Source organism: Oncorhynchus nerka, linkage group LG2 (genome assembly GCF_034236695.1).
Source record: "Oncorhynchus nerka isolate Pitt River linkage group LG2, Oner_Uvic_2.0, whole genome shotgun sequence".
NCBI classification, from domain to species: Eukaryota; Metazoa; Chordata; class Actinopteri; order Salmoniformes; family Salmonidae; genus Oncorhynchus; species Oncorhynchus nerka.
This window is the reverse complement of record NC_088397.1, coordinates 32,159,361-32,298,323: the sequence shown is the minus strand read 5'-3', so window position 1 is coordinate 32,298,323 and position 138,963 is coordinate 32,159,361. Positions and strand designations below refer to the sequence as shown.

Genomic DNA, 138,963 nt, shown 5'->3' with positions numbered 1-138,963 from the left:
GGTCGCACCTTGGAGTTCATCCAGCGTAAGTTCTGGTGGCCTACCATAAGAGAAGATGTTGCCTCTTTCGTCAATGCCTGCCCCGTGTGCTGCCAGGGCAAATCTTCTCACCTCCGCCCTCAAGGACTTCTTCACCCTTTACCTATTCCCCACAGACCCTGGTCCCATATCTCGTTGGACTTTATTACTGGCCTTCCTCCATCCCATGGCAATACTACTATCCTAGTCATTATCGACAGGTTTTCAAAGGCGGCCAGGTTCGTCCCTCTGACTAAGTTACCTTCTGCCAAGGAGACTGCTGAGTTGGTAATTAATCATGTGTTCCGAGTCTTCGGCATTCCTCAAGATATGGTTTCTGACAGAGGTCCCCAGTTCGCCTCAAGGTTTTGGAAGGCCTTCTGCCAACTCATGGGTGCTTCTGCCAGTCTATCTTCAGGGTACCATCCGGAGTCCAACGGCCAAACAGAGAGGATGAATCAAGAGCTGGAAGCCACCCTCCGATGTATGACTCGTAACAACCCGTCCACATGGTCGTCCTTCATTGTTTGGGCCGAATAACACCTTGCGCTCCTCCTCCACTGGTATGTCCCCGCACGAGTGTCAGTTTGGCTATGCCCCTCCATTGTTCCCGGACCAGGAGGCAGAAGTCAGAGTGCCTTCAGCCTTGAAGTTCGTCAGACGCTGTCGGCTTATGTGGAGGAAGACCCGTCTTAATCTTATGCGTTCCTCACAGAGGTACCAACAACAAGCCAACAGACGTCGCCGTCCCGGGCCTACCCTGCGCCCCGGCCAGAGAGTCTGGCTCTCCACAAGAGACTTACCACTACGGGTGGAGTCTCGCAAGCTGTCCCAAAAATACATCGGTCCCTTTAAGGTTGCCAGGAGAGTTAACCCAGTTTCTTATCGCCTACACTTACCCAGATCCCTTAAGATTAATCCCACATTTCACATTTCCTTATTAAAACCTGTTGTTTTTTCTCCCCTTGTCCCGGCAGACAGACCTCCCCCTCCGCCTCGTGTCATTGGAGGCCAGCCGGCTTATACCGTCCATCGGATACTGGATTCCCGCCGGGTGCAGCGGTCCTGGCAGTATCTGGTGGACTGGGAAGGCTACGGTCCCGAGGAGCGCTCCTGGGTTCCTGCCAAAGACATACTGGACCCTGACCTCATTCGTCAGTTCAGGGCTCTCCACCCTGAGAGAGCTGGTAGGAACGTCAGGAGCCGTTCCTAGGGGGGGGGGATTCTGTCATGATTTGGCCAGGGTTGTTCCGGTTTTTGGTCACTAGATGCCCCCATTGTGCCTTTTGACCTTTTGTTTTCCCTTGATCCCCATTATTATTTGCACCTGTGCCTCGTTTCCCCTGATTGTATTTAAACCCTTTGTTTTCCTCAGTCCTTTGCTCTGTGTTTGTATGTTAGCACCCAGCCCTAGTATTCTGTTAACTCTTGTTGATCCCGGTGGACGCTCTTGTGGAATTCTGTTTTTTGTTCTTGTTTATTTATTTTTGAGTATCTTTTGAGGCTTTTTGTGCTATACCTACCACCTTGTGGATTTACCTTTTTTGTCTTGGAGGATTTCCTTTGTTCTTGTGGAATTCCTTTTGAGGTTGTGGAGTTACATGTGTTCCTGAAGGACTTCACTTTTTACTACATTAAATACACCGTCTCAAGTACTGCTGTGTCTGCCTCATCTTCTGGGTTCTGCCGACTATTCGTGGCTCAGTTGGTTAAGTGACTGTTTCTCACTCCGGAGACCCGGGTTCGTAACCGGGTCCTGACAGTACATAGTTACGTTTGTATGACTTTGTCGTCTCGCTCTGTTGAAATCACTCGATGAGTGTGGAGAGTAATTCATCAGAATCAATAATTTCCTCTTTTTTTTAGTTTAGCCATCTTAGATATAAAACGTAATTTGTTCATTGAAAATTCTGAAAAACTCACCACAGGTTAATGAGAAGGGTGTGCTTGAAAGTATGCACATAACTCTGCAATGTAGGGTTGTATTGGAGAGAGTCTCAGTCTTAAATCATTTTCCACACAGTCTGTGCCTGTATTTAGTTTACATGTTCGTGAGGGCCGAGAATCCACTCTCACATACGTGGTACGTGGTTGCAAAGGGCATCAGCGCGATTTGCCAAGGCAAGAAACTCTGAGTGCAGCCCTATCCAGAAATCTGGCAATGGCTTCTGATTAAATTACATTTTCACAGAACCGTTTGTTGCAATTTCGATGAGGCTCTCTTGCTCAGATATCTGTAAGTGGACTGGAGGCATTGCATGACAGGGATAATGAATCCAGTTGTTTGTGTCATCCGTTTTGGGAAAGCACCTGCGTAATTGCACACCCAACTCACTCAGGTGCTTTACTATATCACATTTGACATTGTCCGTAAGCCTGAGTTCATTTTCACAGAAAAAAATAATACAATGATGGAAAGACCTGTGTGCTGTCCTTGTTAGTGCAGACAGAGTAGAGCTCCAACTTCTTAATCATAGCCTCAATTTTGTCCCGCACATTGAATATAGTTGAGGGGAGTCCCTGTGATCCTAGATGCAGATCATTCAGGTGAGAAAAAACATCACCCAGATAGGCCAGTCGTGTGAGAAATTCATCTTGCAAGCAGTCAGACAAGTGAAAATTATGATCAGTAAAGAAAACTTTAAGCTCGTCTCTCAATTCAAAACAATGTGTCAATACTTTGCCCCTTGAAACCCAGCACACTTCTGTATGTTGTAAAATGGTTGTTACATGGTCGCTGCCTTTCACGGTCATCATAAAGAGGAGAACAAGGCGCAGCGTGGTAAGCGAACATAACTCTTTAATTAAAGAGAGAACACTGAACAGAACTAAACAAAACAACAAAACGAACCGTGAAGCAATATGGCTAGTGCAGAACAGGCAACTAAACATAGAATAACAACCCACAAACTATCCAAGGAATATGGCTACCTAAATATGGTCCCCAATCAGAGACAACGATAAACAGCTGCCTCTGATTGAGAACCAATCTAGGCAACCATAGACATATAAACACCTAGACTAGAAAACCCCCATAAACATACCAAAAACCACTAGACAATACAAAAACTACACAAACCACCCTTGTCACACTCTGACCTAACCAAATAATAAAGAAAACAAAGATAACTAAGGTCAGGTTGGGACACTGCCCATATCAATGCATAGTGCAGAAAATACGAGAGTTCAGGGACCTTGCTTTAACAAAGTTAACCATTTTCACTGTAGTGTCCAAAACGTCTTTCAAGCTGTCAGGCATTCCTTTTAATTAAGTCCTCCACAATAGTATGGGGCCTGCCTGTCCTAGCCACTCGGTAGCTCACAATATAAGACTCTTCTAGCCCCTTCTTATTTAATGGTATCTGTTGCTTTTATACATGTCTTACTACTTGAAAGTCACCTTAATTCTCGCAAAAAAACCTTGTGTGGCTTATTTTTCAAATTGGCATGTTTTATTTCTAAATGTTTGCACGTGTTAAGTTTTCATCGAGTTGTGAGACAGTACTTTTGCACATATAACACACTGTGGCTGAGGAAAGGCACTACTCCCAATATAAGTGAACCCCAAATCAATGTAGTTCTCATCATATTTGCACCTCTTTGATGGTCCCTGTCTGGTGTCCGGTGATTTCCTGGGTAAGGGGGCAGTAGCTCTTCAGCTGCATCAGATTCACAACTGTCAGTGTAGAATTGCTGATGCTGGCATTGGATGTGCTCGTGGAAGCAGAACGACTTGTGTCATCAACAGGTGCTGGTAGTAGCAATACTACCAGTAGAGCTGGTCAGTGTCTCTAAGGACGCGGGCCGTACTTTTTAAAAAGCATTTATCCATTGTCGAGTTAATGTGATTGGATGTTCATTATTTGACTAGGCTACCTGTATTTGACATTGTGTTGTTATTTCGCTGAACACTAGATGGTTTAATTTTATTTTTGGCAGTGAAACGAGGCTACTCAGGTGAGACAAATACCTCACCCAAACGTTGGAAAATATAAATGGACTGTTTGAAAATGTGAACAGGTATTCCCAGTTTGGGAATACCTGTTTTAGGGGAAGTGTTTGTTAGAGTGGTTCTTTCAAAATACCAGGTGGTTCTCTGTCGAGTTTACTAGACTAAAGTACTTAAACAGCTGCAGACTGAATGTTTCAGAGTTTCTAACCATTTTGTCCCTTTCAGCTCACGCTGTTGGTTACGCTGGTCTAATGTAGAGTCTAACCATTTTACATGTCCGGCTTACTGTCCGTATACTGGTGTCTAACCATTCGTGACGTCCGGCTTACCCTCCACCTATTGGTCTGATGTGAATTTCGTCATATGTCATTTTATACACTCTTGAAAAAGGCCGGTTCCATTACGTTGGGCATAATGTCTGTGCTCACGTAGTCGTGGTTACTGACTGGATCAACTTTATTTGAAAAACATTTTCTAATTTATAAGGCTAAGATCACATTTAGTATTCTCACAAATAGTTTCATATTTAATCATATAAGTTCCACAACATTTAGATGTAAATCTGATAACTGGGAAATATACACACTCAGAGATACAGTTATGTTGTTCTACTGTCCTTAGTTACATCACAGATTAGTAACGAATTCGACATGATTGTTCTTTAAGCCCCCCCACCATTTCCAACATTATTTATATTAGAAATATTGTTTCATTCTCCACTTTTGGATGATGGAGTTTTGGTGGGAAGAAAGTTTAGTTGCAAAAGGGTTCTTTCCCCTCAATCCTGCAGAGCCCAAAGGCAGAGTTTCTGCAAGGTATTTACGACCGTTATAAAACTGTTCAACTCCATCCCTCTCCCTCTCTGCGGGAGAGAGAGGGTGCTGTAGAGCGGACCCACTGTAACCCGATCCTTCGGATCCTCACAGGAGAGTCATGGCATTTGGAAGCGGTGGGTGGTGTGCCCGCCTCCTTGACTCGGACTAGAAGTACACTCCGAGTACCTCTTCTATGCCGGCAATGTTTTGGGTCAGCCTCTGGAATCAGTTCAATTGCCCTTGGGGGTACGAACAAAGGATCCGATTCGGGAAAGTCGTATTCCTGGTCGTAATGCTGGTAATGCTGGTGAGTTACCGCCACTCTGATATCCAAAAGTTCATCCAGGTTGTATGAAATAACACAAACATTTTTCTGGCCTAGTAATGTAAGAAATAACACCTAAAAAAACAGCAGGGATATGTTGCTTCTACATCCAATCTACCTCCAGTCTTCCCCATTGATCCTTAACTAGCCTATGTGCAGGTGGGATGGATCTCAATATTCAAGCATCGTATGTACTGTATGAGCGTGGATTGGAGCAAAGAATAAAATCAAACAATGTAGAAGATAAAATAAAACATTTATTGCAGTGAATAAAAAATACCCAAGCTTATGCCTGTAACAAAAGTGGACTGCCATTTGCAATGAATTCAAAGCAAATTACATCCATTTCTAATTTCAATATCTCAATTCGGGATGAACTAAACAGCCACAATACATAAGACTTATAGCTAAATATGTTTTTTTTAATCAGGCTTCAGCAGGAGAGACCAGAATCACCTGTACCCAGCTGTGTTCATGACGAGTGACTGGTCTATGGATCCACCTCTCCAGTTCAGACAAGAAGACTTTCAAGTTAGATACATGTGCAGCAATAAACGTACCCCCCCAATCATTTTCAATCCATTGAATGTGCCGGTTAGTTCATAGAATCACGGTTATGTGAGTAACCTCTGATATCTGCTATTAGCGGTTGTGACAAACAGAGCTGTTTCTGTTTTCAACCTACACATTTGGCTATCTTTTGAGACATCCTACCCAATTATTTTCTGATATACTGCCTCAAAAACAGCCAGATCGATCTGATCCTGGATTAAGTTGCATGGACTCACTCTGTGTGCAATAATAGTTTTAACATGATTTTTTAATGACTACCTCATCTCTGTACCCCACACATACAGTTGAAATCGGAAGTTTACATACACTTAGGTTGGAGTCATGAAAACTAGTTTTTCAACCACTCCACAAATTTATTGTTAACAAACAAACTATATTTTTTGGCAAGTCGGTTAGGACATCTACTTTGTGCATGACACAAGTAATTTTTCCAACAATTGTTTACAGACAGATTATTTCAGATCTCAAGACATCAGTCAGGACGTTTAAGCTTGGTTGCAAATGGGCAATGACTCCAAGCATACTTCCAAAGTTGTGGCAAAATGGCTTAAGGACAACAAAGTCAAGGCATTGGAGTGGCCATCACAAAGCCCTGACCTCAATCCCAAAGAAAAGTTGTGGGCAGAACTGAAAAAGTGTGTGTGAGCAAGGAGGCCTACAAACCTGATTCCGTTACACCAGCTCTGTCAGGAGGAATGGGCCAAAATTCACTTAACTTATTGTGGGAAGCATGTGGAAGGCAACCCAAAACATTTGACACAAGTTAAACAATTTAAAGGCAATGCTACAAAATACTAATTGAGTGTATGTAAACTTCTGACCCACTGGGAATGTGATGAAAGAAATAAAAGCTGAAATAAATTCTTCTCTACTATTATTCTGACAATTCATATTCTTAAAATAAAGTGGTGATCCTAACTGACCTTCAACAAGGAATTTTTACTCTGATTAAATGTCAGGAATTATGAAAGACTCAGTTTAAATGTATTTGGCTAAGGTGTATGTAAACTTCTGATTTCAACTGTACTGTTCAATCTGTAAGGTCTCAGTCGAGCAGTGAATTTCCAAAACAGATTCAAGCACAAAGACCAGGGAAGTTTTCCAATGTTTCACAAAGGGCACCTAAAAAAAGACATTGAATATATTTAAGCATGGTGAAGTCATTAATTACACTTTGGATGGTGTATCAATACACCCAGTCACGACAAAGATACAGACGTCCTTCCTAACTCAGTTGCCGGAGAGGAAGGAAACCACTAAGGGATTTCACCATACTAACCTAATTGACAGAGTGAAAAGGGGCTCCCGAGTGACGCAGTGGTCTAAGGCACTGCATCTCAGTGCTAGAGGTGTCACTTGTGAGAACAGAAATTACAAGATTATGTTATAATACTGTGATTGCATCGAAATAGGGGGGTTTTAGAACACTCATCTGAGTGTGGACTGAAAGTGTGCCTGGGAGATTTAACACTGACAGTAGATTTACGATGGATTGGTGATAAAACAGTATTCCATTCCATGATTAATGACTGTCTGTTGGTAACAGGGAGAACCAATCTCCAGTTTCTTGAAAGAAAGGATTTAGTATTCTAGAATGCATTAGTATTTTTGTACAAGCAAGCAGTAAATGAACTCGAGACAGATATTTGGCACCATGTAAATCTTGATGTCTGTTGCATGAGAGCAAAATGTACCTTTTGTATAAATTCTCTCATCTGTGATTTGTCATGAACATCCAGGAGGATGGACTGTGCTATAAAATGCTGTGGCTTTTAATCCTGCTGGTTGGGCTCTCAACGAATCACCTACGGGAGGGTGGTTGACAAACTCCATTATTTCCGTAATTACATAATAACGTTAACTTGTTTATAAGAAATGTAATTCAATTTTGATTCAAATAATTTCATGACAATTTTGGCGACGATGAATGAACTTCATTTATCTGATTTTTCCCCAGTGACATTCAGGTTAACCGTGCACGGGGAGTTGCATTAGATGCAGCTGGGAAAAGCCATACTCCACTATTCGGAGCAGATCGGATCCCCACCTGCCTGGGAGCGTCAGCTGAATGGATACATCATTTAGAACAGAATTGGATTAAGGGTGAGACTGGTTTCTTACAATGTTTGAACTTGAAAGTGCACAGAATTGATAGTACTAATTTAACATTAATTGAACATTGATGTCGGAGTGGACAATCTGTCAATAAGCGATGACAAGATAAGAAAAAATAAAGATAAGAAAAAGATAAAAGCTCCCGTTGAGGGTATGCTCAGAGCAAGGTCTTCCTTAAGAGGGCCACAGCTGGGGCAACTGAGTTGAGTTGATAATAGTGTTCTTAAGTGAGGTATCCTTGGACATGATTGTTAATCAGCCAGTTGCGGGCAACCAAAAGTCCAGATCCGTGGTTCTGGGTTTGATCACAGTTGGACTGGTGAGGTAACTTATTGAACGAGGAACTAGAGTGCAGGAAACGCCTTGCGAGGGCATCTGGCTTGGTGAAGTTAAAATTATAACTATAATTATAATGAAATGTTTATATTTGGGTAATATTTTGATAATGTTATGGGTTTCCCTGTTCATATAGACAGGGTTTGAAATCCTGTGTGGGTAATCTTTGTAAAAGCATTCTGTGTGGGCGTGGTAGGTTGACTCTGTGAGGGTGATCTTTCAATGATGTTCTGTGTGGACATCTGACCAAGTCTGTGTGAGTGGTCTGACCATTCCTGTGTGGATGGTTATTTAGTCATGTTTTGTGTGAGCATTTGATCAATCCTGTGCGGGTGATCATGACCAATACGTGCGGGTTCTGTGCGAGCCTGAGAGAAATAACAAAATAGTAGATAAGTTAATGATATGCAATGGTTTCAAATAGTTAGGCACATATGTGAAAGCTATAAACCAAATCCACCTATTGAAGTAAGAAAATATTCCTGTAGGTGATAAAAATGGATTAAGTGAAATAATATATAGACATTTGCATAATAAGATGATTGACATTTGCATAATAAGTATTGATATAATGTTTATCGTGGGGTTCCGTCCATCACTGGGCATCATAGAATATCCTGGGGGGGTATTGAGAGCGGGATGTTAGCAGCAAGTCTATAGTTTCTGGGAGGCTGGACTTTTCCGTGGTTTCTGGGAGGACAGAGAGCCATTTAGGATCCCATGGCAGGGCAGTCTGGGAAAGTTCCGTTTTTTTCCCCCGGCTGGGAGAATGTTTGTGAACATGGATTGGTGGATGTGAGTACCTAAGAATTTCTAACGTTCTATATGGATTCTAGTTCCTCCCCTTCGCGTCCTGGGATAATCCACCCTCGCCGCCGACCATGGCCTAATAGTCCTCACCCAGATCCCCACTGGACTGAGGGGCAGCTCGGGACTGAGGGGCAGCCCGGGACTGAGGGGAAGCCCGGGACTGAGGGGAAGCCCAGTACTGAGAGGAAGCCCAGTACTGAGAGGAAGCCCAGTACTGAGATGAAGCTCAGGCAGGTAGTAGGCTCCGGTAGATCCTGGCTGGCTGGCGGATCTGGAAGATTCTGGTTGACTAGCAGATCTGGAAGATTCTGGTTGACTGGCAGATCTGGAAGATTCTGGTTGACTGGCAGATCTGGAAGAGACTGGTTGACTGGCAGATCTGGAAGAGACTGGTTGACTGGCAGATCTGGAAGAATCTGGTTGACTGGCAGATCTAGAAGATCATGGCTGACTGGCGGATCTAGCTGCTCTATGCAGACTGACAGCTCTGGCTGCCCCATGCAGGCTGACAGCTCCCTGCAGACTGACAGCTCCTTGCAGACTGACAGCTCCTTGCAGACTGGCAGCTCTTTGCAGACTGACAGCTCTGGCTGCTTCATGCAGACTGACAGCTCTGGCTGCTTCATGCAGACTGACAGCTCCTTGCAGACTGACAGCTCCTTGCAGACTGACAGCTCTGGCTGCTTCATGCAGACTGACAGCTCTGACTGCTCCATGCAGACTGACAGCACCCTGCAGACTGGCAGCTCCTTGCAGACTGACAGCTCCTTGCAGACTAACAGCTCCCTGCAGACTGGCAGTTCTTTGCAGACTGACAGCTCTTTGCAGACTGACAGCTCTGGCTGCTTCATGCAGACTGACAGATCCCTGCAGACTGGCAGCTCAGGCTGCTCCGAACAGGCAGGAGGCTCCGGCAGCGCTGTAGAGGAGGAAGGCTCTAGAAGCGCTGACCAGGCGGGAGACTCCGACAGCGCAGGAGGAGGAAAGCGCTGGCTGCGCTGAACAGGCGGGAGGCTCCGGCAGCGCAGGAGAGGAGACAGGCTCTGGCTGTGTTGAACAGGCGAGGCGCACTGAAGGCCTGGTGCGTGGTGCTGGAACTGGTGCTACAGGATCGAGGACACGCACAGGAAGCCTGGTGCGGGGAGCTGCTACCGGAGGACTGGTGTGTGGAGGTGGCTCTGGATAGACCGGACCGTGCAGGCGCACTGGAGCTCTTGAGCACCGAGCCTGCCCAAGCTTACCTTGCTCGATGCCCACTCTAGCCCGGCCAATAGGAAGGGCTGGTATGAACCGCACCGGGCTATGCACCCGCACAGGAAACACCGTGCGCTCCATAGCATAACACGGTGTCTGCCCGGTCTCTCTAGCCCACCGGAAAGCACAGGGAGTTTGAGCAGGTCTCCTACCTGGCATAGCCATACTCCCATTAAGCCCCCCCAATAATTTTTTGGGGCTGCTTTTCGGGCTTCCATCCGCGTCGCCGTGCTGCCTCCTCATACCAGCGCCTCTCCGCTTTAGCCGCCTCTAGTTCCTCCTTGGGGCGGCGATATTCACCAGGCTGAGCCCAGGGTCCTTTTCCGTCCAGTTCTTCCTCCCATGTCCAATTCTCCAAGTGGTGCAGCCTCTCCCACTGCAGCTGCTCCTCACGATTAACAGGGAGAGTTGGCTCAGGTCTGACTCCTGACTCAGCCACTCTCCCTCTGAGCCCTCCTACAATAAATAATTGGGGGTGACTTTCGGTTTTCGCTCTGCGCCACCGTGTCTTTCTTTTCGACTCCATTCGTCTATAGCCCTCTTCGCACTGTTCCAGCGAATCCCAGGCGGGCTCAGGCACTCTCTCTGGGTCGGCCGCCCACCTGTCTATTTCTTCCCACGTCGTATACTCCAAGCCTCTGCTATCCATAACGTCCTCCCTTCGCTGCTCCTGCTGCCTGTTATCACGCCACTCGGTCTGTGTGTGGTGGGTGATTCTGTAACAGCGTTCTTCGTTTGTAGAATGAGAGTTGAACCGAAATGCAGCGTAGTGGTTACTCATGACTTTAATGAACAAAGTGACACATGAAATAACTTATAAATACAAAACAACAAACGGAACGAAACCTAATTACAGCCTATTTGGTGAAACTACACAGAGACAGGAACAATCACCCACGAAATACAAAGTGAAACCCAGGCTACCTAAATACGGTTCCCAATCCGAGACAACGAGAATCACCTGACTCTGATTGAGAACCGCCTCAGGCAGCCAAGCCTAACTAGACACACCCCTAATCATTCGCAATCCCAAATCCTATAAAACCCCAATACGAAACACAACACATAAACCCATGTCACACCCTGGCCTGACCAAATAATAAACGAAAACACAAAACACTATGACCAAGGCGTGACAATCAAAGTAATACTGGGAATATAACTAGATGCAATTTAAACAACCCATACATACAGTAGACATACTTTAGGTTCAGAGTTGGTCCCTTTGATAAAGATGGTTTACGCATTATTAAACTCTCTACAAAGTCTGGGCAATTGTTTCAGAAGCGGATTGGAGTGTGTCCAGGCACTGCGCAAGGATTCTCTCTCTCCCGGGGCTAAGGGAGGGTTTGACCAATACGTGCAGGTGCTAAGAAGATAGTCGATTTTCATGACTTCAGAGTTATAAGGAAGTTCTCGCTTTTTCAATAAAAGCAGATATGGCACACAGCACATTAGATGTACATGTGGTTTTTAATTTAATTTGACCAAAGAATATTAAACAAAATAGCTATAAGCCTAATTCCGGTTGACCACAAGGCAATGACAAAAACGTCAGAAATGAATAATATCCAAAGTGCAGCCACAACGAGAAGTGCAATGCATTTAACCCATGCCTGTTAACTGTGCACACACTTGTAAAACGAACTGGCTATCATCACAATCTTAGTGATTATATTTCTATTGCAAAAATCGAGGGTAAATGCCACCTTCTCTCCACCATGGTTTCCTGGACATTGAAAGTGGCGGCATGCAATGATCAGTTTTTCCATTGATCATCCTTGAGATGTTTCTACAACTTGATTGGAGTCCACCTGTGGTAAACTCAATTGATTGGGCATGATTAGGAAAGGAAAACACCTGTCTGTATAAGGTCCCACTGTTGACAGTGCATGCCAGAGCAAAAACCAAGCTATAAGGTTGAAGGAATTGTCTGTAGAGCTCCAAGACAGGATTGTGTCGAGGCACAGATCTGGGGAAGGGTACCAAAAGATGTCTGCAGCATTGAAGGTCCCTAAGAACACAGTGGCCATCATTCTTAAATGAAAATAAGTTTGGAACCACCAAGACTCTTCCTAGTGAACTGAGCAATTGGGGGAGAAGGGCATTGGTCAGGGAGGTGACCAAGAACCCCATGGTCACTCTGACAGAGTGAGGCCGGACTTGAACCCGATTAAACATCTCTGAAAAGACCAGAAAATAGCTGTGCAGCAACGCTCCCCATCCAACCTGACAGCTTGAGAGGATCTGCAGAGAAGAATGGGAGAAACACTGCAAATACCAGTGTGCTAAGCTTGTAGTGTCATACCCAAGAAGACTCGAGGCTGCAATCACTGCCAATGGTACAAAGTACTGAGTAAAGGGTATGAATACTTATGTAAATGTGATATTTCAGTCTTTTATATTTAATACATTTGCAAACAATACAAAATAAGATGTTGCTTTGTCATTGTGGGGTATTGTGTAGATGGAGGGGGAAAAAATTATTTAATCAATTTTAGAAGAAGTCTAATGTAACAAAATGTGGAAAAAGTCAAGGGGTCTGAATATTTTACGAATGCACTGTAAATCCGATTTTTATAGACTTGCTAAAGTGCAATTTCCACAAAAATGTTTTACTGCTGTGACTCCTAGGAAGATTTTAACCCACTTATCTCCATCATGGCTGGAACACTGAAGTCCGACCAGTGGAGGTGGGCTGCAGAGGTTTTGTGGCAACATCTACAACCAGACTGCTTAGAGACCTGGGAATTAAGGGCCAGAGCCAGCGTTCGGCAATCAAAGCTGTATCGGAGGCGGCAGAAGGCAGCAGTCAGTGGCTCTGGATGAAGAGGAAAGACCCCAGCTGGGCCCCGAAGTGAGAGGGCCAGGAGGTATGCGGTCAACAATGCTTGACTCAGGGAGGAGGACGCCCCTGTCATGCATAGTCCCATGGGATGTTGGCTATCAACAACAAGGCAACTCCTATGACTAATTGGGAATGGGAAGCAAGCGTAGGATTGATTACCCTGTCGCTGGCCGCCTTTAGGGAGTGTGTATAGTGTGAAAGGCCGAAACACCCTAGGAACCAAAGGTACACTACTGACGATGCGCTCCCCAAATTTCACCAGGCACACTGTTCATGAACTCTTGGAAGTGCTTGCACAAAGGATAGTAACATCTCATCCTGTGTTCTTGGAATCAACATTTCTCCTGAGTTTTCACCATATTATTTTTTACAAAGTTGCACTACCCAAAAGGTAGGCTATATAATTGGTGGAACGACCCAACTAATACCCAGTGTGCATGTGTAATGTATTTACACTCAGAATATAAATGTCAGAGCGAGAAGGATTACAAGCTGTCATGATTTCCGCTGAAGTCGGTCCCTCTCCTTGTTCGGGCGACGTTCGGCGGTCGACGTCACCGGTCTTCTAGCCATCGCCGCTCCACCTTTCATTTTCCATTTGTTTTGTCTTGTTTTTCCCGCACACCTGGTTCACATTCCCTCATCAGACTAAATGTATATTAGCCTCTGTTTCCCCCATTTCTGTGTGTGGAATTGTTCTTTGTGTAGGGTGTTACGCTACAGGCTGGCTTGCGCTAGGTTTGTTTCAAACCTAGGTTTGTTTGTTTTGTTTAATCCGGTTAATGTTACTGTGGTTGTGCTTTGTGCTGCCTCGCCTGTGCCTTTGGGCCAGGGTGTATATTAAAGTTCTCCTGTTATCACCCATCTCTGCTCTCCTGCGCCTGACTTCCCGGCAACCAGTCACTCACCCCGTTACACAAGCATGGCGCAAAGAAAGCAAGTTTGCATTCTATCAAGACAAATAAATGGATACATACTGTACATACACAGCTGACTATCAAAGCCATCTTATTGACCACATTGGGAAAATGCAAAACAGGGAGATTCCACTGATGACGAGTGGACGGTGTGGCTGGGAAGAGAAGAATCTGGGCTTTTCTGATGGGCTTCACTTCTCATGCACACACAAATGGTATACTCACTTCTCCTCAATAGGGTCTGGCGCCAACAGATACACTAGATGGCATCGAACATCTCATTCCAAAATCATGAGCATTAATATGGAGTTGGTACCCCCCTTTGCTGAAATAACAGCATCCACTTTTCTGGGAAGGCTTTCCACTAGATATTTTAACATTGCTACATCGACTGCAAGCCACGAGCATTAATGAGGTCGGGCACTGATGTTGGGTGATTGGGCCTGGTTCGCAGTCGACATTCCAATTCATCCCAAAGGTGTTCGATGGGGTTGAAGTCAGAGATCTGTGGAGGCCAGTCAAGTTCTTCCACACCGATCTCGACAAACCATTTCTGTATGGACCTCGCTTTGTGCACAGGGGCATTGTCATGATGAAACAGGGAAGGGCCTTCCCCAACAAAGTTGGAAGCACAGAATCGTCTAGAATGTTATTATATGCTGTAGCGTTAATATTTCCCATCATTGGAACTAAGGGGCCCAACCCAAACCATGAAAAGTAGTCCCAGACCATTATTTCTCCTCCATCAAACTTTACAGTTGACACTATACATTGGGGCAGGTAGTGTTTTCCTGGCATCCTCCAAACCCAGATTTGTCCAGACTGCCAGATGGTGATGCGTGATTCATCACTCCAGAGAAGGCGTTTCCAGAGTCCAATGGCGGTGAGCTTTACACCACTCCAGCTGACGCTTGGCTTTGTGCATAGTTATTTTGCCTGTGCTTAGCTTTATTATGTTTATTTTCATCCTACAAAACTCCCTAGTCCTTGCCGATGACAAGCATACCCATAACATGGTTCAGCCACCACCATGCTTGAAAATGTGAAGAGTGGTACTCAGTGATGTGTTGGATTTGCCCAAACATACTTGTTTCTGTTTTTTATTTTGAATACATTTGCTAAATAAAAAAATAAAATGTTTTTGTTTTGTCATTATTGGGTATTGTGTGTATATTGATGAGGGGGAAAAACCGAATGAATACATTTTAGAATAACGTAACAAAATGTGAAGAAAGGGAAGGGGTCGGAATACTTTCTGAATGCACTGTATTGAATCTTCCACGTGGTCTACATTAAACGACACTTATTCAATATAACAGGCTTTTAAAATGTAAATATTGGTACACAATTTCTACTTAAAATACCAAAACGGTACAGAAAAGGCACTCTTCATGTAGCGACCCAGTTATAGCTCATTGCTCTCAAAAGTATTCAGACATTCAATATTCAGACATTTAAGTGGCAGACATTCTTTTTGTGACTTTATTTAGTTTTTTTTTTGTTCATTGAAGAGCTACGGGTACAATATCAAAATGTTATATTCCATTTAGATCATATTTCACATTCATTATTTCACACATGTACAGTATATTCTTGTTGTACCTGTGCTACAAAACATTTAAAAAAAGGTACATAACTACAATTGATCATTTTATCCTATTACAGATGAAGTAATAATACAATTCAGTATGTACAGGAAAATAAAACACAAAAATAAGTGGGCACTTCGCATTCCAATTTTCCCAAACCCACCCAGCCAACATGTCTCCATCGAACATTTTATGTGTCAACTTTCATTCCTTGAATTTATTTCTCAATTTAAACCTTTGGCCACGAATAATGATGCAAAACTAAAGTACATTTTCTGCTGTTTTATTTGTGAGCAAACAAAAGTGCTGGTGCACTGCCAGTTGCTAGCTAGACAGCGAGATTAATTATATCTGTTAATTGACATGCAAATCCTAGCAGCTAGCAGAATGGAGGCTACCTATTTCCCTTTCCCATTGGTCTTTGTATTCTTGTAATCATTTAGCTATGTGTTCATAGTAATTTGTTTGTATATAGCCCTTTACACTCGTACCCATATACGGGTTGAAAATGACAAATTTGGGCACTAATACATGATATTAGTGCTCTGGCTCTGCACATCACAGCGCTGTATAGCTTTTGATTGACAGTTGTTCTGAACTTCAGCACCACGCAACAAGAAATTTCCCCCATCCCTCCTGGTATTGGACAACTTTAGTATTTTTTGTTGTTGTCTGAGTGAGGGAAATGCTGTAAATTAAGATGACTCTATGTCTTTTGAAAGACGTCACTTGGAAACACCAGTTAGTCCTCTCACTCAAACCCTTGTAATTGTTTTGTCTTATGTTGCACCTACCCCACATTTTCCAGGAATAGTCTTATCATGCTACTGAATGTAGCCAGAATATTTTCAGATTTCGTTATCAATAAATGCAACTGAACAGTACAGTAAATGTAAAATGCACATACTATCAACAGTGTAATTTTGGATTTGGTCTTGTGTCAGTTGCCCTCAAAGCTCATCACTAAGCTAAGGACCCTGGGACTAAACACCTCCCTCTGCAACTGGATCCTGGACTGAGGGGCCGCCGCCCCCAGGTGGTAAGGGTAGATAACAACACATCTGCCACGCTGATCCTCAAAACAGGGGCCCCTCATGGTGCATGCTTAGTCCCTGTTCAATCATGACTGCATGGCAAAGCACGACTCCAACACCATCATTAAATATGCCGATGACACAACAGTGGTAAGCCTGATCACCGACAACAATGAGACAGCCTATAGGGAGGAGGTCAGAGACTGGCCGTGTGGTGCCAGGATAACAACCTTTCCCTCAATGTGATCAAGACAAAGGAGATGATTGTGGACTACAGGAAAAGGAGGACTGAGCCCGCCCCCATTCTCATCGACAGGGCTGTAGTGGAACAGGTTGAGAGCTTCAAGTTCCTTGGTATCTACATCGCCAACAAACTGTCATGGTCCAAACACACCAAGACAGTTGTGAAGAGGGCACGACATCGCCTATTCCCCCTCAAGAGACTGAAAAGATTTGGTATGGGACCTCAGATCCTCAAAAAGTTATACAGCTGCACCATCGAGAGCATCCTGACTGGTTGCATCATCGCCTGGTATGACAACTGCTCGGCCTCCGACAGCAAGGCACTACAGAGAGTAGTGAATATGGCCCAGTACATCACTGGGACCAAGCTTCCTGCCATCCAGGACCTCAAATCAAATACAATGTATTGGTCACATACACGTGTTTAGCAGTTGTTATTGCGGGTGAAGCAAAATGCTTATACCAGGCAGTGTCAGAGGAAGGCCCAAATAATTGCCAAGGACTCCAGCCACCCTAGTCATAGACTGTTCTCTCTGCTACCACACAGCAAGCGGTACAGAATTCTAGGTCAAAATGGCTTCTTAACAGCTTGTACCCTCAAGCCATAAGACTCTTGAACAGCTAATCAAATGGCTACCCGGACTATTTGCATTGTCCCCACCCCACCCCCCATTTTTAAGCTGCTGCTAATTTCTGTTTATTATCTATGCATAGTCACTTTACCTCTACCTACATGTACATATTACCTCAATTACCTCAACTAACCTGTGCCCCCGCACATTGACTCTGTACCGGTAACCCCTGTATATAGCCTCGCTATTGTTATTTTATTGTTGCTCCTTAATTATTTGTTATATATATATTTATTTATAGATTTGAATTGAAGTGTTGTGTACTCACCTTTGGTCTAATCATTTTCCCATTCTCTCAAAACTGTTCCCATCCCAATTGCTACCATGGTTATGCATATCATTTTCATATTTCCTCTGTAAGACACATTTCAATGTATCCCTATCCATATAGGCCAATACCCACGAGTTTAAAGGGTTATTGAGGAGCTGAAGCAATATGCTTCTGTGAAGTCCCTGGTGGGTTTACAGGAAGAGAACCGCAGCAAGAAGGAGGTCAGTGGCCAGCAGAAGGGACAACCAGTGCTGCTGTGTTCCCTCCTACCTCGAAATGCCCCCATATCATTTTAAGAATCTAACAGTTACATTGAATCTGTCCATCCAAGCAATTTAATCCCATATTGTTTATTATTATTATTATTTTTTACTAGAAGCCCACCAGTCCAAGCTCAGTTAACAATTGCAAGAAATTAAGCAGAGGTGTGGTGGTTAATTTCAATCCAAATCTAGTCGCTGAAGCGTTACAGATTGTGCCACAGAAATGTAAAAGGTCATTTACGATTGGGCCGGTTATGCAGCGTTTACCGAGGAACGTAAGTCTCCGCTAATGTGGAAACATTGCCTTTAACTTTCAATCACGCTGTAACATTGAACACGGATTGAATAGAGCCCCAAGTGTCAAGAAACTATCCTGTTTGGCTTTTCTTGTCAGGCGGCAATGGAAACAGTTCTACATTTAAGCATTGATGCTTTCTTGCATCAATTTTCCCTTCATCGTCGTGGCGTGGCCTTCTTGTGCTCTGTCTTACATGCTCTGTCTGCTAGCATTCTCTTTTTTTGCCTTTCAAAGTTTGCATCTTTAAATGACGCTGATGAGTTTCTGTACATAACTTTTTGAATGTCAAATATCTGTAACAAAAATAGAAAATACATTAAAAAAAATATATATATATTATGTTTTTCAAAACATGTGCAGGAGCTCGTGTGAAATTAACCTTTCAAAGACATTTCAAATTACAGCGTTTATGTATGCTATCAGAAAGAAATGAGGTGGGTAGCTAGGTAAGTGTGTCATTGTAGCAAAGTAATTATAAGCAACGAATCAGAACTCTTAAATGTTTTGTTCTTTTATCTATACAAGAGGCAATCATTGATCTTGACATATTACATCTTTCACGGAGTCTTCCGTTTTGATATGGTTATTTTGCCTAAAAACCTTTGGGCCTGCCAATAGAAAAAAACAACTTTGCACTCCTGCCCAGCCTGGCCACTGTCCTGAAGGCATAGCTGCAGGAAGATGTTTGGGGGTGCTGCTTTGAGAGAAAAATAAAGTATCCCTGCGCTGAAGTCCTAATACAGGAGTAGTAAAGGCCCAGTGCACTACTTTTGTGAAATAAATCACAATATAAAAATGTATTTGTATTATTATTGTTTGTATTGTTTTTTTTCTTCCACAAAGTAGTGCACTGTGCCTTTACCACTCCTGTATTTGTTTTTTCAGAGGGCGCTGCAGTACCCTCAGCGCCCCTAAGTCCCGTGGCTATGCCCAAAGTGTGTTCAGCATCCCCAGTGGCTCTACAAGTGCATAGATAGATGGTATACTCCACTGCTGGCCTGCTCTCTAGGTACCATCTCATGAGGATGAAGCCACAGACTCTGGCCAAACTTGTGTTTTCTAAAGTGAATTCAAAGGCATTTAATAATTATTATAAACACCATTATTATTAAGTATTTAATTATAAGTAAATCACAGCCTATATGCGCAATTTATAGACTCAAATGATTTAATACAACAAAATGTTGTTTAAATGCTGGGCGCTTAATGTTCCTGCCAGTCTAGAGTGTTGGACTTGCAAATGCTTCATCATTTATTTATTTGTAGACTATAGCCTTGAAATAAAAGGCTAATAAAATAGCCTAAATTATTCATTTTTGTTCCTTCCACTTGTTCCTTCCACTCAACTCGCTCATATACTCTGATCTTGGCACTCCTCCACCATTCTAAAAAATGTTTTGGAAGCTATCAAAAGACGTATTAATGTACCACTTATTCTATTACATAGCCTTATGCCTCTATTTAGGAAGATACTGACTTTACGGTCAAAATGAATCTACTTGCACTTTTTAGTCAATTTTGGTACTGGAAAAAAGGTTTCTGATTAATATCGATGTCACATACGCCGAGAGAAGTCAGTTCCCGAGTTCAGTCCTGCTTTAATGTTTCCCAACAATACCTCTGTAACCCACTCTACCTGTTTTTAATGTTTCCCAACAATACCTCTGTAACCCACTCTACCTGTTTTTAAAGTTTCCCATCAATATCTCCTTTCCAACCTTATAGAATCCTAGAAACATTATACAAACGTCCTCATCGGAAGTGTCAAATGGCACTAGATGCATCTCAATATTCTTAAATGGATCTTACACTGTCTGTGCTGATCTGAACATAGAGGATAAGGGAAGCCAAATGTCAGAATACATTCAAATATTAGTTTGGGTAAAGGAAAGTATGCCATTTTTGACCATTCATAAGGATAATTTATCTATGAAAGGAATTCTCAATTTAAGGTAGCGAGACAGATAAGCACAGCATGATATACACACAATGCCAGATGTCTCACGTCCTTGATCTAAAGCATTGCAGCTTTGGGTCCTGCTGTAGAGACCACATTGTCCACATCTCTGTGGGATTCAGTTTGTGCACCACCATGAGCTCCCTGTAAATGCAGGGGTTGAAGTGTGTCACCCCCTGTTTGAGCCCAAAGGTCTTGAAGCCAGAGTGGTGCGTCAGCGTGATGTTCATCTTCTGCAGGCACAAGCCCACAAAGACATCATCAATGGGGAACAGGTCAATGCTGGACGCTGCCACTTCCAGACTCAGCACAGTCTGATTTGACATCAGGTAGCCCCCACCCCCAGCGTATAGAGGATATGGCTTGTTGGGGTACATCTCCACTGGTATGAAATATTTACTTTGTTTGTCCCGGACTGGATAGCCAGACATGATGTTCCCAGCATACAGTTGCTCGGAGGGCTTGTTGTCCTTAACATATTCCACCAGATTGCTGGTGTGAACAAAAACATCATCGTCCCCTTTGAACACATAGTGTGCCCAGCGGCACTCCAGGCGGAACCATTTGAGGAAGTGGATCTCCTTTAGGGTCAGGTTGAAAAAACTGTCGTCAAAATCCCACTGCAGGATGTCCCCAAACTGTCTGCTCTCCCACTCCAGTACCTGCTGCAGCGGGTAACCCTGTATTGTGTCTGAAGACTTACCTACTAGGAACAATAGTTTCACCTTCTTACCCTGAACATATCCCTTCTTCCCCCATGTGTTCCGAAGTGCAGACCTGCGATCAACCTGGATGGCTGTGGACTTAACGGCCAGCAGGAGAAAGAGGTCATTCTGACAGGGTGTCGGAGACAGCAGGCGGGAGAATGTCCTGCAGTGTTTGTACACAAGGAAGTTGCGGTGGGTAGGTGGAATAGAGGATGAAATGTTGTTCACGGTGTCATTCCGGGAGCACTTGAAGACATCCACAGCGGACTGTGACTGTGGTGGTATGGCAGAGGGAGAAGTGTTCCGGCGCCCATCTGTGTGGTTCACGTGCAATAGTCTGAGGACGCCAATCAACAACGCAGTGCCAATGACAAGGGACCATCTACTGCGGCTCTGGACTCTGAAGAGGATCCTCATGGTTCTGAAAATGAATTGCAAGCACACCACTTTTTAGCCACAAGGAGACAGAATTGGAACTGGTACAGTGGGGGGAACAAGTATTTGATACACTGACGATTTTGCAGGTTTTCCTACTTACAAAGCATGTAGAGGTCTGTCATTTTTATCATAGGTACACTTCAACTGTGAGAGACGGAATCTAAAACAAAAATCCAGAAAATCACATTGTATGATTTTTAAGTAATTCATTTGCATTTTATTGCATGACATTAGTATTTGATACATCAGAAAAGCAGAACTCAATATTTGGTACAGAAACCTTTGTTTGCAATTACAGAGATCATACGTTTCCTGTAGTTCTTGACCAGGATTGCACACACTGCAGCGGGGATTTTGGCCCACTCCTCCATACAGACCTTCTCCAGATCCTTCAGGTTTCGGGGCTGTCGCTGGGCAATACGGACTTTCAGTCCCCTCCAAAGATTTTCTATTGGGTTCAGGTCTGGACACTGGCTAGGCCACTTCAGGACCTTGAGATGCTTCTTACGGAGCCACTCCTTAGTTGCCCTGGCTGTGTGTTTCGGGTCGTTGTCATGCTGGAAGACCATCTTCAATGCTCTTACTGAGGGAAGGAGGTTGTTGGCCAAGATCTCGCGATACATGGCCCCATCCATCCTCCCCTCAATACGGTGCAGTTGTCCTGTCCCCTTTGCAGAAAAGCATCCCAAAGAATGATGTTTCCACCTCCATGCTTCACGGTTGGGATGGTGTTCTTGGGGTTGTACTCATCCTTCTTCCTCCAAACACGGCGAGTGGAGTTTAGACCAAAAAGCTCTATTTTTGTCTCATCAGACCACATGACCTTCTCCCATTCCTCCTCTGGATCATCCAGATGGTCATTGGCAAACTTCAGACGGGCCTGGACATGTGCTGGCTTGAGCAGGGGAACCTTGCGTGCGCTGCAGGATTTTAATCCATGACGGCGTAGTGTGTTACTAATGGTTTTCTATGAGACTGTGGTCCCAGCTCTCTTCAGGTCATTGACCAGGTCCTGACGTGTAGTTCTGGGCTGATCCCTCACCTTCCTCATGATAATTGATGCCCCACGAGGTGAGATCTTGCATGGAGCCCCAGACTGAGGGTGATTGACCGTCATCTTGAACTTCTTCCATTTTCTAATAATTGCGCCAACAGTTGCCTTCTCACCAAGCTGCTTGCCTATTGTCCTGTAGCCCATCCCAGCCTTGTGCAGGTCTACAATTGTATCCCTGATGTCCTTACACAGATGTCTGCTCTTGGCCATTGTGGAGAGGTTGGAGTCTGTTTGATTGAGTGTATGATTAGGTGTCTTTTATACAGGTAACAAGTTCAAACAGGTGCAGTTAATACAGGTAATGAGTGAAGAACAGGAGGGCTTCTTAAAGAAAAACTAATAGGTTTGTGAGAGCCGGAATTCTTACTGGTTGGTAGGTGATCAAATACTTATGTCATGCAATAAAATGCAAATGAATTACTTAAAAATCATACAATGTGATTTTCTGGATTCCATCTCGCACCGTTGAAGTGTACCTATGATAAATATTACAGACCTCTACATGCTTTGTAAGTAGGAAAACCTGCAAAATCGTCAGTGTATCAAATACTTGTTCTCCCCACTGTATATGAAGTAGGCCTAAAATAGGCTACAAGTGGCACAGTTTATTTTGTCTCATACCAAAAGTATGTATGTCACACATTGTTGTGCCTAGGACAAGTGGCACCTACCTCAGAGGCTTTCTCAAGCACAGAATAATACACCTACAGTTGAAGTTGGAAGTTGACGTACAACTTAGCCAAATACATTTAAACTCAAATCTTTCACAATTCTTGACATTTTAATCCAAGTAAAAATTCCCTATTTTAGGTCAGTTAGTTTATTTTAAGAATGGAAATGTCAGAATAATAGAAGAGAGAATGAATTAGTTCAGCTTTGATTTCTTTCATCACATTCTCAGTGGGTCAGAAGTTTACATACACTCAATTAGTATTTGGTAGCATTGCCTTTAAATTGTTTAACTTGGGTCAAACGTTTTCGGGTAGCCTTCCACAAGCTTCCCACAATAAGTTGGATGAATTTTGGCCCATTCCTCCTGACAGAGCTAGTTTAACTGAGTCAGGTTTGTAGGCCTCCTTGCGCGCACACACTTTTTCAGTTCTGCCCACAAATGTTCTATAGGTTTGAGGTCAGGGCTTTGTGATGGCCACTCCAATACCTTGACTTTGTTGTCCTTAAGCCATTTTGCCACAACGTTGGAAGTATGCTTAGGGTCATTGTCCATTTGGAAGACCCATTTGCGACCACATCATTTTCCTACCTCATGATGCCATCTACTTTGTGAAGTGCACCAGTCCCTCCTGCAGCAAAGCACCCCCGCAACATGATGCTGCCACCCCCGTGCTTCCCGGTTGGGATGGTGTCTTCGGCTTGCAAGCCTTCCCATTTTTCCTCCAAACATAACAATAGTCATTAAGGCCAAACAGTTATATTTTTGTTTCATCAGACCAGAGGACATTTCTCCAAAAAGTACGATCTTTGTCTCCATGTGCAGTTGCAAACCGTAGTCTGGCTTTTTTATGGCGGTTTTAGAGCAGTGGTTTCTTCCTTGCTGAGCGGCCTTTCAGGTTATGTTGATATAGGACTGGTTTTACTGTGGATATAGATACTTTTGGACCTGTTTCCTCCAACATCTTCACAAGGCCCTTTGCTGTTGTTCTGGGATTGATTTGCACTTTTCGCACCAAAGTACGTTCATCTCTAGGGGATAGAACGAGTCTCCTTCCTGAGCGGTGTGACGGCTGTGTGGTCCCATGGTGTTTATACTTGCATACTATTGTTTGTACAGATGAACGTAGTTCCTTCAGGTGTTTGGAAATTGCTCCCAAGGATGAACCAGACTATTGGAGGTCTACAATTTATTTTCTGAGGTCTTGGCTGATTTCTTTTGATTTTCCCATGATGTCAAGCAAAAGAGGCACTGAGTTTGAAGGTAGGCCTTGAAATAAATCCATTGTTACAACTCCAATTGACTCAAATGATGTCAATTAGCCTATCAGAATGTTCTAAAGCCATGACATCATTTTCTAGAATTTTCCAAGCTGTTTAAAAACACAGTCAACTTAGTGTATGTACATTTCTGACCCACTAGAATTGTGATACAGTGAATTATAAGTGAAATAATATGTCTGTAAACAATATTTGGAAAAAAGACTTGTGTCATGCACAAACTAGATGTTAGATGTAGATGTCCTAACCGACTTGCCAAAACTATAGTTTGTTAACAAGAAATTTGTAGAGTGGTTGAAAAAACGAGTTTTAATGACTCCAACCTAAGTGTATGTAAACTTCCGACTTCAACTGTATGTGATTATAAATGTATTAACTCGTGACCTACCTCTCACATGCCCAGGGCCCACTTTGGGTCCCGACCCACAGTTTAAGAAACTCTGCTTTACCTCCCTAAGTGTGCCCTAATGGCACACCTCATCATTGACTTTAAAGCATTGGATTGAGTTATATATTTTTTTCAATCTGGTTTGTATTTAAAACCCAGCAATAGCATATGATTTCAGACTTTCTGGTCAAAGAGCACTGCCCAGCAATAGCATATGATTTCAGACTTTCTGGTCAAAGAGCACTGAACACATTTTATCGGTTAAACATTTTTTCATAATAACACAAGTTGAATATCAATGCACAATGCTACATTTTTGGGAAAGATACAATGCCTGTAAGAACCCTGATAATAGTACTTATCTAATTAGGAACTCTTTGTTTGTTTTACAGGTTGTGGAGAGGGTTGCAGTGGAGGTTGTAGAGTAGTGAGCCCTCGACTCCCCTGTTCCATAGATGGTGTCCAGACAATTGGGTAATCTGGTGTGTGTGTGTGTGTGTGCCAATCAGATTGCAGATTTCTCTGAACCTGTTTGAAAAAATGAATTGTTGAAATTATAAATGTGTTAATTGTTTATATTTAATTGTGTAATCCTGCGTGGTGTGTGTGTACATCTTCTAAATAAAATGTTAAATATATTTTGTTTTATTCATGCATCCTTATGAGAAAGTTAAGAAAACCATCTATGGGAACATTTATCGAGTTCCTTTCTTTGTAATCTTCAGAGAACATTCCCAGAATGTTACAAACTCTGTAACCTTCAGAGAGCGTTTCTAACTTTGTAACATTCCACAAACGTTCCCCACTACCTTCAATACAGCCAAAGGAGAACGTTCAAAGAATGGAAAACCATCCATTTGAACCTTCAGGAAAGATTGGTGCAATGATCAGGGAACATTTCCACAACCTCCAGAACAAAAATGTTACTGTATAGAGCAAGTTTTCAAGGTGTTTGTGGAGGCTGGGCGTTGCGGTAATTTGGCCATTCTACGGCTCTGGTGGAATTTTCTATACAGTATGCTGAGTGCGGGCGCGATCACGGATCTGGTGGCATTTCAGAGAAGCCCCAGATCCATGCATTCTTTGGGTGGGTGAATTGTGGATTTTTCTCAATGAGAAAGTTACAACAACAAAAAATGCTTAGGATCGCTAGCTAATTTGTCCTGGGATATAAACATGAAGTTGTTATTTTACCTGAAATGCACAACTTTCATAAATTAGGTGCATTACCGCCACCGACCTCGTTCGTCTTTCAGTCACCCACGTGTGTATAACCAATGAGGAGATGGCACTTGGGTACCTGCGTCTATAAACCAATGAGGAGATGGGAGAGGCAGGACTTGCAGCGCGATCTGCATCACAAATAGAACTGACTTCTATTTTAGAGATTGGAAGCGCAGACGCTTGTTGGTGCGCACGAGCAGTGTGGATGCAATAATTGAATAACTTAGATTTCTAAATTTATTTTGCAACGCTCGCGCATGCGATGCCAGCGGTGTAGTCAGGGTATTAGCCTATTTTCTGGCAATTGTGCTGTTATTATGTGCCAGATGTTAAGACTACAATTTGTTATAAATAGCCCATTTGGGAGATCACCTTGTCATTTCAATAGGCATAGACTACAAATTAAAATCTGAGTTTATGATTGTAATTGAATTTTGCCATGGTTTGCTTAGATAAAGGCAGTTAGCCTATAGCCCCTGATAGGTTTACACCTAATTTCAGATTACAGTAGCCTAGACAAGATGTAGGCTAGATGTAAACTGAACGATTTAGCAGATTTCTTAGTTCAAATTGATAGACTAATTTATTCAACATGAATAGCGAGATGATTTCTGTGTTAAACATCCACTGAAGTAACTAGCAAGTTTGATAGCTACAGTAGTGGTAACCAAGTAAACAGACTTGCTATTTGCTAACCAGACCATCAGTCCTAGCTTCAGTTTGCTATTATGAAAATCGAGTTTCAACAATATTAATACTGTTTTAATTTCGACTTTTGGTTTCAAAAGCAGCTTAAATAAAACCTGTAAAATGAACTATAGGCATTGAACTATACCATGCAAATATACCATGAGTAATAAGGAAATAAAAAAAGCTGTGGTAGGCTCAGACATTATACCACAGGTATCACAAAACATTTATTCTTACTGTTCTAATTACGTTAGTAACCAGTTTATGATAGCAACAAGGCACCTCTAGAGTTTGTGGTACATGTCCAATATCTACCATGGTTAAGGGTTGTATTCAGGCACTCAGCGTTGCATCAGCAACGTCTGCATCCAACTTACTCCCAAACACGTAGATCCCCTGAACGCAGCTCACTCTCCAGACCCCAATCACCTGTTCACAAACCCGTATGTCATTATCACACACTATTTAGTTCACCTCTTTGCACCCCATCATTGTGAGGTATTGTTTGTTTTGTGACACTTCTATTCGGGGGTTTTCCCGTAATTTACTCCTCCCGTGTATGATCGTTTTTGCCCGCCTCAAGCCTTTCCCTACCTGTACTGTTGCCTTTTTGGACCACCTTATGCCTGCCCCTGGACCCATCTACCGACCTCCTCCTGTGGTCCTTTCCAATAAACACCTGCTGCGCCCTGCGCTTGAAACCAGCTCTCCAGTCTTCCATCGTGTTCATCGCAGCATCGTGCATAAGAACGGCCCTTGACCAATATACTGTACAATGACTATATGCCACACCACCTCGTGCCTTATTGCTTAAATATACAGCATCAACTACATAAATATCTATTAGGGTCCATTATCTGCTAACTGGACAACAACAACAAAAAGTATTCTTAACCATTTACATTTTAAAAATTATAATCAAAACAACATGGTTTTTCACTTACTTGTTATTAAAAAAAGACGCAGTTGGACAATCAAAACGTTTGTGCGAATTGAAGTGTGTGTCAAACATCCACAGCCCAGTCCAAGAGGATGCGCAAGCAATGTTTGTACATCTGTCGCTAAAACGCTCATTTGCTTGATACGGTTATGTATGCTAGTCCTGAACTATACCCGCGTTTTTAAGAAGTTATGCTATTCGTCTAGACTCTAGAGAATCGTTTGGAATTGACTTCACTATACTATATTCAATGGTTACCAAGTTACAGTTGCCTACAAGCCCGGAAGGGAAGGTGCCTTTATAGTTACCTTTAGCAGACCAGAAGGGCGTGCCTTTCTGCTTTGACATTAATGTGCTTGCTGTGCAATCATTAATATGCTTGCTGAACACAAGGCCACTCTAGCACCCTTACATAATCTTTTTAGTGTGCTTGCTGAAGACTAGAGGCGACTCTGGGATGCTGGCCTTCTAGGCAGAGTTGCAAAGAAAAAGCCATATCTCAGACTGGCTAATAAAAACAAAAGATTAAGATGGGCAAAAGAACACAGACATTGGACAAAGGAAGTCTGCCTAGAAGGCCAGCATCCTGGAGTCGCCTCTTCACTGTTGACGTTGAGATTTGTGTTTTGCGGGTACTATTTAATGAAGCTGCCAGTTGAGGACTTGTGAGGCGTCTAATAACCTTGTCCTCTTGCTCACTCTATTCTGGTTGGGGCTAGTTTGCGCTGTTCTGTGAAGGGAGTAGTACACAGTGTTGTACGAGATCTTCAGTTTCTTGACAATTTCTCGCTTGGAATAGCCTTAATTTCTCAGAACAAGAATAGACTGATGAGTTTCCGATTCAAACTGTAATCCCTTAAATGAAGAGTTGATGCGCTGCACACTTTTTTTAATAGCATCATTTTTAATATTTGGGCTTGGGAGGGTATCAAGTCAGGTCGAGTCATAAGGCTCAAGTCCAAGTCAAGTCACGAGTCATTGGTGTTAAAGTCAAAGTGGAGTTGCAAGTCATCATACCTGCGACTCGAGTCCAAGTCATGTGCCTCGAGTCAAAACCTCTGCAATGAAGTGACTGAAAATGTGCAGGGAAGGAAGTGACTTCTGCAAGGAAGTAACTGAAAAGAAAACACTTTACAAAATACAATGAATTATTCCCATACCATTATTACAGCGTATCAGACAAATTATGCTACGCTCTGCCTAGTGGCTACTTAGCTTGTAAGACATTTAAAGACATTAAAAAAAAAAGCTCTGATGGGTAGAAATGCACATGTTGTGCTTTTATTGGAAGCAACCACTCTGCCACTGTGGCATATACTGAAGGTCTACTGCACCTCTGATTGGTTATGGCGCACCGGTCTGTGTAGAGTACGGGCCTGAGTCGTTCCTGTCAATGCAATTAGAATCCTACTCCAATTGCGCTACGCCTTCAAAAAAAAAAAAAATCCCGTGCAGTTAGTTTTGCATACAACATTTTGCATAGTTTGTTCTATCGTTTCGGTTGCCAGAGACACAACCGATCCATTCGTTCGGTCTTTTTGTTCTGTATCTAAATGTTTCATTGACATACTGGCTGGCAACATTCGTATCACACATCCATAACAATGAGCTAATGAGGCACGATTTCGCTTGGTATAGATAATGTGCTCTCTTGGCAGGACACCGTTCTTCAGAGGAGCTAGCCAACAACACAGCTAACACAATCACTTCAAACTGAAGCTGGAAAGACTGACAACTAGCTGCACTTCGTTTCGTTGACATTTCTTTGTATATCCATAAAAATGATGCCAGCAGATTCATGATTTCAACTGGCTGAGAAACGCTGCCTGCCTGTCTCGTCTCGTCCCGACAAGTTCACCTGTTTGTCTCGTCCCGACACGTTCACCTGTTTGTCTCGTCCCGACACGTTCACCTGCCTGTCTCGTCCCGACACGTTCACCTGCCTGTCTCGTCCCGACACGTTCACCTGCCTGTCTCGTCCCGACACGTTCACCTGCCTGTCTCGTCCCGACACGTTCACCTGTTTGTCTCGTCCCAACTCACGACACGTTCATTACTACGAGACTGCTGGAGATCAAATTTGAATATTGAAACAATGTTGCAAATGTAGTAGAGACAGGTTTATACAAATCTCCACTGTTGAAAACTAAATGTTAGTCTAAAAGAAATGTGAGATAATGTCTAGCTTTTTTCCCCCCAGACCTGCTGTTTTCAAGTCTCTAGAGACAGCAGGAGTGGTAGAGATACTCTGAATGATCGGCTATGAAAAGCCAACTGACATTTACCCCTGAGGTGCTGACTTGTTGCACCCTCAACAACTACTGTGATTATTATTATTTGACCATGCTGGTCATTTATGAACATTTGAACATCTTGCCCATGTTCTGTTACGATCTCCAACTAGCACAGCCAGAAGAGGACTGGCCTCTGTGTGAAAGGTATTTGCATTCACTCAATAACTGGTTCTGCAACCTTTAGCTGCAATGACTCCAACCAAACACTTCCTGTAGTTGTTGATCAGTAACATCGCCGTGTCGCCGTGAGAGATTTTTGGCACACTCTTCAACACTGAACTGCTTTAACTCAGCGACATTTGTGGGTTTTTGAGCATGAATTGCTCTCTTTAGGTATTCCCATAACATCTCAAATTGGGTTTAGGTCTGGACTTTGACTTGGCCATTCCACAACTTTACATTTGTTGCTTTTCAGCCATTCTGATGTAGACTTGCTTGTGTGTTTTGGGTCATTGTCTTGCTGCATAAACCAGCTATGCTTCAGCTCACAGACGGATGGCCTGGAATTCTCCTGTAGAAATCTGTGCCGAAAGTAGACGGATGGCCTGGAATTCTCCTGTAGAAATCTGTGCCGAAAGTAGACGGATGGCCTGGAATTCTCCTGTAGAAATCTGTGCCGAAAGTAGACGGATGGCCTGGAATTCTCCTGTAGAAATCTGTGCCGAAAGTAGACGGATGGCCTGGAATTCTCCTGTAGAAATCTGTGCCGAAAGTAGACGGATGGCCTGGAATTCTCCTGTAGAAATCTGTGCCGAAAGTAGACGGATGGCCTGGAATTCTCCTGTAGAAATCTGTGCCGAAAGTAAAGTGATGACCTTGAATAAAATAAAATGTTTAAGAACAGGCCATTGTCTCCTCTAGTTCATATGGCTTTTATAATGTTAGCAAAATATCAACAAGTGACTGAATGTTTGATAATTATATATGACATTAGAAAAATGCATTAATCAATTGACTTGTAGGATCATCTTCTCACATAAGCTTTTATCAACAGATTAGTGGTTTAAAATATTACATCTTTATGATTCTGGTGGTCAATTTCCTTATGTCAAAATATTGTGGCTGCGCAACATTGCAATGTTGACCCATGGTTCATTTTCAGAAATTACGAACCTATAGCAATAATTATTCAAATTGACACAAACACGAAACTATGTCTAATAGTACATTTGTTTAAAGTAACAAGCATTACAAACCAGAAACATGAAGATAAGACAGATATTGTGCACTTCTCACCAGCTGTTACTTCAATCCCAAGACTGTGTTATTCCCATCCCGCTGGCAGGTACAAAAGTAACGTTGTGGTAGTTCTGTTCTCGGTATATTTAATAGAAATGAAATTACAGTTGTTAAATGGTAGAAGACATATGCAAGTTGTTTGCCATAACATATGGTGTCTCTAGCGATCTGAGTAATTAATAAAAACACATTTTTTAAAACTTTCTGCCCGGTTAAATATAAGTCTGCTTACACAAAATATATTTCTGTATACATGAGTTTTCATAGTAACAATATACACTGCTCAAAAAAATAAAGGGAAAAAAACGTCACAATGTAACTCCAAGTCAATCACACTTCTGTGAAATCAAACTGTCCACTTAGGAAGCAACACTGATTGACAATACATTTCACATGCTGTTGTGCAAATGGAATAGACAACAGGTGGAAATTATAGGCAATTAGCAAGACACCCCCAATAAAGGAGTGGTTCTGCAGGTGGTGACCACAGACCATTTCTCAGTTCCTATGCTTCCTGGCTGATGTTTTGGTCACTTTTGAATGCTGCCGGTGCTTTCACTCTAGTGGTAGCATGAGACGGAGTCTATAACCCACACAAGTGGCTCAGGTAATGCAGCTCATCCAGGATGGCACATCAATGCGAGCTGTGGCAAGAAGGTTTGCTGTGTCTGTCAGTGTAGTGTCCAGAGCATGGAGGCGCTACCAGGAGACAGGCCAGTACATCAGGAGACGTGGAGGAGGCCGTAGGAGGGCAACAACCCAGCAGCAGAACCGTTACCTCCGCCTTTGTGCAAGGAGGAGAACTGCCAGAGCCCTGCAAAATGACCTCCAGCAGGCCACAAATGTGCATGTGTCTACTCAAACGGTCAGAAACAGACTCCATGAGGGTGGTATGAGGGCCCGACGTCCACAGGTGGGGGTTGTGCTTACAGCCCAACACCGTGCAGGACGTTTGGCATTTGCCAGAGAACACCAAGATTGGCAAATTCGCCACTGGTGCCCTGTGCTCTTCACAGATGAAAGCAGGTTCACACTGAGCACATGTGACAGACGTGACAGAGTCTGGAGACGCCGTGGAGAACGTTCTGCTGCCTGCAATATCCTCCAGCATGACCGGTTTGGCGGTGGGTCAGTCATGGTGTGGGGTGGCATTTCTTTGGCGGGCCTCCATGTGCTCGCCAGAGGTAGCCTGACTGCCATTAGGTACCAAGATGAGATCCTCAGACCCCTTGTGAGACCATATGCTGGTGCGGTTGGCCCTGGGTTCCTCCTAATGCAAGACAATGCTAGACCTCATGTGGCTGGAGTGTGTCAGCAGTTTCTGCAAGAGGAAGGCATTGATGCTATGGACTGGCCCGCCCGTTCCCCAGACCTGAATCCAATTGAGCACATCTGGGACATCATGTCTCGCTCCATCCACCAACGCCACGTTGCACCACAGACTGTCCAGGAGTTGGCGGATGCTTTAGTCCAGGTCTGGGAGGAGATCCCTCAGGAGACCATCCGCCACCTCATCAGGAGCATGCCCAGGCGTTGTAGGGAGGTCATACAGGCACGTGGAGACCACACACACTACTGAGCCTCATTTGGACTTGTTTTAAGGACATTACATCAAAGTTGGATCAGCCTGTAGTGTGGTTTTCCACTTTAATTTTGAGTGTGACTCCAAATCCAGACCTCCATGGGTTGATAAATTTCATTTCCATTGATAATTTCTGTGTGATTTTGTTGTCAGCACATTCAACTATGTAAAGAAAAAAGTATTTCATAAGAATATTTCATTCATTCATAGTGTTCCCTTTATTTTTTTGAGCAGTGTATGTTATATTGTAACAGATACCGAGTTTTTTCATCAAAGAAAAAACAGTGTGCTCATGACGGTTGTTATAGACTGTTTGCAAAGACAAAAGATAAAGATATTGCGATATACCTTCCTGTGAAACTGGTGATGTGACCTTTTACATGGTCTAGAATGTTCTCTTGCCTGGAACTGTGAGACTAGTCTTATGCAATCTCCATAATTGTTCTTGAGGTGAAAGAAACACACCCATTTAAGCTTGAAAAATTGTAAGTAGAGCCGCACACTCTAGGAGCTCAGATGCAATAATTGAATAACCTGATATCCAACTTTCCGACAGACAAGCGGTCTTCATCAGGGTATAATGACAAACACTGCAACGTGACTGGTTTATATCGTGTCAAAGGACACACAGGTGTCTGTAATCATCAGTGTTGCCAACTCATTTTCAGGTTAAGAGGCAGGTTGATTTGTTGCTAAAAGTTGCTAAATGACGTTGTCATGTCATTGCGTGAGCCAACAATGATTTGCAATTTGCTGATATTGCTGCTGACGTCACTCACAATGCACTTTTGCAGCCAGGCATGTGTGTTGTGACTGAGTGTGTGACAGAGAAAACCATTTGTGTCTTTTAGAGGGAAAATGCATACATTTTAGCATTTGGGTCACTTTTCAAAAGTTGCTAAAAGTTCCAAATCATTTTTTTTTAGTAGCTAAATTTGTTGCTAGGTGCTGTTTGAAAAACAAGTTGCCAGGGTAGTCTAAAAAGTGGCTAAATCTAGCAACAAAATTGCTAAATTGGCATCACTGGTAATCATGGCCGGGTGTGGCCTGATATCATTGGTTAATTCTTAGATATAAAAATTGTGTGGGTCAAACAAAGCACGAATTAAAAATACGAATCTCGGAGCATCGTAGCACCATTAGGTACAAAAACTCGACTTATCCGGTTGCGGCCCACTTTTTGGACGCAAACAACTCGATTTCGTCCCTACATTACGTCGGCTTTGAACATGTCACCCTCCCAAGGAGAACGGGTGACCTCAACAATTTATTGTTAAAACGAGAGGCTGCCTGGATCTTTAATTTAAAAGACCCTTGCACCCTTCGGTCTCAATGTAGATTTTGATCTGAAGCCATTATTGTGATTTTGCTATTGTAAATGTTTGTAGACCTTTGTAGCCAAATTGTATCTATGATCGTATGCTATCCATTCATGTTTTTGGTATGTTATTTTTTACATCTGAGAATTAACCAATGATCAGGCCACACCCGGCCATGATTACAGACACCTGTGTGTCCTTTGACACTATATAAACTAGTCACCCTGCAGTGTTTGTCATTATACCCTGATGAAGATCACTTGTCTGTCGAAACGTTGGATATTAGGTTATTCAATTATTGCATTTGAGCTCCTAGAGTGTGCGGCTCTCCTTACATTTTTTTCATGGTGTTCTTACTTGGAGCAGGTAAGGTGAAATTGTCATGTCAGAACTATACCTATCATGTAGTGAGAAGGCACTGCAAAATGGAAAAAGCAACATTTGTTTTTGTCCATAAAATCTACCTCAGCTGCTCAAACAATTCTGTATCCAGAGTATCCACCTAAGCGTCATAGCATGAGTTTTTTTTCTACCTCCAAAAGCTTCAAAACACACTAGCAAAGCGTTGTATTCCCACCAACAGACCCAAACTACCAATGCCCATACACACCTCCATGTTGGATCCCCCACTGTTCTTGAACCATTTATGCTACAAACCCCAAATCAACGTTGACATGCAGACGGACAGCCATTCATTTCAATGGAGGAAGAACTGCCACAGAACTGTCAGAATGTTCAAACTAAAGCTATTAACACAAAACCAACTTCCAAATGTACAGACTGACCCAATAGCCTGAGAAAATGTTTTTGAAAGCATGTGTACTTTTTGTACTACAACAATATTAAATGAGCTCCCAATACATTAATGGTAAAATAATAATAATAATTCTAAACCCATCTCCTCTTTCACCATTTAAGCTATCAACACCAAACCAACGTTGAGACGTTCAGACTGACCCAACTTAGATGGTTTACATTCCGATTTTGTATCATATTTATACTTTTTTGAATAATACCCATTTTTAAATAAATGAACATGGATTTGAACCACAAGGTTTGAATGAGAACCCCAGGAATGCAGTGGCAGTTATTTGCTCCTTGGTCAATTAAGCAACAGGACAAACTTTAGAACTTTAAGTAAACTATAAATGATGAATACAATCAAATAAAAATCACCCTAGGTTCCTCGATATTTGGGAGTTTTTGCTGGCCACTGTGCCTTCGCTTCTGCTGCATTGGTTTCTCTTTGGGGTCTAGACCGTGTAACTGTAAAGTACTTGAAGCAAATTGCTGATGTAAAAAGGGCTTCATGAAATGCATTTATTTACTTGTGCTTTAGTGAGGGGACAAAAAGTTTTTGTATCTTGTTGTGCATTCTGAAATGTACAAATCATTTGTAGACTGCAAATTGACCGCAAGAAACCCAAACAGATATAATATTTGACGAAAACAGTCATTTCAAACCTTATATGTGTGGGGATACTTTGGAACAGATTTCCAAATTGTAAATCACTTGGAGCTGATTTGTGTAATTTTTATAGTCTTATGTCCAACAATAAAACATAAAAAATAAATAAAATGTTTTACTTAGAAAACGTTGGGCCACATAATATCAGCTGCGGGCCAAATTCGGCCCATGGACCGCCAGTTGCGGAACCCTGTTGTAGCATGTCTGTCATTCACCACATCCATAAGAGCATTATTAATTTTTACACTTTGTCCATTAGCATACACATTTCCAGAGCGACATACAGTCTGGGCATTCAACTAAGGTAAGTAAGACAAGCGCATATCACAGTCATTATTCACATAAATAAGGTCATTTCAACAAACATCCTTTCCATGTTTTCTTTATTTCAATAGATTTTACACTATCTTGCTGGAACCAAAACATTTGACTATAGTAACATAAAATAGCACAAACTATACGCACAAAGAAAACTGAAAAATGGTTACATCAAAACTAAAAATCCAATGAGGGTATTTTACTCTCTATATATATATTTTTGCAAAGTAGATGGGATACTGCATTTCTGATGGCAAAGCAGTCAATTCATTACCTGGGTAATATTCAATAGTGCACACTGTAGCGAAACGTTTTGCAATGTTAAAAGAAAACAAGCGTTTCTTATTGGACAAGTTCAGTTAGTCCCTTCTGTTTCGGCACGTTTGCTTCCTAGTGAATACGACCCTGGCGGCAGTCCTTTTAGGGACCATTCAGCATCTCATGTTGGCCACAGCCCTCATCATCAAGCTCTCTACAAGGACATAATAGGGCCCTGTTCCAATACTTTAACAAATGCATTGTTCCTTCCTCCTTCCTTGAAGAAATACCTAATCTGACATGGCCGGATTGGGGAAAGCTATGTGATAGAACTGTTGCTTACACCTACCAAATAATGTTAGATCCGAAAGTAAGTAAGGAAGGGTGTGTTAAAGTATTCGAACGGGGCTTAGACACAAGACAGCTTTCTGTACAGCAGTCAATCCTTTTGGCCTCACCTTTAAAAAATGCAAAAAAGTAAAAACTTCAAACAATTTAATTTATGTATATAAATAAAAAGTTAAGTTTACATTTTAGCATTATATATATATAAACAAAAAAGTCTGTTCAGCAGAGACCAGTTTACAGCCTTTAAAAGTTTATTTTTAACAGCGCTGGAACATAAAACCTTAAGCACGATGGACTAACGACAAGGCAAAGTGTTTGGATAAGCTGTGTCTGCTCAGCTGACCCAAGTGCTTATATATTTAACTCTTATCATCAGTCAGTCAATGTCAACACATTTCATTTAAATAAATTACATTTCTCAGCACAATTCCATTCTCTTGGGCACAACCATGACCCCATTTGAGGACAACTTGAATTTTTGTCTCATGTGCAGACTATTTTTTGTGTTTTTCGGTATAACTAGAAACATTCAGTACGTTATCGTTTATTAATAAAAACTTCTTTTTTTCATGCAAGATGTTCAAAGGTTATTTCTGTGATACGAACTGGTAGTGACTATTATACAGAATTACTGTAACTATAGTAACTTTGCCATACCTAATGACATTTTCCATCGGTAATAATGAAATGTTTTATTTTACCAGAAGAAGTGCAATCCTTAACTGATGATAAACAATTTAAACTACATTCATAAATATTTTCCCATTGGTGTGCATGAAACCAGTGGTCCTTTCTCAGGGGAAAAGTTGTACATCTTAACTATTCAATTAATAGATCATTTGTTATAATTTCATCCTAAATATCATTGGTAACTTTGTCTATTACATCTTAAGTGTTAAAGTTACACCTTTATAGAGGCTGCTAAGGAAAATTGTCATAATCACGACAAATAAGAAATGTTGAAATCTGCTTTACAATCTAGTGATGTGTGCAGTGTTCTAGAAAAAAAGTAAACTTAATGATTAGATAATTTACAAAAATACAGAACTTTAGTAATTGCAACTTTATGTTGCCACAGCAACAACTTAATATTGTTATGAAATACTAGAGTGAAAAGTACATATTTTGAAAATTATTTTTTGGGTAAAATGTCACCTATACAATTAACATTCTTTTTTTCTTTTCTATTTTTTTTTGTTGAACAATATAAGCAATTCTAAAGCTTTGCTCATTACTGTAATGAGATGAACTGTGTTGATGACAAGGCAAGGGAGATCCAGTAGCATTCTATTGGTGGCTTTTTAAGACTCCACCCCCTTGCTCCTGATCTGCATCTCATTGGCTGACTAAAGAGACCAGACCCTGTTGGGACGCACAGCTCAATAAATTACATTCATTTCAAAATAGAATAGGTTACATCATTCTGACTCATTTGACAAAACAATAAAATACGATAAATTACCAAAAAATATCTTCGATCACCTTCCACACCAAAAATTACATTAAAACTGTAACTTTTTAGAAGAAAATCTCAGTGAACAAAAAGAAAGAAAAAAATCATTCTAAGACCAGTGCCATATTACTTTTTTAACCAAAGGTGTCTCGTTGTGGATTGTCTGTGTTGATCAAGCGCCATGAAAATATGTCATGATTCTGATCTTTTTTGTTGAACACACATACAAGGTAAATAATTGGTTGTGTAGGATCAAGAAATGTGATTTAGAGTCTAAATACATACATCTCATAAAACATATTAGGTAATAACGTGGAGGTTGGTTTAAAACAATGCTAGTACACTATTAACTACATCATGGCATAAAATAACGGATTGTTCTGGTGACACACATACCTTGATGCTTAACATCATAAAACATAAACGTGAATACATTGCTGCTACAACCATGAATATAAACTCTCAAAGTATGAGACACGTTACATACATTACACACACACACATCAATGTCCTGTATTCTCAATCACTTTTTCCAATGTAAACTACTAAAAACCTATGGTAAGAACAAAATATTACATCATGAAATATTTATCAAACATTCTACCAAGCTATCTTGGTTAGTTTATATGCTTTCTTTTCAGAAAGTTACTTTTTGTCGTGTTAAATATATGTTTACAATAACACTAGGGTACTGCTTTAACCATGGCATCTGCATGGAAAGTGAAGTCTTTTCTCTAAATAGGTCAACATACTTTTGGGAACTTTGCTTGAACCATCCTTTTGTGTATTCCTATTTTTTCTTTGACAAAGTATGTTTCTCCAGATGCTTGTTGTTTTAAAGTTAAAGGATTTTTAGGCACTTCTACAGTTTTTCTCAAATAGAAACAGGATTCTCGGCGATAGCAGGGTGACGACTGACAGTCACAGATAGCCCTCCAGTCAAAAACTTCAAGTCATCTCACGACGATGACTAGCATCTTCGAACGCACCTTTTTTTTCTCTCTTTTTTTTTTTTGGAGTCGTAGCACTTGTTTCACCCCTAGCCGATCTCACCCTTATCCCTCCTTCTAGCCCCACCCCTAACTCCCCCAAAGGCCTTGTCCTTGTGGTCTTGACTTTGGGGCCGCTGGTGGACTTACTCTGCCTGTTCCAGTCTGCTGGCAGATGTCTATGGCTTGGCCCATCAGGCTGAGGCTCCCTCCCGCCACATGCTCTCAGCCACCCGCAAGCTTTCGTTAAGCCCTTGGCACACAAACCGGAGCCATATAGGCTAGTAAGCACTCCCTGATGCCAGTATAACTCTCCCCAACACGGACCCCTCGGAGGCTCCCACCCAACCAACCACATACACACAAATACACCCACAAGCCAATGTCAGCACCCATCCAAACTTTAAAACTGAAAATTTAACAAAATGAGAAGAAATTGAAATTCTAGGTTATTCCCCCCCCCCGAGGCCCGACTGCACGTTTTGGCCACGAAGCTGTTCCACGTCTGTTCCCTTGCAGATCGACTCCGATCGCTTCTGTCCGTCAAATCGGTCAGTCGCGATGACTTTCGTTTGGCAAGCCGTTGGTTTTCCAGAGAATAAATGTTGGCAAGTGGTTCATATGGAGAGCATACCACACCGTTTTAAAGGGGTGATGGGGGGTGGGGGAGCACGTTCAAATCATCGTTAAGAGGACAGTCATTGAGTAAACATAAGTCTGCCCTAACATTTGTCTTTAAAAAAATGATTAAAACAAACAAAAAGTTAAACAATCCCTTCTAGCTTGGTCTGGAGCGCCAGTTGCAACCAAGGGCTTCTCTGTGACTCTCCTGTTTAAAACAATGAAGCACTTTTGACAATAAGCACTAGTTCTCTTATAGTGCAAATAAGGTGTTTTCAAAGGGTGAACATTTGTGCAGATCGAGGTTCCGTTTTGAAAACAAAATATAAAGGACCCATATTACTTTAACAGAGAAAACAATAGTTAAAATGAACTCGTCACCATCTCTCCACTAAGTGTTTGTAGTTCAGTACATATAATTTTTTTGTCATAATTTTCATGGCAATAGTTTCCTAGCAATACATATACATCTTTTTGTTGTGTGTATCTTCTTACACCAGCACTCAAGTCTTATGGTTAATTGGTAGTATTACACTCTTAGCATGCAGGTTGCTGTACTGGGAGGGGAAGGTAGTATGTACAGAAGGGCTGTTTTGGGCTTTGTAGTGCAGCTTCTTGACACTCCATTTCTTTCCTGACAGTTACTTCAGGATAATCTGCGGGAGAGGTGAAGAAAAAGAAAAATGGAAAACAAAAACGTCAGTTCATTGTCTATACCTTTTCAAATGATTGGCTCCATCTCGTTTAATCTTTCCGTGATTCCTCACATCTGATCCCCTCGCCTTCTTCTCAACCATATTGGAGGAGAAGATCCAAGTTCCCTCTGACCTTCTCCAATGCCTTTTGAGAAGGAGGCGAGAAGAGGATGCAAGGAATCCAGGAAAAGATTGCACAAGAGCCAGATTGTCGTTGTAGGGGTGGCTAAAAAGCTAATCCCTAACATACACTAGATGACAAAGTATGTGGACACCTGCTAGTCGAACATCTCATTCCAAAAACATGGGCATTAATATGGAGTTGGTCCCTCCCTTTGACGTCAGGTCTGCGTGCAGGCCAGTCAAGTTCTTCCACACCGATCAACAAACCATTTCTGTATGGACCTCACTTTGTACACGGGGGCTTTGTCATGCTGAAACAGGACAGAGCCTTCCCCAAACTGTCACCACAAAGTTAGAAGCACAGAATCGTCTAGAATGTCATTTATGTTGTAGCGTTAAGATCTCCCTTCAAGGGGCCTAGCCTGAACCATGAAAAACAGACGCAGACCATTATTCCTCCTCCACCAAACTTTACAGTTGGCACTATGCATTCGGAAGGTAGCATTCTCCAGGCATGCACCAAACCTAGATTCCTCCGTCAGACTGCCAGATGGTGAAGCGTGATTCATTATTCCAGAGAACGCGTTTCCTCTTCTCCACAGTCCAATGGCGGCGAGCGTTACACCACTCCAGCTGACACTTCGCATTGTGCATGGTGATCTTAGGCATGTGTGCGGCTGCTCGGCCATGGAAACCCATTTCATGAAGCTCCAGACTAACAGTTCTTGTGCTGACATTGCTTCCAGAGGCAGTTTGGAACTTGGTAATGACAGTTGCAACCGAGGAGAGACGATTTTTACAAGCTACACGCTTGAGCACTCGGCAATGCCGTTCTGTGAGCATGTGAAGCCAACCACCTCACGGCTGAGCCCTTGTTGCTCCAAGACGTTCCACTTCACAATAACAGCACTTACAGTTGATCGGGGCAACTCTAGCAGGGCAGAAATGTGACAAACTGACTTGTTGGAAAGGTGGCATCCTATGAAAGTCACTGAGCTCTTCAGTAAGGCCATTCTAATTCCAATGTTTGTCTATGGAGATTACATTGCTATGTGCTCGATGTTATACACTTGTCAGTAACGGGTGTGGCGGAAGTAGCCAAATCCACAAATTTGAAGGGGTGTGCACATACTTTTGTATATATAGTGTATGTAATGTCGATCCTGCAAGCTCATAATAAGTCATTTTAATGACGCGAGTGGAGTCATTTGACTTATGAGCAAAAATATGTATAAAACAAAACAAAAAGCTGAATGTTATATTGATGTTGTGTGAGGTCCCGTTGGCTCCTAGTCGCTTACCGCTGGTTACCCAGACAGAGGCCCTATCCAAGCCCCTTGCCTCTACCCCCCTAGGCACTTCCGTAGATCCAAGAATACTAGATGGGTGTAAGTAACATCAGAGAAAAAGGTTGAGCTAAAACCTATCCAATTCTTAAAAATATACAAAATAGATCCACTGTTTAGGTGGTAGGGTCTAGGGGTCGTTTTTGGACAGGACCACAGAGAGCAAATTATTGGCTTATCATGGCTGTGAAAGGCCTCAGTTAGAAAGCAGACAGTAGATGAGCTGGCGGATGCATAGAGGACCACAATGATGCGCTGTACCAGCTACGGAATTGAAATAACGGCGTTTCCCTTTTAGTCATGATGGACAGAAAAAAAGGAAATGACAGGTCAGGGGTGGATGCCTGGCCCACCATAAAAGAAAAGCCAACACCAGATGATGTTGTGTGTGACACTTGATTGTTTTTTGTGAATATTATGGCACAGAACTCCTTATTGCAGACCGCAGCCCCAAAGGGGATATTGTACAATCGTCCTGCAAATATGTGAACCAATGTCTACGCTAATGACTTTTTCTAACCAATGTGACAAAACCCACAACTGTATCTTGGTGTATTTACCAATTCAGCCAGAAGAGGGAGCCCCCACGTCCGTGTCAGGGCAGTGAGAGGTTTGACCTGCAGGTACTTATGATCAAGACTACTATTAGTCGACATGTCGATTGTTTGGTAGTTAGGCTGTTGGTCGACCCAGATTGTTTTAGTCGAGCAGTAACAAATTATATATATACACACACACATTTGTGCCCCCTCTGAACTATTCCATTGTGGAGGCCTAGACTTTAAAACAATTTATGCTTGATCCGAAAATGTGGTCGAAGGCTTCATATGGAGAGTGTGACGCAACTGCGGAGCCTCCAGATGCATCCAGAGGCCAAACTGGATCGCAATGCGCCTCCCAAATGTTGTAACAATGCGGGAGGGCTCTGCATAGAACCGCATTGACATGATTGGTTGACGGTAGGTGGGGGCGGTACATCCTGCAGAAAACAAAACTCACTTCCTTGACAACAGCTCTGCACTGCTCCGTGAAGCGCAAGAAGTATGAATGCCCTGACTCCTGCTGAGGCTGTATCCACGTAAATGCTGCATGGCCAGGGCCAATGCAGATGTCGGTTTGACCATGCGCCCAGATGCACAATGCATTTCTCTCTCCAGAATGTGCACTCTCCCGCCAATTTGTGCACATTCATTATTTCATAACTTGATTATTAGTGTATAACAATTCTCCATTACATACAGTACCAGTCAAAGTATGGACACACCTACTAATTCAAGGGTTTTTCTTTATTTTTACTATTTTCTACATTGTAGAAAATTCTACATCATAGTAACCAAAAAAAAGTGTTTAACAAATCAAAATATATTTTATATTTGAGATTCTTGAAAGTAGCCACCCTTTGCTTTGATTACAGCTTTGCACGCTCTTGGCATTCTCTCAACCAGGTTCATGAGGTAGTCAGTCACCTGTAATGCATTTCAATTAACAGGTGTACCTTGTTAAGTCAATTTGTGGAATGTCTTTCCTTCTTAATGCGTTTGAGCCAATCAGTTGTTTTGTGACAAGGTAGGGGTGGTATACAGAAGATATCCCTATTTGGTAAAAGACCAAGTCCATACTTTGGCAAAAACAGCTCAAATAAGCAAAGAGAAACAACAGTACATCATAGCGCTTGAAGGTCAATCAATGCAGACAATTTCAAGATCTTTGAAAGTTTCTTCAAGCGCTATGTTGAAACTGGCTCCCATGAGGACTGCCAAAGGAGAGGAAGACTCAGAGTTACCTCTGCTACAGAGGACAAGTTCATTAAAAGTTACCAGCCTCAGAAATTGCAGCCGAAATAAATGCTTTACAGAATTCAAGAAACAGACACATTTCAACATCAACTGTTCAGAGGAGACCGTGAATCAGGCCTTCATGGTGAAATTGTTGCAAAGAAACCACTACTAAAGGACACCAATAAGTAGAAATGACTTGCTTTGGCCAAGAAATATGTCCTTTGGTCTGATGAGTCCAAATGTGAGATTTTTGGTTCCAACCGCCATGTTTTGTGAAACGCTGAGTAGGTGAATGGATGATTTTGCATGTATGGTTCCCACCGTGAAGCACGGAGGAGGAGGTGTGATGGTGTGCAGGTGCTTTACTGGTGACACTGTCTGTGGTTTACTTTGAATTCAAGCACACTTCATGGATACCACAGCATTCTGCAGCGATACGCCATCCCATCTGGTTTGCACTTAGTAGGACTATCATTCCTTTTCAACAGGACAATGACCCAACACACCTCCAGGCTGTGTGATGGAGTGCTGCATCAGATGACCTGGCCTCCACAATCACCCGACCTCAACCCAATTGAGCTGGTTTGAGATGAGTTGGCCCGCAGAGTGGAGGAAAAGCAGTCAACAAGTGCTCAGCATATGTGGGAACTCCTTCCAAGACTGTTGGAAAAGCTTTCCAGGTGAAGCTGGTTGAGAAAATGGCAAGAGTGTGCAAAGCTTTGATATGTTTAACACTTTTTTTCCACTTTCGTATGTGTTATTTATATAGTATTGATAACTTCACTATTATTCGACATTATAGAAAATAGTACAAATAAAGAAAAGCCCTTGCATGAGTAGGTATGTCCAAACTTTTGACTGGTACTGTATATCACCAGTAGTACATTTACCGTTAATTCCTATAATTTCTTATCTACAAAGTTTGTTACTTTGGTTATGGTCATTTCTGTTAATGCATTCAATATCATTATTCCAGTCTTTCCGTTTTCATTGTCAGAGTGGACACATTGTTTGCAGAGTGCACAACCTATGCTACACTTGTAAGAAACACGTTTTGGTTTATTTGATTCCATTTACCAGTTTTTTTTCTCCAATTGAATTATTGTCTTTTGTTTGGACCGCTCCTGTGACAGAGACAGATGCACTCTGCTCAGATCTACACAAGTGCATTGGGGCTAGGGGATGATTTGGGATTCAGGTTAGTCCCCCATATGGAACACTTTTCCCAGTATAGTGCACTACATCACTGATCAGGGCCCAAACGGCTTTATGTGCACTGTAGGGAATAGGGTGCCATTTGGAATGCCCTATCTAGAGGCTACAAAATGGCGATGGGTGTGTGCTTCTAAGGTAATCATTAAAAATCCTTAAGGGCAAAGTCATATTTCTCCCTGGTCATGGTCCAAAAACAGAACAATATCAAGGAAATTGCTAGTCATGAATGATAAATAGCAAGTGAGGCTGCTTATTGAGTTTTGAGGAAAAGGGTGGAGAGACCTATCCGTAGACCTACAATAATAAAACATCATAGGCAGCAATAATAAGTCATGTGCCAGTAATAATATTAGCGTGGTTGGTCATACAGACTAGATGCTGGGAGGAGAATCAGTATAGAGAGAATATTTTTTAGAATATCAATTGAAATTCTAGAGTCTTGATTAAAGGCGTCTAACATGTTAAAGTTTCAGTGCCTTCAGAAAGTATTTACACCCCTGGACTTTTTCCACATTTTGTGATCACAACCTAAATTTAAAATGTATTAAATTGCAATTTTTGGTCACTGGCCTACACACAGTACACTATAATGTCAATGTGGAATTGTGTTTTCCTGTATTTTTAAAAATAAAAAATGAAACGCTGAAATGTCTTGAGTCAGTACGTATTCAACCCCTTTGTTATGGCATGCCTAAATAAGTTCAGGAGTAAAAAAGTGTTTAACATTATTTTTTAAATGACTTCCTTCAGTCCTTGAGTGGCCCGCCAAAGCCCCGACTTGAAGATTGCTGTTCGATGTCACTCCCCAACTAACTTAAGAGACCTTGAAAAAAAATCAGCATGGAAGAATGGAAGAAAACCCCCAAACCCAGATGTGCAAGATGGGTACATACCCAAGATGACTCAAAGCTGTAATCGCCGCCAAAGGTGCTTCTACAAAGTACTGACGCAGGGGTGTGAATACTTATGTAAAGGAGATATGGGTATTACATTTTCAAAAAGCAAAAAACAAATATAAAACATTTTCATCCATTTTGAATTCAGGAATAAGTCAAGGGGTATAAAAACTTTCCGATGGCAATATATGATGTGTAAGAGTACATTTTCTGGTTCATTTTTTGACCAAATAAAGCCTGGGATTGAATGTATAATGATGTGAAACCAACAGAAAACAAACCATCACTTTCTACACTGAGAGTCTCTCAATATAAACCAATTTGAGGGAACAGTGTGAAATGATGAAGATTCACCGGCAACCGGAAGTCTTGATGATCATGGATCGACGTCATCCGTCCAATACATTTCTGGGAAAGCTCACTGACCACTGAGATGTAAATCAAATCTCATCAAGCCTGTAACGTGGCCACCGCTCAAGGCCTTGCTAAGTGGGGTTAATGGGAGATTGTTTGCTGCGGGCACTCCACCTGGCAGTGCACTGTAATTGTCAGGTTTAAACGGGGTTGTGTGTGTGTGCGTCACCCGACTTACGCACCCAACTGCAACTTCCCGGCCCCTGCTGACACAGAGCCATGCGTCTAGCGAGTAACTGTGCTTATCTGGAGCCATTTTAGGCCGGAGACATCGTCCTGTCTCCTGCAACACTAATATATAGCAGAGATGGCCACCCTGGATCGACAGTTTCCTCAAGGCTTTCGTCCTCACCCATCGCCGAAGAGGGAGTCAACATGGTGGAGCCAACATGGTGGATGGAGATGGAGTGGCTAGGCTTTTTTTAGGTGGAAAAAAAAGTGTATGTGCGTGCGTGTGCCACAAAACATAAAGGTGATGTTTCTAACGCAGGTGAAGAGGGAAACTTGACATCAAAGTGGATGAAAAACAACATACGTGCAAAACAAAAACTAGGATCTAATGCAACACAAGACAACTATTACTTGCAAATGTGAGAGCTCTGAATAAGTGCTTCACTGGGTCATTGTGTGACACGGCCAACAAATTATTAAACATATACTTGTACAAAACGTACAGCAGTCCTCTGAAATAAAAGCCAACACATTCTGACACCTGTGGCAGGCATTGTAATATACCACAGTAGCAGACTAGACTAGAGCATGAATGAGTTTCCCTGTTGGGACAATAAAGTTTGAATTTAATTGAAGGATGTTGAGGTTGGGCTCAGCCATAGAGTTGGATAGAGGGCACACTTGGCCCAAAACCTGTTTTAACATAGGCAGCGCCATTGAGGGCTTTCGCCATTTTGAAGTAGTCAACTCTTCTGCAGTCATAGAAGTAAAATAAGAAATTGACTACTTGAATTGAAATGATAGTAGATCAGCTCTATGGACTACGGTTGTCAAGCACTTATTTAGAGCTCTGGGACTATATGAAAGAAAGCTTTAAACTCAGCAAACCTGATTGGCTGGCGCTGCTGCTGCGTAGGGGACACTTGTGGCAGGAGTTGTTGTTGCAGAGATAGTAGCAGGCGCAGCACTGTACATCATGGGTACTTTTTCAGGAAGGGGGACCATGGAAGCAATGAACAGGTTGGCAGTGGAGGCAGTGTGGTAACCATGGCAACGTGTGTTGATTGTTTGGTTGTTGTTGTTTTTGGGCATGACGCATATTACAGAGAGGGGCGAGCCATCGTTAGGTTAGCCCAGCGGAAGGCGTGCACATCACAATGCAAAAGCGAGAGAAAGCATGGGAGAAAAAAAAAGAGAAAAACCTGAATTACAATCAAGGAAATTTGTCCCGACAATTAGTTGTTCCCAGAGGACTGAGTGAGATATGATGAGTGATATTATAAGATTGAGATTAACTAGAAACCCCATCAAGATCGAGAGCTTTACTACCAATTGTGTTCACCCTCTTTCTATTTTTCTCTGGGATCAACACAGCACAGTAAACAATACAATATCTACTTTTCAACAGACTATTCATTTGGAATGATTTTTCTTCATATATACTAATAATGATAAGAATAACACTTCACATTTCATAATTAGGGTATAAGACAGTAAGTAGCTAAGTAACAATCATCTCTTACCGGGGAGCTCAAATTGCCATGTAGGACTTTGCAGCGCTTTTCAGTAAAAACAATCAATCATGCACTCTAGCCCAATGTTCTACAACCGTGCCACTCACTGTGTCACAACATCCACAAACTTTGTGTCACCTGTAAGCGCTTACATCTCCCTGTTCCCGCTCTCCCCCCAATTTAAAGAGGCTCCATGGTGAAGTTTCCCCTAGGTACAGATCTAGGATCAGCTTCTCCTCCCCCAATCCTAACCTTAAACATTAGTGGGGACCCAAGATCAAAGTCTAGGGGCAAATTCACCCTAAACCTTTAAATGAATATGTGAGAGAATGAAAAGGGGAAAGGAAGGAACCTACCAAGGCTGCTAGCAGGAGTCATGCACAAGACTGACCCTGTGTGATCATGCAGTGGAAAAGAGTGAACAGAGGGTTAATAAGGGAAGGAGAAAAACATGTTAGAGAAGAAAGACAGAGATTTTGGTGGTAGCCTGGTCCCAAATCGGTTTGTACCGTATGGCATGCCATTGACCATAGGAGCCGGCAAGAGAGCACAAACAGATCTGGGACCAGGCTGGAGATTTTGGTAGTTGCTATATAAACAACATGCCTTTAAACAAATTTCACAAGCCTGCAATTGGTATAACTGGACTGTGCAGTTTGACTCCATTTGTAGTCTTATGCCATACTTTATGCTACACATCCAGGCTGTATCACATCCGGCCGTGATTGGGCGGAGCACAATTGGCCGTCATTTTAATTATGAATTTGTTCTTAAATGACTTGCCTAGTTAAATAAAGGTTACATTAAAAATAATGTCTGGTCTGCAAATAAATCATTAAAAAATATGTTCTTGAGGGGGTGGGAAGGTACGGTCACACATACTACAAATGAAACTTTTTCAGTGTCAGAGGTTAATTAGCCTCAGATAGCAGATGTGTGTGCCATCTTGCCAACTCCTATGGTCTCTGTCACAGCAGACACATGGCGTGACAATGGCAATAGGAGCTGGCAAGACAGCACACACATTTCTGGGATCAGGCTAGGGAAGGTTAAGGGCTGGATGCTTGGACCATGCAGTGAGAACGAATCAGACCTGAGTTCAAATAGTAAGTCTTCTTTCAAATGACTTTATGCGTTGGATCTGGAATGCCAGATGGGCAGGGTTTGCACTTTTGGTTCAATAAAGAACAGCTAGAGTTTTCATAGAGAAACCGATATTAATTGAACTCATGTGTGGTGTGTACACAGCATTCTGAACAAGCTTCCTACACTAGGAAAGGAGAGGAAGGGTGTAAAAGCCATGGAGGATAAAAACACTTTAACCATATCTACATGTACATACTACCTCAATCAGCCTGACTAACCAGTGTCTGTATATAGCCTCGCTACTGTTATTCACTGTCTTTTTACTGTTGTTTTTATTTCTTTACTCACCTAATACCTTTTTTTGCACTATTGGTTAGAGCCTGTAAGTAAGCATTTCACTGTAAGGTCTACACCTGTTGTATTCGGCGCACGTGACAAATACACTTTGATTTGGACACTAAAGAAAGGAGCAGTTAGGGAGGGATAGAGGGTTAGGGAAGGTAGTCTCATCCACAAGAGGCTTAGGATTTTGTCAATGAATACCTTTATCTACTTCTCCAGAGTCAGATGAACTCGTGGATACCATGTGTATGACTCTGCGTCCAGTATGAAGGAAGATAGGAGGTAGTTTTGAGAGCCAATTGCAACTGGCATTAGCGCAAGCTTAGTGCAAAGACTGGAAGTCTGCCGTTTTATAAGTAGGCCTTAAAATGCCTAGTGTACTTAATATAATCATACAGCAATGTATCCCATCATCAGCCACAAAAGAGTTTTACCGCTGTGATCAAAGGATATCCATGCCTTTACCTTGTCCTGGCACCTGGCTGCAATTACACATTTATATGAGACGCGAGCATACCGTGGCTACATTCCGAATGGCATCCTATCCCCTATATAGTGCACTGCATTATTTTGAACAGGGCCCATAGCAACTTGATTTCCACTTGAGGAAAAGCGCTTGATCACTCTGTGGGTTTAAAGAGAGACTGGTCTCAAACTTTTGGAGAAAATATGGGGAATATCTTATTTCCTCACAAGCTCACCTGGTGAAACCTTTCAAGGGTTATATACTTGAATTTTGCCCTTTGATGCTTTTATGGGGAAAAGGAAAGTTGGGGAAGCTCTATCCAGTGTGTGTCTACATGCTACATGGGTGTGTATCTGTGTACAAGAGTGTGTACAAACGTGTGTGTGTGTGTGTACATAAATTGTGTATAGGTGTGTGTGCCTACATACTAATGTGTGTGTCTGTGTGCATGAACATGTGTTGCGGGCGGGTGTACCCCCTACCTGTGGGAAAGCCACAGAAAGCCGTCTGCTGCTGCAGCTGTGCGTTGGCCAAGGCCTGCTGGTAGTGCAACATACTGGGGTGAAAGAGCGAGCTGGCCCCGTTGCTCTTCTCAAGCGCTGGTCTCTTTGGTAGGGGCTGCAGGCAGCCGTGGGGGAACGCCTGTACGGGAGGGACGAGGAGACGTTAGATACAACGAGGCGGAGGCCTCAAAAATGACTACATTCACATGACTATTCTCTACACTAGAACACGAGAAATCACCCTGCTGCTCGGGGTCTTTTGTGGCGACTAGCTACAAAACAGCACAAAGTTACAACAGAGAAGTCACAATGGCAACTTAGGTTTAAATAACCACATGGGGACAATGAAGGAACTACACACGATATCTAGCAAGGCAATTATAAAACAATGATTTATAGTACAGTAACAAACAAATTGATACTTGGGAATTAACATTCTCATTGTTGTTATACGATCAATCAATGTAAAGCATACTAAAATAATAACTACACGAATCATATTGGTGGATATTAATTGCATAATACAAATACTTGGGCATTTAAAACAGCAAAAAGCCAAATTAAAATTATTGTGAGTTGCTACAGTACATTAAAGAAGCTACATGCAAAGCAAAAGGTGAAAGGTCAAAGTACCAGTTCTACAGTTGCCTCGAGGGGTCGCTTCATTGCTTTGGCAGTCGACTGAGTCTTTAAATAGCAGGCAGCGAGCACATGATGGCAGTGGGCCAATGGGAGTCAAGCGTATTAACATACAGGTAACAGCAAGCAGAGGTGCGTCATGGGGGACAGCATTGCATTGTGGATAGGTGAGAAGGAAAAACAAAACAAAATAATCTGAATGCAGTATACCACGTACAAAACAATAGGCATGCACATAAACAAAAAATTGTTTGTTTGTTTAAAGAAACGTATCGCTAAAGTTCTGAATTAGTACGAAAGCAAAAAAAGCATCTACTATACCTTTGGTTAAAAAGTTTAAGAAATACAAAGATTTACAAATGTACTTATGAAGTAAACAAATTATTTGGATAGCAGTTATTAGTTCTGTAAAGCTAGCTACTTCTTTACAAGTAAATCAGCTATCTAATCAATCAATGTATCAAAATATCTTGGGGGGTATTATTGATATAAACACAATCGACATTCAGTTGGGCCAAATCCTAACTTGAGATCTGTGCGCATAAGTCAATATTTTTCACAAACCTCCCTTTGACATTGTGATTTACGTGAAAGTTTGAGTTATGTTCGCAGATCTAAAAAGGTAGGATTCGGCCTCTTCTGTAAACACACTATCTGCTGTATGGTATATTGTTGGCTGTGTTTTTGGTGCTTTGGTGTGACTGGCCACCATGACAGAATAGGATGTGAGCGCAACATACATTTTTCACAGAAAAAAAGTATTTGCTCTAGCCCTTACAATTGTGTTCATAGAGAAAGGACTGGATAGGTGAAAGCAAACATATTAGAGGGCTAGGATGGAACCATCACCGTCGCTTCAACCTATCCAGTCCTTTTAGATCTGGGAAAACAAAAACAAGATAAGGGGCTAAGGGAATGGGCTACTAGGGACTAGATGTTCTCAGCAAGTGAGAGTTTTCAGCTCAATGGACAATGGAGAATCAAAAGTATTGTTGATTGGACAATGAAGGACCACATGTCTTTGTCGATTGGAATTATTCGCTTTTACAATAAAAGCAGTGCAATTTGGAACCAATGCACATTTTATGGAGGCCATTATGACCAATGGTTTGATAGAAGATGCCCTATGGCAGACAATGGTAGAAAGGACAATGTTTTGGCAGCTGGTCGGTCACATCCATTTCAGTCACGCTGATTTAGGTGGTAAAGGCAAAACTATTATTTTTCTTTCCATACCTGCACTAATACATGAGTGAACCCAAATGTGTAACTTGTTAGTGTGTGGTTAATGGGCAACTTTGGAGAGGTGAAAGTCAAAATGTGAATTGTAACAATATCTGTTATTAGGAAAGTCATCACAGAATGTGGAGCTCTGTTTATTCTACATTCCTCTTGGTTTCTACAGTAAAAGAAAAATAGATATTTGCTCAATGCAATAACATTTAAAGAAGATTTTAAAAATGGCGTTTGTTTGCAAGCCTTCTGAATGAAACCAAATCGATGACATTGCACAAAGGAAACAGCAAACATCGATGGGACAACCAAGGCACTTATGATAACGAGACCATGCACAAGCCTTTCCTTTACGTGTAGGATAAAACTATGATTTTTCGTTAGAACACTTTACATTACGGTACCTTTTATAAAAGGTATTAGGTATTTTATAAAGTGTTACCATCATTCCAAATGAATACACCTCAGATTCGGTGTTAGATTCAGACTGAAATGTTATGGTTAATGGAAGCAAACGGAGGAGGGAGTAGAAATGTTCTGTTTTAATAATTATGGGGGGAGCAAAGATGGCAGCATTCAACTTGGGACACGACAGGCTATGAAGACAAAATGGAGCAAAATGAAATCAAATGACACCTCAGTGTAACTGCATAGCGTAAAACTCAACCACCTCCACCTGTTGTTTATAATCTTATGTACTATAAACTTGGTTCTGTCTGGGGCATATTTCCAGATGACCAAATCCTTGGGTCATGATACATGCATTGTTGGTACAGCTCCGGGCACTAGAAAATTACACAATGCATGAGCAACATGGCACTCTGACTCCTTTTGATAGTTTGTCACAACAAACTGTACTATGGTACAACTTTTCAGTGCCTGTAACTGTATCTAACTTAGGACAAGAGTCTGGTCGAGAGGTTAATCCTCTCGCTTCTGGAACCATATGCTTTGCCATTCGGGCAGGGATTCCGTTTTTGCTCCTGCTCCTATCCTGTCATAGAAATGATAAATATACATAAGTTCTCCTTTGTAAAAAACTAAAACAGAATCTTACTTACTGTACCTTGTGTCAATACATTGTAATGGCTTTATAGTACATGATACATTTATTGAGATAATTGCAGTGGGGGAAATGCTCGCATAGAGCTGACTAAAAAGCTCTCTGTCCTCCGGTAAACCATAAGCCCTGTCGCCCCAATATTTTATCTCAGGTCACGCCAGCTTAAGGAAACAGAGCGCGAGTTGTCAAACTCATAATCATGGCTTCAGCACTGGATGACGTGTGTTTTCCTATTGTTTAGGTCCTTTTTCTTTTCAACCATAACTGTGCTCGGGTCATCTTTTCACCCAGTATCAGTGGAGGTGTGGTTGTGTTTTTAGAGCAAGCAGCGATGGACGAGCGAGCTGATGAGACGAAAAGCATGCTGGACGATGCCATGGAATCAGACAGCAGCGCGAGAGCAGTGACAGCACAGTGTGAGTGACAGCGAGCAAGACAGAGCCAAGTTCACCCCTTCAACAGCCACTGACTCGGACCAATGTGGACACGAAGTAGAGTGAGAGGGGAGGGAGGGTCACAGCCAAGTGAAAGTCCTATTGCCAAAACCTGCTCCTGCCTGCCTCTGCCTGCCTTAGTGAAGGGGGAGGGTCCAATAATGAGGGAGTGGACCAATGGCCTCGCATTCTCATCCATCTCTCTTGATTCAATTTGTACTAATCTGCAGAGCTCTAAACTTATCATTGTGACGAGGGTGGGCATCGTCTTTGTATGGATGATCAAGGGTGGGAAAAAAAGCTCCTAGCCTGAAGCTATACTATGGGAAAGACTATGTCCCAAATGACACTCTAATCCCTTATAGTGCATTACTTTTGAACAGAGGGCTCTGGTCAAAAGTAGTGCAGTATATAGGGAATAGAAACCATTTGGGATGGGCCCTGGTCAAAATTAGTGCACTATATAGGGAATAGAATCCATTTGGGATGGGCCCTGGTCAAAATTAGTGCACTACATAGGGAATAGGGTACCATTTGGGACGCAAGCATAGACTGTTGTGGTCGTGTTATACATTCACTTTACCTTCTCTAAAGCCTGATAACTATAGAGCCTATACAATGACCTGAGTGTGGGTTGAGTGGTCACATTTCCGTGAATTGTATAAAAGTGTCCATACTAGGAAGATGGTATATCAACTGTATGGAAAAATAAAGCAGTGCTCCACATTTTATGTACTTGTGTTCTTTTGTAGTTGTGTAAAGTAGAATTTTCAAGATTTAAGTTTGTGTACTTTACCAAACTAATCGTCTATAGTTGATTACATATTATAAACATTAGAAATTATATTTCTTGATCTGGCCCTTTGTCAGGTGTGCTGTCTGACATTGCTGGGGCTACAAAAGTCTTGTAATTTTCCCAAAAGTCCCAGGTTTTCCAGAAATTACAGTTCAAGGATTTCCTCCTGATTTCAGGAATATTTCAACCAGGATTTCGGCAAACCAGGGAATTTGGAAAAGTTAGCAGATTTTTTTGCCACCCTACTCTAGTGTGTGTGCTGTGAGGTGCTCACTACTCTACACTACAGGCTGTGAGGGTGGGGGGCGGAGGGTCTCACCATGGCGGCGGCTTGTGCGGCCACGGCTGTCTGGTTGGCCTGGTGCTGCGCAGCCTTGATCTTGGCCTGCAGGTGGGCCGGCGGGTGGAAGTACTTGCACTTCTCCCGGGAGCAGCGTGACTTGATGTAGTCCATGCACACGGTCACCGTGTTGTCGCTAGTGTCAATCATAGGGCTGTCGCTGGGGTGAGCGAAGCGGCAGTCCGTCTCGCCACGCGCGCAGTTGCCCCTTTGGAACTCCCGGCACACCTGGGAAGGAGGGTGGGGTGCACACGGACAAACAGACACACACACACACACAGACAGACAGACAGACACAAATATTGGTTTAATATATCATACAATATAATACACATGCCGATAACATAACAACAACTTATCATTGGGTTTATAACTATAGACTGAATAATGAACAGATTGATGTGTTTATCTATTCAGAGCCTGGGCGTAGTCAATCACAGGGGGCTTCACTCACAGCCTGGGATGTAAAACAACACCGCACACTCACTAAGTGTGGGGAGAACACGCACGCACATGTACACGCAAACACACACTCAAATCCACACACATGCAAAGACACACGAAGAACACACACAGCCCCTCTACAAACACGCGCAGAAGGAGGTAAACAGTCTCACTTAGCGTGGGGAGTGTCCCCATTCCTCAGTGGAACACGGCCTCTCATTAGCAACCACATGGCTCTGTTGCTAAGTGACGGCACTTTGAGATAAACACACAATACACCTACACCCCGAGGCCTGTCTTTGCTTGCCATCCTTCCAAGGCTATTCTTTGTTTTCATTACGACACAATGGCCTGGGTGCTTAGTTGTTGTATAAACAAAAACCACCCCCATTGAAATAACCTCATCTACCTTAAGTAGATTTAAACAACGGTGAGGTCTAGAATTCTGTTGGCCAGCGCTCAAGTTCTTAAAGTCCTCTATTCTTTCAACGTCAAGGTGTGTGGAAAGGGAGTATGTAAAATATAAAATGTTCTCTCTGATGGGTGAGGTTAGGACTAAGTAAAAATAAGATCTGTGTTAAAAGGGGTAACTTCTACCTCAACCTAGGTGGGTAAGGATGATGTCGTGAGATAATAATTATGGAGAGGCTTTCCCAACACCTCGTAGGGCAAACTCTCTTGATTCCTTGTATCGTGACCGCCCAGAGGCCGGCTCTCCTAACTCCTGGTATTGTTATTGGTTAGTTGGTGATGTCTCCTAACTGCTAATATACTAGGACATCTAGTATTGTTATTGGTTAGTGGTGGTGTACCTCCAGCTTGTCCGTGCGTAGCAGCTTCTGGTTGGAGGAGGAGCTCTGCATGGAGCAGGGAGGGCTGCCGGGAACGATGATACTCTGGGTGCTGGGCTGGAGCATCTCGGTGGGCATCATGCCCATGCTGTGGGTCATGTGGGTCAGGTAGGGAGCATAGCTCAGACCCGGGCTGGAGCCCAGGCCCTGGTTAATAGGAAACGACTGCTACCGAGGAATATGGGGTGAGGTGGGGGGGAAGAGGGGAGACAGAGAGGGACGGAAATGTTAAAGAGGTGAGAGAGGTAGAGACATAAACAAGTAGTCCATTATACTCACCATGGTAGGCTGCATGGTCGTGCCAGGGAACATGAAAGGCATCTGTTGAGCCAACATGGCTGCTGCCGTCTTCTGTTGTATGAGGTTGTTGCGGCCGTTGATCTCCAGCTGAGTCTTGAGGTGGGCCGGGGGGTGGAGGTATTTGCAGTTCTCTCGCGTGCATCGGCCCTGAAAAAAAATACAATAAAAAATACATTAACACAAGTTAAAGAAAGACCTTGTTAAAGACCGAGATTATGAATAAACCCTAAAGACAGGTCAGAGGTTAGGCATATGCAGACAGACTTAAATACATTGAATACTGAGGGGCAACATTGATATTCACAGCTGATGCTTTTGCAGCGGCTAATGGGGATCCTAATATCAAACATTGTGGGAGTTGTGTGTATTGGCCTCAGCAACCCTACGGGGCTGCGCGTAGCTAGCTCAGAGGTTTGAGCTCGCTAGCTAGCTAGCTAGCTGCTTCAATAAAGGATATTTAAAACCTTACAATGTGTAGCTTTGGCTTCAACGTGTGTTAGCAAGATAATGACGCCAAAGATAGAACAAGGCACCAGATATTTCACTGGATGTATAAATCTGAAGCATCCGGTATCTATCTTCTGCTGTTGAAATGCCTCACCTCCACACCACCAGGCAGTAAGGGGAGAGCAGTGACCTAATTAGCTAAGCACCAGCTCCCCAGTCATGGGTTCATGCTGAAATAGGACAACCTCCCTACCAGTCCACTGACAAACCAGCATACAGCCAGCCACTCCCCATGCACACACTGCCTAGCTAGCTCTGACCTAGAGCTGCGTTTACTACTGCAGATTGGCACGTGCTCCCTCAGATTTGTCCTGTTTTAATTGCTAAACTTAATTTAAGCACACATTGTTTCATAATTTTTTATACAAATACCTATCAGCGGTATTATGAGGAAGGTGCCCACTGACTGGACAAGGAAAAGAGTACCCCCCCACTTCTTACTTCCAAGGTGCATGAGTAAAATGATGCCTTGGCAGGACGCTAGACACTCAATGGAGAAAGAGAAAGGGTGTAGAGTGACACACACACACACACACACACACAGCGTTTGTCCATTCATTCCTTTGTAAATAAAACACAAAATGTTCTGTTGTAATACTAGCCACCAAGCAATTTTATGAAGTTGGCTTTAGCTAGCTAGATATGTTCCCCAATCTCCCAACTTCATAACTAGCTACCAAGCCATTTCAGGCTATCAATCAAGTTAGAAAAGCTACTCTAACAATCTTAGCTGGCATGTCTGCTGGAAAGGTTGCTAGACCTTAGAAATGCAAGCAACTACTAAATGTACAGAATAAGACGAACATTTTTACCCAAATTGTAGTTTCTAAATAACCACCAGTCACGAGGATACAGACAGCCCAACAGGTATGCTTACATAACCTATACAGAAAAATATAGAATAATGATTATGGCTCTAGAATGCGGCAAAAAGCTGTTTCAGATGTTTGAAAAATTCTAAATTCTCCTACTTCCCGAAAAGAGTACCACACCCCTCCATCCTCGCATACTTTCGTGCCCCTTCTAAAATAATGGGAACATGATGCTTCTGCTTTTAGCCAAGGCAAAATGTCAGAGAAGATGAAGTGGACCGTATTTTTGATGACCAAATATTTTTCTTCACATCACATGTCAACATCAATTCTATAAGGGTGGTTGTAAATCTGAACCACGCTTTACGGTTCCCCCGTTTCAAAATCCGGCTTATTGTTCTGGTCACGAACGTGAGCAGACCTTTAATCAAGGAGGGGTTATCAGACACCGGGGAGTTCGCAGAGCAAATAACGTGTAATCACGCTGGTCAGCCGGGTGTTGTCAGCCCGATACAAAATTAGAAACCTGATGGAAAGTGCCTGTTTTTTACCCCACTGTGATAAAAAAGCACCAGTGGGAGCATCAAACTGAGAGCTGACATTCACACGGATGTGATTTGGGATATGAAGTTGAGCTGAGCCCAACAAAGCTATATGTGTGAAGGTATGCCTTATTTATGTAAGAAACTAGCTGTAGCTAGATATAATATGATTAAGTACTAAACCCATCATACAATCATCTCTAAGACAAGTTTGGGGCAAAGTAGGCTACACTGTTAACAACAAACACTGTTAGTTATCTATCATCATGAGACTAATACAGAGTTTATAGGCCTGATATAAAAGGAATGCAATCATGCACCATCCTTCAAAGAACTCCTATATTTCAGGATATGATCACCATTTTCCCTAGTGGAGGGGCACAGAGGTCTTGGTTTAGTGTGGGGAAAGTCAAGTCGCCAGTCAGATGGGGTGCCACAGGGCTGCACTCTACACCCCCTTCAGTTTCTACAGCTAGTTTGTGCCAGTGCTGTACTGTACTCCCGCTCAGTTTCTCCACTGGCGCATAATAGTGCTATAGATATCCCTCCTCCGCTTTACTCCATCCACAGCCAAAGAGTAATGTTATCGCTGCGCATCGTAGCTAAGAACCTGAGAAGTGTGAAAACCAATCAAAGCCTCTCTCACTGACGCCGCTCTGGGCAGACCGACTCCATGGCGACTGCTGGGAGGGGAAGAGTGATGGGGGATGCGGTGCTGCTGAGGCTGAGCTTTGGATGCCTTCCCTGTTACTGTGAGGATGGCCTGAAGGGCATTAGATTGTCAGGGGTCAAAGCACTATCGCATGAGTAGGGCCGTGACCACCTGGACCAAACCCCAGAACCTAGTTATAGCCTATTTTCTGTGGTCAGGAAAAACTCTGAAAATCATGGTTAGAAACAAGCCACATTACAACAATGCTTTCTTCGTGACATTTTGCTGCCAGTGTCATGATTGATTCAATGCATTTGGTGCCAGTTTTGAGCATCGTTACTCGCCATTTGAGGGAGGAGTTAAGCAGCTATAAAACACACTTTGGTAGAGCGTTTCATTTGACACATTAGGAACGTATCAAATGTAGGGGGCACAGCGGTCCATATGCTCTCCTCCTAAACCACTTTACTTCTGCTTATTAGCATTGAAGGAGCGGTGTAAATTGTAATAAGCGTTATTAAATGATAATCACAGTGTCCTTTTCAGTCACGTACGTAATTAACTTCGAGCCCACCGGCTCTCGAAGTCACAGCGATGCTGGCTAGAACACTTATGCAGTAGGTACACGTGAGATGACGCAAGCAGGGTCGGTCTGTTCAGAGGGAGTCGCGCCACTGACTCTGCAGATAGAGGAGCGTTTCTGGCTGTCTCCCCGAGCAGAGCTGCCGGAGAGTGCTCCGGAGCATTCCTCATGTAACAATGACAGTGCTAAAAAGCTGCCTGTCTCAGATGATGAACCACTGAGCGAGAGACCGTCATTAGAGCTCGAGTCAGATGTTATCTTGCCAGGGGGGGGGGGGGGGGGGGGTTAAGAGAGGCCCAGTTGTCTTAACCACCCACACACGGAGCAAGAATCTATTCATCCTCACCATCGCCTCAGAGCACACATTTATGAAAAGGGGCTTTTCAAACCTGAGGCACATGATTACCCTGTTAAATAAGCCCGTTTCAGACGCTACATCGTTCGGATGTAATGACACAGTGGATCCCTTCTGCTAGCTGGGTCTGTTTCAAAATGTCAGCACAAAGTCAAGGATCTATGCATCTAGCTCATTTGTGATACCAGGCCTAATAATATAAGAGGGTTAAGAAGATAATTGTCTCTTAGGGGTTTGAAAAGCGATGACAATGAGGCAGGCAGTATAATACTATTAAATGCTTTCTTTGGGTGAGGTTTTTTGACTCGCCTGAGAAGCCTAATTTCACTGCCAAAAATAAAAATTAAACCATGTAGAGTTCAGCGAAATAACAACACAATGTCAAATACAAGTAGCCTAGTCAAATAATTAACATCCAATCACATTAACCGTTACTCTCTCACGGGAATTCCACTAACGGTCTGTATGTAGCCAAACGTAACTGCAGCTCATTCCGTTTGCTCTAAAACGGATAAATGCTTAAAAGAAGTAAGGCCCGCATCCATAGATACACATACCAGCAGTACTACACCTGCACCTGTCCACGACACAAGCTGTTCTGCTTCCACGAGCACATCGAATGCCAGCATCAGTAATTCTACATTTGTTGTTAGCCCAGCTAGCATGAACACTGACAGTTGTGAATCTGATGCAGCTGAAGAGCTACTGCCCCCTTACCCGGGAAAGCACCGAACCATAAACATCAATACCTTTCTTAAAATCAATACACAAGTATATATTTTTAAACCTGCATATTTAATATTGCCTGCTAACATAAATGTATTTTACCTTAGGAAATTGTGTCACTTCTCTTGCAACAGAGTTAGGGTATATGCAGCAGTTTGGGCCGCCTGGCTCGTTGCGAACTGTGTGGAGACTATTTCTTCCTAACAAAGACAGCCAATTTAGCCAAACGGGGGATGATTTAACAATCGTTGCACGACTGTACCTAACCATAAACATCAATGCCTTTCTTAAAATCAGTACACAGAAGTATATATTTTTAAACCTGCACATTTAGCTAAAAGAAATCCAGGTTAGCAGGCAATTATTAACCAGGTGAAATTGTGTCACTTCTCTCGCGTTCATTGCACGCAGAGTCAGGGTATATGCAACAGTTTGTACCGCCTGGCTCGTTGCGAACTAATTTGCCAGAAATTTACATAATTATGACATAACATTGAAGGTTGTGCAATGTAACAGGAATATTTAGACTTATGGATGCCACCCATTAGATAAAATACGGAACGGTTCCGTATTTCACTGAAAGAATAAACGTCTTCTTTTCGAGATGATAGTTTCCGGATTCGACCATATTAATGACCTAAGGCTCATATTTGTGTGTGTTATTATGTTATAATTAAGTCTATGATTTGATAGAGCAGTCTGACTGAGCGATGGTAGGCACCAGCAGGCTTGTAAGCATTCATTCAAACAGCATTTTCGTGCATTTTGCCAGCAGCTCTTCGCAATGCTTCAAGCATTGCGCTGTTTATGACTTCAAGACTATCAACTCCCGAGATTAGGCTGGTGTAACCGATGTGAAATGGCTAGCTAGTTAGCGGGGTGCGCACTAATAGCGTTTCAAACTTGACTCGCTCTGAGACTTGGGAGTAGTTGTTCCCCTTGCAGGCTTTTGTGGAGTGATGGGTAACGATGCTTCGAGGGTGGCTGTTGTCGATGTGTTCCTGGTTCGAGCCCAGGTAGGAGCGAGGAGAGGGACGGAAGCTATACTGTTACACTGGCAATACTAAAGTGCCTATAAGAACATCTAATAGTCAAAGGTATATGAAATACAAATCGTATAGAGAGAAATAGTCCGATAATAACTACAACCTAAAACTTCTTAACTTGGAATATTGAAGACTCATGTTAAAAGGAACCACCAGCTTTCATATTATCTCATGTTCTGAGCAAGGAACTTAAACGTTAGCTTTCTTACATGGCACATATTGTACTTTTAATTTCTTCGCCAACACTTTGTTTTTGCATTATTTCAACCAAATTGAACATGTTTCATTATTTATTTGAGGCTAAATAGATTTTATTGATGTGTTAAAATAAGTGTTGATTCAGTATTGTTGTAATTGTCATTATTACAAATACATTTTTAAAAATCATCCGATTAATCGGTTTCGGCTTTTTTGGTCCTCCAATAATCAGTATCGGTATTGAAAAATCATAATCGGTCAAACTCTAGTCTTAACAGCATGATTTGCCAAGGCAGAAATCTGCCAGAAATCTGTCAGTGGCTTCTGATTAAATAACATTTTCACAGAACCGCTTGTTGCAATTTCGATGACGATCTCTTGTTCAGATATCGGTAAGTGGACTGGAGGCAGGGCTTGAAAGGGATAACGAATCTAGTTGTTTGTGTCAAACGTTTCAGGAAAGTACCTGCGTAATTGCGCACCCGACTCACTCAGGAACTTCGCTATATGACATTTGACATTGTCCGTAAGCTTAAATGAATTTACACACAAAAGAAATCATACAATGACGGAAAGACCTGTGTGTTGTCCTTGTTAGTGCAGACAGAGAAGAGCTCCAACTTCTTAATCATAGCCTCAATTTTGTCCTGCACATTGAATATAGTTGAGGAGAGTCCCTGTAATCTTAGATGCAGATCATTCAGGCGAGAAAAAACATCACCCAGATAGGCCATTTGTGTGAGAAACTCATCATGCAAGCAGTCAGACAAGTGAAAATGATGGTCAGTAAAGAAAACTTTAAGCTAGTCTCTCAATTAAAAAAAACACGTCAATACTTTGCCCCTTGATAAGCAGCGCACTCATGTATGTTGTAAAAGTGTTACATGGTCGCGGCCCATATCATTGCATAGTACAGAAAATACACGAGTTCAGGGGCCTTGCATTAACAAAGTTAACCATTTTCACTGTAGTGTCCAAAACATCTATTAAGCTGTCAGGCATTCACTTGGCAGCAAGAGCCTCTCGGTGGATGCTGCAGTGTACCCAAGTGGCATCGGGAGCAACTGCTTGCATGCTCATTACCACTCCACTGTGTCTCCATGTCATGGCTTTTGTACCATCATTACAGGTATAAACGTAACGGACATATCCCAGGAGCAGTGCCAGGCCCACCATGTCTGTTGACTCGCCCAGCTGTAACGCATAGAATTCCCTGGCTTGTATGCGAAGCAGTAATGGTTTCAAAACATCTCCTGCCATGTCACTGATGCGTCGTGAAAGTGTTTTATGAAGACATTGTCTGTATAGTTTTTTTGGCCTTTTCCCCCAGCATTGTCCCAGCCATATCCACAGCAGCAGGAAGAATGAAGTCCTCCACAATAGTATGGGGCTTACCTGTCCGAGCCACTCGGTAGCTCACCATATAAGGCACTTCTAGCCCCTTCTTATTAATGGTATCCGTTGCTTTTATACATGTCTTACTACTCGAAAGTCGTCTTAATTCTCGCTCAAAAAACTCCTGTGGCTTATTTTTCAAATTGGCATGTTCTGTTTCTAAATGTCTGCGCAAGAGTGAACATTTCATCGAGTTGTGAGATAGTACTTTTGCACATATAACACAATGTCTATAACACAATGTGGCTGAGGAGACTACTCCCAATATAAGTGAACCACAAATCATCCTATTTGCGCCTCTTCGATGGTCCAACGTCCCTGTCTGTTGTTCGGTGCTTTCCTGGGTAAGGGGGCAGTAGCTCTTCGGTTGCATCAGATTCACAACTGTCAGTGTCCATGCTAGCTGGGCTAACAACAAATGTAGAATTACTGATGCTAGCAGAAGGAATTCCCGCGAGAGTGTAACGGTTAACGTGATTGGACTAGGCTACCTGTATTTGACATTGTGTTATTATTTTGCTGAACACTACATGGTTTAATTTTATTTTTGTCAGGGAGGCTACTCAGGCGAGAAAAAAACCTCACCCAAATGATTGCCAGAATAATCCCAGGGGGACAGAGATGAACGCCTGTTATTTCATGAACAGATTAGGATTATGCTCACTTAATCCATTTAGGCGTGTCCCCTTGGAGGCTAACTAATTACACCTAATAATTGCCCATGCATACCACCTTGCATCCCACTGCTGGCTTGCCTCTGAAGCTAAACAGGGTTGGTCCTGGTCAGTCCCTAGATGGGAGACGAGATGCTGCTGGAAGTGGTGTTGGAGTGCCAGTAAGGAGGCACTCTTTCCTCAGGTCAAAATAAATATCCCAATGCCACAGGGCAGTGATTGGGGACGCTGCCCTGTGTAGGTTGCTGTCTTTCGGATGGGACATTAAACGGGTGTCCTGACTCTCTGTGGTCACTAAAGATCCCATGGCACTTATCGTAAGAGTAGGGGTGTTAACCCCGGTGTCCTGTCTAAATTCCCAAGCTGTCCCTCATACCCTCACGGTCACCTAATCATCACCAGCTTACAATTGGCTCATTCGTCCCCCTCCTCTCCCCTGTAACTATTCCCCAGGTCATTGCTGTAAATGAAAATGTGTTCCCAGTCAACTTACTTGGTTAAAATAAATGTGAATCCAAAGTCTTTAACACTGAGAAATTGGGTTTTTGCATGTTGTGATCGAATCATGGCACTTTTCCCTTGTCGTCATATCGGGGTAGTCAAATGGAGCCAAAGTTGTTTCCCTCAAGAATCTCAATAATAAGCTAGCCTAGTTAGTCTCTTCCCACAGCTGCTGTGAGTTTGGGGCAAGCAAGACTACTACTATACTGCTGTTGCTTAAGCATTGTGCTACATTACCAGAAACAGAATGACACTGCTGTCCTCGACGAGGCCTTCGTGAGGAAGGTAAAACACGTACCTTTAAGGCAACACTGTGGCTGCCTGCTGCTGTATTGGCATGCCCCACCCCCAGCCCCCATCACTGCCTAGAAAGAAAAAAAAACTCAGACCCTCCCACCTTCTCAATCAGCTGTGCCCTGAATCGAGACAGAGATGACTGCGTGTCTGTGGGTGGCACAGCACAGAGGGCCACTTTACCAGGGGCAGCAGAATGGCGCTTCAGTTGAGGCCTCCGCTAACTACTGGCCATTTGCATTTTCCTTTCAATGGGGCTCTATTCTGCCTCGACCGAGACAGAGGTTCACCGTCTCTCCAGCCGACAGAGGTGCAAAAAATATAAATAAAGTAAAGCCAAACCCTAATTCAGGGAAGGCTGGGTGGCTTTCCTTGTGTCACTATATGTTTTATTATATTTTGTATCTTGTATTCAACTCTGCATTGTTGGAAAATGACCTATAAGTAGGCATTTCACTTTTAGTCTACACTTGTTGTCTTAGAAGCATGTGACAAATGAAACGAAATTACATTGCATCTATATGGCTTCGGGGGAGAGAGACAATGTTGGTGAATGAGAGGGGGCTTTAGTTATGGAGTGAAGTGGTGGGGTTCTGTCGCTCTCTCTGTGTGACTAGGGTCAGACACAAGCTACTCATTCTCCCTCAGGAGAAAGGTGCTGCACAGGGTTCACATAGCTGAAACCCACATTATGACATTATCACCATCCTGACAGCCAGGATCGATGGCCATTGGGAGAAGAGTGACAGACGAGAAGGCCATTAAGACCGAATGCCATTTCAATCAAGGAAGAAGAGTGACAGAGAAAAAAAAATTTATGAGGCACTGGTGAGACATAGTGGAACGCCACGGGCTAGGAATCTCTCTGTACGTTAGTTATTGTGCTAAACATTATTTATTCATGCCTTTGCGTTTCCAGAGACATCCACCACAACACCTGAGATGACTGCACCTCCGGAGAAGCTCTGACAACACAAAGTCCTTCCCCTTTATCCTTTAGTTCTTCTCCCCGGCAACGAGGGGAGGGCTTTGATCGCTGTGAGAACTGACACTAATTTCTATGACAAGAAGCCAGGAATATCTGTAATCCCCTTACACCATATCAGAGGGGCTCATGTCTCCACTGCCCTGACCGGGTGGCCTCTTCTCTTCCTCAGTTTCTCCCTCTGTCCGTCTTCCTCTCCCTAGGTCTCGCTCTCCATCTCTCGTTCTCTCTCTGGGCATTAATGGCTGCTGGCATGTCAACCTTATTCCCAGTCAAGTGTGACATTTTAGCGAAACCTTCTGCAATGAGAGAGAACCCAACAGGATGGGCACTTACAGAACACGTTAAGGCCCAGAAAAAGCAGGTCCCGACACCGCTCTGGAAGAAAGCGGAATGGTTCTCGTTGCTGGATGCACACAGACAGGAGGTCCCTTCATCCTCCTTAGGGGTAGTAGTATCCCTTTCCGGTGCCCTATTCCACTTAGGCCCACTGTAACAGGTTCACCTCAGCCATGAATACTCCTCGAGGTGCCATGACATCCGTAAGCAGTGCTGGCCACCCTAGCTCAAGTTGAGGCATTCAACTCCATGCACACAGGTCTTCTAAAAGAAAATAGGCACTAATTGAAATGCTGTACTTCCATACTGAAATCATATCCTATGGCTTTTAATCTTGACATTTGAGAAGATGAACTATACCCATTAGCGTTTCCTTTAACTTCAGAGTTTCTTACACCATAGAAATAGTGAAAAGTACAATTGAAGAAAGAACGGTAGATATATCTGTAGCAAACCTTGCCCATTTTGTGTCGGCCTACATCTCATCATAAGGCTATTATGCGTCAACACAAATGAGAGTCACCATTAAGAAAAATAAATTTGGGAACAGAGGACTTTGTTCTTGCTTTTTGTCTCTCTCTCACACACACACACACACACACACACACACACACACACGTCTCCCGATGCATTTAGCCGCTGCCTACTAGATTCCAGTGTTGGCTCGACGGTAATTACATATGCCTTTGTTTCAACACCCGTAATCCTAGAGATGGGTAAACGGTGCTACCGCTGACACGCCTGAGATTACCACAGGAGTGTGGCAAAGAGCCTCCTAAGCCTCCTGGCTTTCCACTGCAGAGGAGAGAAGAGCGAGAAAGAAGGAGGGAGAGTGAGTGAGAAAGATAGGTGGTGATAATTCCTCCCTCCTGTTTTCTCAGACGCAGGACACACACACTGTCATCTGTGTAGGGACGCTCCTCAGCAGGGGTCCCTCTACCACAGGCCCACACACAACACACACACACACTCCCAAAAACACATCTCCATCTGGGGAGAGGGCGTTGTAGACAAATGTGGCAGGCAGTACTGTGTGTGCATCAGAAATAGAACACAAACTCATTCTAATTCTTTGACTGTAACATCAATGAGAGTGTATTCAGAGTGAGGTGCTGCCTGGAACATTGAGCACGCACACGGTTTCTGTGAAAGACGTGGAAAGAAAACAGCTTGAAAATAGCAGGGTGGCTCTTAATACAATGATGATCCTTGAGATACAGCAGAAATATACACACTTAGTCTTTCGGACAAAAAGCAAGTCTAACTTCTGCGCTTGTTGACAGAGGACTGTCTGACATATTGTTGTGGACCAGTTATGAGGGAGCGTCCTGATCTAAGAGCGAGGGCAAGTTTTTTGTGTGCATGTATGTTACAGAATTGTGTGTGTGTTCTGCTTGCCAGTCAACATAGAGAGAGTTAGGATGTGTGTGTGTGTGTGTGTGTGTGTGTGTCTTCACTGCTCTTACTGCAGGTGCCTCCCAGGTCTATGCTGTAGCCCAGTAGGCTGGGCTGGTAATCCAGTGAGCCGTGCCTGCTCCAGTTAATCTGATCATCTGTGACCTGCTGAGACATGAAACCCACCCTGTTGAGCTGCACTAATCCGACGACACACATACACACAGGCGTGCATCCCAACCTCTGTGTTGACAGGCCGAGGTTCAGGACCGAGGCAATATTCCTTACAACGAAGCCTAACTGTCATGAGCACTCAGTCCATTTCAGACACTTGCATACCAGTTGTAAGATTGGCCTATTCGTCACTGAAACCTTCTAGGAGGAAAAGGATTGTAGAATAAGTACTGGCCAACGTCAAACTGCAATTAGAGAAAAAATTGCCATTTCAAGAGAGAAAATAAACAACAATTGCTAGCCAATCTAAAATGAATCTATAGTGCAGCCGGAAAGCATTTAGACCACTTGACTTATTCCACATTTTCTTACGTTACAGCCTTATTCTAAAATCAATCTACACACAACCACCCATAATGTCAAAGCAAAAAAACGTTTTTAGACAAAAAAAATCAAATAAATGAAAACCTACATTTACATAAGTATTCAGACCCTTTACTCAGTACTTTATTGAAGCACCTTTAGCAGCGATTACAAGCCTCGAGTCTTCTTGGGTATGACACTACAAGCTTGGCACACCTGTATTTGGGGAGTTTCTCCCATTCTTCTCTGCAGTTCCTCTCAAGTTCTGCTAGGTTGGATGGGGAGACGTCGCTGCATAGCTATCTTCAGGTCTCCACAGAGATGTTCGATCGGGTTCAAGTCCGGGCTCTTGCTGGGCCACTCAAGGACATTTAGAGAGACTTGTCCCGAAGCCACTCCTTCGTGGTCTTGGCTGTGTGCTTAGGGTCATTGTCCTGTTGGAAGGTGAACAAACCTGCACCACAGTCTGAGTTCCTGAGCACCCTGGAGCAGGTTATCAAGGATCTCTGTACTTTGCTCTGTTCATCTTTCCCTCGATCCTGACTAGTCCCCCAGTGCCCCCACAGAGGAACTCTGGAGCTCTGTCAGAGTGACCATCAGGTTCTTGGTCACCTCCCTGACCAAGGCCCTTCTTCCCCGATTGCTCAGTTTTGACAGCTGGCCAGCTCTAAGAGTGTTGTTGTTCCAAACGTCCTTCATTTAAAAACGGAGGCCACTGTGTTCTTGGGACCTTCAATGCTGCAGACATTTTTTGGTACCCTTCCCCAGAACTGTGCCTCGACACAATCCTGTCTCGGAGCTCTACGGACAATTGCTTCGACCTCATGGCTTGGTTTTTACTCTGACATGCACTGTCTGTCAACTGTGGGACCTTATATAGACAGATGTGTGCCTTTCCAAATCATGTCCAATCAATTGAATTTACCACAGGTGGACTCCAATCAAGTTGTAGAAACATCTCAAGGATGATCAATGGAAACAGGATGCACCGGAGCTCAATTTCGAGTCTCATAGCAAAGGGTTTGAATACATATATAAATAAGGTATTACTGTTTATGTTTAATAAATACAAATTTCTAAAGACCTGTCATTATGGGGTATTGTGTAGATTAAATAAATGTTTTGCTCATCAATTTTAGAATAAGGCTGTAACATACATGTGGGAAAAGTCAAGGGATCTGAATAGTTTCTGAATGAAACACAAACACCCCACGGGATTCAGTTCCGATCTGTTAGCTAGATGCTAGTTATTTCTTTATGTTTACAAATTTTTTTGACTGAAAATGGTATGGAAAACATGGGTATGAGTGTTTCCTGGCATATACCTAGCACCTCTGGGACTGAGCAGCTCCACAGAGACGTCCTCTTTAAAGGCATCCTGAAGGACCTGGCCAAGGAGGGCTGCACACGACCTCCTGTATCCCTTATTCTCCAACCTGGATTGTACAATATTTGCACATTATTATTTTTTAAATTCAAGCTCTGTCAAGTTGATTGTTGATCATTGCTAGACAGCCATTTTCAAGTCTTCCCATAGATTTTTAGGCATATTTAAGTCAAAATTTTAACTAGGCCACTCGGGAACATTCAATGTCGTCTTGGTGAGCAAGTCGACATTGAATGTCGTGAGGTTATTGTCCTTCTGAAAGGTGAATTCATCTCCCAGTGTTTGTTGAAAAGAAGACTGAACCAGAATTTAGTCTAGGATTTTGCTGGCGCTTAGCTCTATTCTGTTTCTTATTATCCCAAAAAACTCCCGAGTCCTTGCCGATGACAAGCATACCCTTAACGGAATGCAGCAACCACCATTCTTGAAAACATGAAGAGAGGTACTCAGTGATGTGTTGTCTTGGATTTGCCCCAAACATAACACGTTGTATTCAGGACATAAAGTAAATTTCTTTGCTACATTTTTTGTCATTTTACTTTATTACAAACAGGGTGCATGTTTTGGAATATTTGTATTCTGTACAGGCTACCTTCTATTCACTCATTTAGGTTAGCATTGTGGAGTAAATACAATGATGTTGATCCATCCTAAGTTTCCTCCTATCACAGCCATTCAATTCTGTAACTGTTTTAAAGTCACATTGGCCTAATGGTGAAATCCCTGAGCGGTTTCCTTCCTCTCCGGGAACTGAGTTAGGAAGGACTCCTGTATCTTTCTAGTGACTGGGTGTATTGATACACCATCCAAAGTGTAATTAATAACTTCACCATGCTCCAAGGTATATTCAATGTCTGATTTAAAAAAGCTTAACCAATCTACCAACGGGTGCCCTTCTTTGCGAGGTCTTTGTGGTTGATGTGTGTTTGAAATTCACTGCTCAACCGAGGGACCTGGCAGATAATTGTGTGTGTGTGGGGTACAGAGATGAGGTAGTCATTCAAAAAGCATGTTAAAAACTATTATTATAGTCCGTGGAATTTATGTGACTTGTTAAGCAAATTCTCTCCTGAACTTATTTAAGCTTGCCATAACAAAGGGGTTGAATACTTATAGAATCAAGAGATTTTATCTTTTAATTAATTTGTAAAATAAAAAATGTTTTAACCTAATTCCACTTTGACATTATGGGGAATTGTGTGTAGGCCAGTGACACAAAATCTCAATTTAATCAATTCAGGCTTCAACACAAAATGTGGAAAAAGTCAAGTGGTATGAATACTTTCTGAAGGCACTGCAAAGATCACGTTAGATGCCTTTAATCAAGACTCTAGAATTTCAATTGATATTCTAGAAAACGCCAGTCACACAAAAGGGAGCCTCAACAGGTGCTCCTCACACTCAAACCATAAAAACCACTAACTTTACACTGACACTTTTTTTTTCATTCTTTCGAATATGGATATATATATTTTTTTAAGTATTTATTTTTTTACTCTGCCTTTGTTTTACCTTTTTATGTTTTGAGTACATGCTTAACTCCATAGCCAGGTAATTGTTTTTCATCTTACGCACCGGCCACCATTTACCCGAGCCCTCGCACTCCTTTTCAAGATTCATACATAAAACGCTACATCTTCTTTTCTCCAATCCTCTGAGGCTATTGATAGTTTGTCGGGTATCGAGTGTTTCACAGTGATGTAAATCCATAGCCCAGACCAAGGGGGATAATGAGATGGAGGGGGTAGAGGGAGGGATGAGGTGGAGGGAGAGCAGGAGCCGATCTAGTCATCAAAGCCCCTTTCCAACACACTCAGCAAATGGATGAGCATAGATGTGTCCCAAATGGCATATCATTCCCTATTTAGTGTACTACTTACCCATAGGGCTCCGGTCAATAGTAGTGCCATAGGGTGCCATTTGGGACACAGGCCAGGAAATCTGTAATATGGGAGACATGGCTGACACAGGCCAGTGTGTCCAAGGTTACAGTGTTGGGTTGTGTTATGGGCCTTTTCTATTCATTCACAATTCATTGAAGGAGAATGCTGTATTAGTGAATCACTCTCAGACTACGAAGTGGCGCTTATAAACAAGACATCAGTCATCCGTATGCGTTGAAATGGCACCATATTCCAGCCTCAGGTCAAAAGTAGTGCAGGTAGGCAATAGGGTGCCATTTGGACACAGCCACCCTGATGAAGGACGTCATCCGGTAGCGTAAAGAAATAAGCATTTTTTCCCCCATCAATGTCAACTGCCCTTCAAGAGTGGCTTAGTATATTCTCGCACGTTGGTTAGGCACATTTTCCTCTACCCTGTGCATTTCCGTCATCTTTCTATAATATGCCCCCTTTTAGCCAAAGTGACTTGGATTACAGTGAGTGCATCTTTATTACGTTTATGTGGTCCCTACGGAAACTGAACACACAACCTTGGCATTGCTAGCGTCACACTTTTACCAACTGAGCCACACAGGAGTAAGAGAGCGATTAGGGAGACACCTTGTGCGAGCATGACAACCAAGTGAGGACAGAATGCATACCAAATGTTTTCTGGTTGGGATAGCGTTTCCCCTGGTGACAGATTTCCCCCTGTACGGCTGAACTCAAAAGCCTCTGAGGGCTTAGAGACGCAGTGGTAGCTCCTCGCCAGGGCCGTGTTCATAAGGCAGCAAAAAACATGACAGACTGAAACAGGGAGGGACTACCTGGACTTGTACAATGAGACTTGCTCATTTTTGTTTTCCTTTGCAAAGCATTTTAAAATGATGCATGCCCTAATGAACATGACCCAGGGGTAGGTAGCTTGCTAGGTAGGTACTCTATGTAGGCTCTCTGGTGATATGAGCCTTCTGGCTCTAAATATAAGCCCAAGGTTGCCTCGCGCTACAGGAAGTGAATTAGAGCCCAAGAGTGATGACTCACACAAGCCGCTCAAGTGGAGCTAGCTACCTTAAGCGTACACACACGCCAGAATCACCAAGCAAAACACCCCTGTATCGGGAATATAGGGAGAGTAGGGCAGAGCAAGAGAGAGAGAGCACCACACCCTCTGTAGAACAACATAGGGGTGAATAGAGGGAGTATGGGGCAGACAGAGAGTTTGTGTTTCTATGAGCATTCATAAAGCCTGTCAAACAACAGAGACAATACATTTGTCTCATCTCATCATTTGTTGATGAATGTAAACGTTGAATTGCATTGGTCTTCATTAAACGATGACAAATGGAAGTACTTTAGAATCACTGTGTCACTGGAAGAACACTCCATCCCTCCACCCTCTCACTCCTACACCTCCCTCGCTCTCACCTACTTTTTTCCTCCCGCCCTTGATCCCACATACCTCTCCCTGACTTCCTCCCTCACTCCTTAAGTCTACCTCTCCCTCCCTCCTAAGATAGTTATAATGGACTGCAACAATATATGCGCTGCCAATTTGTGTCCCCCCCACAACCACCAGTACTCCCATCTATCTTTCCCTCCCTCTGTACACCCCTCTCTCCCTCCATGGGGTCATCTGAGTCTGGGGAAGTGTGTAGGCGTCCCAAATGGTAACCTATTCCCTATATAGAGCACTACTTTTGACTAGGATCCATGGTGCTCTGGTCAAAAGTAGTGCACTATAAAAGGAATAGGATGCCTTTGGGATACAGTCAGTTTGTAGGCCCTGGCCCTGTGTGCGCTGCCAATTAGTGTCCCCCACCTGTCGCCACGGGTCAGTGGCGCAGGCATCTGCTGGGTGTGAAATTGCCCATCTCCATTTCATCCCTGAACTCTGCATGCCCCCCACCCCCACCCCCACCCATGCGCCTACCACCAGCAGGATCTCTAGACCTTTACCACATGACCATACACTGGAGGGGGGAGGGGGGCATGCTGCTAGAGTATATGGTGCACTGGGTCGTATCATTAGTACAAACCAGTGCAACATTTTGCAATGAAAACAAGTGTTTCTTATTGGACATGTTCAGGTAGTCCCTCCCCATTTGAGTCTGTTTGGTTTTCTAGTAAATACAACCCTGGAGTGTGTAGAGCACTGGAGAACATGGAAAACACTGACGTTGACTGAAAGACTTCTCAACCTCGCATGTTGAACCAAATCACTATAATAACGACTGGTCTAATCTAGTATTTCTACTTGGCAGTTATGTAATTACGAGGTACTTTGTTCATGTCAAATCATTAGGCACCCTTTGTGCAGTTGGAATGGTAATCAATCTGGCCTCTGTAATCATTGGATCATTTTCCACAATTGAAACACATGTGCACAGTGCAGACTTTGACAGATGAACTTTATGTGACAGGTTAGCAAGGCAACAGTAAACATGTCGTTCCCCACGAATGATGCAGCACCACCCCCCTTTGGGCCAATTGAGATATCACCTGTGACCAACACATTTCAGTTCATTAGTATAGCTCCCGCCTTGGGCCAGTCAGTGTAATTTGCAAGACGCATCATTCACCCAAGTTTCGTCAAAATTGGGCCAGTGCCTTTTGAGATATCGCGTGTGACGAACGTACGGATGAAGACAGATCCTCTCCCCGATTTCATCGTGGGGGATTATTATGAAATGTGACCTAACGGTTGACATGTTCAGCGATTGGAACCATTGTAAAGCATTCCCAGACCGATACGTGTCCCCCAAATGGCACCCTATTCCCTAAATATTGTGCACTACTTCCTATGGGTCGTGGTCAAAGGTAATGCTCTGCAACGTAAAACATGCTTCTTATTGGACAAATTTGGGTAGGTCCCACCCCAGTTGCTTCCGTTTGATTCCAAGTGAATACACCCCTGGTCAGTCACCTTAAGGGGAAATTCATATCTATGCATTCGATAGGATATAGGCTCTGAATTGCATTCCAATGAATTTAAAAGTATAGTCAAGTTAAGCCTACAGGCTGTATGGACATTAGAAATTGCTCCGTTGGACCTTTCAATCTCAAAATCCGTTCAGGGTAACAATTAAGTATCTCACGATGATTGTTTTCAATTAAAATGGTCAAAAAGAAACAGAAATGCTGTAGCATCTTAGCAAAGAGCAATTTCTCAAGAAATACATTTGCTAGGACTGTCGGAGAGGAAATCTGAAAACTAGCCAATATTAGCAGAGGTTTGGAACTCTTTCTTATTGGTCTATTGACTAATTTACCACTTGGTAATGTCACTGGGTTTTCTTTTTATTTTTATTTTTTATTAACAACAAATCAATACATAAAGCACATGAGGGAACACAAGCATACATAGATTACAAACAATAGACAATCGAGCTAGGGGCGGGGCTGGGGGCGGGGCTAGGGGGTACAATATCACATTACAATTACACAAGGACCTTAAGGGACATGCATATACTTACAAATCTAACAGCTTTTTTGTTAGTAGAGCATTTAACCGTCTTAAAATACAGTTCAATTTCTTTTTGTAGGGTACGAAAATGTGGTTTTCTGTTTGTAAATTTACATTTGTGTATATGAAATTTGGCCAAAAGAATAATGAAATTAATTACATAAAAATGATTCCGCTTATTTCTATTGTATGTAAAGAATCCAAACAATCTTCATTGATTATGAAGTGTAAAATCTTCATAAATGTGTTCAATTATAAACCTACTGATGTCTTGCCACAGTTTTCTTACATGCATACAATGCCAAAAAAGATGCACAACTGTTTCTGGGTGGTCATTACAAAAGGAGCAATTTGAGTTGATGTTTTCCTTAAACTTCTTCATATAGTGGTTGGCAGGATAATATTTATGAATCATTTTAAAGGAAACTTCCTTAACTTTGTTAACAAGTAATGTCACTGGGTTATGGAAAGCTGTTTGGGTCTTTGCGTGTCAAAAAACATACACGTCAAATAACACTGTTTAATTGTAGAATGTTGTGTTTGACCGCAACATGGGGTAGCTAGCTAGCTTTGTACCTAGCTAGCACCAATACAACCAACATGAAAACAATGACCAGAAGAAACTGCAGTCATTTTCATTATTCTTAGCAATGATTTAGGATTCCTTGTGAGTAAGTATTAGCTAGGTAGCCACTTGTTGTTCACCTATTGAAATTGAACTTTAGTTCATGAAAAAAATAAATAGCTAGCCAGCAACTAAACCCTATTGCCCAAAGCTAACGTTATAAGCAGCCAGCTAGCTTCATGAGGCTTGACCGGACTGGGTTGTGTTGTGAAGCTAGCCACAATAAGGATTAAGCACAATCTTTTTTAGAACTAGCGGTTTGCCTTCAAAATAAATGTACCACGTTGAAAATGATGCAGGCCATATTTAGACTAGATCATGTTAAACAAGGTTGGAATGTGAAGCAATGAAATGGGGTATCCGTCTACTCAATACCAAAGATATTCTACGCAAATATTAGCATTGTAGCTCTTATCGCGGGACTGTCAGCCATTTGTGTGTATTGACATTCATATTGCACTGTACAGCTTTACCTAAGGATTGGGGATCAATGAAATGGGGTATAAGTCTACTCAATACCAAATATATATATTTTTTCCCCCAATGTCCTCCTCAGAGTTATCATTTTTTCCTCTGGAATAGTGTTCAATACACATGGGTTGACAACAAATGTGGCTCAATTCAGTTGTTTCAGAGCCCCACAATAAGAGCTACGACCCTAATGTTCTCTGGGTGTCACTGAGTAGACTGATACCCCATGTCATTGATCCACAATCCACAGGTAAGGTGGAACAGTGAAATAAGCCCCCAATGCAATTCTAAAGTCTAATACATCAAGTGTGATTTCAACAGATTTTTGTCAAATTAACAAATGATCGCCTTTTGTTGATTTTATATTAACATGCCAACCTCATTTAGCACAATCTATTCAATTATGGCATAATTCTACTATTTGTATTCATTTGCATCACTGTCAATGACAGACCTCTATTTTGAAGGCTAACTGGAAAGTCCACTACTGTGGGTAATCCTTATTGTGGCTAACTTCACATAGATGGGTCTGACCATCAATCAAATCAGAACTGTTTTATACAGTAGGGTTATTTTAGATGATGACACCTAGCTAGCTACTGAAACAGATGTCGTTTTACTATGTTTTTGGGGAAGAACATTGTCGGCATCCATGAGCTAGCTAGCTTTCTTTTATGACCAGCACAGTAGGTGGGCGAGACAAGTTTACCAGCATCATAGCATACGTATCGATGAATCGTTGTGACATATGAAATACGAGTGATTGATTACACTATGTGTAATAACTACGTAAAAAAATGGAACAGGTTACCTTATAATGTGACGTGCAGTCATATTCAGGTCCCGGCTGGTCAACAAGCTTATTTGACACGACAAATAGTGTTATTTGACGTGTATATTTTTTGAGAAGCAAAGACCCAAAAGGCGTTCCAAACTGGTCGGGCCAAAACTGCATCCCACCAAAACAGGCTGAAATTGTAGGTGGTCTTTTCAAACAGCTCTTACATTAAAAGGGCATTATCATAATTTGCACAGTATTATTCCAAACTCATAGTGTGGAAATACAGTATATAAAACCCAGGGAAATCCATTTATTGACTGCACTGGGACTTTGAGGCTACCTCACTAAAACAAAAGACTGCTTCACTTCAAGGCTTAAATCACTCCAAGATGACCGCCTCACTTCCCCCCGACATTCCCAGAAAGTGAAAGAAGAAATCATTCAGTCTCTTATCCATACAGACAAGTCATTCACCGGGCTAGTGATAAGTAATCTACTTAGGTCTCTTCCCCATCTGTATCATATTAGGCTGTCTGTCAGCACAGCTTTAGTCTGCATTCCAAATAGCTGGGTTTTTCAACTCCACTATATGCACAGTTCCTTCAGAAAGTATTCACACCCCTTGACTTTTTATACATTTTTTTATACATTGTGTACAAAGTGGGATTAAAATGGAATTAATTGTATTTTTTTTGTCAACGAATTACACAAAATACTATAATGTTAAAGTGGAAGAAAAATTGACATGTAAAAAGAAATATATAGAAAATAACACTAATATCTTCATTACGTAAATTCTCAACCCCCTGAGTAAATAAATGTTACAATCACCTTTGGCAGTGATTACAGCTGTGAGTCTTTATGGGTAAGTCTCTAAAAGCTTTCCACACCTGGATTGTAAAATATTTGTCAATTTTTGTTATTCTTCAAGTTCATCATTGCTAGACAGCCATTTTCAAGGATTGCCATAGATTTCCAAGATGCTTTAAGTCAAAACTGTAACTAGGCCACTCAGGAACATTCAATGTCATCTTGGTAAGCAACTCCAGTGTATATTTGGCCTTGTGTTTGAGGTTATTGTCCTATTGAAATAGTGAATTTGTCTCCCAGTGTGTTGGAAAGCAGACTGAACCAGGATTTCCTCTAGGATTTTCCCTGTGCTTAGCTCTATTCGGTTTCTTTTTATCCTAAACATCCTAGTCCTTGTTGATGACAAGCATACCCATAACATGATATAGCCACCACTATGCTTGATAATATGGAGAGTGGTACTCAGTGATGCGTTTGCCTCAAACATAATGCATTGTATTCAGGACAAAGTAAAATTCTTTGCCAAATATTTTGTTGTTTTACTTTAGCGCCTTATTGCAAACAGGATGCATGTTTTGGAATATTTATATTCTATACAGGAGTCATTCTTTTCACTCTCTCATTTAGGTTAGGTTACGTCACCATTCCCAAAGGGATATTCAAATTTTTTTTTACCCATCTAGCAATAGGTGCCCTTGTTTATAAGGCATTGGAAAACCTCCCTGGTCTCTGCGGTTGGAACGGTGTTTGAAATTCCCTGCTCGACTGAGGGACCTTACAGATAATTGTATGTGTGGGGTACGGAGACGAGAGTAATTCAAAAATAACTTGAAACACTAGTATTGCACAGAGAGTCCATGCAACTTGACTTGTTAAGCAAACATTTTTAATTCATTTGTAAAACACTCTAAAAACATAATTCCACTTTGACATTATGGGGTATTGTGTGTAGGCCAGTGACACAAAAATCTAAATGTAATCCATTTTAAATTCCGGTTGTAAAACAACATTTGGAAAAAAGTCAAGGGGTGTGAATACTTTCTGCAAACACTGTACATCTCAGTGGAGTTGGGTTGTGACGACTGGGCGGAATGGACCTCCGACTACATCAAGTTCCTGTCAGTCGATACGAGGAAACAGTCAGTGGTTGTTTGACTAAAGTTTTATTTAAAGTATGCATTTCAGCAAACAATGAAAGGCACGCAGCAACAGAGGACAAACAGGTACAGAGTAAGGATTTAAGAATTTACATTTGTACTTGTGTCGACAGACAGCGACTCGATGTAGTCAGAGGTTCAGTCTGTCCACAGTAGTCTCCGCTCAACTCCATTGATGTGATGTACATCGTAGAGTTGAGAAAAACTTGGCTACTTCCCAAATGGTCAAAAGTAATACACAAAATAGAGAATAGGGTGCCAATTGGGATGCAACCCTAGTCTCTTTTGGTAAACCTCAAAGACCTCATAGCAGCTCTTATATCAAATGGGCTTTCAGTTGATAGCTTGTCTCCTAAAGATGAGTCATACTGGTACGTCCACTAAGTCTACATTCGTACACTAAGTCACTCAAGGACTCTTTGGATACAGGCCTGCTATATAAAGCCATGATTGAACATAGTGTTTTGTTTGGATCAAAAAGAGGCTTAGGTGGTGGGCGTGGCAGGGGATGAGGTAATGGGCGCAGTCAACTTGTCAGCGTGGCTGAATTGTCAAGAAAATTCTACACATGAAAGAACATGTTGCCGTTTTAAAGAAATTCATGCAATTCTATGTATTTTGCCATAGATAATGCTGTTATTTTGCTTAAACATAATAAAATCCATAGTACTAAATTATTTGTTTTTGACTGAATAATAATTATTATTATATATATATATATATATATATATATATCCATTACCTTTTCTACATACTTTGTGTTTTTAGTTTACACTAAAAGCATTTCTCCCTCCGGGAAAGTTGTATTTTTTAAACCGAAAAAGGTGGTGGAAAATTGTGTTCTATTAGGACAGTACACATATTTTCCATTTTTGGTGGGTGACCATTAGTTAAGCAGGAAAATTATGCTTTTGCAGCCTGAACGGAGGTTACTTTACGTATGAGCCGGGCTACGGGACACACAAGTGTTTTACATCAATCCGAGACAATAGTGCAGATCTAGCGGCCACTATTGGCTGCCAAGGCTAGCTCCATCCCAATTGGCACCCATTCTGCATTGCCCTAAAAGCTTACCAGTCAAATTAGTTGGTGGTGGTTGTGCCTCACATTACATTTTTTAAGACCAATTAAAAGGAGGCCTGTGGCTCATTAAAGGGACTCCGTCCCCTCTGAAGACAGCTGTGGCTGCCTGTCTCCTAGCTGCTCCCAGAGTGGTTACATTCTGTATCACCAGATCCCAAGGCTCACAAAACACAACGAGGAAAACAAAGTACCTAGGTGGAGTGTAGGTCCTTGTACAAATAAAATACTATTTATTTCGCCTAATTTTAAAGTTGTGTAATAAAGAGCACATATTCAACTTCATAACTAATATGTTTTCACATCAAGAGGTTTTTTATTTATTTTTAAAAACTATAAAAGTGACTATAAAAAGGGACAGGGTTGACTAACTGGGTTGACGATTATCTTAAAATCAGCCATTACTCCCCTTGTGACAGGGGGGATGGAAGCTTGTTGTGTGCAACATCAAGGGGAAATTGAATGCAAGCTTAAAGATGCACTCTCAAACTTTTGCATAATTTCAGCCAGTAGTTTTGAAAGTGGTGCTTACGAGCCAAGTGGTCCACGTTTTTTTGTGTACTAAAAAAAAGAAAAAGTTCCTTGGTCACGTACAAAGATTTGCAGATGATCTCACAGGTGCAGCAAAAAGCTTGTTTCTGTCCCGAAGTCACTCCCTGTGTTGTCTTGGCTGTGTGCTAAGGGTTGTTGTCCTGTTGGAAGGTGAACCTTCCTTTTCATCAAGGATCTATCTGTACTTTGCTCCGTTCATCTTTCCCGCAATCCTGGCTAGTCTCCCAGTCCCTGCCTCTAAAAAAACAAACATTCCACAGCATGATGCTGCCACCACCACCTTCACCGTAGGCATGGTGCTAAGTTTCCTCCAGACGTGACACTTGACGTGCAGGCCAAAGAGTTCAATGTTGATTTCATCAGACCAGAGAATCTTCCAAGCAGGCTGTCATGTGCCCTTTACTGAGGAGTGGCTTCCATCTGGCCACTCTACCATAAAGGCCTGATTGGTGGAGTGCTGCAGAGTTGGGCGAATCTTCCAGAAGGACAACCATCTCCACAGAGGAACTCTGTCAGAGCGACTATCGGGTTCTTGGTCACCTCCCTGACCAAAACCCTTCTCGCCAGCTCTAGGAGGTTCCAAACTTCTTCCATTTAAGAATGATGGAGTGCACTGTGTTCTTGGGGACCTTCAATGCTGCAGAAATTCTTTGGTACCAGTCCCCAGATCTGTGCCTCGACACAATTCTGTCTCAGAGCTCTATGGACAATTGCGTCGACCTCATGGCTTTTTTTTTTTTTTTTTTTTTACTCTGACATCCACTGTTAACTGTGGGACCTTATATAGACAGGTGTGTGATTTTCCAAATCATATCCAATCAATTGAATTTACCACAGGTGGATTCCCAGGACCGGTCCTGGGAGCCATCATTACGCACACATGACATCAATCATTACGAGTCACCTGGACTCCATTACCTTCCTGATTGATTCCCTTTGGTTCGTTCCTCAGTCAGTATTGTTCCTGTGTTTATGCGTAGACACCACTATTATGTCTTGTTTCATGTTTGTTGTTTTATTAAACATCGCACCTGCTTCTCGATTCTGTCTCTCCGTTACATATAGCTTGGAAAACAAATAAATGTGACTCTGGATGACAACATAGATTACAACATTAGGGCTATTTTCCAAAATAAGTTAAATACGCTTCGTGTTTTGTTTCAAAATCCTGTTAAAAAAAGGGGGAAATGACAATGGCTACGTCCCAAATGGCACCCTGTTACCTACATAGTGCTTTACTTCAGACCAGAATCCAATGAGCCCTGGTCAAATGTAGTTTACTCCATAGGGAATAGGGTGCCACGTAGGAAGCGGACAATAGCAAAGGCCAAGCGTGTAGCTAGCTTCCGGCCTGCCTGCCTGCCTTGCACTCACTGGATCTCCCCTTGGTCTGCTGCAGTGCCTGCTTACCACAGCGGATGGATGGTGCAATTAACAAGTGTGAGAGATACTGTAGAGGGATACATTCTGCAGAAGAAATTATTCAAGGAGAAAGCATTTCTCAGAGAGCATCTTGTTTTATTGAGAGAGCGAGAGAGAGAATGATTTAGAGCCAGTGAGGGAGGACTTGGTGAAGCCTCTGTCCTACAGACAGATTTTTTTATGCTCTCAGTCTCCCATTATTGGCTTGCTTGTAATACTGGGTCACTAACACCCTGTGCTGAATCTTTGGATGAGATCATGTGGGGGAAGAAATCAATACAAAATGGCTACGCTTCAGTTCCCAATAACAGAGTAAAGCAGCCAATGCTTCAACGGCCTAGACCAGTTCTGCAGAGGTCAGAGCTGGGGCTGTGCTATGCCAGTGGTCTGACCTATTCTCACAGCGTAATTTATGTTTAGGACTGTGGTTTCCAGCCCACAGAGACTGTCACTGGTCCCGCACTGCGCTATACTGCACTGTGGAGACTAGCAGTCCATAGCAGGCAGGCGCGGGCACACACACACACGTGGGTCAGAGCAGTGGCCCATTTAAGAGGGAAACACTGGCCTCATATCCGCTGCAGCAACCATCTGCGACAGCTAGACCTTCGCCTCGTCCTATCAACTGTCTGACTGTCGGTCTGGGGTCACAAGATGGTAGCAGGAAAGAGTGACGTCACAGGGACCAAATTAAGTCTGGAGTGTTTACGGTGTGGAGGGGGAGCCGAGAGGGCGCTTTTAAGAGGGGGCTGCTGCCTGCTGGGATCATCAAAGCCTGGCCTCGTCCCCACCGGTATCGCTAGCCCTACCGTTAAAGCTCAGGTCAGCAGCCAACGCTTCTTTGTTGCTGTGAATGACCCCGGGGGATCACTAGCTTTACTATGCTTTGCTGCCTGCTGCGCGGCACACATTCCCCGGTCCATGCGTGTTTGCTCTGGCGAGGGTGTGGCCCAGTTTAGGGAATTACCCTGAGGAATGCAAGTCCCCCCAACCCACCACTCCCTAAAAAGTTGGCAAGCTTATATCCACCTGAGAAGTCAAGGTGAAGACTAAGTGAAGCATTCCTTCCTCGGACACAAACGTAGCAAATAGGCGAGGTGGGATTTTGATCTAAATTCAAAAACGAGATTCAAAAAGTGTGTTAAGCTATATCCATGTTTCCCCTGCCCAGATCATGTACTGAAGCATGAGGGAGCCGCTGCTGCACAGAGCTCAAAGATGTCCGGGGAAGTTTTTGGTAGAAGTTTAGTCAAAATCTTTGACAATTTGTATAAATCCAGCACCAGGCTTCCTGCCTGACTATACATGCTGTGTGCACCGTAGACCTTCCAGCCAGTGCACTCTCATACCTCCTCTTCCCCGCAAATCCACTTGTTTACAAACACTACCATTTTCACATTTCATAATGTCCTTACAGAGGAGAGAAAACAAGGGGATGTTCACACCGAGGGACTATGTGTGTCCCAAATGGCACCCTATATAGTGCACTATGTAGTCAATAGGGTGCCATTTGAGACTCAGTTTATTTGACAAGAGGAAAACACAAAACAACAATTACTACTAGTGTAGCTAACCGTTTCTGTTTGAAAACTCTGAAATCTGATAGGCTGAGGCAGCGTTGGAAAACAGGTTGGTTGTAAACACTCAAGTCAGGCGTGGTGGTGGTCACCGAGAAGTAGCGCTGATGGTGAAGATAACAGGCATGGAGACGAGGGAGGAATAATCCAACACCTCACAACAGCATTCTGCTGGCGCTGTAAGAATCAAGCGCAGTTTTGACCGTTAAATCCCAATGAATAAGATTATATGGATGGGGGGGGCCTGATCCTAAATCAGCACCGCTACTGTGAGACACTTATTCAATTTGTCCCCTCATTTCATTCTGAGGAATCCCTTCTTGGTATTCATACCCCTTGACTTATTCCAAATTTTGTTGTGTTACAGCCTGAATTCAAATTGGATTAAACCCCAAAATTCTCACCCATCTATATACAATATCCCAGAATGACAAAGTGAAAACATGGTTTTTAGAAATGTTAGCAAATGTATTGAAAATGACATACAGAAATCGAATTTACATAAGTTCACACCACTGAGTCAATACTTTGTAGAAGCATCTTTGGCAGCGATTTCAACTGAGTCTTTCTGGGTAAAGTCTTGAAGAGCTTGATTGTACAACATTGCTATGCCTACGTTGTGTTGTGTGCCTTGAGTAAATCTGAGCTGAAAAAAAAACATTTCTGCCTATTCTATTACAACAACTAGAGCCGTTGTAATCAAAATTCTAATCTTAATTGGCGTATTTCAAACTGTCCTTTTATTTTGCGCAGCTGGGAACTAGTTCTGTATGATGGAGAGGTGGGGTCGATAAAGCAGGAGGATTCCATTAATGTTTGAATCTCCAGTTTGGGAACATTTTGTCTCTCCAGTAGATTACAACGGTGATGGATAAAAATAGTATATTGCCACTGCTCAACGAGAATGGCCTACACAGCTGCCAAAACCTCAAACAGGTTGACACATTTACACTGAAATCACCCCAGTATTCCTACCACCGGAGCAAGACGGAAACTCCCACAAAACCACCACAACTTCGTCTCCACACTGCATTCAAGCAGTGGATTCTGACCGGGACAAAGAAGTTATGAGTGTTAGGTATGTTTATAGCCACGGATAAGCACCCATTCTCGGTGGTTGAGGGAATTTCAGCACCTCGTGAACGTGCTCAAGCCACCTTACGAACTTCGCCCTCTCGCATCCATTTCAGTAAAAAGGTAGTAGCCTACCCACCACTATTAAGGAAGCTAAAGCCAAAGTTGTAAATGAATTAGCCAATGCACCCTGTATTGAGCTTACTACAGATGGATGGACCTCCAGGTCTTAACAGTGAAAGTCCATCACATTACCCCAGAGTGGGAAATGTAAATTACTGCGCTACAGACACGCCACCTTTATGAGTCACAAAAGCGCATATTATAGCATAGGCCTATACAATGTCTGAGCCATGTTAACATATTGATTTCACACACATATTGCACTTTATATTCGTGTTGTTGAGTAATCGTGCGTTTTCATTTAAAAATATCCACAGTGTTGGTATTCCTGACAGTGCTCCCATCAGGCATTATATGACTCATGATCATATATGGAATCAGGAATAGCAACACTTTGTATTTTCTTAAATAAACTCAAATTAACTACAGTAACGGTTGGCATTTCATTTTCCCACTGTACTGAAACATGACCCCAAAACCAAAACTGCAATATTTACCGAAAAGGTGGGTTTGGTAAACTGTAAGACCCCTAGACGTGTCATTAACAGGTGGCACTCAACAACAGGCTATTCACTCACAGCCATTACGACACACATCACATGACTCTGGTATTTATGTTGTTTTCATAGATACAGTCTGTCCTTTGTAGAGGTCGACCGATTAATCGGAATGGCCGATTAATTAAGGCCGATTTCAAGTCGTGTTTTTAGACACCAATTTGGCCGGAAAAAAAATATTTAAAAAATGTCATCTTTATTTAACTGGGCAAGTCAGTTAAGAACACATTCTTATTTTTCATGATGGCCTAGGAACGGTGGGTTAACTGCCTTGTTCAGGGGCAGAACAACAGATTTGTACCTTGTCAGCTCGGGGATTCAATCTTGCAACCTTACAGTTAACTAGTCCAACGATCTAACCACCTGCCTCTCATTGCACTCTACGAGGAGCCTGCCTGTTATGCAAATGCAGTAAGCCAAGGTAAGTTGCTAACTAGCATTAAACTTATCTTACAAAAATCAATCAATCAATCATAATCACCAGTTATCTACGTGTCCTGCATTACATATAAATCGATGCGGAGCGTATTCACGAAAAAGGACTGTCCTTGCTCCAATGTGTACCTAACCATCATTGCCTTTCTAAAAATCAATACACAGAAGTATATATTTTTAAACCTGCATATTTAGCTAAAAGAAATCCAGGTTAGCAGGCAATATTAACCAGGTGAAATTGTGTCACTTCTCTTGCGATCATTGCACGAAGAGTCAGGGTATATGCAATAGTTTGGGCCACCTAATTTGCCAAAATTTTACGTAATTATGACATAACATTGCACAACCTTTAATGTACAGTGAGGCAAAAAAGTATTTAGTCAGCCACCATTTGTGCAAGTTCTCCCACTTAAAAAGATGAGGCCTGTAATTTTCATCATAGGTACACTTCAACTATGACAGACAAAATGAGAAGGGAAAAAATCCAGAAAATCACATTGTAGGATTTTAAATTTATTTATTTGCAAATAAATTTAATTTATTTTTTGCTCACCGTTCTTGTGATCATTTTGACCCCACGGGGTGAGATCTTGCGTGGAGCACCAGATCGAGGGAGATTATCAGTGGTCTTGTATGTCTTCCATTTCCTAATAATTGCTCCCACAGTTGATTTCTTCAAACCAAGCTGCTTACCTATTGCAGATTCAGTCTTCAGTCTTCCCAGCCTGGTGCAGGTCTACAATTTTGTTTCTGGTGTCCTTTGACAGCTCTTTGGTCTTGGCCATAGTGGAGTTTGGAGTGTGAATGTTTGAGGTTGTGGACAGGTGCCTTTTATACTGATAACAAGTTCAAACAGGTGCCATTAATACAGGTAACGAGTGGAGGACAGAGGAACCTCTTAAAGAAGTTGTTACAAGTCTGTGAGAGCCAGAAATCTTGCTTGTTTGTAGGTGACCAAATACTTATTTTCCACCATAATTTGCAAATAAATTCATAAAAAAATTCCTACAATGTGATTTTCTGGATTTTTTCTCTCATTTTGTCTGTCATAGTTGAAGTGTACCTATGATGAAAATTACAGGCCTCTCTCATCTTTTTAAGTGGGAGAACTTGCACAATCGGTGGCTGCCTAAATACTTTTTTGCCCCACTAACAGGAATATTTAGACTTATGGATGCCACCCATTAGATAAAATACGGAACGGTTCCGTATTTCACTGAAAGAATAAACGTCTTTTCGAGATTATAGTTTCCGGATCCAACCATATTAATGACCTATTTGAGTGTGTTATTATGTTATAATTAAGTCTATGATTTGATAGAGCAGTCTGAGCGATGGTAGGCACCAGCAGGCATTCATTCAAACAGTACTTTCATGCGTTTTGCCAGCAGCTCTTTGCTGTGCTTCAAGGATTGAGCTGTTTATGACTTCAAGTCCATCAATTCCCGAGATTAGGCTGGTGTAACCGATGTGAAATGGCTAGCTAGTTAGCGGGATGCGCGCTAATAGCGTTTCAAACGTCACTCGCTCAGACTTAGAGTAGTTGCTCTGCATGGGTAACGCTGCTTCGAGGGTGGCTGTTGTCGATGTGTTCCTGGTTCAAGCCCAGGTAGGGGCGAGGAGAGGGACGGAAGCTATACTGTTACACTGGCAATACTAAAGTGCCTATAAGAACATCCAATAGTCAAAGGTAAATGAAATACAATTGGTATAGAGAGAAATAGTCCTATAATTCCTATAATAACTAACTACAACCAAAAACTTCTTACCTGGGAATATTGAAGGCTCATGTTTAAAAGGAACCACCAACTTTCATATGTTCTCATGTTCTGAGCAAGGAACTTAAACGTTAGCTTTCTTACATGGCACATATTGCACTTTTACTTTCTTCTCCAACACTTTGTTTTTGCATTATTTAAACCAAATTGAACATATTTCATATTCATGTTTATTTGAGGCTAAATTGATTTTGATGTATTATATTAAGTTAAAATAAGTGTTCATTCAGTATTGTTGTAATTGTCATTATTACAAATAAATAAAAATACATTTTTTTAAATTATAAAATTAAAATAACATTTAATAAAAAAAAAATTAAAAAAAAATATATATATCTTTTTAAATATTACATTTTTTATTTTATTTAAAAATCGGCCGATTAATTGGTATCGGCTTCTTATGGTCCTCCAATAAATCGGTATCGACTTTGAAAATTAATAAATCAGTCGACTTCTAGTCCTTTGTTGCGGTCACCCAACCCCTCCTCCTCCTTCACGGTCATGGTTCCCTTGGTTAGCATCTTAGACAGTAGTCTGTTGTCAGGTTAGTTCAAAGCAAACCAGTAGCCTGTCACAAAGCGTGATAAAAGAGTAAGTCAGCCAGCTTAGGCCAATTCTGAAATCAAAACCAGATAACCGTTGTCATGAAGGTGGCTCACCTTTTAGCCAGGTAAATTGCTATGGCAACACATCCTTCAGCTCTAACCTTCTCTGGGGCAGGTTCACTCCAATTTATCCTCAATGTGTCTGTTAGCTCAAACCAAACCTAGTTTTAAAACCCACAGTGTCCATGCAACACAGAACTTCTGTCCATCGGGAGAGAAAAGCACCTGAAAGGACGCACGCAATCCACAAGACAGTATGAAATGCTGAAAACAGTAAGACAAAGTCACAGCGGAACGGTGAATGTAACAAACGATGCCTGTGACAGAATTAATTTATCTTGCACTTCTTGTTAATGCAAAGCACACAGAGGGTGAATGCAAAGCCTGCTGTTCAACCTGCCTCTGCAGGTCAAACCTGCCAGTGTTTATCTGGGCTCTGCTGCCAGTGGCCTGACTGGCCTCTGTCTCACTGCTCTGTCCCCGCACCATGGACCCTCTTGGGTCGGGTGACTGCTGTACCTCCAGGGGCTCTGCGAGGAGGCCTGACTGTTCTGTTATGCAGCAGAGTGCCTCTACCTCACCTCTCTCTGAGGTTGCGCCTTTGAATGGATCCCTTCAGATCTCCCCGTGTCACGCCTCGCACTACAGACAGGCTAGATAACCTTGTCACAGATGGGGTTGCTGAGGAGGATCCAGGCAGGCATATATTCCAGATATAATAGGAGAGAGCTCGGACTCTTGACATTGGCCTGGCGATGATGTCTCAACTGGCTCCCGGGGCACGTGAGGATATGCCTCGGAGGGACAGGTCAACAGAACAGGGCTCCCCAGATAACCACCAGAATAACACTGAGCTTACGAGGGTTAGGAGGACACACCGTTTCAACAGAGCGTAGCCTTGCAGTTTGTTTCTTCATATCTGACTCTGTGGCATCTCAGTATCTGTTTTACACTTCATATGAACAATAACACCACATTTAAAATGTCAGTGACAAATCAAACGTTTCAATGTAGCTTGCATCTCGACAGAACGTAGGCGAACTCCCGGAGAACGGACGTCAGGTCCTTACACGGCACGATTACAAATCGATCCCAATTGAAGTCAGCTGTACACCCATTAAGCTGTTGCAGGGTTTGACGGAGCCGGGCAGCTGTAATAGACCGCCAGTCAATTGGCCGATTGCTCTGCAATAACTCAAAGGGGCTTTACAAATACCAAGGGGGTTGCCAAGAAAACAGCTGATGGCCCCATAAATGCAACGCCATTTTCAACAGCGAGTTGCCTCAAATGATGTAGAGCTGCCAAGACACATGTAGTTATAGAGTGGCTACTGGGTTTGGTTCTGAACTGAAGCAGGCAGAATTCCACACATGCCAAGGAGGTGATGATCATTACAGATGATGACATTCACAATTTGCAAAATAAACATATATAGTATTTTGGCCCTAAATCTGTCTGGACAGAGATGTTGTATCATGTAGAATGCGCATTGATCGTAACTCACACTTTTATAGGGTCAGCGACAGTGGGAACACCAGAAAAATAGCAGTTCTCAGTATTGGTATCATGTAAAAAGCGCATCTCACTCTTGTGTGACACTCAAACCTTTGCCTTTGACCCAAAGCATGACCTTGAATACCATGTTATAAACACTGCATAACCTTCTGGTTGGTGTCCCTTTAAAATGGCTGCAATAGCTCACACTTTCATCTAAAAAGCTAAGGCATTGTGACGTATGACTATTGTTCGGCAAGATACCTACTCCAGTTTCTCTGGTCATTCATCATTGTCACTGGGTAGGTTTCCAAGGTTTAATCGCAGCTACTGCTACCACTGTCTTAAATATAAGGGAGCCTGCACTCCCCCATCCCCACTGCAGTAGTTCGCTGTGTAATGTTATGTAAGGGGACCTGCTTTTAATAAGAGGGTCTTAGCAGGTTTTTGTCCGGTTCTTTCATCTTGAAAGTTCAGGGTTTTATCTGCATTTGATTTTTTATTGATTCACTGTTGAATTATTGGTTTTACGAGGCAGCGTGATTCCAGTATCGGCCTAGGTCTTTTCAATGACTGAAACAAAATGTTTACACAGTGCAGAGAAAAAAAACCTGGATAAATAAATATAAAGGATAAATCCTTGAATGTGCCAGGTAACACTATCTGGATAGTCCCAAGTAGATGCAAGCATTTGCTTATCTACAGATAGTGTGTTTATCATATGACTATCTGTACATCATCTATATGGGACTATCCAAATAAAAGTGTGACCATGCACCATACTATTGTAGGTTTTATGCTATTGCAACAACTGCTTGCATAAATAAGCCAAATAAAGAAAAACATTCACCTTATTCAACATGTCGTTTTATGTGTCACAGCTGACACAGTCTAGAAATAGAACCAGCGGACACCTCTACACCGGTCAGACGTTGGGTCACTAGTATAAAAGGATGGACGTGGAATGGTAACAGAGCTAAACGTATTAAAAACCCACCCCACAACTGGCAGCAGAGATCACGACGGAAGACCTTTCGCTCAATAGGTCAAGCTCCTCTTGACTCTCGCATTGCGTGGAGAACGGACACACACTCTAATTCGTGTGCCTCCTACCATCGGAACGGCAAAATGTAAAAAATTCATGTGTACTTACATGATACTGTGGTATGAATGATCTACGGCGCAATGCAGTTTACACATAACATGCTCCAGATTGAGTCCCCTCATATTACAAAATTGCTATGTAATAGGCCAAGCTAATTTTCTTCGATATGCTACCTTACCTGGCTCTGAGCCTTCTTCAACAGGCTCTTTTAAACGTATTATAACTAGGGAGTTATTTAACAATGATTAGGCCTACAGCAAGACATATCTATTCAAACCAGGGCAAAAGTGAAGCCATTATGAAACAAAACCTGGTTGTATAGCAAACTTAAAGCGTCTTCACTCTGTAGTGCCCAATTTAAATATACAGTAAATCTGTCCCAATTTAATGAGCAAAGGATTTGGAGAGCGAGAATAGTAGGGTCAAACTCAATCACCGTAAGGGCCATATTGAAAAAACAACAAATTCGTAGGCCAGACATAGCCCGTTTGTATTTAGATTGTTTTGGGCCATTCTTTTACTTGTATGCCCCTTTATATAATGTCCATTTAAAACGTACATAGGATGCTGTAATGAGCGTTTCAACATTAAACAAAAGATAAATCATATTTGTCCAGCCTTTGCTGCTATGCTTGCAGAGGTGCATAATATGCTACAACCCTAAAAGTATTTCAAAACGGCAAATAACAAAAACGTACCTAGGTTGTACATTTTTTGCGCTGCATGGATCACAGGAAGTTGAAAGCAGCTGTATGTTGCTGTAATAGGCCTACATGTTTATCCTTTGCATGGTGTTTTGTTGCAGGTTTAGTTTTTTTTGTTTATTCATTGTCGAGCTTTAAAAACTGAAGCCAGACTGCAACATTTTAGTAGCCTAGGACTGTGGCATGTGTCCATGCACTTTCCCTCCCTGCGCACTTTGGGAGCGTATCAAACTGTTGACTCATCATACTCACATGTTTCGTAATTTATACTCACGTGAATCCTTTATCTAATAACTTTTTGACAACCAATATGACATTGTCTGTGGTACAACAATGACCCGGTTCCTACAACGCGCCTAAAATCAGTCAGTGCCCTTAAGGAGAACAGTTGGGGATGCTGCAAATGTTTAGTGATGATGATACAGCACACTGGCGGGCTCATGGTTGGGTGTGTGTGTGTGTGGGTCTCTGGGAGGAGGTGTGTGTGTGGGGGGGTCTCTGGGAGGAGGTGTGTGTGTGTGTGTGTGGGTCTCTGGGAGGAGGTCTGTGTGGCAATGTACTGCCTTCGGTGCACAGAATGGGCCGGATAGAAATGTGTCACGGGCCGGATCCTGCCGGCGGGCCTTGTTTGACACATGTGCCTTAGAATAAATACTTCGCCTTAATCTCTGCTCTGCATTCCTTACCTTTAGTGAGTCAAAGCAGGCAATCACCCTTCCGTTCTCCACCTGGCAGCTTTTGGGTGGGTGCGCAAATTTGCATTCCTCATCACTCCGCGAACATGTCCCCCTCTGGAACTGCCGGCACACCTCCAGCGTCAGCCATTTTGTGTCTCGCATCGAAGCAATATTTAAAGCCATAGCAATGCTGGGTGGGGTAAAGCTAGCCACTTGTTTAAGGAGAGGCTATACTCTAATGGCTCTTCAGTGTGCTAGAAAAACAACTAAAAGTGTAGCAAAAAAAAAAGGTGTGGATCAATGAAAGTCGTTTGCCCTTGCGGACTTCAGAGCAGCAGAGCTGGTGGATTTGCAACCCAGATGTTGTCCCTGCTTGGGAGATGGTGGCTATCAGAGAAGCTGCCAATCAAGAGACGTCGCTCGTCAATCAGTTAGTCCCAGGTGCAGGCCACTGACAGGGCAACGGGGGCATGCTCAGAGGCAGGCTGGACTGACGGACCGTCTGAATGTGGTGGTAGTGGGAAGGAAGGGGTAGCGGGGGAAGAGGATTGAAACTGGTGCTATTTCGAGGGTGATGGCACTGCTTGGGCGAGAATATTAAGTGGGTGTAGACGTTGGGTTGGGTATTGACTAAACTTGCCCGATTGAGTCAGTCAGCACTCTGTGTTTTGGCAGAGTGGCCAGACAGTTCCCCCAACCTCTGCAGTTAAATCGGTCTGCTTGGGTTTCTCTAGTGCAGCGACGGAGCCTGAAAAAGATGAGTTGGTAGGGCAGGGGCTGAGGTTGAGCTATCTTCTGTCACAGCGAAGGGAGGGAATGTTGCAGGCTCGGTGGAGGAGACGTGCAGGCAGGCAGCTCAAGTAAGAATGACGAAGGCACTTTCTGTCGACGATCTGTTTGTGAGAGAGAGAGAGAGAGAGAGTTAGGTTTTTTTGGAGAGAGTAGCTACACAACTGCCTGAAGCATTTTTTTTATTTAAAGCTAAAAACGCTTCATAAAATAAACTGGAAACGTATTGCTGGGGACAGCATTATTTCCCCAAAACCATTGTGATACTTGGGTGGGCCGCTAAACAATGTTTTATTTCATGACATTTTTGGGATGGAAAAACACTGTCAGTGTAAACTTGAACGACTAAACCATACTAAGTAGGCTATGTAGAAATGAGAAAAAAATTCAATAAATTTAGCAATATTATACATTTTGTTATTAGACGCAAGCAAAACAACACAGCATTAGCCATGGTAAAATGCATAGAATTGCAGGAAACTAGCTTTAAAAATCGTCAGACAAATTTGGAGAAATTTGTAGAACTGCAGAAAATTTGCTTAAAAAAGCCAACATTACTATACACGCCAAGATGAGGAACTTCTTGGCAGACAGGCAGATCACGCTCATTCCCACGCCCCCTGACATGCCCACCACCTAAGCCCCTTTTTGAGCTATAAAAAAACCCTGGTATCGATGCAATAACAAGATTATAATCACGTTTGTTTCGGTGGAAACAATATCATTCTAATCCATTATCAGGAATTGCGTCAAGCCCTCCAAATCGAAACCAGCTTAAGCTAGAAGGAAAATGTTCTTATCTCAATGTCATGGCCTATTCTGTCCTGTTCTAACTTTAACCCCAGTTCTTAGTGCTCTAGCAGACTTTACCAGCGGTGGAAAAAGTACACAATTGTGATACTTGAGTAAAAGTTACCTTGTAGAAAATGACTCAAGTAAAAGTCACCCAGAAAAATACTGCTTGAGTAAAAGTCTTAAAGTATTTGGTTTTAAATATACTTAAGTATCAAAAGTAAAGCTAATTGCAAAAATATCGCTAAGTATCAGAAGTTAAACACAGACATCATTTATTTAGTGAGTGAATTGGAACTCTTTCCTGTCCTGCGAAGCATGAGTACTTTTGGATGTCAGGGAAAATGTTTTCTTTTGAAATGTAGTGAAGATAAAGAAAAAGTAGTAAAAAATATAAATAGTAAAGTAAAGCAGATACCTAAAAAAAATATATATATACTTAAGTAGTACTTTACACCACTGGACTTTACCCCCAAAACTGAAGTTTGTGCCCTAGAAATGTAGGGCCTAAGCCAAACATTGAGAAATGGGATAGCAGTGTTTAGCCACATAATAACCAGGAGAATAATATGACTGTCAAAAACGCATCGATATAGAGACGTCTGGCGCCCTGTTTTAGTGGCGTGTGTGTGTGTGTGTGTGTGTGTGTGTGTGTGTGTGTGTGTGTGTGCCCTTGTTTGTGTGTGGGGCTAGGTAAGAGGAGGCTGGCTTGAAGTGTCGTGTAAGCCAACAGAGGGCGGTTGCGAGGTTATTCAGCTGCCACTTGGTCTGAGTTCCCAATCATTACTTTACGTCATTGTGTGCCAACTCGCCCGGCGCAGCCCCCAAGCGTGTTGAATACAAAGCAGAGCAGAGAATGGCAACGACCCCTGTGCAATGAGACAGCAAGAGTGCAGTAAACTAAGCCAGTGCGGGACAGGAGGGTTAAAGCCCCGGGGTCCATCCACCCTGTCGAGTAATGCCGTGACGAGAGCCGCCAGCTAATAGAAAACATGCAGCGCAGCATTATTCCGGGAAGCCATCCAACAGGCAGAGCGAGAGAGACCAAGACAGATGCATGTGCCAGACACGATTACGCCACTGCCCGGGTACCTAGAGCGCCTCAACACCCACCAGACAGGACCAGTCAAATTAGACGGCGGATCATCGATGTGACCAGTGGATTTTCAATTCATAGAGAGAGAATATAGGTCTCGCGGCTCTGCATCTGTTTTCAGGCACTGTCCTCCGTCTACTGGGGTTGTGTGGGGGGGGGGGGGGGACTCGCTAGATCAAAAAAAAATGGACATAGTCTATCCTTTAGCTTGCTTTTTGAACCCATTACAAACCAACTACCGCGCAGGGAGCCTGTTACCCCCATCTGGAAATATTTTCTGGTGATAACTAGGAGAGGGGGGTGGGGGTGGGGCAGGCGAACGAGGGAGGGTTGTAAAAACCTGCAGCTGCTGTTTAAAATTCCCTTCACTGTTTCATATACCACAGATCCCTCCATTCAAAAGGCATAGGGCAAAATAAGTACAACAACACTAGCATAGTGAGCACACTGCACTCCACAATGAACAAGAGACATTGGTCAGACTCCATACAAACAAATAGACCTATGTGCAAATCATAGTCAAAACTTTGGGGAAGTAGCTTTAGTGGTCATGAAAGAAAGCAAGTCCAGACAGTAAAAGCCATGGCAGCAGCCTACCGTAAGATAGGGGCTCTATCTTTGATCGCTTGGTTCGATATCATGGGCAGTTGTCACATTCAGGTCTGCTTCAATATAAAGTTAGAATAAAAACAATTAAGAAAAAACATCGCATTTCCATATCTATGACTATAACCATGCAACAAGCTGCTGGTGCCAAGTTAAAGTAGGCCTAACCCATCATCAGCCATGATGCTCCATTTCTGGACCTGAAAACCAAAATATAGGCATACTTTACAGGCTAATTTACAATATTATAGTCACATTTCTCGTGAAATAATATTTACAAATGAATGGCAAATGATGTGTCATTTTGTCGTTTCTAAACACTTCTACATTAATGTGGATGCTACCATGATTACAGATAATCATTATTCACGATTTAGTCACGATTAAGTCAGACACAAATATCGCACCCCCACAAAAAATGCATGGGGTATGATATTTGTGCATCTGTTACTTTCTCATCTAGTTTAGAAACATATTCTATTCTTACTTACACTAAAGGGGACTCCAATATTTACCATTAATTTCTATTAGACAGAAAATAAATCTATAACAACCAAAACAAACAGCAAACGCATCCAACCAATTGGTAGAGTCACAAGCTTGATGTAGTCATTGCGTGCTAGGAACATGGGGCCAAATACTACACTTTTACTACTTTAATACACACAGATGAATTTATCCCAATACTTTTAATCACCTTAAAAATGGGGAGATAATGTACAAAAAGTGCTGTAATTACTAAACTTTTCACTCGATATGGATGAAAATTACATGCTTGACCACACAAGCATTGCAAAACTAATTGACACATACATGTTATTCAATCATTGCACCCGCCAACCAACGTCAACGAGCGCCAACGCTTCCAATCAATAAAATAGAAGTCAGTTCTATTTGTGACACTGAATGAGTCCAAGTCCTGCCTCTCTCATCTCCTCATTGGTTTATAGAAGCAGATACCCACATGGGTGATTGAAAGATGAACTAAGGTCGGTAGTGGTAATTCACCTTATTTTGAAAGTTAGTTGCCAATCGCTATATAAAGAAGAAAAATCCTGGAAGGAGGAGAGATGACTAGAAACTATTTTGTTGTGTGTGGATTAATTGTCGGAGTTGAGGACCTTGTGCATTTCAGGTAAAATAACAACTCAACGTTTAGAGCTCCATTTTAATGGAATGGTCTGCCTACCCATGTGAGAGAGACAGACTCGGTCTCAACCTTTAAGTCTTTATTGAAGACTCATCTCTTCAGTAGGTCCTATGATTGAGTGTAGTCTGACTCAGGAGTGTGAAGGTGAACGGAAAGGCACTGGAGCAACAAACCACCCTTGCTGTCTCTGCCTGGCCGGTTCCCCTTTCTCCACTGGGATACTCTGCATCTAACCCCATTACAGGGGCTGAGTCACTGGCTTACTGGTGCTCTTCCATGCCGTCCCTATTAGGGGTGCGTCACTTGAGTGGGTTGAGTCACTGACGTGATCTTCCTGTCCGGGTTGGCGCCCCCCCCCCCCCTCCTGGGTTCTGCCGTGGCAGAGATCTTTGTGGGCTATACGCGGCCTGGTCTCAGGATGGTAAGTTGGTGGTTGAAGATATCCCTCTAGTGGTGTGGGGGCTGTGCTTTGGCAAAGTGGGTGGGGTTATATCCTGCCTATTTGGCCCTGTCCGGGGGTAACATCGGATGCGGCCACAGTGTCTCTTGACCCCTCCAGTCTCATCCTCCAGTATTTATGCTGCAGCAGTTTGTGTCGGGGGGGGCTAGGGTCAGTTTGTTATATCTGGAGTATTTCTCCTGTCTTATCCGGTGTCCTGTGTGAATTCAAGTATGTACTCTCTAATTCTCTCTCTTTCTCGGAGGACCTGAGCCATCTGACCATCTGGCCTGATGACTTCTTGCTGTCCCCAGTCCACCTGGCCGTGCTGCTGCTCCAGTTTCAACTGTTCTGCCTGCAGCTATGGAACCCTGACCTGTTCACCGGACGTGCTACCTGTCCCAGACCTGCTGTTTTCAAGTCTCTAGAGACGGCAGGAGCGGTAGAGATACTCTGAATGATCGGCTATGAAAAGCCAACTGACACCGGAGGTGCTGACCTGTTGCACCCTCGACAACCACTGTGATTATTATTTGACCCTGCTGGTCATCTATGAACATCTTGGCCACGTTCTGTTATAATCTCCACCCGGCACAGCCAGAAGAGGACTGGCCACCCCTCATAGCCTGGTTCCTCTCTAGGTTCCTTCCTAGGTTTTGGCCTTTCCAGGGAGTTTTTCCTAGCCACCGTGCTTCTACACCTGCAATTGCTTGCTGTTTGGGGTTTTAGGCTGGATTTCTATACAGCACTTTGTGACATCAGCTGATGTAAGAAGGGATTTATAAATACATTTGATTGGTTGATTATATCCCAGGACAAATTAGCTAGAAACTGCAAGCTAGCTAGCTAAATTTCCATAAATGTTTAATGCTTTAACCGGTCTCCAAATTATATAATTGGTTCAGAGTTTGTTTTGATATTTCAACCTGATAAATTCAGGGCAGCAGTATTACAGAGAGCAGTAGCAACATATTTGCAGTTCTATATCGCTAAAGTTATATCTTTAGAAAAAACTCATTTTATATGCAAGATGCTACACCGCAGAACAATCTGAAACTCATCTCTCGGCCCACTCATCTCCGTCAATCATGGCTAGCGGGAAGGTTCCTGACTTTTTCTTTGGCCAAACCAATCAGGCTCTTAATTTAAAAACTTTATTCGTATTTACAGATGGCATAAAAGTTTGTTATTAAAGGCGCATGAAAGTTCACATGTTCGGGGAAGGCATATACGGCCAAAAAACACGTTTCGATTAAAAAAATTAAAAAATAATGTTAAAATGGCTCTCCTGTGAAGTCGTGACTTGAGACATATGCCTAGTTTCCTGAATCGGGTTACATATCAGCCCAACCCTAGTGTGTGTGGTAAAACACCATCCTGTTATCTTGGAAATTGGCCCACTTTAGAACCACACTGCAAATATGAAATGAGATGCATTCTCTCTCTGACACCAAGCCTGCAGTCTCAAAGGCAGGATTTAATTCCACAGCATCTCCCCAGGGACAAGTGAGTCGCTATGAAAGAACCAGGTAAGAGCCATGTCAGATGTGACCTTTCACTATTAATACCTTTTTATTTTTAGAATCGGCCGAAACCCCCCCACAAAAAAAAACCCCAGATGGTCTCATTTTATTAGGGGTGCAAGACAGTTAAAGGATACGGTTCCTGGCAGCGAAATGACTTTGCCTCACTTGGGTTTGTTTTACTGGTTGGTACAGAGCCAAATGTATGTGTTACATTGTAATATACTATACTAGGCCACCGTATAATTCAAAATTAAATAGGCCTAAAAGGGAAATTCAGGATTTTGGCAATGGAGCCCTTTATCTACTTCCCAAGAGTAAGATGTACTTGCGGATACCATTTGTATGTCTCTGCAGTTTGAAGGAAGTTGCTAACTAGTCTATGGTACCTGCTAGAATGCTAGTAGATACAGTACCATACATTATGCTAACACTAGTTAGCATTGGCCCATGAAATTACCTTTAAATTCCTTCCTACTGGATGTAGAGACATTTTCTTGTGTTTTTAATTCATGCATAGCCATGGGAACACTCAGATACCATTTACAAAACGAAGCATCTGTGTTTAGTGAGTCAGCTACAGCAGAGGCAGTAGGGATGACCAGGGATGTTCTCTTGATAAGTGGATGAAATTGACAATTTCCTGTCCTGCTAAGGAGCATTCAAAATGTAATGAGTACTTTTGGTAGTCAGGGAAAATGTATGGAGTAAAAAGTACATTCTTTTCTTTAGGAATGGGGTGAAGTAAAAGTTGTCAAAAATATAAATAGTAAAGTGCAGGGTGAATACGGTGCAGGGTGAATTTGCCCCATGATGCTGATCTTGGGTCAGTTTAGCATTTTCCCGAATAATGCTTAAAAAGTTGGGATTGTGTAATGCATTACTGCATTTAATCACCAATTGTTTATATATTTTTTTTCTACGTTTAATTGGCTCAGAAAAATTATTTTGCTCCTAAATCATGACAGGCTGAATCATCATCATCATACAGAAGCCAAGTATTTCTCAATTTCCCGGCATCAGCAATCCCCACAAATCGATGTGTTATTTGAATAACTGTCTGGGTTACAGCATAAGCTGGGCCAAAGTTGCAAAATGCTCTCAAGCTTTTATTGTAATGGAATTTTGCTAAAACATTCAAACAAAATTGCAACACAGTGTCTTCTTTCAATTGTGTTATGACCCCATATCAGGGTGAGATAGATAAGAAAAGCAGAAAGGCATTTACAATATCAGATTACCAGTGTAACATCTTATTGGCCTACTCTAACACTCTTCCTTCCTGGTTCAGAAAATACAAAAGAACACAGCTAAGATACCTGGTAGCCTACATATCATGAAGAATGGCCTGAAAAATCAGGTTACTTGAGCGCCAGAGAGCTCATACGATATAGCTTCGCCCTAGCATATTACTGAACCCGTGTTTGTACTGTAGCCTGGCCTAAGCTAGCCCATGTACAGTATATATAGGCTACATATTCAGTGCTTTCAGAAAATTCACAGCCCTAGACTTTTTCAGCCTGAATTTTAAAAAATATGAACATTTTGACACACACACCCCATAATGTCAAAGTGGAATTTGTTTTTTCAAAATGTTTACGAATGAATTCAAATGAAAAGTTGAAATGTCTTGAGTCAATATGTTATGGAAAGCCTAAATAAGTTCAGGAGTAAACATTAGCTTAACATTGCATGGACTCACTGTCTGCAATAATAGAGTTTACAATTATTTTTTTATGAATACCTCATCTCTGTACCCCACACATACAGATAATTGTAAGGTCACTCAGTTGAGCAGTGCATTTCAAACAGATTCAACCGCAAAGACCCAGGTTTTCGAATGACTTGCAAATGTAACCTTCATTTAACTAGGCAAGTCAGTTAAGACAAAATTCTTATTTACAATAACGGCCTACCCCGGCCAAACCATGACGACGCTGGGCCAAATTGTGCGCCGCCCTATGGGACTCCCAATCCCGGCTGGATGTGATAAAGCCTGCAAAGAAGAACACCCATTGGCAGATGTGTAAAGAAAAAATGTAAAAGCAGACATTGAATATCCCTTTTGAGCATGGTGAAGTTATTAATTATAATTTGATGGTGTATCAATACATTCACTACAAAGATAGAGGCATCCTTCCTAACTCAGTGGCCAGAGAGGAAGGAAACCGCTCAGGATTTAATCATGAGGCTAATGTAATGGTGACTTTAAAACAGAGTTTAATGGCTGTGATAGGAGGAAAATGAGGATGGAGCAACAACATTTTAGCTACTCCACAAAACTAACCTAAATGGCAGGGTGAAAAGAAGGAAGCCTGGACAGAATAATAACAACCTGTTTGCAACAAGGCACTAAAGTAATGCTGTAATTAGATATTTATGAATTTAATTTTCAATAAATGTGCGAACATTTCTAAAAACATGTTTTTACTGTCATTATGGGGTGAAAGACAAAAACAAATATTGAATCAATTTTGAATTCAGGCTAACACAACAAAATGTGGAATAATTCAAGGGGTATGAATACATTGAGGCTAGCCTAGCAGACACACCTCCAGGAAAGAGTGCTGATGAGGACGAGTGGAGGGACAGATGGTGTGCAGATAGGTAGGGCCATGCGACACCCTTGTTGTGACCTGCACAGATTAGTCCTGTATGCCCCCGCCCAGCTCTCTCTTGGTGCTTTCAGGACAGATTGATGTGTGCAGTGCTCAACAGTCAAGCTTTTTTGGGGGGGCTTTCCACTACAAAATAAAAAATGACATATGCAACAAAACAAAAAAAATATCCCACTTGGTACACTGAAATGACAGGCAACCTTTAAAAACTGTAGTTAATCACTCTGTTGCCTGAATAGAGGCAGGCAAAGCCATGTCATCCAGTAAAAATGCAATGTTTTCCCAAAGAGCAGCTAGCCTAACCAGCCAGGAAAGGAGACCTAAGAGCAGGCAAAAGATTTGTGGGGACTGGGGAACGCTCCATGTTACGACAAGACCTTGATGGATTACAGTTACTAAGGCCAGCTGGCCAAGCATTATCTTGGTCATCTCCAAATTTGAATGAGAGCAGGCCAGTGCAGGGTTCTCTCAAGTGAAAGTCATTAGCTTGACCTCTGAATACCACCATCCTATCAGCTGTGTTCGCCTCCCCTGGATGTTGTCAACCTGAGAGGAAGGCCAAGTATACACTTTACATCGTTTTCCAGAATACAGACGATCTTATTAAAGCACCAGCTAGGTGTTAAACAGCAGGTCTATAACAACCAAGCAAATTAATACCTGCTCTTTTGAATTGATTACAATGCAGACATGGCAATCCACCATATATTTGCATATGGCCAAGAGGAACACAAGTAGGCCACATTTTCCACGGCAGCAAAGAGTGCGAGTGTGCTTCAGTGTAATGAAAGTAAAAATGTCCATCGATTGGTTGTGGAAAAACAAGAGTAATAGTGCTGTTTTTTTCTGATCAGGCTAGTTAAAAAAAAAAAATCCTAATAATAATGGTTCTAAAGAGCATATATGATGACAGTATTTTGTTCTGAATTTCCATATGGTCAACTGCCGTATCGTGCAATCCATTTGCTGAAAATTCCAACATAAAAATATAGCCTAGGCTCTTTTTTTTTGTTCTGCAGATTTCTCTTAAAAAGATCTCGTTAAACTCACAAATTAAAAGTGCATTCACATCACAAGGGGACGTATTTAAATAAGCTTAACTTGTATACCACAATTTCCTGCAAGTCTACACAAATGTCTTACCAATGCATATTTTCAAAGCTCAACTCATAGGCCTGCTATTAAAATATTAGGCTAGGATAAAATGGGTGGAAATTAAAGTATGCCATCCTGCAAATTGATTGTGGCATTAGCTACAGCTCCTGGAGCTTCAAATTATCAAATGTTATTAGCGTAAGGGGAAATGAGTGACACCTAGCTCAGCACAGGTTAGAGGACTAAGCTAAGCAGAGAACTGGGAAGAGGCAAAGCAGAGAACATTTAACAAAGTCAGCACAAATGTGCGCCTCATATCCTAATTGCCTTAACTAAAACTCGGTGACCGCAATAGTCAACTCATGCCACTGACACAGGCAACTGGCCTATAGGATATTTAACCAATCCCCTGCACTGATTAGGCCATCTACAGCTCAGTATAGATCGGATAGCCAATGAGAGGGCTGGATTTGAAGTGTATGTAGCCTGTAACAGACAGGAGACCTATTTGATGTGGCGGTCATGAACTTTCCTGACTCGAGTACTAAAAGATGTAGGTACAACTGTACATTCACACAAAAGTTACTCAGGAAGAAATGTTGTGAAACTATTATATCATCCAACTTCAGATAATCCTCTAATAACCTGTCTGTATTTTAAAATTGAGCATTTAGCTAGCATTTAGACTTTTCGGTAGTTCTGGAAGAGAAAACAACTCAACTGTCAAGCTATGACTCATGACCAACTAGCAGGCTAATTCTCAAATTACTTCCAATGTGGCCTGTTCATTTTAAAGCAGATGTATCCTTTCACTGAAAAGCCATGCTAACGTGAGGGCCAAATGATTCAGCGTTCTTTTCACAGCACACACACAAAACCAGTGCTTGGACATTAAGAGATCATTTTCAAGGTAATGTAGATTGTTGTTCATTTTTAAAAAGGTCTGAAAGCTAAAAAAAAAAAAAAAATCCCTAAAAGCTCCCAAACCTTTAAAATGGCATGGCTAATTACCTTTCTGTGTCAGCAGCGACAACTCACGTGTGAATCAATTTAGGGAGGGAGTTGCTTGGGCTTGCAGCTCTGGCCTTGTAATGAAGAGCCATTGCAAGTCTGTGACGTTACTGTTTTTTGTTGTTCATTTTTGTAACAGGAAGGGCTGAACGGTCTTCCATTTCAGAAAACACCCACTTCCTCCTCCACTGCCCCCCTGTGACTGCCAACTGTTAGACAGACACCGTTCTAGTGTTTTCCTGCTTGTTTCCAGGCCGCACCGGTCAACATGTACAGCTCCCTCCCATACTAGCATACTACAGAGCAGTGGATAAAGAGCTTACTGTGGAGTGTGGCTGTGGACCTCCTATGTGATAATAAAATACGTGGGACCTTCTTAAAATAGTAAGAAGCCCAAGCAAGGATAATTAGGGAGCCAACCCTCGGGCTCTGTTTCAGGTCCACCTCCCGTACAAGAGAAAGATATTTTAGCTACACCTATGAACTAACTGCATTGAAAGTGAAACTCTTTTTATATGGCAAACAATATCCTGGCATAAAAGTACAGTTTGAAACAGCCTATGAAGCAGACTACAAATAAATTGGGCAATTCTTTCTCTCTCTAGGAGGTCCACGTGCTCTGAACTTCATGGAGACAGAAGCCTGCATAATTTGTCTGCATCATGAAGGGAAGGGAGAGGCACTGTCTGTCTGTGGTAGTTCCCCTCGTCATCAACAAGTCCCAATACAAGCATGAGAAACTCAAGCGGCAGTAACCCGCAAAGTGCTTGTTAGACCATATCAGCGAGTTCCCCTCACTCTCACGCATTTGTGCTCCCCCTCTTTCCCTCTGTAGCTCCCTCTCCCACACAGACACACTCTCTTTCTTTCTTTCCTCCCTACCCACCCAGGATGGTATGCACGATACTGCAGCAAAATACATTTTAAAAAATGATCAGAGAGACGTTCTTCCCACCTCGTTTTTTGCTGAGTCCCGAATAGCTCTGTCGTGCCTCTCTCTTTAAGCCACAGCATAGATAGACACACCAGGTGCAGCTGCTATGCCTCGGAGTAGTTCCCCTGCTTCAAGGTCTGGAGCTAATGACCACGTGAACTGTTGTCATTCCCTGCGAGGAGCTGCCGAGTGCTGCAGCAGCCAGAGTCCCATGCCTAGACAGGGATTTTTTTTTCTCTTTCTCTCTCAGCCACGGAGGGGAGCGGAGCAGGCAGACAGGAAGCAGAGCAGTGTCTGCTCAACTATCTGGCTGAAACACTTCCAGCCATCCCCCACAGCCAGCCCCTTCCTGCCTGCCTGCCCAACCGCCTCCAGCCAGGTCCGCCCACTCAGGGCTCAGCCCAATAGGAAAAGGGATATCAGGGCATAGCGCTTTTCTGGTTGGCTCGTAGGGTACTGACTGGCAGGCAGGCAGAACAACCCAATGACACAGACACTGCTGGATCTTAAAGGTATTTCCCCAATTTCATGGCCAGCTCAACTGTTGCAAGCCATCCATCCCCCTTTTGGGCATTGCACGAAGGACACATCTGGCTACAAGGCAACCGACATGAAAAGAGCAAATCCTCCTCTGTATCACTATAAGCAAAACAAAAACACAAAGTTGATATAATAAAGCTAAATACATGTATGTAACCTATTTATAAAGTAGTAGTCAATTTTAAAAAGAGAGACAGGGCGTATTGTTTTTTGTTTTACACCCGTCTGATGTGAAAGGATCTGATGTAGAGCATAAGCTCTCCCCACCTGCACTGTAACATGACATAAGCTTTGCAGCATCCCCTCAGGAAAGAGAACATTGTCTCTCCTCTTCTCCCCACCCCACCCTGGTGACGACACACACGGCAGCCTATTTAGTATCACGTGAGACCTGGTGGATGGAGCGGCAGCAGCACAGAACTGATGAGTCAGAGCCCCGGCCGGCTTCATGATTTTTCGATTCCAATACAACACAACAGCTGTATTCTCTCCCTTTCTCTATCCAACTCTCACTCTTTTTATCTCACTCACCCTCTCTGCGTTGAGCTCCCACTCCCATACATGGACTGAAGATTATGTGGTAGCCTGAGTGCTTTATCAACAACATCGATGAGGCTAGACATGCTCTTTCCAGTCCACCGCCAAATAAACCTGATAACCCTCAAGGCTAGCTCGGACAATAACACTTAGTGCTCTAAAAAAAGAGGAACAGATGTTTTTTTGTGTGTTTTTTCCCACCACCCAAATCGGTGGTGTGGTGTTAATCTATCCTCCTAAACAAAGTGAATTGTGTATCCTACCTCAGCAGTTGACAGACTAAAAACAATTATATTAGCGCCATCCACCAACATCATCGTTGCATGCGACCCACCCATAGACCGTAATAGGGGACCCAACTTACAGGGTCATATACATTAGTGCGCATCGTAGCAAAAGGTTTTGCAAACACAAATGTAAACAAGCGTTTCTTATTGGACATATTCAGGTAGGTCCCTCCAGTTTCAGCCTGTTTGTTTCCGTTTGGTTTGAGCGAATAGTGATATAGAATCTCTACTATCATCCCTATGCTGAGAGAAGGAGGGGGCTGGAAGTGACAGTTTGCAAACTGTCACGATACAGCTATGCTTGACAACACTCGAAAGTGCTTCAGACAGAGGTGGAGAGGAGATGACTGCAGGAAAACATAGCCTAGGACCCTACTGGGGAGCAAGTGGTCCAATATTCGATGTCCAATATTCTACCTAATCCAAATCACTTTGTAACGATGGGATACTAGCCTTAAAGAAGGTAATGTTGCAGAAATAAATTTCCAACAGTAAGACAAAGGCCTTGCGGACAAACAAGTCAGGCTACTTCCTTCCCACCACGGTATCCCCTCCCTAACCTCTGTCCTGGTTCACCCTTGTGCCCAACTGTGATATTAAATAACAGGCTATTAACGCCACAAGTGCCTTTCCAATGAGTAGGCTAAAGAAACAAAAACAACCAACACAAAAGATATACATAGATAGTTTTGGGATAAAACATAGTTTTTTTAAATTGGAGGAAGTTTTAGAATTTGAGGGAACATTTTTTGCCCTTGTTTTAAAGCAATTTCCAAGAGAATTTCATGAACTTTATAGTGCATTTTAGCAAGGAAACATTGTTAGGCTAAATTCTTACCCTGTTTTCATATAGTAATAGTATATATTTTTTAATTGCACTGTTGAGGAAGCTTGCAAGCATTTAATTGCACCATTTACACTGCATCCTGTGCATATGACAAACATTGATTTGAATTGGATTTTTATAGCCTATGGCTAAAAGAGGCAAGCAGACCAATCGTTCACATAAAATAAAGGGTGTGGCATCTCTCTATTTCCAAGATTTTAATAAAGAAAATAATGGAAACCAGTGAAAGCTCAATGATGAGATGCTACCTTCCTATTGTTGGCTGTAATTAAATAGCAAGAGGCAGAGTTGTGTTTCACTTTGAACCTCCTGGATGAAGGACTTTCTAAAGACCAATGAATACATGACTGAATAAAATGTACAGAACACTATAGAATAGAGTGAAATGAGATAGGTTTACACTACATCCGAATACAGCTATGTAACATCGTTCAGATGACTGACAATACAAAGAGGCTCCATCTTGTTGAATTGTTCATTTGCCCCTGCTATGTTGCAGAGCTTCAAGTCTCAATCAGCAGTGGGTTTCCATGGATACCTAAGATGGACAAAACAGATCCACGGATAGACCTATATATCCTCTGTGAATCTCATCAACAGTTCTTTGCAATGCATATTCATTTCAGGATCTCTTTTTGTAAGACACACAATAACCTGTTATTTGAAGGCTAGGCTATACCATTAATTACAGATTTCTAAAGTCCATTGCCTAGCAATTCTCCAGGACACTGAGCAAAATAACATTTGTTAACCCGATTAAAAAATAAATCGTTTTTTTGTAATATCGGGCCTCGGCTATTGCATTAGTTTGACATCTGAAATCTGTATTCTGCCCTGCAAACATGAACATCAGAACAAGGAATAAAACAATTATGAGTCACACATGCATAGCCTAACTGTTTATTGAGCCTTACTAAATAAATCATCCTCAATCAGCGTCAAATCATCTTTGGCACATTAACACACAAGCATAGCCTATTGACCTTCACTCACACTGGTACAAGAACACTGGGTGAGTGAGTGAGTTTTTGTATGTCTAAGTCATAACATATGTCAAAGTTATATAACCTACATCATGTTTACTTAACATACAAAATTATGTATGTACTGTTACTGAGGCTGATTATGTCTGCAACGCACTGTCATTTTGCACCTGAAAGAGCCATCTAGGAGATGCTCAACCTATCCTTGTAATGAACAGATCACTTTTCTCTTTAAATTGGACCAAGATGTGGCCATGGAATTTAATTTAGGTAACTAGCTAGTTTGCAGCGGCTTTGGTATGGCAACATTGGCTTGCCAAAACCAACTATCTAGTCAACAACATAAATAACATTAGTGACACTGACAGCCACCTGAAGCTTTGACAGCTCAATAACATGTTCCGAGTGCCGTAAACTTAGGAAACCGTTCAAGCCAATAGTTGGAAGCTACCTCGTAGGGGCAATTTAGTGCTAGCTGACAACATTGGCTAACTGAAGTAATATATATATATTTTTTAATCTGTCAACTCACTTTGAAAGCCTACGAGATGCTAGCTAGCTAATGTTAGCTAGCATTCTTGTTGGAGTTGCTGCGGAAAAACGAACTAACGTTAGCTCGCGCCGGTAATAACATAGCTAGCAATCTATCTATGTTGGCAACCACAGTCACAAAGCCAAGCACAATGTGACGAGGTAAACAAACTGGCTAGTTAACAGGTAACTAAACAAAATCGTAACGACCCAAGTAAGAATTTAGCGAGAATTTAGATATTCCATGCTAGCTGGCTACCTGCTCACCTGTCGCATCCAGCTGTACTGGTCACCGCGCGCAGTCAAGAGACGTTCATCGGCCCACGCAGAACTCCCAGGAAAGGTAAAATAATATTGAATATCAAGTTGCAAACATTCTAGTCGGAAATTAAAAATAGAAACTCGGTAAAGGCAGAAATTATGTTTTCTCACCACTAACTACTTTACAGTAAGGCTATCGTGTTGCACAAGCAACAAGCTCTTTTGCAGTTCAGTCACAGACAAGAAGGGGTAAACCAGACTCGTCACAGGGGCTATAAAGCTGAAGCATCCGTTTAGAATGTTTTCTCTCCACCAAATATGGTAGTGAGAGGAAGTCCTGTGGCAGTAGGAGCGGATGGAACTAGCTGAAATTGGTCTGACGTTCTTCTAATTTTCTCATCGATTCAATATCTGATCTCAATGTATTTTTCTGTTTCCAAAACTATATTCTGTTACGAACACTGTGCACTAAGTTTTATAGACTTGACGCTTTTCCAACGTTTTAAATTACGTTGTTTAGGAGTGCAAGGTCGAATCGAGTTTCTGCACACGCGCACTTTACAGAGGAGGCGTTCCCTAACGGCAATATGCAAATACATGCTACAACGCCAGCTCGTGCTTGGATTTTCCCACATCCTTGCTTGTTCTGCCCCCTATGCTTCATTTTCTCCCGCTGTAAACGACACATATGAACTATCTTAGGTTATTTATAAATATCTTTGGTTCAGGGATGGCCAAAGAATGGGAAAGAAGGATGCACTTGACTACAGCGGGGTAGTGGTATTATTATGTATTGCATGTATTAGCACTCAATTTTGCAGTAATTCTAATTTTCACAGTTATTAATGTCAATTGAATTTGTTGTCCAACAAATTGAAATAAATTATGTTTAGATAAATATCACCATCATCCTACCAATAGCTGTACTTGGTATGGTCCAAAATGAACGTCAGCAGCACAGGGAAGGGCAAGGGGTCCGCTTGTTGCCTAGGAAACAACTGTGAATCTCCCGGGACAAAATATGAAGCTAGTTACTGTGGCTACAGATTTTAATAAACAGGAAGCTCTTCCCGTGCCACTGGGATTGATTATTCAGGATTTTTGCAAGTCATTTAATATTCATCATTTCGTAATGTAGTGTGGTTAATCGACACTGAGCTCAACATTGATAAATCAAAAAATAAAAATCACTGCCCATCTTCTCTGCAAAACTATAGGTGTTGATTAGTTATTAAAAATATATTGGTTATCAGAGCACTTTTATTTTTTCATAATTGTTTTAGTTTCTGTACAGTTTATTGACTGAGATTCTATTTCTCTGCATTGAGTATGTTTATTTTACACACACAGCCTACACACAAACACAATCACACACAATCACACACACACACACACACACACACACACACACACACACACACACACACACACACACACTCAGCTATTAAGTAATACATACATTGGATTTTTTTTGTTGGAGCTTTCTCACATATAGGACAGTACGTACTAATTCAGTAAAAATATCATAAAAAGAACATCAATTTAAAAGTGCGAAGTGGTAAGATCATTAAAAACTGTCCAGTCATGTGCTAAAGTTCTACAAATAGGATGAAAACAGCTCAGGTTGTTTGGTTTAACCACATAATTAGGAATTAGAATACTAAAATGGGAAAGAACCTTGTTATGATGGTAATAAAAGTCAGCCATTTTTGTCAGGGGGTTGGTCAACCATGGTTTGCCAATGCTGTGATAAGATATTGAGTAAAATAATGAATTTTAAGGATTTATCTGCATTGTATGGTTGTTAGCTAGCTAGCCAGCCAGTTTAAGAGGAATTATTTCATAAATGTTTCAAATTAACTTCCAATATGCCAACATTCCATACAAACAATGCAGTCAATCCACAGCCAAACACTGGCTGAACTCAGTTGATGATAGGATTTAAACAAGTTGTAAATGCAACAAGAAAACAATAATGTAGACATTTATGGTCTGTTTACATATATTTTAGAGGCTATTTATACAGAAAATCTGTATTAAACACGTATAAACTGTATTTATAATTATATTGCAATATTTTAGGTTGACAAATATTCTATTACACAATTTCTGATCTATCACATACCTTACTTTTATTTTCCTGCTAAGTAAAATCAGGATTATGCCTATACTGTCATTCATTCAGACTTGACTTCAGGTTTGGATTTCTCTCTGACCAATATTGCTGCCATTTTAACTGCATTCTGATGCTGCGTTCTAGGGTTTATGACATAGCCCCTAAGCTCTCTATGGGTTTAACACAAAAAACACACACACACACACACACACACACACACACACACACACACACACACACACACACACACACACACACACTTATGTGTGTGTTCTTGTAGTCACAGTAAGGTTTTGACCCGTAAGGCCTCACTAAAAATGGACACCTCTGTCACCTTCATAGAGTAGCTCCTCTTCCCTTAAGTCAGCGTATTCCTCATGCTCAAATGCTTTGCAGAAGCACCCACTTGTTATGATATTTTGTAATATTGCCAAAGCTGGATTTAGCATCCATCTGCTACACAAACACTTCTGCCCTCAGCAAGTAGCACAAGTCAGGGAGGACCATGTCAAAAATATTCATGGAATGAGCAGGGCATGGATTTGGCTCCTCTGAGTCATGCCCACGCCATGCCTAGCCTATTGAGTGAATGAACAATGAGCCAGCTAGCGCTAGCATGCACTGTGCTCAAGGCCAAAGGGCCAGCATAGTGAAATGTGTGTGAATGCTAGCCTAGCACAGATGAAGGGGGAAGATTGACTCATCTTTAGGGATTGTCAAGGTCATTCTGTACAATTGTATAGTAAAGGCATGCTTTTTATGGTTAAGTAAATAGAATGAATTATATGGGCAAAACACTGAATATTCGTCAATTTAAGTAGGTTATGGAATTGTAGCCGACGGCGACAGTATAATGTCCCATGCGGGTCTTCGAACCCAGGTCTGATAGAAAACTTACCAACTGTTCCAATAGGGTTAACCCACTTGAGGGAGATCACAACTATCTAACCTAGATAAGGATCGCTACATTATCCCCTCCATTCAGGAGAGCATGTCCCTACATTTCCCTATAGCATGTCCTCCATATACAAGCCCCTCTGATGGCCACACGGCCACCAAATCCCACTTCTGACACCAACGTAGCAAATGGTGCCAGTGTAATGCCATTGAAACTATGTGAGGGTCCCATGACGATATTTTACGTCTTACACAATGTCTGCTCTTAATTTGTTGTGTAAACAAAATTAGAAAAATCCTTTTGAGAAAGAGTCATAAGCTGCTTATCAGGCCTGCGCTATTGCTTGGCAGACATCTTGTATTGTCCTGAGCATCTTGTCAAAGTTATCTTTGTTATGTTGTTGTCAGTTTGGATTAATTGGCGATACATCGCTATTCGGTTATCAAGCACATCTTAGATAATTAGGCACCACAGCAAGTGACCGTCTCTGCCATTGAAGTAAGCCTAATTCACAAATGGGACCTCGTTATTTATCAGCTTCTCATTGGAATTTCCTTAGCAAACAGAGCAAGTCAGCGGCTGTGTCCCAAATGGCACCATATTGCCTTTATAGTGCAATACTTTCGCATGGCACCCTATGGGCCCTGGTCAAACGTAGTGCACTACAAAGGGAAAAGGGTGCCATTTGGGACGTACACAGTACACAAAGTCTTTTACAGTAGTGCTAGCGTTTGAGGGTACTGGAGTAAGATGTAGTTTGATTCTGCTGACTGTGACCTCTCCCTTACATACCCTTACATACACAGCCTGTTACTTCTAAGTGTGCACTCTTAGGAAAAAGGGTTCCAAAAGGGTTCTTCAGCTGTCCCCATAGGATAACCCTTTTTCGTTCCAGTTGGAACCTTTTGGGTTCTTTGTAAGAGCCCGATATGGAAAAGGTTCTACCTTTAACCAAAAGGGTTCATCTACCTGGAACCAAAAAGGGTTATTCAAAGGGTTCTCCTATGGGGACAGCCAAATAACCCTTTTAGGTTCTAGATAACACCTTTCTTTCTAAGAGTGTGCGTGTATTCAGTGTGTGTGCGTACGTGTGTGCGTACCCGTGTGTGTACGTGTGTGCGTACCTGTGTGTACGTGTGTGCGTACCTGTGTGTCACAAGTTAAAAGGTTTCACAAATAATGTGCATAGAAACCTTATCAGATAAGGATTTCATGGCAGTGGAAAAATTACTTTGACACAATGTGCTGAATTCGCCTCTAAAAAACTCAAAATGGGGCTCATGTGCTTTTACTCAAGTGGAAAGTGAAGAATGTCCGACAATGGAAACTAACAAATACACTCCTGACCTTTAACCCCAGAGATTTATGTTAGCACTTAAATGGTTGAATATTTGATATATATATATGTTATTGCATGTCAGGTATGCAACTGCAAAGTATCAGCCTATGAGCATGGATAACAACACAACAAAATCATATGTTTGTGTTCATGAATCCCATCTATACTCTACTTTTCTATTGTGTGTTACAAGAAATAAGTATGTGAATGGCCTCATGGTATTATAGCAGGGAGTTACTGCTTACCTCCGCAGTACCCGCACCCCACCATACCCCTGTCTGTGCATTATGCCCTGAATATATTCTACCATGCCCAGAAACCTGCTCCTCTTATTCTCTGTCCCCAACGCTCTAGGCGACCAGTTTTGATAGCCCTTAGCCGCACCCTCATACTACTCCTTCTCTGTTCCGCGGGTGATGTGGAGGCAAACCCGGGCCCTGCATGTCCCCAGGCACCCTCATTTGTTGACTTCTGTGATCGAAAAAGCCTTGGTTTCATGCATGTCAACATTAGAAGCCTCCTCCCTAAGTTTGTTTTACTCACTGCCTTAGCACACTCTGCTAACCCTGATGTCCTTGCCGTGTCTGAATCCTGGCTCAGGAAGGCCACCAAAAATTCAGAGATTTCCATACCCAACTATAACATCTTCCGTCAAGATAGAACTGCCAAAGGGGAGGAGTCACAGTCTACTGCAGAGATAGCCTGCAAAGTAATGTCATACTTTCCAGGTCCATACCCAAACAGTTCGAACTACTAATTCTGAAAATTACTCTCCAGAAATAAGTCTCTCACTGTTGCCGCCTGCTACCGACCCCCTCAGCTCCCAGCTGTGCCCTGACACCATTTGTGAATTGATTGCCCCCATCTAGCTTCTGAGTTTGTTCTGTTAGGTGACCTAAACTGGGATATGCTTAACACCCCAGCAGTCCTACAATCTAAGCTAGATGCCCTCAATCTCACACAAATCATCAAGGAACCCACCAGGTACAACCCTAACTCTGTAAGCAAGGGCACCCTCATAGACGTCATCCTGACCAACTGGCCCTCCAAATACACCTCCGCTGTCTTCAACCAGGATCTCAGCGACCACTGCCTCATTGCCTGTATCCGCTACGGTGCCGCAGTCAAACGACCACCCTCATCACTGTCAAACGCTCCCTAAAACACTTCTGTGAGCAGGCCTTTCTAATCGACCTGGCCCGGGTATCCTGGAAGGACATTGACCTCATCCCGTCAGTTGAGGATGCCTGGTCATTCTTTAAGAGTAACTTCCTCACCATATTAGATAAGCATGCTCCATTCAAAAAATGCAGAACTAAGAACAGATACAGCCCTTGGTTCACTCCAGACCTGACTGCCCTCGACCAGCACAAAAACATCCTGTGGCAGACTGCAATAGCATCGAACAGTCCCCGCGATATGCAACTGTTCAGGGAAGTCAGGAACCAATACACGCAGTCAGTCAGGAAAGCTAAGGCCAGCTTCTTCAGGCAGAAGTTTGCATCCTGTAGCTCCAACTCCAAAAAGTTCTGGGACACTGTGAAGTCCATGGAGAACAAGAGCACCTCCTCCCAGCTGCCCACTGCACTGAGGCTAGGGAACACGGTCACCACCGACAAATCCATGATTATCGAAAACTTCAACAAGCATTTCTCAACGGCTGACCATGCCTTCCGCCTGGCTACTCCTACCTCGGCCAACAGCTCCGGCCCCCCCGCAGCTCCTCGCCCAAGCCTCTCCAGGTTCTCCTTTACCCAAATCCAGATAGCAGATGTTCTGAAAGAGCTGCAAAACCTGGACCCGTCAACAAACAGCCAAGTCAACAAACAGGTCACTGACCATCTCGAATCCCACCGTACCTTCTCCGCTATGCAATCTGGTTTCCGAGCCGGTCACGGGTGCACCTCAGCCACACTCAAGGTACTAAACGACATCATAACCGCCATCGATAAAAGACAGTACTGTGCAGCCGTCTTCATCGACCTTGCCAAGGCTTTCGACTCTGTCAATCACCATATTCTTATCGGCAGACTCAGTAGCCTCGGCTTTTCGGATGACTGCCTTGCCTGGTTCACCAATTACTTTGCAGACAGAGTTCAGTGTGTCAAATCGGAGGGCATGTTGTCCGGTCCTCTGGCAGTCTCTATGGGGGTGCCACAGGGTTCAATTCTCGGGCCGACTCTTTTCTCTGTGTATATCAATGATATTGCTCTTGCTGCGGGCGATTCCCTGATCCACCTCTACGCAGACGACACCATTCTATACACTTTCGGCCCGTCATTGGACACTGTGCTAACTAACCTCCAATCGAGCTTCAATGCCATACAACACTCCTTCCGTGGCCTCCAACTGCTCTTAAACGCTAGTAAAACCAAATGCATGCTTTTCAACCGATCGCTGCCTGCACCTGCTTGCCCGACTAGCATCACCACACTGGATGGTTCCGACCTTGAATATGTGGACACCTATAAGTACCTAGGTGTCTGGCTAGACTGCAAAATCTCCTTCCAGACCCATATCAAACATCTCCAATCGAAAATCAAGAGTCGGCTTTCTATTCCGCAACAAAGCCTCCTTCACTCATGCTGCCAAGCTTACCCTAGTAAAACTGACTATCCTACCGATCCTCGACTTCGGCGATGTCATCTACAAAATGGCTTCCAACACTCTTCTCAGCAAACTGGATGCAGTTTATCACAGTGCCATCCGTTTTGTCACTAAAGCACCTTATACTACCCACCACTGCGACTTGTATGCTCTAGTCGGCTGGCCCTCGCTACATATTCGTCGCCAGACCCACTGGCTCCAGGTCATCTACAAGGCCATGCTAGGCAAAGCTCCGCCTTATCTCAGTTCACTGGTCACGATGGCAACACCCATCCGTAGCACCCGCTCCAGCAGGTGTATCTCATTGAGCATCCCCAAAGCCAACACCTCATTCGGCCGCCTTTCGTTCCAGTACTCTGCTGCCTGTGACTGGAACGATTTGCAAAAATCGCTGAAGTTGGAGACTTTTATCTCCTCACCAACTTCAAACATCAGCTATCTGAGCAGCTAACCGATCGCTGCAGCTGTACATAATCTATTGGTAAATAGCCCACCCATTTTCACCTACCTCATCCCCACAGTTTTTATTTATTTACCTTTCTGCTCTTTTGCACACAAATATCTCTACCTGTACATGATCATCTGATCATTTATCACTCCAGTGTTAATCTGCAATATTGTAATTATTCGCCTACCTCCTCATGCCTTTTGCACACATTGTATATAGACTCCCCTTTTTTTTCTCTACTGTGTTATTGACTTGTTAATTGTTTGCTCCATGTGTAACTCTGTGTTGTCTGTTCACTCTGCTATGCTTTATCTTGGCCAGGTCGCAGTTGCAAATGAGAACCTGTTCTCAACTAGCCTACCTGGTTAAATAAAGGTGAAATAAAAAAATAAAAAAATACTTTGTTAAATTAATTTGAAGGTAGGTTTAAGGGTATCCTCTTCATCTCAGAAAGCCCCCTAGTGACAACTAGACCACCTACTAGGCTACCAGCTAGTGAGAGGAATCCTTTATACTGGAAGATATACAGTAGATTCATCACAACACCTTCAATATCCATGTGTTTGACATTGAAATTAAATTTTGATCTTCAAATATTATAATGAATATAAACACAACATGTAAAGAGTTGTGTTTCATGAGCTGAAATAAAAGATCCCAGAAATGTTCCATATGCACAAAAAGCTGTTTTCTTTAAAATGTTGTGCACAAATGTATTTACATCCCTGTTAGTGAGCATTTCTCCTTTGCCAAGATAATCCATCCACCTGACAGGTGTGGCATATCAAGAAGCTGATTAAACAGCATGATCATGACACAGGTGCACTTTGTGCTGGGGACACTCTAAAACGTGCAGTTTGGTCACACAACATATTGCCACAGATGTCTCAAATTTTGAGGGAGTGTGCAATTAGCATGCTGACTGTAGAGGAATGTCCACCAGAGCTGTTGCAAGAAAATTGAATGTTAATTTCTCTACCAACGTCGTTTTAGAGAATTTGGCAGTACGTCCAACCGGCCTCACAACCACAGACCATGTGTAACCACGCCAACCCAGGACCTCCACATCCGACTTCTTCACCTGCGGGATCGTCTGAGACCAGCCATCAAGACAGCTGATGAAACTGAGGAGTATTTATATCTGTAATAAAGCCTTTTTGGGGGGGAAAAACTCATTCTGATTGTCTGGGCCTGGCACCCCCATTGGGTGGGCCTAAGCCCTCCCAGACCCACCCATGGCTGTGCCACTGTCCAGTCATGTGAAATCCATAGATTAGGGCATTATTTATTTATTTAAATTGAATGATTTCCTTATATTATGAACTTTAACTCAGTAAACTCATTGAAATTGTAGCATGTTGCGCTAATATTTTTTGTTCCGTATATATTCTACTACAGTACACTCCAAAAATGTTATTTGATTGTCCCCATATGAGAACCATTTTTGGTTCCAGGTAGAACCATTTTTTTATTCCAGGTAGAACCTTCTGTGGAAAGGCTTCTACAGTGGGGCAAAAAAGTATTTAGTCAGCCACCAATTGTGCAAGTTCTCCCACTTAAAAAGATGAGAGAGGCCTGTAATTTTCATCATAGGTACACGTCAACTATGACAGACAAAATGAGAGAAAAAATCCAGAAAATCACATTGTAGGATTTTTAATGAATTTATTTGCAAATTATGGTGGAACATAAGTATTTGGTCACCTACAATCAAGCAAGATTTCTGGCTCACACAGACCTGTAACTTCTTCTTTAAGAGGTTCCTCTGTCCTCCACTCGTTACCTGTATTAATGGCACCTGTTTGAACTTGTTATCAGTATAAAAGACACCTGTCCACAACCTCAAACAGTCACACTCCAAACTCCACTATGGCCAAGACCAATTAGCTGTCAAAGGACACCAGAAACAAAATTGTAGACCTGCACCAGGCTGGGAAGACTGAATCTGCAATAGGTAAGCAGCTTGGTTTGAAGAAATCAACTGTGGGAGCAATGATTAGGAAATGGAAGACATACAAGACCACTGATAATCTCCCTCGATCTGGGGCTCCACGCTAGATCTCACCCCGTGGGGTCAAAATGATCACAAGAACGGTGAGCAAAAATCCCAGAACCACACGGGGGGACCTAGTGAATGACCTGCAGAGAGCTGGGACCAAAGTAACAAAGCCTACCATCAGTAACGCACTACGCCGCCAGGGACTCAAATCCTGCAGTGCCAGACGTGTCCCCCTGCTTAAGCCAGTACATGTCCAGGCCCGTCTGTAGTTTGCTAGAGTGCATTTGGATGATCCAGAAGAAGATTGGGAGAATGTCATATGGTCAGATGAAACCAAAATAGAACCTTTTGGTAAAAACTCAACTCGTCGTGTTTGGAGGACAAAGAATGCTGAGTTGCATCCAAAGAACACCATACCTACTGTGAAGCATGGGGGTGGAAACATCATGCTTTGGGGCTGTTTTTCTGCAAAGGGACCAGGACGACTGATCCGTGTAAAGGAAAGAATGAATGGGGCCATGTATCGTGAGATTTTGAGTGAAAACCTCCTTCCATCAGCAAGGGTATTGAAGATGAAACGTGGCTGGGTCTTTCAGCATGAAAAACACACCGCCCGGGCAACGAAGGAGTTGCCTGCGTAAGAAGCATTTCAAGGTCCTGGAGTGGCCTAGCCAGTCTCCAGATCTCAACCCTATAGAAAATCTTTGGAGGGAGTTGAAAGTCAGTGTTGCCCAGCAACAGCCCCAAAACATCACTGCTCTAGAGGAGATCTGCATGTAGAAATGGGCCAAAATACCAGCAACAGTGTGTGAAAACCTTGTGAAGACTTACAGAAAACGTTTGACCTCTGTCATTGCCAACAAAGGGTATATAACAAAGTATTGAGATAAACTTTTGTTATTGACCAAATACTTATTTTCCACCATAATTTGCAAATAAACTACAATGTGATTTTCTGGATTTTTGTTTCTCATTTTTTCTGTCATAGTTGAAGTGTACCTATGATGAAAATTACAGGTCTCTCTCATCTTTTTAAGTGGGAGGACTTGCACAATTGGTGGCTGACTAAATACTTTTTTGCCCCACTGTATGTGTAAACCAAATAGGTTCTACCTGGAATCAAAAAGGGCTTTTCAAAGGGGGACAGCCAAATAACCCTTTTAGGTTCTAGATAGCACCTTTCTTTCTAAGAGTGTGCTGCACAGCATATGAGAATGTAAAAAAGACTCAAAACACATCGATGAGAGACAAAAACCTCAGGAGTAGTTTTATACTGACAGTGGCAAGACTGTAATAATGATGACGAAAAACTGCCTATGCCTGAGTCACGCTCATCCCTAAGGGTCTCCCGATCGATTTCACTGCAGAGGAGACTTTACCCTAGTTTTGCATAAACCCCTCTGCACAGCTATATGTTTTCAGGTGATGAATTGTAATTGTATGGGTATGGATAGACCATATAATTAAAAAGAACACAGAAGAGGAACATAGACCATATAATTAAAAAGAACACAGAAGAGGAACATGGACCATATAATTAGAAAGAACACAGAAGAGGAACATAGACCATATCATTAAAAATAACCCAGAAAAGGAACATAACCATATCATTAAAAAGAACCCAGAACAGGAACATAGACCATATAATTAAAAAGAACACAGAACAGGAACATAATGTACAGTATCTAAATATCAAAATGAACATCGTATGGTTCTCCATAACTGAAATACAGCACCCGTGAATGATGGGTATCACCGCTCCCATATGACATCCTGACATACAAGCCTAGACTACACCGGCTCCGACGCTTGTCGGATGTGGCACGGCTTGCAAACTGTTACAGACCCACTCCAATTTGCATACCGCCCCAACAGATCCACAAATGATGCCATCTCTATTGCACTCAACACTGCTCTTTCACACCTGAACAAAAAGAACACCTATATAAGAATGCTATTCATTGACTACAGCTCAGCGTTCAACACCACAGTGCCCTCAAAGCTCATCACTAAACTAAGGACCCTGGGACTCAACACCACCCTCTGCAACTGGATCCTGGACTTCCTGACGGGCCGCCCCCAGATGGTAAGAGTAGGTAACAACACATCCGCCACGCTGATCCTTAATACGGGGCCCCTCAGGGGTGTGTGCTCAGTCCCCTCCTGTACTCCTTGTTCACTCATGACTGTACGGCCAGGCACGACTCCAACACCATAATCAAGTTTGCCGATGACACAACAGTGGTAGGTCTGATCACCGACAACGACGAGACAGCCTATAGGGAGAAGGTCAGAGATCTGGCCGTGTGGTGCCAGGACAACAACCTCTCCCCCAACGTGATCAAGACAAAGGAGATGATTGTGGTCTACAGGAAAATGAGGCACACATTCTCACCAACAAGGCTGTAGTGGAGCAGGTTGAGAGCTCCACATCACCAACAAACTAACATGTTCCAAGCACACCATGACAGTCGTGCAGAGGGCATGCAGAGGGCATGACAAAACCTATTCCCCCTCAGGAGACTGAAAATATCTGAGGCATGGGTCCTCAGATCCACAAACGGTTCCACAGCTGCACCATCGAGAGCTTCCTGACGGGTTGCATCACTGCCTCATATGGCAACTGCTCCTTCTCCTGGCATCCAGGACCTCTATACCAGGCAGTGTCTAGCTCCAAAAGGCTTCTTAACAGCTTCTACCCCCAAGCCATAAGACTCCTGAACAGCTAGTCAAATGGCTACCCAGACTATTTGCTTTGTTCCCCCCCACCCCAATTTTACGCTGTTGGTAATCTCTGTTTATTATCCAAGCATAGTCACTTTACCTCTACCTACATGTACATATTACCTTAATTACCTCAACTAACCGGTGCTCCTGCACATTTACTCTGTTCCGGTACCCCCTGTATATAGCCTCGATATTCTTATTTTACTGCTGCTCTTTAATTATTTGTTACTTTTACTTTTACTCTTATTTTTATATATTTTTCTTAAAACTGCATTGTTGGTTAAGGGCTTGTAAGTATTTTACTGTAAGGTCTACACTTGTTGTATTCGGCGCATGTGACAAATACAATTTGATTTGATTTGGAGCCACCTTGATCAGTTAACTCAGACCCACCTACATCGCCATTCTACTGCCCCTCAACAGAATGCTTCCTGTGTAAATTGTAGGCCCTAATGGATAACGTCCTTGTTTCCGTGAGGTAAGCAATGGCGTGGCAACAACGCTGAGTCAACCAGTGCGAGCCCAGTGGGTAGGAAGGAAGGTTGTATTTCTGAACTATTCAAACAGGGCCTAACATCAGACAGGAGGATACAGCATTCTATTCTCAAGCTCTAGAACCATAATCCAATCTCCTGAACCATAATCCAATCTCTAGAACCATAATCCAATCTCTAGAACCATAATCCAATCTCTAGAACCATAATCCAATCTCTAGAACCATAAACCAATCTCTAGAACCATAAAAAGAAGAAGATGCCAGGCTGAGGAAGCTGCAAACAAAACAACAAGCTACAGATCTTTTATGGCAGGCAACTTAATACAGTATGCATTGTGCTTTACATATATGATGCCTGCTATCAAGGGAGGGTTATTGAGGTCATTTGAGGAGGTGTTGAGCAGGATCTAGAACTGCACTCTATCCCCATTATTAAACAGTGGGCATAACGTAGATTGGGTCTCTTGTATAGGGTGGTATTCATTGGAAAACGAAAACAAGTGTTTATTACACAATGTCTCTGTAACGGTACACCCTGTATATAGCCTCACTACTTGTTGTTTTACTGCTGCTCTTTAATTATTTGGTATTTCAATTATTTACTTAACATTTGTTTTTCTTGAAACAGCATTGTTGGTTAAGGGATTGTAAGTAAGCATTGTCACTGTCACTATATCCGACGCATGTGACAAATACTATTTTATTTGATTTGATTAGGTTTGGTGAAACGGTTAATGTGTGATTTTGTGTGTTGTACTTAGTCAATTGAAAATGTGAAAGTTGAACATTTTTGATGACCCGAGTTTTGTAATAAGAGTTGTAAAATTTGAACACAAACTTGTTAAAATAGTACCGAAGCGATATTTACCGGAAAGAGTTTAAGGGGGTCATACAGGGCAGAAGTGAGAGGTGTGTGTGTGAGTGTGTTTGCATGTGTTATGTGCATTTGTCTGTGCATGCATGCTTGTTTGCATTTGTGTTTGTGTGCATGTGTTTGTGTGCATGCGTATATGCGTTTGAGTGTGTGTGTGTGTGTGTGTGTGTGTGTGTGTGTTGTGGGCATCTATCCTCTGTCAGTCACTTTGATTGATTGAGCCTAGCTCACCTGGGTATTCCACATCCTAGTTTTGCTATTCATGTACATTCCCCTAATCACAATGTCTAAGTAATGATGGATTGGCGATTTCCCCATAGTCATTCCTTATACTCGAACGATAGCTGATGTGCTGAGTGTTGAATTCTTGTCAAATGGCACCCTATTCTCTATATATTGCACTACTTTTGACAACGGCCCATAGGTAAAAATAAATATATATATATATTAAAGGGAGAAAGAAAATGAGCATTTCTTATTAGACATTTCTAGGTTGTCTTTCCCTGCTTCAACACATTTTCTTCCATCTACTGCGTGCTGACATGACCCTGGTGAATGAATTCAAGAACATAGTGTCACAGCAGACGAGTTTCAAGTATGGCTGCCTTCCTCCAGGCTGTTCTTCATACTTTTTCTAAAACCTCCTCTTCTATGCAGTGTGTGTGTGTGTGTGTGTGTGTGTGTGTGTGTGTGTGTGTGTGTGTGTGTGTGTGTGTGTGTGTGTGTGTGTGTGTGTGTGTGTATGCATTCGTGCCTGTGTGCGTGTGTAATGAGTACTGACATTTACAAGATGCTAGCAGGGCAATTAGACGGGTGTAATTGGAGGAAGACACTCTCTCTCCCCCAAAATGTTAGTGAAAAATGACGCATGCTAATGTCAATAAAGGGAAGTCTGTATTGTTTTTGTCGCAGGGTCGTTAGTGGAGCGAAATGACTGGTCTCAGTATGGCACCCCTAATGCTGCATGACCACCAAGAAATGTCACAACACACAGCTCAGAATCAGGGCCTACAGTATATTACCGTGAATTCATTTGATTGGGTAAGCACTTTGAGCTCAGAAAAAAATACTTTTAAATCCAAGAAACAGGCAATATGTGTACTTGTCACCATTATCAGTGCCCACTTCTGATATAACTCAATAGTAAGCTGTACGAGACACAAAGAAATCTATGGCCGTTGTTGAGTTCCCCTCTCTTTCCCAAAGAGGTTCCATCCACACTTTACAGTAAACCTCTTTATATTATGAACGTATCAAGGTTGCATTAATCTTTGAGAGCCTGGAAGTAAGAGAATTGGGCTAATTACAATCTGTCGACGTCACGCTCACTCTGCTCAGCCAAACAGCACAATATGAAGTAGTACAGTTAGACAGCAAATGCTGACTGGCGACATGGGTTTTTGTGAATGAAAAATGAATGGCTGAGGTTATGCATAATATGTGTGTGTGTGTGTGTGTGTGTGTGTGTGTGTGTGTGTGTGTGTGTGTGTGTGTGTGTGTGTGTGTGTGTGTGTGCTTGCGTATGTGTGAGTGAGAGTGCACTTGTATGTGTGTGTTTGAGTGCACGTGTGTGTGCGTGTGTGTGTGTGTTTGTGCTTGAGTAGATGACTACTTACATGCCATGCACAGTCTGAGAGACAACAATATACAGTTGAAGTCAGATGTTTACATACACTTAGGTTGGAGTCGTTAAAACTAATTTTTCAACCACTCCACAAACTTCTTGTTAACAAACTATAGTTTTGGCAAGTCGGTTAGGATATCTCATTTGTGCTAGACCCAAGTAATTTTTCCGACCATTGTTTACAGACAGATTATTTCACTAATAATTCACTGTATCACAATTCCAGTGGGTCAGACGTTTACATACACTAAGTTGACTGTGCCTTTAAACAGCTTGGAAAATTCCAGAAAATGAAGTCGTGGCGTCAGAAGCTACTGATGGGCTAATTGACTAAACTTGAGTCAATTGTTGGTGTACCTGTGGATGTATTTCAAGGCCTACCTTCAACCTTGCTTGACATCATGGGGAAATCAAAGGAAATCAGCCAAGACCTCAGAAAAATAATTGTAAACCTCCACAAGTCTGGTTCATCCTTGGGAGCAATTTCCAAATGCCTGAAGGTACCACGTTCATCTGTACAAACAATAGTATGCAAGTATAAACACCATGGGACCACACAGCCGTCACACCGCTCAGGAAGGAGACTCGTTCTATCCCCTAGAGATGAACGTACTTTGGTGCGAAAAGTGCAAATCAATCCCAGAACAGTAGCAAAGGACCTTGTGAAGATGCTGGAGGAAACAGGTACAAACGTATCTATATCCACAGTAAAACGAGTCCTATATCGACATAACCTGAAAGGCCACTCAGCAAGGAGGAAGCCACTGCTCCAAAACCGCCATAAAAAAGCCAGACTACGGTTTGCAACTGCACATGGAGACCAAGATCGTACTTTTTGGAGAAATGTCCTCTGGTCTGATGAAACAAAAATAGAGCTTCTTGGCCATAATGACCATCGTTATGTTTGGAGGAAAAAGGGGGATGCTTGCAATCCGAAGAACACCATCCCAACCGTGCACAGGGGTGGCAGCATCATGTTGTGGGGGTGCTTTGCTGCAGGAGGGACTGGTGCGCTTCATAAAATAGATGGCATCAGGGGAAGGAAAATGATGTGGATATATTGAAGCAACATCTCAAGACATCAGTCAGTAAGTTAGAGCTTGGTCGCAAATGGGTCTTCCAAATGGGCAATGACCCCAAGCATACTTCCAAAGTTGTGGCAAAATGGCTTCAGGACAACAATGTCAAGGTATTGGAGTGGCCATCGTAAAGCCCTGACCTCAATCCTATAGAAAATGTGTGGGCAGAACTGAAAAAGTGTGTGCGAGTAAGGAGTCCTACAAACTTGACTCAGTTACACCAGCTCTGTCAGGAGGAATGGGACAAAATGCACCCAACTTTTTGTAGGACGCTTGTGGAAGGCTACACAAAACGTTTGACCTAAGTTAAACAATTTAAAGGCAATGCTACCATATACTAATTGAGTGTATGTAAACTTCTGACCCACTGGGAATGTGATCAAATAAATAAAAGCTGAAATAAATCATTCTCTCTCCTATTATTCTGACATTTCACATTCTTAAAATAAAGTGGTGATCCTAACTGACCTAAGGCAGGGACTTTTTACTAGGATTACATGTCAGGAACTGTGAAAACGGAGTTGAAATGTATTTGGCTAAGGTGTGTGTAAACGTCCGACTTCAACTGTACCTGTCTCAAGGCTCTCCATCAGTTTGAAATATTAATGGCGCTGCGGCTGCAAAGCTGCTGCGATACGTTACATGGACAGTTACTATGACTAAGGGAATGAGAGAGGCAGCACCAAAGACTTTGTGGGATGGACGATGTGCAAGAAATAGACTAGTGACATGAAATATTGCAGTAGAGTGACCTTCATCCCTTTAAGAATAGAAGAAAAAGTCCTATCGATCTCTAATGTAAGAGAATAGCTCAGTGAATAGAACCAACACAAAAAATATTGTGGCTTTAGGTATGAAAATAAAATATGTTCTCACAATCTAGCTCTCTATTCACATTACTGTAATGATTGATGGAGCTGTGCATTTCCTTGCTCAGTGAATACAATAAACATGAATGAAATGAAAATAAGGTATGTTCTCTCACATAACTGCATCGATGTCGCTGCGCATTTAAAAGGTCAGTGAATGGAAAAATACGAACATTTTCAGTCATTAGTGTGTACTAGTCATCCATCAAGACATCATTAAAGTCCAGCAACTACTGTAGTGTATTACTGTTACTATGGTAATATGGTAATATGTAACAGGTGATGTGGACCAATAAAATGGCTATATTTGATTTAAAGATAAATGTACCCCCCCTGCGGCCACATAATTCTCTAGTTTTTCAATAGACATAATATGGACACAGTATACAGAAGCTAACGGATACAGTATGTATGTAATGGATATAGTAGCAAGTGTTTGCAATAGCTAATGATGCATACAGAACCTTCAGAAAGTTGTGTTGATTAAATTCAGATTTTGTGTGAATGGCCTACACTTGCCACATAATGTCAAAGTGGAATTATATTTTTTTGATATGTTTACAAATTAATTCAACATTTAAAGCTGAAATGTCTACAAAACATGCATCCTGTTTGCAATAAGGCACTAAAGTAAAACAGGAAAAAAATGTGGCAAAGAAATTGACTTTATGTCCTGAATACAAAGCGTTATGTTTGGTGCAAATCTATCACAACACATCAATGAGAACCAGTCTTCATATTTCGAAGTGTGGTGGTTGCTGCATCATGTTATGGATATGCTTGTCATTGGAAAGGAGTAGGGATATTTTTAGGATAAAAATAAAATGGAACAGAGCCAAGCACAGGCAAAATCCTACAGGAAAACCTGTTTCAGTCTGCTTTCCAACAGACACTGGGAGATTAATACACCTTTCAGCAGGACAATAATCTAATACACAAGGCCAAAAAAATACACTGGAGTAGCTTACCAAGACATATATGGTAAGACTTGAAATTGGCTGAAATAATAATAATATGCAAATATGAAAAATATACTTTAATTTTGTCATTATGGGGAATTGTGTATAGATTATTAAAAATTATATATATATAAAAAATTATTATAATAATAAAATTAAAATAAAAATATATATATATATTGAATTCAGACTGTAACACAACCAATTGTGGAATAAGTCAAGGGGTATGAATACTTTCTGAAGGCACTGCATATACATTTAATCAATTGATGTGAAAAATAGAACAGATACTATATGTTGATGTTGTTATTGTTGTCGTGTTTTCCATCTCTCTCTCTGGCCAGGCACAACACCAGTGAGGATGGGGTGGTGGGTGGCAGGTCAGTGGGAGAGAGGAGCCAGGAGCGAAACCGCCCACACACCTCCCACAAGCCCTGCCAGACCTGTCAGTCACACACACACACACACACACACACACACACACACACACACACACACACACACACACACACACACACACACACACACCACACCTACACACAAACTTATATGGTGCCAATGTTTCTGTTGATTTTAAAAAGACAATAGGAGGGGAGATGAAAAGGAAAATAATTAGGAAAAGAGAAGATGGTTTTTGATAGACAGTGAGAGGTAATCAGAGGGGGGGTGAGCAGAAAATAAAATGAGATGACCTTCCGACAAACAAAAACAATAAGAAACAAGATAGACTACAGTATTAATGCTATAGGAGCATCATAAAATCTACATGCAAAGTTACCATTTTAGCCTGTGGTACCTGGTACATTAATGACAATGTGTTACTTGTGATATGTAGACCTATCACCACTGAAATTAGGCTTATCCACCTAGTGTTCTTCAAGTTAAGTGTTGTGGGATCAAATATAGAATTGTATCCAATAGTCAAATGTTGCTGTTTAATTTTTGTAATTAGAGTCTATTTAAATATACTGTTTCAGATACACACAATAGTTTAATTCTACTATTGAAAGATGTTTGCAAAATGATACAAAGCTGCAGAAAGTTTCAGTGAACACTTCCATGTTGACTGTTCCCCATCTAGTGGGCAATTCTGGTACTTCTTGTATCATATTGCAAGCGCTCGTTCAGGTGTCCCCAATTACATTCAGACTTGTGACGATTTTTCCTTGAGGGTATGGTTCAGGGGGCCTGAACAGAGTGCAAATTGTACAGTGCAAATGGACTGCCTCTCTATTTATGCGTGGGATTACTTGGGAATCACAGGAGGCTGCTGAGGGGAGGACGGCTCATAATAATGGCCGGAACGGGGCGAGTGGAATGGCATCTAAGCCATGGAAACCAGGTGTTTGATGTTTTTGATACCATTCGACTTACTGTGCTCCAGCCTATTCCAAGAGCCCGTCCCCCCAAATTAAGGGGCCACCAACCTCCTGTGTTGGGAACAGATTTCCTCAATTAAAATCTATTTGAGCTAATTTCCTGATAATTTTTACAGTCTTCTAGTCCAAGAACAAAATTACTCCAAGAACGAAAATGTTAATAATATATAATAAAAATGGCACCGGAGGAGATGACTGCCATTTGAACCAATTGTGCCATTTTATGTGTTTTTTCACTTCGTAACTTGTTTTGTACATAATGTTTCTGCCACCGTCTCTTATGACCGAAAAGAGCTTCTGGATAACAAGACAGCGAATATTCACCTCGAACTGGACTAAGATCTTTTCTTTAACAAGTTGGATGCGAAAGATTTACTCCAGATACCGGATCAGGCCCAAATGCCTGTCATTCACACGAAGAAAAGACGCCAATACAGGAGACGCAGGTCCGGGTGCCTAGTGAGAATTTGTTGGCTAGTGGGTAACACGCCTCTACCATCCGTCCTATTGGCCAACTTGCAATCAGCGGAGAATAAACTGGATCAATTTAAGATTGTCCTACCAAAGGGACATTAAAAACTGTAATATCTTATGTTTCATCGAGTCGTGGCTGAACGACAACATGGATAACATACAGTTGGCTGGTTTTTCCATGCATCGGCAAGACAGAACAGCTGCCTCCGATAAGACAAGGGGTGGCAGTCTGTGTCTATTTGTCAATAACAACTGGTGTGTGAAATCAAATATTAAGCAAGTCTTAAGGTTTTGCTCACCTGAGGTAGAATATCTCAAAACCAGATGTAGGCTACACTATTTACGGAAATAATTTTCATCTATATTTTTTGTAGCTAGACTATAATTCTATTCTCCTGAATCCTGCTTACAAGCAAAAACTAAAGCAGGAAGCGGTCAGACGACACAGACGCTAAGCTACTGGCCTGTTTTGCTAGCACAGACTGGAATATGTTCTGGGACTCATCCGATGGCATTGAGGAGTATATCGCATCAGTCCCCGACTTCATCATTAAGTGCTTGATGGTTCATCGGAGGGCATTGCAGAATTTCTTATAAGCTTCCATGTTAGAGTCCAGCTCCTTGAAAGTGTCAGCTCTACCCTTTAGCTCAGTGTGGATATTTCCTGTAATACATGGCTTCTGGTTGGGGTATGTATGTACTTTCACTGTAGGGATGACATCATCGATGCACTTGAGGAAGCCAGTGACTGATGTGGTGTACTCCACAATGCCATTGGAGGAATCCCGGAACATATTCCAGTCTGTGACAGCAAAACAGTCCTGTAGCTTAGCATCTGCTTCATCTGATCACTTTCTTATTGACCGAGTCACTGGTTATTCCTGCTTTATTTTTTTTATTGTACGCTGGAATCAGGAGGATAGAATTATGGTCAGATTTGCCAAATGGAGCGTGAAGGAGAGCTTTGTGTGCGTCTCTGTGTGTGGAGTAAAGGGGGTGTCAAGTTTTTTTTCCTCTAGTTGCACATTTAAGATGCTGATAGAAATTAGGTAAAACGGATTTAAGTTTTCATGCATTAAAGTCCCCGACCACTAGGAGCGCCACCTCTGGATGAGCGTTTTTCCTGTTTGCTTAAAGCCATATACCGCTCATTGAGTGTGGTCTTAGTACCAGCATTGGTTTGTGGTGGTAAATAGACAACTACGAAGAATATGGTTGAAAACTCTCTTGGTAAATAGTATGGTCTATAGCTTATCATGACCTACTCTACCTCAGGCAAGAAAAACCTTCTTTAGATTTCCTTAGATTTGGTGCACCAGCTGTTATTTACAGATATACATAGACCGCCACCTCTTGTCTTACCAGATGCTGCTGTTCTATCCTGACGAAAAAGCGTAAAACCCACCAGCTGTATGTTATTCATGGTGTCGTTCAGCCATGACTCGGGGAAACATAAGATATTACAGGTTTTAATGTCCCGTTGTTAGGATAATCTTGATCGTAGGTCATCCATTTTATTTTCAAATGATTGCACGTTGGCCAATAGAACGGATGGCAGTGGGGGTTTACTCACTCGCTCACAAATTCTCAGAAGGCATCCCGACCTCCACCCCCCTTTTCTCCATCTTTTCTTCACGCAAATGACGGGGATTTGGGCCTGTTCCCAAGAAAGCAGTATATCCTTCGCGTTGGACTCGTCAGACTCGTTAAAGGAAAAAGCTTCTTCCAGTTCGAGGTGAGTAATCGCTGTTCTGATGTCTAGAAGTTTTTTGGGGGTCATAAGAGATGGTAGCAGCAACATTATATACAAAATACGTTTAAAAAAAAGTTACAACCAACGTAAAAAAAAATACATCCTCTCCGGCGCCATTAACATTTGTTATGCCTGAATTCGACCCAAAACCAACCAAGAAGTCCACTGCAGTGTTGACTGAAAGCAGTCATATGAAATCAATCAGTAGGCTATGTCACGCAAAGCTCTTAACCGTGCTAACCCGCTCTTTATTTCTGTTTTCTGTTCAGTTCGACGAGCATGCATCTGAACTGTGCATAAGATTATTTCCCATTCCCATGTATAGATATTTCACCTCATGATTGCTGTTTTTGTCTAACTTAACAAAGCAAACATAATTTTATTAACTGAAATACACATTCAAATGAAACCATTTCAAACGAAAAGAGGTGAACAAAATGCAAGAGCAGAGAACGCAGGAACACTGGTTGAATGACACATCTTTGGGTATTCTACAATGCAATGAATCTTCGTGTCCCCCCCATCGCCTGTCCATCTATAGTATCTATATCGATTCTATCACCTTGAAGAGACATATGATATCGGATTCTGTTCTTCATCTTTACTAAGGGGAGAATCCTATCTTCCACTTTGGTAACATTTTCACTTAGTCTCCCATTGACATCAATGCATGACTAAGTGAAAATTCAACTAAAAGTAAAAAAATGGTAAAATAAAAAAACAGGACAGGTGAAAGCAAAATGGAGGATACCTACCTGGAAAGTGCTGTAACCTGTCCCATTTCTTTCCCATTGCTGCAGATGAAGGAAGGTAGTGGAGGAGAGGAAGCCATATGGGGATGCATACGGTATGAATTATGTTTTGAACACATAGTGTTTGAGCTGCAGGGGGCAACATTGCTCTTCTCTACAGATTTCACTGCACTATCATCCCACACAGTTCTTGAGCTGTGAGGGAACAGTCGAGGTAAATCTGCCTTCACTGTATGGGAGGGATACGTTTCTTCTAGGCTATACCTGGAACTGGAAGAAAAGACTGATAACCACTCAAATACAACAACAACAACACTCATTTAAATATAGTTGACCTTACTCACTCACGTAAAACAGAGAAACACACTTGACAGGTAATCAATTGTGTAGACGAAACACTAAGTGTACAACACATTAAGAACACCTGCCCTTTCCCATGACATAGACTGACCAGGTGAGTACAGGTGAAAGCTATGATCCATTATTGATGTCATTTGTTAAATCCACTTCAACCAGTGTAGATGAAGGGGAGGACAATTGAAACAATTGAGGCATGGATTGTGTATGTGTGCCCTTCACCCCAGAGGGTGAATGGGCAAGGCAAAAAAAAATGTAAGAGTTGTCAAACAGGGTATGGTATTAGGTGCCAGGCGCACCGGTTTGTGTCAAGAACAGCAAAGCAGCTGGATTTGTCACACTCAACAGTTTCTTGTGTGTATTAAGAATGGTCCACCACCCAAAGGACATCCAGCCAACTTGACAAAACTGTGGGAAGCATTGTTTACATAGGCCAGGGGGGTGCAACTCAATGTAGACTGTTGGAGTGAAAACAGATTATTTAATTTGAATTAGAGCAATCGCCCTACCGAGGGTGCTACAGGACGGTATTTCACTGTTTTGTGTGTACATTTGTTTATTTTCTCAATGGAGCAGCGCTGTCTGGCTCTCACTCATCCTCGCCGTTTCTCCGCCTCACCTGAGAGATCGACATGTCCTCCAGCTCGTGTCTCCAGCCAATCGGACAATAGCTATGTGTCTCACTCCTGTGCACTCTCTAGCCATGCAGTCTATCTAGGCCTTGATTGGTTACGCATTCTCTCCAAGGGAGTACATTTTCCCCATACCGAACGGTCTTTTTCCATTCTGTGAGTGTTGGTGGACTTGTATACATGGGATGCTTGAGAACATGTACATTTGTATCACTATTGTTATGCCTGTTGGACATGTTACTGGCGTGTTTACTACATACAGTGCCTCCAGAAAGTATTCATATCCCTTGACATATTCAACATTTTGTTGTGTTACAGCCTGAATTGAAAATATATTATATATTTTTTAAATCTCATCCATCTACTCACTGATGAATGTTTGCACATTTATTGAAAATAAAATACAGAAATATCTCATTTACACCCCTGAGTCAATCATTTGGAGAAGCACCTTTCTGAGAAAGTCTCAAAGAGCTTTCCACACCTGGATTGTGTAACATTTGCCCATTCATTTTTCAAAAATGATTCAAGCTCTGTCAAATAGGTTGTTGATCATTGTTAGACAACCATTTTCAGGGCTTGCCATAGATTTTCAAGCACATTTGAGTTCAAACTGTAACTTGGCCACTCAGGAACACTCATTTGCACATGCTGTATATAGATTTTTCTACTGTATTATTGATTGTATGTTTGTTTATTCCATGTGTAAATCTGTGTTGTTGTATGTGTCGAACTGCTTTGCTTTATCTTGGCCAGGTCGCAGTTGCAAATGAGAACTTATTCAATCAATCCTTATCCCAGTCTGCTGTTCCCACATGCTTCAAGAGGGCCACCATTGTTCCTGTTCCCAAGAAAGCCAAGGTAACTGAGCTAAACGACTGCCGCCCCATAGCACTCACTTCCGTCATCCTGAAGTGCTTTGAGAGATTAGTCAAGGACCATATCACCTCCACCCTACCTGACACCCTAGACCCACTACAATTTGCTTACTGCCCCAATAGGTCCACAGATGACGCAATCGCAACCACACTGCACACTGCCATATCCCATCTGGACAAGAGGAATACCTATGTGAGAATGCTGTTCATCGACAACAGCTCAGCATTTAACACCATAGTGCCCTCCAAACTCGTCATCATGCTCGAGACCCTGGGTCTCGACCCCGCCCTGTGCAACTGGGTACTGGACTTCCCGACGGGCCGCCCCCAGGTGGTGAGGGTAGGTAACAACATCTCCAACCTGCTGATCCTCAACACTGGGGCCCCACAAGGGTGCGTTCTGAGCCCTCTCCTGTACTCCCTGTTCACCCACGACTGCGTGGCCATGCACGCCTCCAACTCAATCATCAAGTTTGCGGACGACACAACAGTGGTAGGCTTGATTACCAACAACGACGAGACGGCCTACAGGGAGGAGGAGATGGCCCTCGGAGTGTGGTGTCAGGAAAATAACCTCACACTCAACGTCAACAAAACAAAGGAGATGATCGTGGACTTCAGGAAACAGCAGAGGGAGCTCCCCCCTATCCACATCGACGGGATAGTAGTGGAGAGGGTAGTAAGTTTTAAGTTCCTCGGCGTACACATCATGAACAAACTGAATTGGTCCACCCACACAGACAGCGTTGTGAAGAAGGCACAGCAGCGCCTCTTCAACCTCAGGAGGCTGAAGAACTTCTGCTTGTCACCAAAAGCACTCGCAAACCTTTATAGATGCACACTCGAAAGCATCCTGTCGGGCTGAATCACCGCCTGGTACGGCAACTGCTCCACCCACAACCGTAAGGCTCTCCAGAGGGTAGTGAGGTCTTCACACCCGGGGGCAAACTACCTGCCTTCCAGGACACCTACACCACCCGATGTCGCAGGAAGGCCATAAAGATCATCAAGGACAACAACCACCCGAGCCACTGCCTGTTCACCCCGCTATCATCCAGAAGGCGAAGTCAGTACAGGTGCATCAAAGCAGGGACCGAGAGACTGAAAAACAGCTTCTATCTCAAGGCCATCAGCCTGTTAAACAGCCACCACCAACATTGAGTGGCTGCTGCCAACATACTGACTCAACTCCAGCTCACTTTAATAATTGAAATGGATGGAAATAGATGTAAAAAATGTATCACTAGCCACTTTAAACAATGCCACTTAATATCATGTTTACATACCCTACATTATTCATCTCATATGTATGTATATGTATATACTGTACTCTATATCATCCACTGCATCTTGCCATCTTTATGTAATACATGTATCACTAGCCACTTTAAACTATGCCACTTTTATGTTTACATACCCTACATTACTCATCTCATATGTATATACTGTACTCGATACCTTCTACTGCATCTTGCCTATGCCGTTCTGTACCATCACTCATTCATATATCTTTATGTGCATATTCTTTATCCATTTACACTTGTGTGTATAAGGTAGTAGTTGTGGAACTGTTAGGATAGATTACTCGTTGGTTATTACTGCATTGTCGGAACTAGAAGCACAAGCATTTCGCTACATCCGCATTAACATCTGCTAACAATGTGTACGTGACAAATAAAATTTGATTTGATTTTGAACTAGACTACCTGGTTAAATAAAGCTGAAATAAAAAATAATTAAATAAAGTATTACTGTAATGTATATACAGTTGAAGTCGGAAGTTTACATACACTTAGGTTGGAGTCATTAAAACTAATTTTTCAACCAGCACAAATTTCTTGTTAGCAAACTATAGTTTGGCAAGTTACGGTTACGGTTACGACATCTATTTTGTGCATGACACAATCAATTTTTCCAACAATTTTTTACAGGCAGATTATTTCACTAATAATTCACTGTATCACAATTCCAGTGGGTCAGATTTGACATACACTAAGTTGACTGTGCTTTTATACAGCTTGGAAAAGTCCAGAAAATGACGTCATGGCTTTAGAAGCTAATTGACTAAATTTGAGTCAATTGAAGGTGTACATGAATACTTTCTGAAGGTTCTGTAATTCGAAATGAGCTCTTTTTGCCCGTTGATGTTGCCTATTTGGGTGTAGCTTCACTGTCTCCATTGAATGTCATTAGGTAACCTGTGTATTGTTAGCATGAGTGCCGTTTGTGAATTTTGTTACTATGTAATACATCGTTATTAGATACAGTCCTTTGCTCAAGTTGTTCTATTCATTGTCATTCCTTCGCGCATAACTTATCCCACTCTATTCCTTCACGCATAACTTATCCCACTCTATTCCTTCACGCATAACTTATCCCACTCTATTCCTTCACGCATAACTTATCCCACTCTATTGCACTCTGCACATATCGATGCAGTGTATTTACATCCTGTGTATTATATTCATCATCTCTGTCTCTGTACATTTGCAGAACAATCCCCATGTTCATCTTCCTCAGTGTGTTTAAATAAAGTTCCTGTGTGTGTTGGGCTACTTGATTCCCCTCTCACAGGGGGGTGTCAGTGGGTCACAAACCAGTAAAACACATAGAGCCAGGGCGCTCTCTTTGGGTCTAGGTCGGGATACTGTAAAGCAATTTGTGACAACTGCTGCTGTAAAAAGGCTTTTATTATACACTGTATTGATTGATTGACAGATGGAAGTTGTGGTTGTTATGAGGAACAGATTGTTTTAGATGGTGTAACCAAGGAAAATCCTGTTTTCATACTTGGGTCCTTCAGCAAGGCCGTAGATTTATCAACTGGTGAAAGATATACCAGAAACACAGGAATGGGCATTTCGCTAAAAGGTGACTTCTCTAACGTGGGACTGGACACACACACACACACACACACACACACACACACACACACACACACACACACACACACACACACACACACACACACACACACACATACACACACACACACACACACACACACACACACACACACACACACACACACACACACACACACACACACACACACACACTCACACTCACGTGTACAAACACTCGCACCAACTCACACACACACATACAGAACTCCCTTGGGGCAGTGAATCAGGAAGATAAAGAAAAACAGGATTCTATTTCTCTGTGTAGCAAAGGAAAACCAAAACAGAAGTGCTGACGGCTCCCTTCACTCAAACCCGATGGGAGCGTTTATCACATTGGTGCCGCAAGATAGAAATCTGCTTTATTTATTCAGGTTGATGGTTCATCCTCATTTAAATGATAAGGAATGCATTGTTATGCTGGTGTGATGCCGTTTCCTATACGCCAATCAGGATTTAAGGTCACACTCTATTAGACATGAACTATATTGGTATATTAGGATTCATAAACGATGAGCAATTGCACATTTTTTGCTACTCCATGGAGGAACACTCTTTAGTTCCCATCTCAAAACGGGGCTCAGAGATAGGTTTCCTATAATCTGCCTTCCTCCCATCTCCCCAATACACACTCGGTGTATGACTGCAAACACAGAAATACAGTACACGTTTTGTATACGTACACAGACGCGCACACACACATACACTACCGTTCAAAAGTTTGGGGTCACTTAAAAATGTGAAAGTAAAGCACCTTTTTTTGTCCATTAAAATAACATCAAATTGATCAGAAATACAATGTAGACATTGTTAATGTTGTAAATGACTATTGTAGCTGGAAATGGCAGATTTTTATGGATTATCTACATAGGAGTACAGAGGGCCATTATCAGCAGCCATCACTCCTGTGTTCCAATGGCACGTTGTGTTAGCTAATCCAAATGTATCATTCTAAAAGGCCAATTAATCATTAGAAAACACATTTTCCAATTATGTTAGCACAGCTGAAAACTGTTCTGATTAAAGAAGCACTACAACTGGCCTTCTTTAGACGAGTTGAGTATCTGGAGCATCAGCATTTGTAGGTTCGATGACAGGCTCAAAATGGCCAGAAACAAATAACTGGCAGCTTCATTAAATAGTACCCGCAAAACACCAGTCTCAACGTCAAAACTGAAGAGGCAACTCCGAGATGCTGGCCTTCAAGGCAGAGTTGCGAAGAAAAACCCATATCTCAGATTGACCAATAAAAATAAAAGATTAAGATGGGCAAAAGAACACAGACACTGGACAGAGGAACTCTTCTTGGAAGGCCAGCATCCCGGAGTCGCCTCTTCACTGTTGACGTTGAGACTAGTGTTTTGCAGGTACTATTTAATGAAGCTGCCAGTTGAGGACTTGTGAAGCGCCTGTTTCTAAAACTAGATACTCTAATGTACTTGTCCTCCTGCTCAGTTGTGCACCGGGGCCTCCCACACCTCTTTCTATTCTGGTTAGAGACAGTTTGCGCGGTTCTGTGAAGGGAGTAGTCAAAACAATTCAAATTTTATTAGTCACATGCGCCGAATACAAAGCAAATAGTCTGGGTAGCCATTTGACTAGATGTTCAGGAATCTTATTGCTTGGGGGTAGAAGCTGTTTAGAAGCCTCTTGGACCTAGACTTGGTGCTCCGGTACTGCTTGCCGTGTGGTAGCAGAACAGTCTATGACTAGCGTGCCGGGAGTGTTTGACAATTTTTAGGGCCTTCCTCTGACACTACCAGGTATAGAGATCCTGGATGGCAGAACGCTTGTCCCCAGTGATGTACTGGGCCATTCACACTACCCTCTGTTGTGCCTTGCAGTCGGAGGCCAAGCATTTGCCATACCAGGCAGTGATGCAACCAGTTAGGATGCACTCTATGGTGCAGCTGTAGAACCTTTTGAGAATCTGAGGACCCATTCCAAATCTTTTCAGTCTCCTGAGGGGGAATAGGTTTTGTCGTGCCCTCTTCACAACTGACTTGTTGTGCTTGGACCATGTTAGTTTGTTGGTGATGTGGACACCAAGGAACTTGAAGCTCTCAACCTGCTCCACTGCAGCCCCGTCGATGAGAATGGGGCCGTACTCGCCCTCTTTTTCCTGTATTCCACAATCCTCTCCTTTGTCTTGATCACGTTGAGGGAGAGGTTGTTGTCCTGGCACCACACGGACAGGTCTCTGACCTCTTCCCTATAGGCTGTCTCATCGTTGTCGGTGATCAGGCCTTCCACTGTTGTGGCAAATTTAATGATAGTGTTGGAATAGTGCCTGGCCGTGCAGTCATGAGTGAACAGAGGGGACTGAGCACGCACCCCTGAGGGGCCCCTGTTTTGAGGATCAGCGTGGCGATGTGTTGGGGGCGGCCTGTCAGGAAGTCCAGGATCCAGTTGCAGAGGGAGGTGTTTAGTCCCAGGGTCCTTATGCGCTTTGAGGGCACTATGGTGTTGAATGCTGAGCTGTAGTCAATGAATAGCATTCTCATATAGGTGCTCCTTTTGTGCAGGTGCGAAAGGGCATTGTGGCGTGCAATACAGATTGCATCATCTGTGGATCTGTTGGGCAGTATGCAAATTGGAGTGGGTCTAGAGTTTCTGGTATGGTGTGTTCATGTGAAGCCATGACCAGCCATGACCAGCCTTTCAAAGCACTTCATGGCTACAGACGTGAGTGCTACGTGTCGGTAGTCATTTAGGCAGGTTACCTTAGTGTTCTTTGGCACAGGCACTATGGTGGTCTGCTTAAAACATATTGGTATTACAAATTCGGACAGGGAGAGGTTGAAAATGTCAGTGAAGACACTTGCCAGTTGGTCAGAGCATGCTTGCAGTACATGTCCTGGTAATTCGTCTGGTCATGCGACCCTGTGAATGTTGACCTGTTTAAAGGTCTTACTCACATCGGCTGCGGAGAGCGTGAGCACACAGTCTTCCAGAACAGCTGGTGCTCTCATGTATGTTTCAGTGTTATTTGCCTCAAAGCGAGCATAAAAGTAGTTTAGCTCGTCTGGTAGGCTTGTGTTACTGGGTAGCTCCCGGCCGTGCTTCCCTTTGTAGTCTGTAATGGTTTGCAAGCCCTGCCACATCCGAAGAGTGTCAGAGCCGGTGTGGTACGATTCGATCTTAGTCCTGTATTGAAGCTTTGCTTGTTTGATAGTTCATCGGAGGACATAGCGGATTTCTTATATGCTCCCGGGTTAGAGTCCCGCTGCTTGAAAACGTCAGCTCTAACCTTTAGCTCAGTGCGGATGCTGCCTATAATCCATGGCTTCTGGTCGGGGTATGTACGTACGGTCACTGTGGGGACAACGTCATCGGTGCCAATGACTGATGTGGTGTACTCTGTGGTGTACTCCTCAATGCCATCGGAGGAATCCCGGAACATATTCCAGTCTGTGCTAGCAAAATAGTCCTGTAGCTTGGCATCTGCTTCATCTGACCACTTTTTTATTGATCTAGTCACTGATGCTTCCTGTTTTAATTTTTGCTTATCAGCTGGAATCAGGAGGATAGAATGATGGTCAATTTGCCAAATGGAGGGCGAGGGAGAGATTTGTATGCGTCTCTGTGTGTGGAGAATGTGTGGAGTATAGGTGGTCCAGAGATCTTTTTCCTCTGGTTGCACATTTAACATGACAATAGAAATTTGGTAAAACGGATTTAAGTTTCCCTTCATTAAGTCCCCGGCCACTAGGAGCGCCGCCTCTCGGCGTGGGTTTTCTTGTTTGCTTGTGGCGGAATACAGCTCATTCAATGCTGTCTTAGTGACAGCCTCTGTGGTGGTATGTGGTGGTATGTAAACAACTACAAAGAACACAGATGAAAACTCTCTCGGTAGGTAGTGTGGCCTACAACTTATCATGAGATACTCAACCTCAGGCGAGCAATAGCTCGAGACATCCTTAGATATTGTGCACCAGCTGTTATTTACAAAAATACATAGTCCACTTTCCCTTGTCCTGCCTGTACATCGTATAACCAGCCAGCTTTATTTTGATTTTGTCGACGTTCAGCCATGACTCCATGAAGCATAAGATGTTATAGTTTTTACTGTCCCGTTCGTAGTTTAATCCTCCCGTAACTCATCGATTTTATTCTCCAAGGACTGCACGTTTGCTAGCAGAATGGAGGGAAGTGGGTGTTTATTCGATCGCCTACAAATTCTCAGACGGCAGCCCGCCCTTCAGCCCCTCTTTCTCCGCCTCCTCTTCACGCAGATCACGGGGATCGGGGCCTGTTCCTGAGGAAGCAGTATATCC

At 42.5% G+C, this 138,963-nt stretch overlaps 2 protein-coding genes across 7 annotated transcripts; both read right to left on the bottom strand.

The window, feature by feature from the left end:
- Positions 1-15,200: 15,200 nt before the first annotated feature.
- On the bottom strand, positions 15,201-27,902 carry LOC115145190 (N-acetyllactosaminide beta-1,3-N-acetylglucosaminyltransferase 4-like). The gene is made up of 2 exons (XM_029686536.2): positions 27,646-27,902; positions 15,201-21,378 (listed from the first exon to the last, which is right to left on the bottom strand). The coding sequence occupies exons 1-2, from the start codon at positions 27,711-27,713 to the stop codon at positions 20,295-20,297; spliced, it is 1,152 nt and encodes a 383-aa protein (XP_029542396.1). The 5' UTR covers positions 27,714-27,902; the 3' UTR covers positions 15,201-20,294.
- Positions 27,903-35,909: 8,007 nt separating this feature from the next.
- On the bottom strand, positions 35,910-103,837 carry LOC115134396 (muscleblind-like protein 2a). Of its 6 annotated transcripts, none has more exons than XM_029668308.2 (10): positions 103,559-103,837; positions 91,494-92,377; positions 56,159-56,326; positions 55,841-56,047; positions 54,564-54,812; positions 50,713-50,766; positions 50,059-50,218; positions 48,039-48,074; positions 47,057-47,151; positions 35,910-40,186 (listed from the first exon to the last, which is right to left on the bottom strand). In XM_029668308.2, the coding sequence occupies exons 2-10, from the start codon at positions 91,665-91,667 to the stop codon at positions 40,172-40,174; spliced, it is 1,158 nt and encodes a 385-aa protein (XP_029524168.1). In that variant the 5' UTR covers positions 91,668-92,377; positions 103,559-103,837; the 3' UTR covers positions 35,910-40,171. The 6 variants fall into 6 exon arrangements, with proteins under 6 accessions (XP_029524168.1, XP_029524187.1, XP_029524212.1 ...); XM_029668327.2 differs by having other exon boundaries at positions 55,841-56,044; positions 103,559-103,836; XM_029668352.2 differs by lacking the exon at positions 48,039-48,074 and having other exon boundaries at positions 55,841-56,044; positions 103,559-103,836.
- Positions 103,838-138,963: the final 35,126 nt, after the last annotated feature.

Bases quoted from the DNA above. Each gene is read 5' to 3' on its own strand.
- LOC115145190 (XM_029686536.2), bottom strand. From the start codon at position 27,713: ATGTTTGACACACACTTCAATTCGCACAAACGTTTTGATTGTCCAACT. The intron at 21,379-27,645 runs GTAAGTGAAAAA...ATTCATTTTCAG, and splicing joins GCGTCTTTTTTTAATAACAA to AACCATGAGGATCCTCTTCA.
- LOC115134396 (XM_029668308.2), bottom strand. From the start codon at position 91,667: ATGGCTTTAAATATTGCTTCGATGCGAGACACAAAATGGCTGACGCTG. The intron at 54,813-55,840 runs GTACACCACCAC...CCTCCTTCCCAG, and splicing joins TACGCACGGACAAGCTGGAG to GTGTGCCGGGAGTTCCAAAG. The intron at 48,075-50,058 runs GTAGGGGGTACA...ATGATCACACAG, and splicing joins TTTCTGTGGCTTTCCCACAG to GGTCAGTCTTGTGCATGACT.